Source organism: Amblyomma maculatum, chromosome 2 (assembly GCF_055883805.1).
Source record: "Amblyomma maculatum isolate TAMU_Amacu chromosome 2, ASM5588380v1, whole genome shotgun sequence".
Classification (NCBI taxonomy): domain Eukaryota; kingdom Metazoa; phylum Arthropoda; class Arachnida; order Ixodida; family Ixodidae; genus Amblyomma; species Amblyomma maculatum.
The window spans coordinates 79,954,599-80,097,849 of record NC_139345.1 but is presented as its reverse complement, the minus strand read 5'-3'; the positions used below and the strand labels follow the sequence as shown (position 1 = coordinate 80,097,849).

At 46.9% G+C, this 143,251-nt stretch overlaps 4 protein-coding genes across 6 annotated transcripts in view; 3 read left to right on the top strand and 1 right to left on the bottom strand.

Moving 5' to 3' along the window:
• The first annotated feature begins 3,291 nt into the window (after positions 1 to 3,291).
• LOC146199093 (uncharacterized) lies at positions 3,292 to 22,551 on the top strand. 2 transcript variants are annotated; one of them, XR_014705042.1, is made up of 4 exons: positions 3,292 to 3,567; positions 11,308 to 11,540; positions 15,740 to 18,226; positions 21,107 to 22,551. XR_014705042.1 is itself a non-coding variant. In XM_084594571.1 (4 exons), exons 1-3 carry the CDS (start codon positions 3,768 to 3,770, stop codon positions 18,204 to 18,206), a joined length of 363 nt encoding a protein of 120 aa, XP_084450697.1. In that variant the 5' UTR covers positions 3,607 to 3,767; the 3' UTR covers positions 18,207 to 18,226; positions 21,107 to 22,551. The 2 variants fall into 2 exon arrangements, 1 of the variants encoding a protein (XP_084450697.1); XM_084594571.1 differs by lacking the exon at positions 3,292 to 3,567 and adding an exon at positions 3,607 to 3,823 and having other exon boundaries at positions 18,133 to 18,226.
• Positions 22,552 to 36,919: 14,368 nt separating this feature from the next.
• Positions 36,920 to 70,277, top strand: LOC146199092 (N-acetylneuraminate lyase-like). Of its 2 annotated transcripts, XM_084592707.1 has the most exons (11): positions 36,920 to 37,215; positions 47,134 to 47,189; positions 47,996 to 48,066; positions 48,183 to 48,270; positions 50,313 to 50,370; positions 50,896 to 50,971; positions 52,549 to 52,641; positions 54,420 to 54,565; positions 56,033 to 56,164; positions 61,444 to 61,483; positions 69,984 to 70,277. In XM_084592707.1, the coding sequence occupies exons 1-11, from the start codon at positions 37,195 to 37,197 to the stop codon at positions 70,127 to 70,129; spliced, it is 927 nt and encodes a 308-aa protein (XP_084448833.1). In that variant the 5' UTR covers positions 36,920 to 37,194; the 3' UTR covers positions 70,130 to 70,277. The 2 variants fall into 2 exon arrangements, with proteins under 2 accessions (XP_084448833.1, XP_084448834.1); XM_084592708.1 differs by lacking the exon at positions 61,444 to 61,483.
• Positions 70,278 to 76,397: 6,120 nt separating this feature from the next.
• LOC146199091 (phospholipid scramblase 2-like) lies at positions 76,398 to 104,636 on the bottom strand. Its single transcript, XM_084592706.1, has 5 exons — positions 104,560 to 104,636; positions 102,888 to 103,027; positions 83,355 to 83,525; positions 78,049 to 78,207; positions 76,398 to 76,719 (listed from the first exon to the last, which is right to left on the bottom strand). The coding sequence occupies exons 1-5, from the start codon at positions 104,588 to 104,590 to the stop codon at positions 76,654 to 76,656; spliced, it is 567 nt and encodes a 188-aa protein (XP_084448832.1). The 5' UTR covers positions 104,591 to 104,636; the 3' UTR covers positions 76,398 to 76,653.
• A 27,295-nt stretch (positions 104,637 to 131,931) lies between these two features.
• The window catches only part of LOC146199090 (phospholipid scramblase 2-like), a 16,008-nt gene continuing 4,688 nt past the window's right edge, over positions 131,932 to 143,251 (top strand). Inside the window, exons 1-4 of the mRNA XM_084592040.1 lie at positions 131,932 to 132,112; positions 132,357 to 132,578; positions 135,461 to 135,568; positions 137,340 to 137,417. Coding sequence (XP_084448166.1) covers positions 131,932 to 132,112; positions 132,357 to 132,578; positions 135,461 to 135,568; positions 137,340 to 137,417 — 589 coding nt within the window. The remainder of the gene's footprint in view (positions 132,113 to 132,356; positions 132,579 to 135,460; positions 135,569 to 137,339; positions 137,418 to 143,251) is intronic.

Sequence of the window (143,251 nt, the reverse complement as noted above, 5' to 3'; positions counted from 1 at the left end):
CTACGCATGGGGCTAGAAGGTGACTCCCACATCTAGCCCTTTGGAGCGTTAATACCCGGTGGTGGTACACGACCGGCTTTATTACTTGTTAATACAAAACCGGTCGTGGTTAATACACAAGAGTAACCACCATACTGCTTGTGAAGTTCCCTTTGCACATGAGAAACTTTCATTTTTGAAACATTTTTGTAGTCACACTGAGCCTTAAATAAATATAGGTCACATGCATCTCGCTTTGGCAATCAGAAGAGTGCTAACGACGATTGGTTGCTGTTGGAAAGCTATGGCAGTAGGAGATAGTAACATTACAGCAAAAGAAAAAGCCAAGCAAAGAAATGCAAGGCATGAAGAAAACGCTTGCATTTTCTGATATGATTCCCACAACTGTGAAGATAGGCAGACGGCAGCTGTGAACCGTATGGAATTGTTAAGGTTACAATATATAGCAACTGCAGTGGAACAGTAGGGAAAGCTGGTAAAAAAAGCTTTCGAAGTTCGGTACTTGAGCAGCAGTAAAAATGAATATTAAGTGAAATTAGTGAGCAGGCGCAAAATAACATAGTACTTCACAATACTGGATGACAGGATTAAAAGCAATAAGGTCACAACTCCTTAAAAGGGTATGCAATAATATTCGAATTCTCGGCTGCATTATACCTTTTGCGCCAGTTTGTTTCTACATTCGTCAGCACATTAATGGTTGATGTAGGACCCCAAAATATTGGGGTGGGGGCCATTTTTGAATGTTGACTTTGTGGGTGGTGCTTTGTGATTGATCCTTTCTGGTGAGATGATGACCTGTATCGCATCACTGTCTCGGCCAGTCGGGGAGTTAATTGTCTTTGATGGAGGCAGTGTTTTGGTGTTATTGAAGCTTTGATGTTATCAGAGCAAATTTTTTTGCTGCAGGCGATCCTTCTAGAGTAGCCATCTTTGCATCCGAGGTGAGATATACGTTTCGAATATCGCCTTTAAGGCTACCAAACATGACTGTTGGTAATTATTGACCATGTACCCTTCAAGCCTTGTACACCACCCCTGCCAATGTGAAGGCTTTCAAATTCTTCTAAATATTTGCAGATGCTGGGGGGCATAACCTGAACATATATTTCTTCAAAGACTTCAGCGAAATATTTTTACAACTGCATTGCTCAAGTTTCCACAACCACAAGGAAATAGGACGATCATGATGAAAGTTGTTGAGGGAACCCCTTTTGAGTGAAAAATTAAGTGATTTTGCTGTTGCCAACAAATTTGTCTGCCTGCTTCAAAAGATTCTACATGTAAATTTGTTCAAAGGAAGTTCCACTCCGGTGCTCTTTTATCATGAACAGACTTTTAAAAGTATTGTCACAAACATATGAGTAAAGCTGTGGAACTTAGCTGTGCATGATCGAATCACACTAAAGTTGCTTTCACTGTGTCTTGAACATATCTTTGAGTTTTTGTCAAGCGATGTGGACCTTCACGGCAGCATGCCACCATATGAAACTTTCTCATCGCAGGTACAAATGGAGGCTGAATTCCCTTGCTTCGATGGCATGCAGTACCATAACTTGACGCGTATGATTAAAAAACAAAAATTGAGAAAGTGATCACACATCACACTGCGAAGTTGCTATGGCCGTGAAACAGTGGACTCCATGTGTGGAACATATATGGCAGCTAGTCATTAATAGAGGTCAAACGAAAGGCCGATCCATTGCAAAGACGCAACAAAGGCAACATATGGCATGGCGAGAGGCTTAGAATGATAGTTTTACTGCACACTGCTTGAAGTAATATGATTATAGAGTTTTTGAAATTTCTGGTATGGATTCATCTCTTGGACGGTAGAATTCTTTACAATGCTGCATGATGACCTTGGGTGTTCCTGCAGGTAAAGATATATGAGCTTTCTTAAGATCCACGACAATATTTGCTATATCATAAACAGGGGTCCAAATTCATACACTTTACTAAAAACTTGCTAGATTGTATTTTATGCTGCAACACGATCGTGTTGCAGCATAAGAGCTGCGTTCCGGCAGTATTTCAATGCAAAACGGCAAAACAACGTCATTTTCCAAATTTCGTTCTGGCGGTAGCGCTCATATATATATATATATATATAAAGCATATAAAGCGTCGCAAAACCACTTCCGGGTACTCGTCTGGTAAATCAAAAATATTCTAGAGCACTATATCAAAAGCAAGCCAAAGAAGCACTCCACCTGCTCCACCGTGCGTTGTCACCATGCATGCTGTGCAAAACCATTGCGAAACGCGCTAGTGTATACAGGAACACTAAAACGCGCGTACCGCGCGTACCGCGCGCACCATCTCGAGGGAGGGCACGCAACGACGCGACTCCTCCCCCTTTCCCCGCTCGAGGGAATGGTTGGGACACGACCTACTGTTGGGAAGTGTTCCGGCAAGGGTAAAGGCGGTAAAGGTGAGAGCGGTGAGGGCACACGTGACACGGCGCCGTGCGCAGACTCGAGCAAATCAACGTTTAACCATGTGTACTCACTGACTCAATTCATATTTGTTGCTATTCGTAGGCACAAACTCTTCACCAGCCGTTACGCTACGCTAGGCGTTTCGGCCTTTGTCTTTTTTTTTTTTTTGTGCCAGTTCATTGTCAAGTTTGGCGCCATGAGCATCAAGCTCGGTGCGACGTTCAATACTTTCGCAGAGTTTGAAAATGAGTTCCGGCAGTTTCAAGCACAAAACCACGTTCTCTTTGTAAGTAAATCGACAAGGTCGATAGCAAGAGCCAACGCTGCGCTGAGCTCTGGATTGGAAAGGTTCAAGCAGGAGCTCAAGTATTCCCATGCCGTGTATGTGTGCAAGCACGCAGGCAACGCAAGAACCTCGGGTACTGGAATCCGCCCCCAGCAAAGGCAAGTGGCATTTATTCAAATCCATGCGTTCATGCACAGGACGCCACTTGCGTCAGATTAAACGCGAACTGCGCGAACAGCGGAACGCGTGGTGGCCGCCTGCCGGTCGTTATCAGAGAGGCGCGAATTTCCAGTTCGCGATAGTTTGCTACTATTTTCTTTGGCGTTCGTTATCTTGTTTTGCCGCTTGAGCGTCCCATTCACAATTACCACCGATCGCAAATGCCGCAGTGCGGTTGCGCTGGCGAAAGAGGCTTATCAGAAAAAAGAGCGATTAGAAACCACGTAGCGCACCGACCGTTCCCGATCGGTTGCCTGCGCTGTTGAGTTGCAACCAGATGCTGATAACATGACATCGGTTGAAGCACAATATGCTAAGTATGAATGACACTCCAGTGCAAAGCAGAAAAGGAACGCCAAAGAAAATATAAGTACACTATAGCGAACCGGAAATTCGCGCCTCTGTCTGATAACGACAGGCAAGCGGCCTCAGTTGGGCCTATCGCCACGCGTTCCGCTGTTCGCGTTTCATTTGACGCCGATAGTACAACATGCATGTAAGGGAAAAAAGATGCGGCCATCGGTTGCAGGCTTCCTCTGGGACGTCGACATGTCATTCATAATAATTAGCGCATTAGTGATAAAACACTGTGCTTCAGCACATGATGGGTTTCTGCGATATGTAAGTGCGTCACCAATTTGTTACCGCAGTGATAAGCTACAGGTGCATTCCCTTACATGTTATAATGTTACAAAAAGAGCAAGAGAAATCTGCATTTGTTCAGGCATAGAAAAGTTGAGTGAAAAATACAAACATGAGGGACGACACGAATGTAGCTGACTAGTTAGTTTGCTGCTGCTTATTTTAGGAAAAAGTGGAGCATGCATGCATCAAGAACACACTGGAAGGCAACAATACTGTTATCTTACAGCAAGTGGTATGTTTTCAGAGTCTCGTTCATCTGTGCTGGCTGGCATGTCTTGCAGGCCTTGCAAATGTCAGCTTTCTTCTTTTGACTAGGATATTCTGTGTTCCTGTGCCCTACGTCACTAAGTAAAAAAAGAAAAAAAGCTAGGAAAAAAGCTTTTCTCATTACCCATTTTGGAACACGTTGCCAGTGTGGTCTATGAAATAGTGCCACTAAATTGTGGGAAATCATATGTATTATGCATGGTTTGTATGTGACATCACGGACTCTATGGTGAAGCTGAAGGCATTGTCGGTAAAAGCAGCAGGGTTCATGGGGGTCCTTGAGAACCCTTGAATTTGGATGAAGTGTTTTCAAGGGCCTTGAGAGTCCCGGAATTTTCGTTGGGCCCTTGTGTGGGGGAGTAGATGGTCACGGAAAAACACTAGTATCCTTTAAATTTTCTGTTTTCACAAGTCATCTTGTTGCAGATGACTTTACCGGAGGACCACCATGAGGCAAGAGGTGTTTTGTGTGGGTGTGTCAATGAGGGTGTGTGTTAGTGTAGGTGTAATTCGAAGCAGACAAAGTCCCATGTCTTTGCTCGACACCACGCATGACTACTGTAACACGGTAACCTACTCCAAGAGCAAGGCTTAGGTGTGAAGTGAAAGGAGACAGTGCGAATGTAGTTCAGACATGGCACCCAGTGCGCCATAAGCGTGGGGAGCCTACACAGTAGCAGCGCAAGCAGTTCACCAGCACACAGCAAGCATGCGTGCGTCGCTCTGCAAGAGCAGCGCAGGCTTCACCTAAAGCCATTCCATAAAATTTTCTTCCTACTGTAAAAAGAGCAAAATTATGTAGGCTTCAGCATTGCTAACAGCTGTGCTGCCACATAGGAAAGTTTCCTCCATGCGTGCAGCAGAGGTCGAGCACTGCTTGGCTGTAGATGGGGGCTGGACACCTTGCTCTCTAGTCTGTGCATGCATGTAGGGGAGACTTTGTTCTTGTTACTGGACAGACTCTATTCTCCTGCATATTTGTTGCCCACCTATGGATCGAGAATGTTGCAGCCACGTTGCAGTTACAGCTGGGGTATGCCAGGCTGTGTCTTTGGTCAGACATCAATAAGTATGTGGAGGCAGCAGTGAAGTAAGAAGTGAATCTTCCAAAATGCGTGGCATTTCAAAACTTATTAACATGCTCTCAAGAGCCATTTGTGCCAACAAAGCTCAACTTTGCAATAAATTTAGCCATAGTCTTGCAGCATTTTCTTCAATTATACCAAACAGACAAGGCAATGGTATTCTTTTTGGCGGAAGACCTTATCTGTGCAGTTAGAAAGCTCTTGCTGACATTTGTCAAGGCCTCAGTTCTATTTCATCTGCAGGGATAATAAGCATTTTTAAGATGGCTGTAGAGCATCCAAGAAACCGCACTTCACTAGAGAAGGTTGATATTGGCCACAGAGCAGAAAAGGTTCTGAAAAGCTGCAAGTTGAGCTCGAAGGAGGTGTTCACATTTAAGATTGAATGCAAGGAGTTTCTCTTGGCAGTAACGAGAAAAATACTAGACAAAACCCCACTGCAGTCTTCTCTAGTTTCAGGCCTTACCTCGCTAGACCAAAGGCAGATGTGCTCAAAGCCTGCAAAGAGCATAGAGGGCTTTAAAAGAGCTTTGGATGCATCGATTGCTGCAAAGAGGCTGACAGAAATGCAAAGAGACACTGCACTTTCAAAATATACAGATATTCTGCAGGATCACAAGCGAAAGCTAATGCTTTTCGACAGAACTTCACATGGTGTGGACAATTTTTACTACAATTGAACATAACTTCATGCTACAGGGAGCTCTACAGAGTTCATAAACTTGGGCAGGCAGGTGGAGCGAGGTTTCAGTGTGAATCGAAAGTTGTCATGGAAAATATGAAAGGTGTTTCTTATATATCCCAACGGATTGTGTGCGATGCTGTGGAAAGAGCTGGTGGCATAACTAACATGAACATCTCAGAAGAGTTGAAAATGTCCGTGGCTTCTGCAAGCCAGCATTACCGTGCTTTTTTGGAAGCTAAAAAGAAGCAGGAAGATGAAATTGCAAAGCAGCAGAATAAAAAGCGATGTCTATGAGAAGCTGTCGAAGATTTGAAGAAAAAAAAAGAAGAGATTGTAAGCGGCTCTTGCAGAGTTGAATGCTTCTGCAAGCTACCAATGAAATAATATGGATTGTTAGGTCAAACAATTAGAGGAAGACTGCTAAGAAAAGGCAAAGGATATTGTGAATGCCAGTGCTGAACTTTAAAAAAAAGGCCAAGCTTTCATGAAATGTTGAACTAATGTAGAGGAAATTAGCTTCCTTGGTCTTGTGAGAAGTCTCCTGTGCAATCAATGTTAGATACTTGAGATGTAAGAAACGTTTCTTTAAAAAAATTATTTGCTTTTAAGTCCTTGAAAAAAATAATCTTAGGTCCTTGGAAGTCCTTGAAAATCCTTAAATTTTGTGGCTGAAAATCAGCATGAACCCTGAAGCAGGCAGTAATAAGTGGTTAGAAAAATGGGTAGCTTTCCACCAAGCTTCTGGCTTAACACATGGCGGTGACTGTGAAATTGACGCAAACTTTTGATACTGCTTCAATGATTACGCATGGAAATGTGACATACCCTCTTTGATATATTATGTGGTCCCTATGCTCTTCCTTGCCTGCTGCTTCCACATTGTACATGACATTGGGATTGCAGCAAAGTGTTTGCCAAGTTCTGCTAATAGTTCTCGACAAGCCTTCGATACCATGCCATAGTTTACAAATGCTGTCTTGCCTTTTGTTTTTTTTTTTACCTTAGTATATGGAAGTAATTCATCAAAATAATAAACCAGTTTTTACCTTCTTCATTGTTGTTTTTATGTCTCCATGCAACCTCTTGACCGTTTCTTTGTGGTTTGGTGTTGGTGTGTTGTATATGGTAACTCCATTTGGCATCTATTTTTGAGATTAACAATTATGAGTGATTTCTCTTTTTTTGTAAATCATTGTGGATTGAGAATCATGGTTTCTTTTTTCTGGTGGGTAGTCCTCTATTGGCTGCAAGATTGAGCAGAGTCACCAGCTTGCGGCGCAGTAGCAAACTCTGCTCAAGTAGCGTGGACATGCGCTCGCGTCATCTGCTAGTCAGCAGTGTTTACGTGCGCGCACACGGCTTGGTGTCTGCCGTTCGTTTCGTGATCACGGTGCGCTTTTATTTACCTGTTTGCCTCTTATGAAATGTGAGCAGCCTATTATCCCATGCTACAATGAAAGCAATAACTATGCATATTGAGTATGTCATGCTGAATCACAACTTTATTAGTTGGTCTTCGGCGCTTGAGGTTATTTGCCGCGCAGTGTCTCGAACATTGCAATGATGTCATTAGGCACCATATCAAAGAAAATTGAACAGGCCGCTGCTCTCCATACAACTAATGCAACCACCCAGAAATCGTACATTTCTGTTTAGAATCCAACAGGTACCGTAGCACAGGCCCACCTGAGGACTGGTAGCTGTTGAGCAGACTATTTGGTGCTCTCTGTAAGCACGACCAAGATGTTCGATTATTTTCTGCTCACCATGTTAATCGTTTTTAAATATATGTAAGGAATTTATACACGTTAAACCCTTGCTGCGATGTCGGTTAGGGTGCTCGAAAATGGCATTTGGCAATATATATAGGTTCAATCTTGGCTGCTACATCCTCATTTGCACGCCACTGTAAGCCTGATGCTGTTCGGCTAAGTGGTGCTGCTCTTTCCTGCACGCACTCTGTTTCTGAGGAGTGAAGTGGTCTGTAGAACTTATTCACTTGACGTCATTACTGCTCTTGGTAACTGTTTCGTGCCTGTCTAGTCTAGGATGACTCAATTAACTGAGGACTTCCTTTCGATGGGGATTATTGAATATTTATTACAGTATGGGCTACATAGGTCTGATTAGGTCGAATGGCTGGGTCTGCTGCATAGCAGCTCAAGTGGAGATGCCGCGGAATCCGAGTCATCTGCTCCTTGTTTATAAGAGGATGAGGAGGACGGCGGCCATTCATTACCAGAACACGAATCATTCCCATTAGCTTTCTTTGGTTTGAAAATGTTGGTCTCTTCATGCTCTCTTTTAGATTCATTGGTGAAGCATCACAGTATCAAGTTCACTGACATTAGGTGCAGGAAGCACTCGCCTCATATTGAGTTCGCAAGTTCACTCCACTTGGTGCATTACACGTGTACAGTCAGCTTTCATGCTTGGCGAGAATTCCTGTATAGAGTGATCCATTCTGTAGGAATAGCTTGCAGCATTCCAGCCAGAGTTGATGCATAGTCATATTGTGGGGCAAACTCACCGGGTAGCATGGGCTATGTTTCATCAATGAAACAGGCCCTGTCTCCTTTCTTAAGCCAGGTCAGAACAAAAAGTTTGCATGTGCTTGAACTTTGAAGGTGCTGTTACTGTAGCATGTTGTACCGTAGGTAGTCGACTGTGCCCTGAAGTGTGCCTGTCATGGGAGACAGGCGCAGCGGCTTCGGCTTATATAGACGAGGGAAAATGTATGCGTAGTGTGTTGCTTGCAAAAAGTATGTTCCTGATGGCGTCTTTCCAGTGTAGCACCATGTCAGCAGAATGATACTTCACGAGGCGAAATGCACTCTGTGGAAGACTTTGAATAAAGGATAAGAAAATTGTTATCGGGCATGTGTGATGCAATGAAAATATCAGGACTTTGAGCCCGGCGCTACACAAAATGCATATTAAATGTCTCTATATTCAACAGATGGATGGTTGCGTTCTGTTTTTCTATAACCCATGCTTCTTTGCTGTGGTTTTGACCAATTGTACATTATTTGTTTTTAAATCCCACTGTAAGTAGTAAACTACTCATTCATTACAAAGGGTACGTTTATTCTGGCAGAAAACTCTCCATAAGTTTGAAAACAAACCAACACAGCATAAGTTTTTGCAAGTGTCTCTGGTTGCCTATTCACACTATCGGAGTGATGGTGGCGCCACCTCTAGGTTGATCTCGTGGCAAATAGCAGAGTCTATGCCTGTCGTTCACACTGCCTGCGCCTCTCCAGTCTTCCAAACTTTTTTAAAGTCCCTTAGCACCCTATCTAACTTTCAGTAATTCTTCAAGCATCTTTACGAGGTTATAGTATGTTAATTTGTGAGGTTCAGCCTAAAGCCATGTGAAATGTCAGTGCATGTTGAAGAACCGTAGGTGGTCGAAATTACCAGTGTTCTCTACTACGGCATCTACTAACATAGTACTAGCTCTACTACTAACGATGTCCCTCTGGGATGTGAAACCCCACGTATCGTACCATACCATACCTTTCAATACAATATACCATATCATACCATACTGTACCATATCCTCTGCTGCCTCACAGCTGACTGCTGTCCTGGTCGAAAGCTTTGAAGACTTCAGGGACTGGTGACTAAGGGTTATTTGGTTTAGTTGGATGAAAATGAATGACTAGCTGCTACACCACAATGACCAAACTTTGCTTTGGTGAGGGAGTGCTTTTCTTGTTCACCAGGTAGCCTTGCTGCTTGGTATCTAAAGAATTTGCCAAGTTGAATAAACCGCCTCACCAGAATTAAGAGGTTTGGGCCATTGTGTAACCCACAAAAGGTTGGGCATGACAGGGGGCCAGCAGTGGCCATGGCAACCAAGATGTATAGCATTGAAATATCCTTTAAATAAAGAGGACTAGCCTTGCTGGTCTGTAGAGGGGCTGCCAGGTTAGGCAGCATCACAGGCCTTTTAACTATTTTTTTTTGTAATGAGGGGAGGTGAGAATGACTAAATTAGTGTTAAAAAAAAAGGTGACATTTAGATTCTCATATCTTTCAATTGCAGTGCTATTCAAGATTGTGTTTGAAAAGTTTTGTTTGAATCTGTTTAGTACAGGGTAAATTCACATTCCTACTTTCCCCACTCTTCATCCTATGTTCCTCATTGCAAGGTAACAGTCCTTCGGACAATTCTTCTCGTAACCATCCTTCGGTTCTGCTGATTATTCCCCACCTCCCTTAATACTGCTGCTACAACTGCTACCACTGTTGCTGCTGCTAGGGTCCCTACTGCTGCCACTGCTGCTACCGCTTGTTAGTGTTAATCATCGGCCTAACTAGTATGCCCACTGCAGGCCAGAAGCCCTCTCTAGTTTTCATGCAGTTAACCCTGGACTGCTTATTTATTCTTATCATCTAATGAAACCTTCGAAGGGCAAAGGAGGTTCTAGGAGACAGCAGTGCCATACTTTCCTATGTATGGGCTGACCTGTTTTATCGAACTGCGCCTTTTAAGTTGGGAGTCAACCAAAACCTGGATTATGGCCTGGGTGCAGAACAAACCTGGCTATGTCTCGGGAAAGGAAGCGATTATGATGGCAACAACAAAACTTTTGACAGTCCTACACTTTAGTCAGCTGTGAGCTTTACAGTGCATGGCAGTTGCTGGCATCATTACTGCAAGAAGGTTTTGTGTACAGTTACAATGCATTAGTGATTTGCATTAGATGCATCATCATAAAAAAAGGCTGAGGTTTAACCCTGCTAAATGTAGTTAGGTGAAGTGAAAGCGTCGTTTTGCTTAATTTTGCTTTGGTTAGACTTAGGTTTAGACACAGGCAGACATGGTTTTAGAGCGATTAAATTGGAGAGACTATGGAGCCGAGGACGCTGTCAATTACAAGAGAGAATATGTGATGCTGTATCAGCTATCAAAGGTCAAGTGGTGGTACACCGCTGGTACCATGGCTAACCTATATAGCTGCACTGTGACCTCTGGCTTGTTGAAGGACAAGCAGCCTGCCAGGGTGACCTTGGCTGATACATGGCTTTCGCTTCAAAATGCAATTTAATTCTCTCTGTTTGTCTGCTGCATGGTGTCTCATGCCACTTCTAAGTAAGCGACCATTGTCAACAGCAGCTTTCTTGTCGAGCTGTCAATCGATTCAGTGAGAGTACGAGTGTGCCGTCTAGTACTAGCTCACAAAAGCAGTGTCATTAATCTGCCTAGCAAAAAGTTTATTTATAGATTGGATAACATTCAGGGCCCTAACCTTCTACCCATCCTTGGGTCAGCTCATTGGGTTTATTCTCTGTCCACTGCAGCAATTTTGCCCGAAACATCCAACTATGATACTGTAGGGAGTTACAGGAGCATCTTTCTGATGAGATTTGCATGGGGCTGTTGTTAGTCTGATATAAGGTGCTGTGCCAGTTGCCTTAATTTCATATTGGTGTCTTGGATCTCAATCGACAGGCATATACGACTCTTTTATTTTCCTTTCCCAGTTGTCGAAGTTACAGGGGCCTATCAGCTAATTAGTATGGTAGACCATGGTATGATGATATGGCATCATGACATACTTCATTAATAGCAAGGATTGGTGTAGAACATTACAGCAAGTATGTATTAAACGTATGTGTACTGCATATTTTTTGTGAGTAACTAAAGCTTGGTTCTCGTCTTGTTTTCAGGACAATGAAGAAACAGTGTCCTGCATTGCTGGTACTTGCGGCACACCGTAAAAAGCAGAATCTTGAGATTACCAAATTAGATCTGAGCCACAACCATGAAGTTAGTGCTGAAATATACCAGTCTTACCCAGAGTCCCGACGTTTGACCGAAGAAGAGAAGAGCTATGTCCAGCACTTGCTGGCACTTCGCATGCCTCCCAAAACTATAGTTGAGCAACTCAAAAAAAAGTATGGTAAGTGGTCAATCTCATGCTGTTACCTTTTTGTGTAACTACCCTAGACATTGAGCAACTCAACGAAAAGTATGGTAAGTGGTCAATCTCGTGCTGTTACCTTTTTGTATAACTACCCGAGACATGGAACTAAATTGCCACAATTTTTTCAATCCTGGAAATACCTTTTACTGCATTTTGAGCTTCTGAGTGCGTGCTGGGTTAAGTCCAGTATATCAAAAATTGACTTTTCAGAAGCACACGGGGCATTTCGAGCCCTTATCTCCAACTTCCAGTAATTTCTGCGTAGCATTGCTTAAAAATGCTTTACTCCACTTTAAAATGAACATGCATCCGCTTGGCTTTTTTTGACTCCCAGTGTGTAACATATGGCAGTCAATACCCTTGATGATGTTAAATAAAAGTATTTGTATTTTTATTTGTATGTGCTCGCATGGACTCCCACATTGAAACCTCTAAAAATGGGAAATGGGACTTCAAACATAAACATACTTGATAGCACAGTCTGAAAGTACCTGGAAAACAGCTTTCTACAGGTGCTACCTCCCCCCGTTCCTGCAATACCAGCATATATACCAATATATATTGGTACCAATAGCAATATATTTAAAAACATTTTCATTGCCTGGTCCAAGGACAATTTATTTCTTAAAAAATACACCATTTTAGCATAGCGCTAGATGCTAGCTACTACTGTGTTACATTTGCTTTGGTGCAGTAGCTGCACGTGTGTGTTGCAGCCACAGTGCTAGCATAGTTGGAAGAAAGTGTAAGCGGACTTTACTGTGTGATGAAGAGCTCATTTAAACATTTTGGTCAGATTGGCGTGCTTCCATTTGGTCTAAAATGTGCTTATGCCATGTAGTAGATTTCGGTAGAGCAAAGTGTGGCTGTCACTCAGTGTGATGTGATTGTACTGCCATTCTTCAAGGGGGTGGAGACATAATGTTTCCTTTTGTAATTTTGCTTTGGAACTGTGTGTTTGGCATTAACAAACTTCAACCAGCCGACGGAATTCATCAGCACTCAATAAATGACTTGTAATTGATCAGTTTTTTTTTCTGCTGTTACAGTTTAAGATTGCCAAACAAAGGTTGTGACATTACATGTGAGCAAGTGATCATGTGATGCATACAGAAGTTGAAATATAGTCACTGCTTTGTAGTTTTCATTCATGCAAACTCTTGTGTTGAGCAGCTCCAGGAGTCAAAATGAAAATGACCGGGGAAAGAGCTATTATTTTGCAGCATCTCTACACCTTGAGTGACCTTGACTCACTTTTGACGTTACAATCATCTATCAGCAAGCTGATACTGAAACCTAATAGCGCAGTAGAGGAAATTAAAAATTGTTTAGTTGATGTTGTCAAATTTCACAGAGTGATCTATGCTTGCTAATGTCTTGCACATAAGTCAAAGCACCAATATACTACAAAAAATTTGTGTCTACCCATTCAAAGTGCACTTTCAGTGTGTGCGTATTGTGTGTCAGTGACATTTAATGACGTAAAAGAAGTTATGCATGACCAAATGCTTGTGCAGTGTTTATATTGTGAGAGGAATTGAATCTACAGTCAAACCTACTTATAACAACATTGAAGTGCCATGGAAATATCATTGCTATAACCAGGTATGGTTGAAAAAACAAAGAAAACATTATAAACTACACATTTAATGAGGATGACGTAGCTTACACTTTTTATTTCGTAGCGGGAAGAAACCAGTAGTCCGTAAGCATTGTCTGCTTCACAGCAATCTAACCGACATTTTTCTGCAGGGAATCCAACTGCTGAACATAGTGCAGTGGAAGGTTCTTAGCAAAAGCAAAGTCTTGCAGGGAGTAGATCATTCTCAAAGCCTTCTGGTGAAACATAAACTGCAAAGGTTCTGGTTCGTCATCGTCGTCGCTACTGTCACCGTCCTCCGTGCCAGTGACTGCTGCGATGATAACCTCGTCTGTCAGATCTTCATCTGTCGCGACTGTATCGTCGGCATGTAAAAATTCATGTCCCGACGCATCACCATCACTACCACTCACTGTGAACCAAAATCTCAGAATGGACTGCTCCACCGTGCAGAGGCAGAGAGGACGCGAGTTTCCTAGGTCACGGGTGGTCTCGTGAAGGCACACTCAAAGCTCTCCCTTGGAACAGGCGTATCTAGCAGCGCATTACGCATTCTCTCCGCGTGAGAAAGCGCTCTGTCCTCCCCTGCGTTTCCGTGGCATGCAAGCTTCCCCGGCCCACCCGACCAACACATTGGCTCGATGCGCTGTCGTGACGCTGGGGCTAAGTCGACCCGGCCTTCACTTGGTAGCGTGCAGAGACTCCGGGTTCATGAAGGATTGAATCTTCAAAGTTGGTAAAATATGTACAAGCAGGTTTAATGCCACTTTGAGAAAACTTATTTACAAGATTATTTACAAGAAAAAGAAGGGTACATCAGCAAAATGGCAAGCGTTAAGAGTTCATAGCGAGAAGCGACTGGATGAGCCGTTTACCCAGGGCTCAGAGCGACATTTCGTGCTCTGCAGCGTCCTTAAAACCCCCTATGTCCAGCCCCTCTCTGAAGATGCTGACCAACCAAACCCAGGGCACGCCCCTCAGATATCGGCATCCAATCGAACACATCACTGCACTGATGGTCTGAAGCACTGACTGGCCCGGCATTGTTTCGTTGGGCCTGGTCACTTGTTGGCGGGAAAAGCTTGGGAACGGCGAGGAGGTACATTTCTATTCTTCAGCCAAGAATCGATAGGCTGGTTCCGGCAAGTGGATTTACTTCTCAGAAACCCAAGTGCACGTGCGCGCCGCATACGGCTCCCAGCATTGTCCCTTTCCAACAATTGCAAATCTTTCCTGCATTCCCAGGAAATCCTCTAATGGCCGTAATCACCTTGCTCCTTTCTTGTCCTGTACGTCAGCGGACGTGTCACTCTGTCGTCTCCTTTGGACAGTAGGCATTCCTCACTGGACGATAGCACTTCTCGACGGGAAGGGTGAACAATTGAACGAAAGCACTTCCGGCTATTTCCTGCAGGGGGACATTTCTTTGTGTTTTTCTAGACGTTCTCTTGACAGGGTCAATTTGGCATTTGCAGGGTGTCCACAAAGCAAAACAGGCTTACAAAACAGGATTCCTGGAAACAGGCTCACTTAGAGCCATTGTACCAACAGCACATATCCACAGCACTTATCCATGCCCACAGGCGAACAATAGAGCGCGCAAGTGCGGATGATGCACGGTCGTAACAGCGCTCTGTCCCGATTTTTTTTCCCCCCTTTTCTTTTGTCGCTGCATTGGTGTTGTCGGCATCTCCGCGTATGCGCACGCTTTTGTGGTCGCTGTGTTTCTGTTTTTGTTGACTTTCAGTGACCATATTTGATTGTTATAACTGATAATGTAAATAATATATGACACCATTGCAATAAGCAGTTTATTTTACCATATACAATATAGAAAACTTGAAGGTGCAGCGACTGCCCATTGCTATATCCGATATATTATTAAAACCGGTATTGTTATAAGTGGGTTTGACTTTATATTTGAGAATAACATGGGGCATAAATAAATTGGCATTCTTTCTTTGGGCTGGATGAAAAATGTGAAATCATGCATGCAATTAATTCTGCTGTGTATACACACACAGTCCATGAACTCATGCTGTTGCTTTGAGGTGCTGGCAAAGGCTCAGAACATGGTGAGATTGGCATTGCTGCTTTATTGCACATATTTTATGCGATAGCACAGGGAGTCTCCCTAGGCACTTTTCCAGTTGTGGTGTCACTCCCACTTATGGTCAGGCTTGGTACGTTGTGCACAACAATGAGGGCTTGTATATGTGGCATGGTGCAACATATGGCTAAGCATAACAAGTGATGCATGGTTATGACATACATGATATAACTTATGACTAGTTTCATGGTGATTAATTGGTAGTTGACAGGTATGTATAGAAGCCATGCAGCAGATTAGTGCAAGTCATGACTCGCAGTCAGGTATGGTACCAGACCGGAAGTGGCACCCCATAAACTGAAAATGACATCATTAGGACGTGCCCTTAAAGCACTTAAACAGGATTGTTGTGGCATCGCAGATTGGGCTAGGCATTTTTAGGCATCCACTTGTTTTTTGTAACAACTGATATTGCTTCCTTTTGTGTCTATTGAGTAGTTTCACACTGTACTTATTTGCTTGCAGGGAAGAAGGTGATGACAAAGGACATTCATAACTTGAAACAGGACAGAGCTGGCTCAGTTGAAGCTTGTCCTTTGGAAAAAGCAGTCCAGAAATGCAGAGACAAGTTCGATGCAAAGATTATCCGTGTTGTCGGTGAAGGCCAGGAGCTGCAGGTGCTTCTATTGCAAACTCCATACATGCAGAAAGTTCTTGCATCATTCCCCGAAGTGCTGCTACTTGATTCAACGCACCAGAAAAATCACTTATGCATGCCTCTTTTTGTCTTCGTCGTTCAGGACGGCAGTGGCAACAATCAAGTTGTTGCCTATGCTTTTGTATCTTCAGAGGAGGACTATCTTCCAACTAAGCTTTTAGAAGTATTTGCTGAAGAAAACCCCTGCACAGCAAGAACAAAGGTGGTATTTGTGGACATAGACTTCCCAGAGGTGGCTGCTATCAAGTGCATATTTAAAGGCTCTCCAGCAGTCCAACTTAGTGCATCTCAGGTTATGAAAGCTTTTCGGGCCACTGCAGGTCAGCTCTCGAAAACGGAGAAAGAGCGCGAGCGCCTTTTGTCTGGTTTTAGTGACATGCTGTATGCTCCCACAGCCAGCCAGTTTAATGAAGCAAAGTTGAAGTTCACCAGGTTTGCAAGTGAAGCTGCATTGAGGCATTTTGAAAGTAACTGGGCAAATATTGAAAGCATGTGGGCGCAGCACCTTTGCAACCTCCAGTTCATGGGTGGAAATGGTGTAACAAAACGTATGGAGTCACACAACTCAATGGTAAGAAATGTTTTGAAATCTTGCATCAAGTTTGATGAAGCATTGTACAAACTTCTGATCATGGCAGATGGCCTACGAAAGCAAATGCAAGAAAAGCTCACACAGCTAACAACCTTTGAGTTCTACTCCTATACTGCAACCGAAGTGGAACGCCTGTGTACCAAAGTGCTCACTCCATATGCCTGTGGCATAATTGGCAAACAAGTTGAAAGGGCAAAGACTGCCAGCTTTGAAGTTACGCCGATTTCAACTAAGGAGTATACTGTTTCATGTACAGGTGAGGGAAAGTACAGGATCTCACTGGAACAACAGCGATGCAGTTGTGCAGCCTCTTCAAAGATGGGCTTACTGTGCTGGCACTTCCTTGCAGTTTGCATGAAGCACAACATTCAACTGAGCCTAGAGAAAGCTGTAGGCCAGCGGTGGTTTAAGTCCTTCCAGACAACCTTACTTGCTTCTTGTGAAGAGCCTGTTGTAGCGTGTGAAAGTGACACTGAACAAAGCATGCAAGATCTGCCCACTTCAACTGCTCTTGAAAAGCTTGAAATTGACGCTGAGCAAAATATGCACGATTTGCCTACTTCGATTGCTTTTGAGTGTGTGATTGAAGAAACTGTTAAAGAAACCATGCAGGGTATCTCAACTTCAGCTGAATTGTGCGACATTTTCACTGAAGAAACTGTTCAGGATCCATCAACTTCAACTCCTGACATCACAGCAATGAGCAGAGATGAACGATACATTTATGTGATGCAGTCTCTAAAATCGCTTGCAGAGTATCTAGCTGACTGCCAGCCTGACGTGCTCAGCAGCTGGTTATCGCTTCTTGAAAACATCAAATCATCATGGCAAAATGCTGATAATGCAATGGGAGAAAAGTCCGATATAAGTGACCTCAATTGCAACAATTCACCAAAGTCCAGTTTAAACACACCATTGTATGTCTCACTGCTCCGCTCAAGTCCGCAGAGAAAAGAAACAAAGAACGAGGAAACTGATGAACATCTTGCACAGTCAGGTTCCAGTGCATTGACTGTTAAAAATAACGGGGTGCGCTGCCTAATTGCACTGCCTGCAGTACACTCTCGAAATCCTTCAGAACATGTTTACCTGCCGCTAAAAAGGAAACGAGATTCATTGTAACGCAATCTGGTGTCCTTGAAGCAAATCACTTGAAAATTAAAAAACCAATTCTAGCCTTCCTGGCCGGGTTTCCCAAGTTTCGGAATGGTGTTTCGGACATTTCCGCACCTCCCCACCGACTAGAACACACCCACTGTATTGACAATAATCTGGATGTTTCAAAGTTGATCTCTCACAGTTGAGTGATGTGCAGTATTCCTGTGCTACTGAAGTACTTTTCCGTTCGAGTAGAAATATTGAATTATGAAGTACAGCACTACAGTGATCGCGCTTGATGGTTACATCATTGAGGAGCGCTTTAACCAAGTGTGTTCCGTGCAGAGGAAGTTCATTAGTTTCTTCTACTGTGATAAGAGTTGCCTGCAGATGGTCTATGCACAAGTTTTCGTGACATCACTCTACCCAACCAGCACTTCAGGGTGCAACAGTGCTATATTCTGGCACAAAATTGCCACAGAGACCCCCCTCCCTCCCACTTCACTGCAGTTTTCATCGTGCTACTATGTGACATGGAGGGCTTATGCTGGATCTGCACAGAAGACACTGTCAACTACAGCTGACAGACTGCATGAGAAAGAAGGTAATGGCCTGCTTCAAATACATTTAATGCTCCCCATCAATCCTTACTATAAAGCCCACAGAAAAGGTGTATAAGGTTCCTGCTTTAGTACCATCCACCTCTCTAACCGCATTGCTCTAAAAGGGCTCCATGTTTTTTTTACCACCTTCAAAACACTAAACTGATGGCAAGGGCTAAAAGTAACTAGCCTCAATCTAAACTTCTAAATTTCCCAGAGGGAGTAGAGTGGTTGTAGTCTTGGCACTCGGAGAGTGAAATGAAATATTGGAAGAAAAAAAATTACTGCGAAGGGAAGGTAAATTTCAGCTCCAGAGTACTTTTCCCCACGACATTTGAGAATTTTTCACAAAAGGACTTGCAACTTACAAAAGCAGTGTTATTAATCTGTCTAGCAAAAAAGTTTTATAAAAAGTTGCGAATACCTAAGCGCAACTGGACTTCACTCCTTCTTTTAACTTTCTATCTCCTGCATCCCATTCCCCCTTTCTCAACTTATGCCTTGTGGAAAACTTTTCGAAAAAAAAAAAAGTTTTATAGGCTAAATAATTTATTTCAGAGGCCTAACCCACCCATCATTGAGGGAGAACTCATTGGGTTTACTCTGTCAGCACTGCCGCAATTTTGCCTGAAACATCCAATTTAGAGTATTTTCATGACTATAATAAAATTGCACGTGAATGACTATAGTTACGTTGTGGGCACAAAGTCAACAGAGACAGATAACTTGATGTCTACAGTCTTGGCCAGAATTCTGAAGTTTTTAGGCTACGCATTTTGCTCTCAATGCATACGGTAGGACACTTGTGGGACCACTGAAGGCCAGAAAGTCTTGGGAAAGGTGAGGATAAGGGCACCCCTCAGTATGTACAGATTTGGAGTGACTGAAAAGCAAGCCATGTGGCCTGAAAACTTCCCACCAAGACTGCAGAAAGACAAAGCACTTGGAAAGCAGCAGATGTCAGGACGCGAAGCATCCAAAAGCAGCGCACAGGCAATATTGTGACTTGCTATTGCCATTGGTGGATCAGATGTGAGTGAAAGTAGGTGCAAAAGTGTACCGCATTCAACTGTTACTCTTGGCAAAATCACGTAGTCTGGATGTTGTTTTTTAGTAAATGCTTTTTTGCCGCAATTTGGAAAAGCTTTTCTGTACCCGTTCAGGAAATCAGATAATTCAAACTAGGAGCGCGGTCTCGGTTGACACCCATGTAAGCTTATGGTGTAGGAAACTCGTTAATTTCAACACGGCGGGCTCGCTCTTGTTCGGACAGGCGGTTGCGCCGAAGTATGGCCTGCACAACCAGTGATCACTGAGACTTTTCCAGTGGTGCTCGCGAACTTCGTGCGTGCTAGGTAGGCACGACAACGATCAGAAGTTCTCCTTTTCTGAAGTATAGCTGAGTTGTATGTTTCAGTTTCGCTTTCTTTAAAGTTACGTCGGCTGCGATCGGGCACGCGCAGCACCGGCCAGTCGTGTTGATTCTGACATTGCATGGTGTTTATGCCCTCGCGTGCATCCATGTGCCGCGCCCGATACACTGCAACTGCACGCTGGTGACGTGCTGTTTCACTGCACTGCGTGCTTCACTGCAACGCTTCTCCGCGTGGATAGTGTGATGAAGCATCCTTAAAACGCAAAGGGGCACGACTGCTACTGCGTCCCACTGCGAAGAGGGTAGCAGACACCATTGCGATTTTGGAGCACTTCAACGTTCTGGACAGTGTGCTCCATGCAGAACACATGACAAAACAGGAATAAACCGTCATTCTGACTTCGGTTTCATCTCGAATTCAGTCATCTGCCACACAGGCGTCCATAGCCTACATAAAATTGCTATAGTGCACACAGTTTTCGTAATTTTTTCAGGCACATTTGGCAATTCAAACATTTCTTCTGGCCATTTGAAGGCTAAATCAACATTATATGTAACTTTATGCAGCTCAGGGACCCAACAACTACCATGCTGCCTTGACAGTATTCAATGAAAATAATGAGTGTGGCATTAACTCAGATGCATAGGTTTTATTGAAGCTACAGTTGAGGACACTTAAGTTTTAACTATACTAACAGTAAAATAACTTTTGTTGCAAATACCAGCAGCCGCTTTTGCCTGCAGCTGTGCTGCCAATGGCAGTGCTACTAACAGCCTAGGCGCAGATAAGAAAGTGTGGTTGAACCATGCAAGAAACAGACTAGTTGCAAGAGAGAAGTTACAGCGAAAATAACACCATTTATTGTACTTAGGGCTACTCACTAAGTGTAGTATCGACCGCAGACAACACCGTTTGAATACTTGGAATGCCTTGAAGCTTATCACCAGAGGGCACAACCGTAGGCTATGGGCCACTTCTTGGGAAGTTAAATTGTCAATTTGTGTTTAAACCGCGAGTTCTGCCCTAGAAATTGTTGTATTAAGGGAAGATCTGCAAGAATATTTTCTCTGGCAGTAGACTGCCGCTTTAACCTTTTCTCTTTTTCTTCCTTTTATTATTATATATTACATTTGCAGATCAGTTGATGTCAGCACTTCTGTTATTTAATCTGTTACACTGCTTTTCCTTTACTTTCCTGTAGATGAACCAACTAGCTCAGATTGCTACTGTCACTCTGACATCGATCATGGTATGCTTTGCAGCATACTGTGTAGGGTCTTAGATCTTTTCATGAAGCACTTACCGACATTGCAGAAAGTTTATTCACGTAGCTCCCAAAGTATGCATTGCCCTTTCCATACCTTTTTGAGGCTCAAAGTCGTGATATAGATATTGTGCATAAAGTTTTCAGTGCTGTAACGTCACTACTGACACATTGTAGGTTATATCTTAGTGTGACTACTAGCCTCTGTTAACTGTTATTGACCCCGTTTTCTTTTGTTTCAGACTGACCAGAAAATGAACTTGCCTAAACAGGAAGTTGGTGACTCTCCTTCAAGGACACTGACTACTCCGTCCATGCTTTTTACAAAGCATTCATTCAAAACTGGACATGCAGCATCAACGTGGGTATTCTGCGTCTTGAACATAAGGAATAATTGGGAAATCTTTACTTGGCAAATTGACAAAGAAGCAGTTTTCAGTCTGTTTTATCGACGTGCATCTTCATTCCCTTGCAGCCGCTCTCACTTTCAATCACTATACAATGTGCCATTTGGAAGCAAGTGCCATGTGCATTGTTAGGCATTTATAAAAGAAATAAATTGTTATAGTAACATTGTGATTACAGAGGATCTTTTTTAGGCCACTACAGCACGCCTCGAAATCTGGCATTTGCTTACAGCATGGGAATGGAATCCGAATTTTTTACAGTAGTTGAGGCTTCCCTTTTTTATCTTCAGACATTTCATTTAGACGCAATAGGAGTGAGATTAAGCAGCTTTACCACACATACAATCCTGTACAAAAGTGTTTCATAAACTGGGATTTTGTTGGCCCTAGTGACAAGCAAAAATGTCCTGACATCACACGGTATGTGGGCACTTTTGTATTTCACCTTCATCTGAAATATGGCTCCATTGGCCAAGGTCAGTCCTGTGACCTTGGGATCACCAGTTGAATGCAAAAATCAATTTCATATAACAAAAAGTGTACTATCTGCTTGAGCACCAATGGGAATTGTCATTTTCAGGGGCATTATCATCTACTAGAGCTTCATATAGGCCCATATGTGTTTCATAGCTGAAAAATGCCTCCTACTCAATCTCACTTTTTACGTAACAGAAGACATAGCTTATCTGCAATCCCTTCTTTGCTTTCTTATTTTTAGGATTCTTTTATTATGCTGCTTTGTTGTGTTATTGTAATGCTTTTGTGTGCATGCTGTGCTATGTCTCGGTTCCTGATCATCTGGTAGCATGGCAGTCAAGGTGCCCCAGTGCACACATGCAAAATTAAAGCTCTTGCACCAAATATTCATGGAATGCTAGAATTTCGTCTGTTCATTTCATATTTTTGATGAACGTGGGAGACCACAAGATTTGAGTGGGTGTTAACTGCATCCTTATGTTGACAGTTTTCAGCTTACATTTTGAGGTTCCGCATATCATGTCCTGTACTCAATTTTTCTTGCATTTTATATCCATAGGTTTGGCCTCACTAAGTGTTACCATTGGTTCTCATGGGCATCCTGGACCACATTTATTGCTTTGAGGTGGAGTGGATCGGAAATGGTACTAGGCATCAAACTGAGTCTTACAATGCTTTAGCTCTATCCAAGGCAATATAGTTCTGTGGCTCATGCATGTTATGTCTTGAATCTTGTTTGCAGATACTGTTCATTTTTATCACTGTACATGACATGACAATCACTGGAAATTAAAGTTGTTTATTGTTTTGACAAACTTTTGGCACAGTGTTTATTATTACTTTCATCATACTATGACATTATACCTTGCTTCCATTTGTGTATCTTGATTGCGTCATGAAGTTCACCATGCAAGAATGTTGTTGGGTATGCTATTGTGTGAGGTTTCACTGTGACTGGACCCCCACTGCTTGGTCAAGTGAGCTGTTACTATATTTGTTATACCCTGCATAGCAGGCACTCCTATACCGTATGTCAACAATAAAAAATTTCTAGGTGTGACCTTTGATAGGTCTCTTTCATGGTCACCACACGTTCAACAACTTAAGACCAAACTCTCTTCATACGTATCTATATTCCGTATGCTCTCAACGACCAGAAGAGGCTGCTCTACCGATTCCTTATTACGGCTTTATGGAGCACTTTGTAAAGGTCTTCTGCGTTATAGCCTCCCTGTTCTTCAAGGCCTCTCGCAGTCAAGCATTGAACTACTTGAAGCCATGCAGGCCAAAGCTTTGAGAGTGTGCCTTGGTCTTCCAAAAAACACTTCCACAGTGGGCACTCTGGCGGAGAGCAGACGTCTATCTGTAACCGTGCTGATACCGCAGGAGCTGCTTCGCGCCCAGCTGTGCTTTGCACGTGACCCTACCCACCCGTTTTCAGAGCAAAGTATGACATCACTCTCCAATCTACTGCCTGCGCGATATCAACACGCAGTACCGTCATCTTTCCCACCATGGAGGTTTGCTTCATGGCAAATTTGGACAACTATACCTGGCATCAAAAGAAAAGCCCACACCCCAGGACCCGCACTTAAATACTTCGCCCTTGAGCACATCTGTGCACGCTACAGTCATCATTGCCACATCTATACTGATGGCTCTGTCACAGCTATTTCTTCATCCATCGGCGTGTGGATGCCATCAATGCACACCACAATCTCGGCAACACTCAGTCATCGCACTTCAGCTGTGGCTACTGAGTTAACAGCTCTGAGAGAAGCAATTATATATATTCTACAACAACGCCCTGCAGCATGGGTTATCTTCAGCGATTGTCGCGCTGCACTACAATTGCTTAAATCATCAAGAATTCAGGAAGAGCTCGTCATTGATATAAATAAGCTACACACAGAGGCCTATGACCTGAGTCACAGCATTGTGCTACAGTGGTTACCTGCTCACTGCGGCATCGCGGGCAACGACCTTGCAGACGCCGCTGCAAAAGAACTAAAAGATTCCACAAGGACAATTTCAATACCATTCTCACGAAGAGATGCAGCAAGACTTGTAGCAACTGAATCATGGCGATTGCAATGCTCTCTGTGGTGTGACCCGAACCATCAATATCGACCTCTACACCGAATAGATCCTACTTGCGTCTTTCGAATTCCCCACAATTTGAACAGGTGGCATCGAAACTGTCTACACAGAATCCGCTTGAATGTGTCATACACAAACTACTTTCTACATAAAATAGGCATAGCAAGCAGGCCTCTGTGCTCTACATGTGATGTGTGTGAAAATTTGGAACATTTGGTAACCTCCTGTCAACGGTTTACTGCACATCGCAGGACACTGCGCAATAATTTAAGCTTACCTAAAGAAACAACCTTGCACCTTGAACATGTCCTGGGTCCTTGGTGCGACGGATCGTCTGCTGCGTGAGCTACCAAGGCCTTACTAACTTTTCTGAAGGACACAGGGTTGATTAATACCCTTTAAAACTCATCTGTGTGTGATTATGTGCGTGTGAAAGTTAACTTTTCTTAAGGACACAGGGTTGATCAATACCCTTTAAAACTCATCTGTGTGTGCTTATGTGCGTGTAAAAGTGTGCGACACCAATTCTCGTTTTTTTCTCATTTATTTCCCCTTCCCCTCCCACACTCTGTCACCCTTATCCCTCAACCCTCATCAGGAGTAGCATGCTAGGCTTACCACCAGGCAGACATCTCCTGTTGCCATTAAAATATATATATCTCTCTCTCTCTCCTGCATAGCAGTATCTTGAAGGACAATGTGTATATATTATTTATTTTATTCTCTAAACCTACATTATAGATGGGAGGGTTAAGGGCACAAAATGTATGCTGAAATTTTTCAGAAAAAGATACACAGAAAGAAAATGATGGCATTTAGCCAATATGTAGGGTACATTGCAAAATACTCAGTAGATTAGATGGAACAAATAGGCGCATATTAAGTAAAAGGCGTTCGCACTGGCATGTGGGAAAAAATCAAAATGGTTGAATGCAGCATACTGAATTCCAGGTGCAAGCAAGAAAAAAACAAATTGAAAAGGTGTTAAAATAACTGAATTGTGCAAGTGATAGTTCTGCAAGCAAGATCATCTTGCTTGCGCAAACCAAGTAAGTCTTTCAAAGCGGCCTCGCAGTACCAGCGAGAAAGCGAATGCGCATGCGCGGAATAAGTCACATGCAGAAGGCGCAGACGCAGGTAAGTAGGGGAGCGCTTCGGTCTGCCCGATAGGTTACGCGGAGCCCGCTCAGAGCCCGCTGTTCGCTGTAAAATACCTTGATAATACGAAAGTAGCGACTTTCTGTGAACTTTGCCACCGCTCCGCGCCCCCCTCGCAGATTCTCCTCTCTCAACTATCCCATCGGTGCTCTTCTCAACGGTGATTGGCTCCGCGGGCCGTCGCCGAAAAAAGCGCGCGAAACGTTCGCTCTTTTTGTTTTCATTTTTAGCCGACGCCATTTTTTAGGCAGCCGCCGCACTATAGCACGGCCGGTATAGTTTGTAGGAGCACGGCCGGTCTCGAGGGAGAGAGCGCTTCTCTTCTCTTACGGCCTCTCCAATGGGGTCTGTTTCTACCGCCCGCCGCGCCTCGGTGGGGTCGCCACCGCCCCACTGCTGCTCCTCCGCTACAGCCGTTCACGCGCAAGGGAAACGCGCGCTCGCTTTTAGCTTCGCCCGCTTCAGTTGCAACCGGCAGGTACTGACATTTCGCCCCTTATGGTTTATACAAAGTCCGTCATCAACATCGAACATTTATCGTGTACGAGGAATAAAATACAGTCAACAATCCGCTCACGCGCGCGCTCCTTCGTCATCGTCAGTGTGGCCTTGCACGGTCGAATGAAGCTTCGGGAACACTTCAACATTTTTTACCCCTAAGTTTTGTACAAAACTAAATTTACCAGGCTATGCAATGTGCCTTTGAATGTTTTAAGCAGGTGTAGCGCGACCTGACGTGAGTGCATGGTGAACTGTTGGGTGGAGATTCTGTCAACCGCTACCGTTTTCGTTTAGATCAGAAGAGGCACAGGCAAAAATTAATGGCGCGTCTCAGATTCAGAGTAAAGAACAAAAATTTACTCATATGGTAAAAATTTCACTTGTCTAGTGGAGTGGGCTGTTTTAGCTTCGTTCAAAACATATCAGTCAGTTGAACGACCGAAGATGTTTATGTAGTCTCGCGACTACTTTTAATCAAGGAAATCGGCATAAACAGTTAAGCAGAATCGAAAAGAGCGGCAAACAATAAAAAAATTGTCCTTTAAAGGTACACATTGCACTATATGTTCATCAATTCATCAAAACGCGACCTGCGTCTAGAAAATTCAGTCTCAAAATCTTCCTGCACGGCTTGTGCACATAAGGAGTTGGCCTCTCGGTCTTCTCTGTCACTTTCCTGGGATAATTAATTGAGAAGAAGAACTCTGAGAAATGTTTCAAATATCAAAGAAGCGGACCTAATAACATAGCTGTTGTCAATTCCTTTCGGGCAACTCAGTGTTGAATTCTGAAATGCTGACTGAATCAGGATCTTAAGTACTTCGAGAACATTTGTGTGTATAGTAGGTGCACGGCAGCTTTTTCAAAAAAAAAAAAAAAATTCTCCAATAGGGCAACAAGCTCTGGTTTCGGATAATGCAGTCCACTAGAATATTGTCCTCGTAGAAGAGCGTACTACACGGGGCTGCTTCTTTCGCTAGTTTCAAGAAGAATAGAGCAAGCGTCACATCCGAAGTTGATTAATCAACTAAACGATATATCCAGCGGCGTAAGGTAAACCGGAATATGTGACAGTGGGAAATGGGATGGTAGGAGATGCCATCACTTCCTTCAGTGCCTTGATTTTGCTCTCAGATGAAACGTCTGTCTTGACAATGTAGTCATGTGCCGCTAGCTGTTACGGCCCTCACATCTAGCATATGTCATTTCCTTCCTCACATTAACCTTACTTTCCCGCCTCAATAGGTCGCTATATAGGGCTTGAAATGAGTCTTCAGTGAGAGTGTTTTTCTTTAACGCTTTAAAGTTTCTTGCATACTTTTGATATAGCAGGTGAACTCATTTGTAAGTCATTGCATCGAGTATCACCTTCATCATTTACTGGCCTCTTTTTACCACTTCGAGCACAAGTGGTGTCATGAATATCAAACCATGTTTTAGTGCTTTCATAACAAGCTTAATATCATGTAAAAATTTCATTAAAACAATGTTTATTTGCAAAATTAAAATAACGTGTATAATACCACACATTGGCTAATATATGAATTGTAATAACATTTAAAACTCAACCTTACAACGTTTACTTTGACTGTTATACTAATTCTTTTATATCATGCAAGCATTTTGCAATTTACGTTACATTTTTATGAAATTATTTTCATCTTTGGTGTTACATGAATGGTTTCGCATCTAGCGCTGTAAGACGGTTTTGCTGTAGCAGACGAGTTGCTGTCATGTTAGCCTTGAAGAAGCTTCGATGTGATCACTTCTCATTCAGTATTTTTTTTTGTTCCTATTCTTGTACAGGCTTGGGAAAAATACGGACTAAAATGGACAAAAGTAGCTACCATGCCGCAATGTATGCCATGCTTGTCGAACGTTTGCTGAACGACGGTGTTTTTTATATCCGTTCACGTCTGTAGTACGTTGACGACATGCCGCTGCATCATCTACGTTCTGTGTTCTTTAATTTTGGGGCTGCACTAACCACGAAACTCGCGAGCGACAGCGCGAAACCAGGTAAAAGCCACCCGCCGCCGCTGAAGCAGACGCGGAGCATAGCATAGCCTCCTATGCGCGGAGCGAACAGTGAGCAGGTCGCGCCCCTTGCGGTGGCGGAGAGCGCAACTAGCGCAACTCAAGGAGAAACATTCCCATTGTTCCCGCGGCGATTGAGAAGGCCGTAAGAAAGAGCGCGCGCTCTTCCCCGAGACCGGCCGTGGTAGGAGCGAGCTCCCTAGTATTCCGCGCTTGCACTTCACGCTATTCGCGCTGTTTTAATGCAGCGCTATGCCGAGCTGCTACATATTTAATTGCACAAGCTGTCGTGAAAAAGGCTTCATTCTTTTCGCAATTCCGAGCGGGAAGAAGGACACCATTCGAATAAAAAAGGGGTTCAACAACATCGGCCGCAAGAACTTCACCCCGACGAAGACTAGTCACCTCTGCGACGTACTGTGCATTTGTTCTAAGCGACATGAAACTGCTTGCAAGCGCATCACAAAGCTGATAATCTCAATTCATTGATCCTTTTGCGCTGTTATGCGTGGGATTGTTTTGACTTATGATTCCGCTCAACGTGCTACATAATAGCGACTGCTGATGTATACAATGCGCATACAATAGCCGCTTTAATTTCTGAACTAAAAGTCTCGCTTTTCAACGCTAACGCGTGCAATGAGGGATATTAATTCATTAATACGCTCATATATGTCGCAGGAGCGTGTAGAAGACTCTTCCGCAGAACTTGTCCACAGAGTGTATATATATCCGCACATCAAAATTTTGTCTCTTTAGACCTTCGAAATTAGATCTCGTCCTAATCTGGCGAAAATTGGTGTTCAACCTAATTTAAATATGACGAATTTACTGGTTACGTCCAAATTTCGGTGGCCTCCCTCGGAATGTAGCCCCATGAACCCCTTAAATTTGACCTCATCCAAAGGTGGCAAAATTGGTGACAAATCTTATTTGCGTATGGCGAATTCAGGGGTTACCTCCAAACCTTGGTGGGCCATTGCCAAAATTTAGCTCTCTGGACCCCCGAAGTTTGACCTCGTCCGAATTTGACCAACATTGGTGTCCAACCTAATTTGCATATGGAGAATTAAGTGGTGACCTCCAAACCTAGGTGGCCTATTCCCAAATTTTAGCTCTCTGGACCTCCGAAATTTGTCCTTGTCCGAATTTGACCAAAATTGGGGTCCGACCTATTTGAGTAAGGGGAATTCAGTGGTAACCTCCAAATTTAGGAAGGCCACCCCCGACATGTGGCCTTCTAAATACCCAAAATTTGACCTGGTCCGAGTCTGACCGGAAATTGGTATCTATAACCTAATTTGGGTATGGCCAACTCAGTCATGACTTCCAAGTTTAGGCGGGCCTCCTTATTTGCCTAGTTAACGGGCGTCATGTCCATTTTCATAGCGTAGAGCAGCCGTCAGCCTTGGACCCGAGAGGTCTAGTGTGTACAAAGAAAATAATGCTGTTTGGTCTTGAGTTGATATAGGAGTATTTTATACGTGCGCACCCTGTTGCAGTTATCGACATAATGCCTGTACTTCTTCCACATTTTGCCACTAAAAGAGTTGAAAGCATTCTGGGTCAAGTTTCTTTAGTCTAGTCAAAGCAAGAGAAAAATATTGGTCATATTAAAATTAGGGTTGACACCAATGTGGATGAACTTCCGACAAGGTCAAGTATCGGTGGTCGACAAGGCCAAATTTTGGGGTACGGACGACAGGAAATCGGTGCCCTGATCTTGGCTCTCGGTTTCGGCTCGACGTCACTTCAAGGCCGCCGACAGCAGGAGCTAGATCCGTTTCATGCTTAACAGAAAAAAAGTTGATATTCGATCGTTTTCAAGCAGCCGCGAAAATTCTTAACTACGAAAACAACTAAGCAGTTGCATGTGCACTACGCGGTACCAAACTCAGTCTAAACCCTATTGAAACATTTTAGGATGACCATCAAAGCATTTGTTTCAGCCTGTTGCTAGCAACCATTGCATTAATGAAACTCCGTTCGTTAACAACTGCATGAACTTTACTTCCGCTAAAATTAGTTTGAGGTGAATCTACATTTAACTGAGCATCGGTATGCTGAGAATATTCAGGAATGTTCAAATATATAGTAAATATTATGCTTAATATATTATGCAGTGTTGAGACACACGGTAATGAAAAGTCAAAAGGAATGTGAGGTGTATGCAGCAAGCGGTTTTTGGTCATGCGGCAAGCGCTCGTAATTTGCACTTTCATAGCGCGTATGAGACGCTAATTTGTGGCTCGCCGTACAGTCAAGCGAGTCGCATGTCTTACTCGTGTCTTTATTCGATAACAGAGCGTGGAAAAAGCGCAAACTTCAGAGCGCGCGCGCGTATCAGCCAATTTCTCGGACGGCGAAGGAGCGCTGCCCCAAAAAGCGTGCCTTGTGCAGCGCGCGCAACCGGCGGGCGAGAATATTCGAGGAGGAAAGTGCCGGAGTAGAGGAGAGTGTCGCTACTTACAAATTATCGAGGGGCTTTAGTTCGCTGTCGTCCGCAGCGCCACGCTGTGGTGCTTGGGTCCGTGTAGAGACAACAGGCCCATGCATTTTTTCTTTTCTTCCTTCCTACAGTTGCAACAATACAAAACACTTTGCAACAGTAGTTTGCGAGCTCTGCTATACGCGGTTGATATTGGGCTGCTTACGGACAACCTGATGGAACTCCAGGCACTTATAACGCGATAGCGTTAAGGACCGCCGTGTGACGCAGAAAAGCCTGTGGGTCGACGTATTTGTAACATGAAAATAAGAAGAAATACGTTTTGCGGAGGCCCGCGGAGTCGGAGCGGAGAAAAGCGGAAAGGATAGCGGAGAACGATTTTTTCTACGATTCTTCCATATAGTGTTAGATGGGAAATAAATAAACTTTGAAATAAACTTTGAGAAAAAAGACTACATACCTTGTGGGAATTCAATAATCCCCTCACTCACACAACGCGGCGAACCAAGGCTAACACCCTCTCTCTCTCCCTGTTTCACGGCGAGCCCTCACCTTTCCCCTCCTGGCCTCGTTCCCCATTACCCCAACGCCACAAGTCTGGAGGAGGACGAAGAGGCGTTCAACAACTGCACAAGGGAGCTCAAAGTCGCGCTCGACGACCCCAAGTCCCAACACTCGCAGAAGGAGCGGCGGCTGAAGCTCCAGCTCGAAATGAAGGAGGCTAAAGACCTCCAAGAGAAGCTCAAGGGTGAGCTTGCCACCTGCGGTGAGGCCTGGATCGCCTTTCGCAAGTTGGAAAAGCAGCGCAAGCTCCACTAGCACCACTCCCGAGCAGGGATACGCTTCGGACCACGCTGGGGACGAACAGCCTTCCTAGACGAGGTGTGCTGAATGAAATAAAAGCTTAGCTGCCTGACTGGAAATATTTTTGCGTCAACTAATTCTGTCATCACTCAATAATGCAGATTTATACTTAAAGGAAAAACCAAATAAGAATCTGGCAGAGGTTATCTCCCCCATATTTATTTATATTTTCAGTTTTTTTTTTTGGGCACGGGGCTTAAGCGCCAGTGAACGAAGACTATACATCTTATTTATTATATTTCCTTCATTCCATGATGGCGAGGTTAAGGCGACCACCGTTGTCATTTTGCTGGCAGTTAACGTGCTATGCCCGTACCACTTATGCTGATATCTGCTCTCGATTAGGGTAGATGCAGTAATTTGTCTCTCTTTTGGACTGCACATATTTGTTTGCGGCGTCGCATAAAGCTACCTCGGGTCACCATGAGCTATGTGCATGGAAGGGGAGGTGGTGAAGGGTGGCTGTTCCTGGCCCTACGGGGCTGGGACTGTAGGTCAACGCCGCTTGCGGCAGGGGCATTTGCGCTTTGAAAGACAGACATTCCCGAAGCCCGCTAAGATAGTAAATCAGAAGAGTGTCACCTTCGAAGGTTACAAACTACGTTATTTAATAATCCAGCAACACTTCACGTCATTGAGCCCGAATCCTATTCGGCGCAGTGCAAATTTTGTGGTCAGAAGGCAAACTTATATCATATATTATGGGCTTGTCAACAAAATACCTGTATTGATATAATAAATCAGCCAACGTGGGAAGGCATGGGAGGCGGCCCTGTCCAGCTCGGACCTCGAGGAACAACGAGCCCTCGTCGAAAGAGCGCGGGCAGCGGCTTTTACCAACGTTGTCCCGGACTAGGGACCCGACCAGCCTTCCTTTAATCTAAGCTAATGTCAAAAAATGTTGTCATCATCATCATCATCTTCTATCCGCACGAGGCAGCGAAGGTGGCTCAGCTACAGAGCCACTAGCAGGCCCGTGCATTTTCTTTTCCTTCTTCCTACAGCCACAATATAGTGAACTAGCCACAACAGCAACAGTATGAGCGACCACCGCTTCGGTGGTGGACGACGGCTTGGTTGACGCGCGTCTACTTCTCCCTCTTCTTTTTCTTTCTTCTTTATTTTCTCTTCTGTCCGCACGAGGCAGCGGAGGTGGCTCAGCTACAGAGCCAAGAACAACAATCAAAGCTAAAAGACCATAACATTGACGCATTTCTGTTCTCGTTATTTATACGCCAATTTCTCAACAGGCAGAAGCTTTCTTACCGCTTACTGATAAGATAATTTTGGAAAGAGGAGAGAGAAGGGTCGTCTGCTCGAGCAGACGACGCCTTGCGCTCGCCACCTCGGAGCGCGCTTTGAACGCGCTTCTAGCAGATTGCTGCTTTGTGTGGGCAAAAGAGAGCAGCGTCACGTCATTATGCCGCCGATAGCAATGCCGCACAGGTGATTGGCAGCTCAGCTGACGTATGTGCAACGATATGTCAGGCCATCTCGCGCAGTCTCTTAGATTGTGACTGCAGAGACGTCCGTGATCTGACCAGATATCCACCTTTCGTGCACTTTGCTACCAAAAGGTGCTCTTCAACACATCACGCGAGAATGCCAGCTGCTCGGCCCGGTGGCTCATTTTTCAAATGCTGGAGAGGGTAGAAGCAGTTTTCCGAAAATATGCTGTACACTTAATGCTTACCTCCCCATCGACTAATCACGCTGCATTTCCATACGCTGAGCATAAAGTAAATATGACATCACATAGCCTGATACTATGTTGCAGTGAGGTTGTGACAGTGCAGAGACAAAGACGGTCGAAAAAAATAAGACCAGTTGCGCAATTCGAGAAAGCCGCATAAGCCACTAAACGCTATTGTGGTAGCTGAAAAAATAGCCAGCTGGTACAAACAGCTAGCTGGCTCTCGAACAATCGAATGACGGCATATGTACCACGGTTGCTGCGAGGCTTCATATGTTCAGCGGCACTTTCTTTTGCCGCTTTCTTTTCAGGTGTCTGCTTATATGCCTCGTGCACACGTACTTACGTCTTTTCTTGTAAATAAGAGATAAGAAAAAAGGACTAAGGACTACAAAGCTTTCTCTGGTCACACATTCAATATACAAGTAATACAATAGATTGTACCATCCTAGCTTGAAATTGTGCCATAATGTTTTGCTAGGTGATGCAAAAAGAAACGCGAAACATTGGTGCACCTACGGGCTATGCTGTGTGAATATCTCGTCGTTATGCTTGTCTGGGTGGCAGCAGAAAAGCACGAGAGTTGTGTCAGCATGTTGTTCAAACAGCGTGCTTTGCTGTTCGAATTTCTTCTCATCGTGCTTCTAAATTCCAAAAGCGAAGCTCGTAGACGCTCCATGGTGTCCGCATCCCTTTTTTATCCCGATAGCTTCGGACAACTTGCGCATGTTGGCAGCTGTGGAGGCTAATTAGTTGTCTTGCACTCTTTTTTTTTTCGAAGAGTTTGCCACAAGGCATATAAGTTGAGAAAGGGGGAATGGGATGCAGGAGATAGAAAGTTAAAAGAAGGAGCGAAGTCCAGTTGTGCTTATGTATTCGAGAAGGTTGGCAGTATAGCGATTGTCCATTGCCCATTTCTCATAATCGCTATCGCGATTCCACCGCAGGCCCACCTTCATGATTATCCGTTGCCTAATGTGAGTCGTTGATGGGCAAGTCCACAACAAGTGACGCACATCGCAGACGTCAGGTGGAGTGTCACAGTGAGGGCACTGTGACACTCCTTTGTCTTGCACTCCTTTGAATGCTTTTTACTAGGCGCTGACTCGAGTGCTTTCAGCAAATATTACATTACTCAACTATCGCGTAAACCTCAAAGTTGAATATCAGCTAAGAAATCATTCATGCTGCACCGGGTCGAATTATAACCCAGAAAATGGGCTGAAATATAAAGGTACATACCTCCAACAAAAAAAAAAAAAATGTTTCAAGCAGGTGAACGCACCTATGTGTCAAAATCAAGCGCCCGTCCAAGACGCGCCCATAGAAACGCCACCGAAATGAGCGACGAGACAGGCCCCCAGTACCGGTGCTGGCCCTAGTGGCCGGCCCTCGCGGCGCCTTCTGATCACTTCTCTTTCTTCCACCATGCTGAGGATCTTCAACGCGCACTGGCATCGTACAGCATATTGATATATACCTCTTCGTTTCGCGTCTATCGAAACACAGCTGCCGGTGGTCGGCTTCGAACCACGGTACTCCAGTCCAGTAGTCGTTCATCTTAGCCACTGCACCATCGCGGTGGGGCCTGACAGACGATAATGTGAAATTTGAACTCAGGCTTTAAGGTTTCCTGGTTTGGCGATATGCTGAGGTGAAGAATTGGAGAATTACATGTACAAGACTATAGTCTTCATTTTTTACTCACATAATCGTCCTTAAGTTGACACTTCTAGTTATTTATTGTTATAAACGATGCAAATTGTGATCTGTGAAGTGTGCAAGCGATGGTTTTCAGTTGTTTATAGAGTCTGGATCTGAAGGATGAGGCCTGAGAGATTTGTAAGGTAGGCACATTCAGGCCGTTATTAACTTGAGCAGACGGGGTCTAAATGGCGGCGCGCAGATGGTTTCGCTTTCGTTAAAGCATTCCAGTTTCCGTCGGGCAACGCCGTTCGTGGGAAACGGAGGGTAGATGGCCAATCTCTTACGTGTGTACATCAGCTTCGGTTGGCCTGCGCCGCGATGAGATGTAGAGGGGAGGCGCTCTCGTCTGAGCTCGTTTGTCCTTTCAGTAGGTGTGTTGGATCGTGTGAAGTCTGTGCGCGTATGCAATTTAGTTTCGCTTTTCTTTCCCTGTGCGTGTATTGCCAGTTCACGTGTGCTAGCGCAGAGAACGACACACTGCGACTAATCCAGGCCATTATCATCAGCCGCATAACCTACGCAACCCCCTTACCCCCGTATCTCAAGCTACGAAAGAACGTACCTTAAGCAACTCGACACCATACTTCGCATGGCCTACAGCTATCCCTCACTGCGTCTACCTACCGGCTCCTTAAACTTGACATCCACAATACCATCGACGAACTCATAGAGGTTCACCTCGTAACGCAAACTTTCCCCCTCTCTGGTACGGCCATTGTACGGCAAGTACTTGAAAAGCTTGGCATTACTTCCCTGCACCACGCAGCAGCGACGATATTGTGACATATATGCCCTGCATAGCTGGACGCTAAAGAAGACGACGATCAGAAAGAGTGACACAGACGACGACAAAGTGGTAGCAACGTTTAGTGCTAGAAGAAGGTTAACGCTGTTGTGATTCTGTGCTTTGTGTGCTGCGTCAACCTGGACTAACCTTCGTGCACTAACCTCGCCACGTATCAATATGAATGGAGGGGAAAATTCCACATCATGTCCCTACCACGCAATATCCATCGCGGGTATCACGAGGCGCGGCGCAAAGCAAGAGTCAAGACGATGGATAAGAGCTACTGTAAGGACAAAGGAGCCTTCCTTGTGGATACTGTGGGTCCCTGCGAAGACATTACCACCGTAGCCGTCTCTCGTCTAGGCCATACAGTATCGGGGCTTGCGGCTAGAAATTCAGACGTAACACAAATGGAGGAGGCAGCGATTGCATTAGTCGTAACACATACCGATTCGATATACATCATCACCGACTCCCAAACAGCCTACAGAAACTACATGCGAGGCCGGATTTCTCCCTTGGCCTGCAAAATCCTATCCCGATCAAGACACCAGCCTCCAGACAAAGAACTAATATGGTTACCTGGTCATCAAGGGGTCGAGGGAAACGAGTATGCACACGCCGCAGCCTGAGCATTCCTCTCCCGGTATACCTCGTCACTCCCCTCACATGACCACCCCCAGCCCCTCATTACATATCGCGAGATTCTGCAACACGTCCGCTTAGCGAGACAAACATTACCAGCACCTGCTAAAGGACTCGATAAATCAGTGTCACCTCAGGCGTGTACAAACATAGTCCTACAACAGCCCATCTAGACTGCACAAATTAAGTCCGGGTACTTTCACACCTGAATGCACATTTTGCGGCCAAAAAAGAGACCTTTACCATATGGTATGGGCTTGCCAAGAAAACAAAGCCATACCTCGCAAAGAAAACAACGTGGGCGGATTGGGAGGTGGCCCTGTCCATCTCCGACCTTGCAGGAACAATGGATCTTGGTGGCGAGACCTCGTGCAGTGGTATCAGCCAACAGAGTCCCGGACTAAGGACCCAACGAACCCTGCCCTTAAGCCATATAACTCATGTAACCGAAATGTTTTATACTGCTACTACTTGTTACTTTTTCTTTGTACTTTGTGTGGTCACATGATACCAGCGTTGCATGCAGTTTAGCGCTTTTCTTGGTTTGTATATTACTGGACCACGTTGGATCCGCTGGAAGAACGGTGGGTCCGCCCACTTAAGAGGCGTCAGGCTGCTGTTGCGTCAGAAGGCCTGCCCAATCGGCGACGAGTCGAGGGATTAAGAAGAGATGTTGTCAAGAATTTAAGGGTTCTCGTCGTGAGCCTCCGACTTGGAGAGCTCCGGCGGCTCCGTGTAATTGGTACTCTAAAGCTTTGTCCGTATTCACTTTAACCATGCTACTCAGATATATACACTTGCTTTCACTTGTCAACATCCGCTTCCTCGTCTTCATCCTTCGCGCCCAATGCCAATCAAGAAGAAGAAACAAGCAAAAAAAGAAAAAAGACCTCTACTGTGGTGCTGCGCCGTAAAAATGGTATACCACACTGCGCTGACGTCTTTGCTGTATCCAAGTGCGCTAATGCACGCGCATCGTGTGGTGACCTATTATTGTATGGGAAGCCCTTAAATAAACACATTTCTGTTTCCTGCTGCTCGCAGAGTAAAGCAAAATTAGAAGCGCGAAAAAGAATCCATGCACGTGGCGGTGAGCGAAAATACGCCCTATAAATAGGACGAGGCTGCGGAGAGTTTACAGGCGTGTTCCATGCTGCGCCGCGTTGTGCGAGGTACCCGCTTTTCAAAGCACTTCATCTGTCGAGTCAGTAGTCAGGGGGCGTCATCGCTGTAGAGCTGTAACGAGAGATTCGCGCGCTATCGCTCGGCGACTCCCTTCGAGACGCCGTGGCTTCGCGGGGGTGTTTTTACCCATGGTTTTTACCGCCCAGACGACGACGCTGAGGCGCCTTCGCGTTATCGTTGGAAAGTTGGCGCTGAGAGTGCGTTGACACTATCATCAGCCTGGTCGTCGATCGCTTTGTCTCCCGGAAACTACACCCGAGAAGCAGAGAACCCAAACAACACGAGGTTGCTTCGTTGGTGTCGGAGGGCTTTGCGTCGTCATGGAAACCAAAATAGCCAAGGTATGTATGCGTGCATGCATACATAGAGTGCTTAGTTTGAAACGAGCACGTGCTTACAGAACTGTAGTCCATTGTTAGTCACAAAATAGTGCTTACCTCAGCACATACCTAATGTTCGATGCGAGAAAAAAGCACTAAATATGCGTCTTGCGGGATGGACGCCTCTATCCCTCAGTGAGGGACAGAGTGAATAGTGTAAGGAAGGGATGAATAGGACGTAAGATATGAAATGAACTCTAACAAGTAATAAAAAGAGAGGAAAGCTTGTAGGGCTGGGAGAAAAGTGATTTCTGAAATGGAGCCTAACACCGAATCGAATGCAGACACGCCTTTTGAAACATTAATCGCGTGCTTCACAGTCGGTGTTCGCCAACCTGCAAAGGGTAATCAAGCACGCGCTATTCGCGCCGCAGTGAGCAGCCCGATAGCATATCTTGTCTAATTCAACCACGAACTGTTGCGGCACGTATTGTTTCTTCCCTTTATGACGTCGTTATAGCGGTTTTACGTACAGCGTGTTATCTGCTTAGACAAGATTGACGGATTAGGTGCAGAAAAAGGATGTGACCAAAAGTAGTTATTGAAATGAAAAACACTTTGTTTTCTGCAATAATTAAGTCCAATATTTGCGGGAGCTCTGGCCTTCACACGCGCAGCAAAAATGTGCATTCTAGTACTTAAATATGTGTGGGATGTGAACGCCAATAGAATTAAATCGACACTAAAATTATTTCATCATCTTTTGATCCTGTGAACTCAAGTTCGATTCGACCTGGCCGGGGTGGCGCAGTGGTTACGGCGCTCGACCACTGTGCCCAAGGTTGCGCGGTCGAACCCCGACCTCTGCGGCAGCATTTCGATGGAGACGAAAAGCACGGCGCCCGTGTGCCGTGCGATGTCAGCGCTTGTTAGAGAACCCCAGGTGGTCGACGGCGTCTTTCATAGCCTAAGTCGCTTTGGGACCTTAAACCCCACAAACCAAACCAAATCAAATACGTTCGATTCCGGATGGCGTCGCCGAGTTTCAATGGAGGCGAAGTGCAAGACGCCTTTGTACAGTCAGTGTGCGCGTTGAAACATCATGCGGCCGAAATTATCCGGAATCCTCCTCTACGGCATCTCTCATATGAGTTATAACCGTTGTTGCGTTGGTACGTTAAATTCCTTAAATAAAATCAGCCCTTATAAACCTAACCGAGCAATTAAAACTTCAATGATTTAGAACAAAAATTGTCGGTAATCATGGGGTTACAGCGGAGTACCATGAGGTGGTGGTGGTGGTGATGAACTCTTTTATTGCGCCCAAGAACAGGGGACCAGTCAAAGGACCGGTTGCGCTGACTTAGAGGAGGTCGGCGGGGATCCTTTGGGATGCCGCGGCCTCCACCGCGCGCTGGATAAGCCAGCGTTGGTCTGCTGGCTCGGAAGTACACAGGAGAGACTCCCACGTCTCTGGGGTATTTGAGTTGTCTGTGTTGTAATGTGTACAAGTCCACACCATGTGTATGAGTGTGGCCGGATTTGAGCAGTGTTTACACATGGAGGCTATCTGATCCGGAAAGATCCTGCTGTATAAGAGGGGGTGTGGGAAGCTGCCAGTTTGTAGTTTGCGCCATTGGACGGCCTCGCATCTTGGTAGATCGCGGTGTGCGGGAGGATATGTGCACCCTTGGAGTCGGTAGTGCTGGAGTATGTCCGTGTAAGTGGTGAGTAAGTAGAGAAGCGCGTGAGATATTAGTGTCAGCGGAAGCAGGGTAGCTGATCATACTCTCGTCTCGGCAGCTGCGAGGTAGACGTGCCATATTGCAGGCTTCCAGGATCTAACAACTCGTTCCTTGCTTGCGCGCCGGGCACGCTCCGCTCGTATTTATTTTTGAATTGAAAATTATTTCTCTCGCAGCATACAATCTTGAGAGGGGACACAACAAAAAAAAATGCAATATGCTGCTTGGAGGCATTTTCTCCTCCACATTACAGTCACCGAAGCGCCGCATGGGATGGAGCGTCAAACTTAGCGGACCGCGTTGAGACGTCGGTGGCTTCTACAAAATCAAAGGCTTGCGTGGTCATGTCTTGAGGAGTAAAACAAAAACAAAAAGAAAACAAACGAAGGGCTGACGGCCTACACCAAGAATAGGGGCAGGCAAGAAACGTCCTCTGCCTTTTCCGCTATGCAGAGCATGATAAGAGGGGATATCACTTGTGGCTATCACATCAGCTGTGTTATCCTTGGCACATAATCGTAAAAGCCGGCCGCGCGTTGAAAACAACTTGTACAACAAGTCTTCTGTGGCTGTAGCTGGACAGGCACGATTTCGTGCAATGCTGAATATATTTTCGTGCGCATCGTTCGATGGGTGCTGCCAAGAGCACGTGCCCAAATCTTCAAAGACAGAGGTTATCCCACCTGGCATACGTGCATGCAGTTTTAGCAGCCTGCGGGGCAGGGACTCCTCAATAAGCGCGTAAGCCGCTATCAAAGCGTTGTAATAGGTCGCAGTTGTTGTTGTGGCTGTAGGAAGAAGGAAAAGAAAATGCACGGGCCTGCTACTGGCTCTGTAGCTGAGCCACCTCCGCTGCCTCGTGCAGAAAGAAGAGAATATAGAGAAGGAAGAAAAGGAAGAGGGAAAGAAAGACGCGCGCCGCAACAACAGCCGTCGTCCACCACCAGCGGTGGCGTGTGCAATGACGGCCTAGAACAGATAAAAATTCGGTGCCAGGCTAGCCTCCTGCCGCAAGCGGCGGTGACCCACCTGTACCAGCCCCATCAGGCGAAGTGAATTGTGTCTTGACAAGTGGTTCCAGCCCATCCTTGCTCAGGAGTCCCCGCTGAGCTTCTGCGCTGCTGCTACTCGGAAGTAAGCACGCCTGGAGTATGAGTCAAGTCGTAACAAGTAAATGGGTCATGTGAAACTACTCCAAATAAAGCTAAATGAGCCATAACAATGTAAGCAACAACCGCGCATTGCTTGTGGTAACATTGGAGCAGAGCTAACGGGAAGTTATACGTAGCTTGGGTTTATTTGCGTAGATGGTTTAATTTGATTGGTTCACAGGAAGGGAAAGGCGCAGTATTTGCCACACTTGCTCTGTGGACACCTTAACCGCGCCGTAAGGGAAGGGAGGAAGGTAGGAGTGAAAGTGGAAAGAGAGAAAGGGGAGCCGTAGTGGAGGGCTACGGAGTAATTTCGACCACCTGGGGATCTTTAACGTGCGCTGATATCGCACAGCACACGGACGCCACTTCGTTTCTTTTCGCGGGGCAACGTAGATGGTTCGTTTAATAGGTTTTAAGTAACTGCCTTTTCCGACTTATACGTAACACCTTACAAGAAATTTATTCATTGCATGAATGTGTGATGGAGTGAATGTTTTTTATAGAATGTAATTCTCGCTGTTTTTGTTAATACTCGATTATTAGTGAACTGCTAGCAAAAAAAAAAAGGCAAAGAAAACTCCGAAAAGCAACTGCATGTGAAATTACCAACGTATGTACTACAACAGACAATAAATCAAACAAGCTGCGCCACCCCATTTCTTGCTATGCCAACAAAAGAATAGATGAAAAATAACGTAACTGAAATCGATTACCTCTGTGTAACTGTTCAATTACTTTTCGTGGGCTGTATGTGGTGTGAGCTCACTGAAGTTGTTAATCCCCGTGCTTGCAAAGTGTTGACTCGACAAGAAAAAAAATAAACATTGTGGCACTTTTCTTCGTCAAGTGCTCATCTGCCAGTGTGCCATTCAGGCGCTGAAGAGGAACAATGGCAGGGTGAACGAGTATGACGGAGTGCTCCAGGCACTGTTGTTGTTGGGCCGCACTGGCGGAACTCAGTGCACTGTTGTGACGCCTACGGCGACAAAGAACGACCCTCGAAACCGCACTCGACTTCGTCTCTGATACGGAGCTTGTGTACGTAGCATTGCGAAGGGGTGGTGCAGTGGTAAGACGCCCGACTACTGTGCCGGAGTACCCGGGTTCGAACCCGACCTCGGCGGCTGCGTTTCGATGCTGTGCAATGTCAGCGCGCGTTAAAGATCCCCAGGTGGTCGAAATTACTCTGTAGCCCTCCACTACGGCTCCTCTTTCTCTCTTTCCACTTTCCCTCCCACCTTCCTACCTTCCCTTACGGCGCGGTTGAGGTGTCCACGGAAAACAAGTGAGACAGTTACTGCGCCTTTTCCTTCCTGTAAATCAATCAATCAGCATTGCGAAGGTAGCATGTAGTCCAGCCAGCAGTGAGCATCGATCGGTGTTTGAAGAAGTGGTGATGTAGGCCTATATACAGGGTCTTTCATCTAAGATTTTACCTATTTTTTAAAAATAGGAAAATTAAGTTTTATTGTCGATTCTTTTTTTAGCTGTTGTATTAAGAGTAGAGAAAAATCAGGAGCCTTAAAGGGTACTAATTAGCTTAAAAATTAACTAAGATTAACTAATTACCTTTTTCTTTATACCAGCTAGAAGCTACTTTTAAATTGCAACAGTGAGCTACCGGTGTGAGAATGCCAAATGGTATTTTAAACGACAAGAAACGTGCATTTCTTAAGGACTGCATCACTGGCAATTCTGGCTACTTTCGACGCACGAAAACGAAACCTGTGACGCAGTCGTGACGTCGCCGGGCGAATCAAGCCGTCTGAAGGCGGCTGCTGCCGCTCGTGAAATACTCGTCTGGCGCTGCGTCATCACATCCAGTGGTGCGATATCTGTGCATTTACTGCTTTTCTTTTTATTTCACCCTCTGGGAGCCAAAGCTTGTAGTCAAGAGGGAGGGCTGATTTGCCCATACCATCAGCGCTACGCCCGCACCATGACAAGCTTCGCCCGCAATGCGTTGGTGATATCTCACGATCCTACCAGACCATGACGCTGCTCCAGGCGCGTATTTCGCGGGCGGCAGCGGCCGCCTCCAGGCGGCTGGTTTCTCTCGGTGACGTCACGGCTGCGTCACTCATGGGCGTGCATAAGTGCGCGCCTCGACTGCTAGGTTTCGTTTTCGTGCGTCGAAAGCGACCAGAATTGCCAGCGCTGCAGTCCTTAAGAAATGCGCGTTTCTTGTCGTTTAAAATACTATTTGGCGTTCTCACACCGGTAGCTCACTGTTGCAATATGAAAGCAGATCCTAGCTGGTATAAATAAAAAGTTAATTAGGTAATCTTAGCTAATTAATAAGCTAATTCGTACCCTTTAAGGCTCTTGATTTTTCTCTACTCTTAATACAACAGCTATAAGAAGAACCGAGAATAAAACTTAAGTTTCCTATTTTTAAAATATAGGTAAAATCTTAGATGAAACACCCTGTATATAGATGTGCGCATAGGGCTTAGTGTCGCCAGAGGAGACATCGAACTTGGCGTGTGGCGAAGACAGTTGCTACCCGTGAATGATCTTTCGCAAGAAAATCAATTGTGGCTGACAATTTTAACCGTAACCGTTTTGAAATGACCGCGACGGCCAGAACGACTACGACCTCCAGCAATCCGAAACTACCAGGAATGTTCACGATTATCGTGAATGGTTAAATTCATTTGTTTGGTTTATAGGGTTCAACCTCACGAAGCGACTTAGGCTATGAAGGATGCCGTAGTGAAGGGCTTCGTATAGCTTCCATCATCTCGGATTATTTAACATGCTCTCACATCACAAAGTAAACAGATGCCTTGCCTTTCACCTGCATTGAAACATGGCCGCCATGCATGGTCGCGATCGAACCTGCGTCTCCATTTCAAGAACGTGGTTTCGATACCAGCAGCGGCGGCCGCTTACCTATATCATCGTTTTCGTCAACATTCATTCGAGTGCAATGGCTCCAGAACAAACCGCCATCGCTCTGTCCTTTTAAGCGCATTAAGCACGCCTAAAAAGTTTTTTTTCTCGAAAAGTTTGTCACAAGGCATAAGTTGAGAAAGGGAGAGTGGGATGCAGGAGATAGAAAGTTACAAGAAGGAGTGAAGTCCAGTTGCGCTTTTGTATTCGAGAAGGTTGGCAGTGTAGCGATTGTCCATTGTCCATTTCTCATAATCACAATTGTGATTCCACCGCAGGCCCACCTTCATGATTATCCGTTGCCTAATGTGAGTCGTTGATGGACACGTCCACAACAAGTGACGCACATCGCAGACGTCAGGTGGAGTGTCACAGTCAGGGCACTTGTCAGTCACTGGTAGATCTTTTTCCCGCCATCGATGTCGAACAGATGGGGTCAGAGCCGCCCCTGCCCGGATCCGGCGCACTGTTACCTCCTCCTGCCGAGTAAGACTACGGGGGAGAGGGTGCGAACACGGCGGTCTTACGGATGGCTGTCAGCCACGGGGTGCCAGTCCCAGAGGAATGAAGAAGACCAAGAATGCGAATGGTTTGTGCCTGAGGAATCGGGGTATTATCTATCATAAAATTTATAGTGGGAGCTTTCCGTAAGCCAGCTTTATTTCCAATGCGAATGAAACAGGATTTTGTATGCGAAAGAGTTAGACCCAAAGGAGGGAGGCGAAATGTCAATACATCCAGCGCATGTTGGAGGGCCGCCTGATGGACAGACGTATCTGGGTGACAGCACCATAAGGTTATATCAACGGCATACGCAACAAGTGGAATGAAGGCCACATTCAATAATGTAAGGGCGAGAACGGAGCCCTGGGGCATTCCTCTGTTTGAGGGGAAGTGACCAAAGTGCTTTCCATGAACACGCACACTGAACGTTCTATTTGTTAGAAAGGCGTGAATGGCGAGGAGAAACCTGTGAGGGAGACCAAGAGTTTGTAGGGAGGCAAGAATGGCCGAGTGAAGGATGTTATCATATGCCTTTGTTATATCTGTAACGATCACAGTTCTAACAAGATGACTGTGCGGAGAGTGGTGAAGCACGTCAGCAGCCAAAGTAGCAAGACCGTCCTCCGTTCCTATTTGCGGGCGGAAGCCAATTTGGGATTCTGGATAACACTCATGGGATTCCAACCACCACGATAAGCGAGTGGCGAGAATATTTTCGTAAAGCTTGCAGATTGTTGGCGTCAGGGAAATTGGACGAAGGGCCGAGAGAGATACTGGAGGATGACCTTACTTCGGTATTGGAACAACAATAGAATGCTTCCACTCGTCCGGCATGACACCAGAATGCCACACGTCATTGAATGCATCAAGCAGGGCCTGCAAAGCAGTCCCTTCCAAGTTGCAGAATAAGGAGTTAGGTATGCCGTCGTGCCCGGAAGCATAGTTAGATTTAAGGCGTTCAATGGAGGCCAGCAGCTCTGCCATGGTTAGGTCAGAAGTAATCGCATCGGGGGGTTCGGTAACCGGTAAGCAAGGTGGAGAAGTCGAGGTGGAATTATAGTGGGGAAAAAACTGTCTGGCTGCCTGTTTTGCAAATGTGTCCTCATCTACATTCATCGCAAGGCGAATGCTCTCTGTGTAATCAGAAACTTGAGAAGAGCGCTCCATGGCGCGAAACACTCGCCGAAGTTGTCGGTTACTCTGCTTGGAGGACAGGCGCTCACACCATGAAGCCCAACGTTGGCTTCTTAGACGCTTTTCATACCACCTCGCATGTGCGGTAGCCCGGTGAAGAGCGGGGATAGCCGATGGGTAATCGGGGTTACGAGCAGCATAATGATCTGCCTGGCGACGCAGAGCCCAAAGATTCAGGAGGTGGATGTCCGGGTTTGGCTCGTTTTCATTTACAGTGGTGGTAATCGTGTGGGACGCAAGAACAGCAGAGAGAGTAGACAATGCTGATGATGGGGTGAAATCAGATAAGCGATTGTCTGCGCGTACAGAGTCCCATGAAGTTATTCGTACGCTACGGCGTATTTTACGTATCCGCGAAGGAGTGAGTGAGATAAAGATAGGACTGTGATCACTACTCCAGGTATCTGGTTCAACAGCCCAACGAGGGCTACCAGGGCCTAACCACCAAGTCAAATCAGGTGAATAAGGCCCACCTCGTGGACGGGTAGATGTATGCGGGTGGTTTAAAAGATGAAAAGAATTATCTGAAAAGCTGCCCTGGATGTGTGCACCCCTGGGAGAATCCGATGGATAACCCCACGAGGTGTGTGCGCCGTTGAAGTCTCCACCGACTAGAATAGGGATACCCGAGTAGGTAGAACGCTGAAAACGAACCCATCCAAGATTAGGAGATGCGGAACAAGGACGGCCATAAAAGGAAACTAGTATAAGTGGCGTGCGTACAGGCTTAACTAGGAGTGCTACCACCTCTTGGCGTGTGTTACACCACCGTGAAAGGTCGATCGGTGTGTGGGGAACTGAAGTGTGAATATAAATTGCAGATTTACCTGGGCTGAGGGAAGAGGTGATACAACGGCGATCAGGAATGGAAGGTGAATGGTAAGCGCAGAATCCTGAAAGGCGAGGAAGTGAGTTATGCTCTTGAAGTAAGAAGGCCCACGCCTTTAGCTTTTTGTCGCGAAGACGGATGTTCACTTCAGAGGCCTTATTTGCAAAGCCTCGACAATTCCACTGAACCACCAGAGACAGTGCATTATCCATTGCGAGGCCGAAGAGCTTCTACGATGAGGGAGGTCACCTGCTCCATAAGGGCTAATATTTTATACACTGTCGGGGTATTCGGGGTTAACGGGTTGTCTGTACGTGATTGTGGTTTGATGCTTATTGGAGGTGATTCATCTGAAATATTATCACGAGGTATTATACTTCTTCAAGAGCGGTGAGAGCGACGCTGTTCTCGGAGCTGGGTGAGTTCGGCTAGACGTTGGCGAGCCTCTGCAATGGCATTGTCTAAAGCAGCATCTTCATCTGCGGCATCCACATTTGCTTGACTTAGGATACCAAACCTCCAACCGAAAAAGAAGTGAAATCAGATGGGCTACGCACCCAGTTCGCTCTAGGCTCAACCACACTAAATCGTAATTTCAAATTTTATTTGTCTGCGTCATAACGAGAATGGTCTTGTGGTTTGATTAAGCTGTAGCATGGTTGCTCGTTCACCCGCCGATCGCTCTAGCTTAACCGACCCGTTTTCTCTGCCAGAACGCTTTGGAGAGGGGGCATCATGTCAATGCAATATGTTTAGACAGCGCTAGAAACACGGACAGATTGATAGACAAACACACATTGCACCGTCAGCATAGCCTTGGCGACGCCTGTCGGCAAAGACACATCTTCCGTCTACAAGCCGAGCATATCCTAAACCTGAGCAAGGGCGATGATGTAACCACTTTGATATATGTACTCAATATGTCTTCATTTATTCGCGATCAGAACGCAGCTAATGCTTGATAATTTGCTATAAAATGGGTGGGTGGGTGGAATGACGCGATTCTAGTGAGCTGCCTAATTCTGCGAGAAAAATTGATAACGACGTCAGCTGAAGGTGCTAAAGTTTTCTATGATAATGGTACAACTTAGACAAAAATTAAGAAGAGAGTTTGCATAGCACCATAAGCAAGTCGTGTCGCTGGCTAAACTACTGTGACACGCATTGTCTTTGCAGCCGATTATGTAGCAAAACGGGAAAATTTCAGCACGTATTAACTACCGGGAAAAGCAACAGATACACTCTTTTGTCCTAGCTCGATCTTAGGAATTGAGCCAATCTGAACTTGCGATACCATACCCGCCAGTGAAGATAGATGGATAAATTGATGTGTATTGAATGGAAATGCAGCAGGGTCGGTCGGAAAGTTGAGCATCTGACCTGCTACTCTGCACCAGGTAAGTGGAAAAGGAGAAGAAAGAGGCTTTGTGGTGGATGACGATGTGATGAGAAGAGGTTTGCCATATATATACAGGCCCAGTAACTAGTCTCACAAGCGCGAGTCCAGTCCCGTGTCTCTCAAGAAACGGTAAAAAGCCCTGGTTGCCTGCAGAGGCTTCCATTTGCGCCCAGCTTACCAACCAGTACACTACAAGAAGTTTCTTTCCTTTCAACGTAGATACACAAGTACAGTGGGCTTTGTGCTGCGCCGCTGACTTCATTCGACGCCAATGGGTAAGTAGATCGTGAGCGCTATCTCAATATTTATCTCGGTACTGGTGCAAACATTACGACCAATATCTAGACAATTGGATATGGAGGGCGGCAGGAACATTTTTTTTTTTCATATGAAAAGCAGCACTTTTGAAACAACAGAAACACACCTTTCGTTCCTGGCTGTTTTGGTTATTGCTATTCGGCGAATTGCTATATTGGCTAAGAGGTTTAAAACGAAAACGAGATGACCGCGCTGCCATTGCAGTTCAAAGGAGAAGTACATTTTGCGGCGTCGAGAGATGAAAAGAAGGCAGTGAATCTCACTGACGAAGGAGGAGGGCAAAGAAGAGTGTAGTTGATGGTACAAGTATTATGAAACATCCATTTTTTTTAAATGATAAACTGCAACTTATGATGTTCTAGCCAAACTTGAGAAAAATTGCGTTTAATGAGGCCTGTGATTCACAGAGCAGATGTTAGCCGCCGTCTGGGAGAAAGGGACATCAACGTGGTGGGAGATTTCATTGTAACCATGGTGTAAGAACTATTTAAGCGCTGGCACTGTGTCCTACGGGTGAATAGGCTACGACTACTGTCCACACGCTGGACAGCATCATCACTGGGTCGCAAGATTGCTGCACAAAAGCCTAGTTCTTAGCAAAACACGTCAGTGCGATTTCGGCACAACTAGCCCAGCAGTGCTATGGCGTAACAAAAAAAAAAAAAAAAATGTTTGCTATTAGGGAGCCGTGACTTTACATTCGCGAAAGGTGGCACTGAACGGCGCTCTGCTGACTGACATTTTTATCTTCATTTGCTTGCAGACGCGTCGATATTAGTCAAATCAAAGACTATGTGAAAATACTGCAGCAGCAGAGTGTCACTGGAGCTTTCGGTAACCCATTTTTGTTTTACAAACCTCTATAATTGCATTTTTACCTTCATTTTACCCCCGTTCGGAGTTTAAATTCCATAAATTTCGCTCTACGCGCGCGTATACTCTCTGCTTAGTAAATGGGACGACGGGCGAGGGCCTTTCGCTGACCGTCGCCGAGAGGAAGATCCTCGCCGAGGCGTGGGTGGAAGCAGCGAAGGGAAAGTGAGTACGCTATAGATATACTTAAGCTTATTTTTGTGCTAAAAGAAGCAATTCATGTGTGTTTGTGAGTGCAATGTTATACATTGGAAGCATTGATGTGCGCCAAGCGAAACTATGCATGACTGAGGATCGGTCATATGTGGATGAGCAGCCATGCTTGCCGCGTGCAGCTCCTCGGTGTCAAAGGCGACGATTTGCTGCCTCATTTTAGTGTATTTAGTGTACTGTGCACCGCCTGAAGCACCCGGGGGATGTGGATACCGGGACGGTCGTCGTCGACGCGACCGGCACCGTTCGCACGACCGCCAGCACGAGATGCACCAAGGCAGAGCAAGCGGAGGAGGTGGCCATCGCCCTGGCCAACGCCGACCGCGACTGCCACACAGTGCTATGCGACTCGAGGCAGTGAGAAATTACTCCAAAGGCAGGATAGCGAAAGAAGCGGTGCGCATACTGCAAGCAACCAAGAACTACGATGGCAGCAGACAAGTGAGAATCAAGCGGTTCCCGGCGCATGCGGGCGAGGCGTCAGACCGCAACGCCAACCACAACGAGACGGCACACGCCGAGGCGCGCGCGCTAACGGACCGCGCCTCGGTCGACTGGCCGCTGTGGTTCAGCACCAAAGACCGAATGACCGACTACAATGAAATAACCAAGGTGTTCCACCTAGCTCGCAGAACTCTTCCACCCCCTTGCTCGGGGCTCAGTTGGGAAGCAAGCCGTTTTATTCAGACAGCTACAGACGGGCTCACTCCCCAGCCCGTCGCTGATGCATAGAATGTACCCCGAGACGCACCCGACAGACAAATGCAGTCTGCCGAACGGATACGGCCGGCTTCGCACACATGCTGTGGAATTGTGGCAAGTTCCAAGAAGAAGCTCCCGCCGCGACTGGAAGCAGCCGCAGGGAGCGACAATCAAGAGGAACAACTCTGGGCCGTTCAGCAGGTCATCAAGGCGCTGGCCCGGCAGGGAACCAGCGAGCCGGCCACGACGAGCGGGGACCCAGGCCGCGCGGCCGGTGCCCAGAGGACGACGTAGGCCCCGTCCGGAGCGCGCGCGCGTTCTACTGCAGGCCCCGAATAAACGTTTTACCAATCCAATCCAATAATAACCCTACTCCTATGAGGCAACTTCTGTCGACTGTCTCCGAAAGGAAACATATAGCTGTGGCTGTGTTGCGTCCCAATGTAGAAAAGGGAAATTGCTGCATTATACCGGATGTTAAAAATATTTTAACATAGATATGTTTTAAAAAACAAGGGAGATACTGCAATCAGTCTGAGCAGAATGAGCGTTCAGTACGGCGCCGGATATGACAATGTACGGCATGAAGACGATTGATCGGTTAAATTTACCTCATAATCTTAACGATCTTAAGTTTTAATGATGAAGGCTGCAAAAAAAAAAAAGAGTTCAGTTTTCATATTTACAGGACCTTCATCGTGGTTGCAATATCCAACGTAAAAATGAGAAAGCACGGTTTTGGAACCTTTTCAAGTTGGCTTTCCCACGCCACGCATTGGTAAAATGGCACAGCTCGCAAGAAATACAGATACAGTTCCCGCTCTTTATGACCGTGCTTGCGTAATTGCCGTGGACGTAGTGAGTGTAGGGATGCAATTTTAGCAGTGTGTGAAATCCAACTTACCATGCTAGGAAAAGCGAATTTTTTACTTTCCATATTTCATACCACAATGTCGATTCAGAAACTTTAATATTTTGGTTAAGTTTCAATTCCACAATATAACGTGTGCCCTAAAATAGGAATAAAAAGTTGGTTAGTTATTTTATTTATTTCATTGTCTTTTTATTGCACTCTCCATCGCATGTAATGCCTACCCTGCACCACAGTCCAGGTCAATAGACCGCACCGGCGAATATTTCGTGTATTTTAGAAGAAAATCTGGGTTGAATAACTTGAAACACTCCGTACACATTGATCAAGGGGGTAAACTTGCGGAGTTTTCGTGTCTGCTTCGACAGGCAGCTGAAGAAGTGAAACCGTGCTTGTAGTTGAAGATGATTTTTCTCTTCAGATTGGACCTTCTCATAGTGCACGTAACAGCGGCGTGTGTGGTCGACACGCGAGAACTGGTGAGTTACTGCGTTTGCGCGTATGCACTGCATGACAGGTAAGCATATATGCCTTTATTGAATTCTGTTGTGAATATGGCGCTGACGTGATTTGATAAACCAAACGCTCTTGAGGCTAATAAGAACGCAACAACAAGCACGGAAGTGTGCTTGCCAAGACTTGGTGTTACCAACTAGCTCATCGTTCGACTCTATTATTGTGCTTGCCAAACCATGTTTTGTTTTGATGTAATTATTTTTAGGTAAATCACTGAATGAGCTCACTGGCTTCGCGATTTGTGTTCGGTTAAGATGTACGATATAAAGGCTTTGCATTTTCTCGGCTTCATTTCTTGCTTCATCATTCGTTCTTTTCCTCTATAGGCCACTCCCTCTCGCGCCACTTCCTCTCGCGCCAACCCCAAGCACGCACATACAAACGCAAGCACGCGCGCACACTCGCACACCCTGTCAATGTGTTATATGCTGCATGCAGATCAACCCGAGTACTGTGTTGTGCCGAGCAGTGCGTTGCTTTCCTCTCAGGCAGCTCACGCAGAAGGACTGAATGTTGACGCCATCTCCATCCTTCCTCCATTTTACTACAGGTGTCCCTCCAATGGTGAGTCGCAGTCTCGTCTTCGCAGCTATCGGGAATGGTGTTGATGTGTGAAATAATCTGAAATAAATAAGAATTAGCTAACGACGAATTCTGTCGATGAAGCGCACCCTATATAGGCACGAGCTCCGCTTGTCCGTAGCATCACTGTAGCTTCACCCTACTGGATACTGAATCTTTAAACGCTGGCTGTGCTTGCCTTCGCGCTGGGGCAAAAATAATCGCTGTTCTATAAGATGTCGGTCTCGCAAGAAGCAGTTTTTCGTTACGCCAAGTTTACTACAAGTGGCAAGCCAACAAAGGCCGCATATAGGGTAGAGAAGAAATTCATGGTAGCCCGAAATGAACACCGGATCAGAGTAGCTTCAATATTTCGTGAGGAATTCGAGGGCCTTCTATGGTGACAGCGTAATAAACCATCAAATTAGCGAAATGAAATCGAAGTGTTAAAACCAATACATTTCAGAGACATTATTTTTTAACGTCATACAAGGAGATTCATAAGGCCACACCTGGATGAGATCAGATGCACAGAAAGGCAGAGCAGGACATGAACGGAGACTAGGAAACTTAAAAAGATTCTGGTCGTTAGATAATCACCGTTATCATATATTCGCGTCTATGTATTTTTTTTCCCGCTTAATTGCGGCATTCTTACCTCTGATATTGTTTAACAATGAGGTAATTATAGAAAGAAAAAACCTCAGTTTGTTGGGAATGTCCGTTAAAAGAAAGCAGCATGCTGTAACTATCACCGCCTGAAAAAAGAAGTATATAAAAGTTACATTTCTTTTTTTATCAAAGAAATATAACATAAATATAAAGAAATATGCATGTTATTGTGTGAAATGTGGATCTCAGGACCAATCGATGCCTTTTTGTTGTGAAAGTCAACCAAACCCTCCACGTGTGTATATTCCCGTGTGTCATCAAAATGGGCAGTCAACCGGCGATAATCGCTGGTGCACTTTGTTAAGTGTTGCATCTAAAACCAGGTGATCTTCCAGTGTTTAGTCTTCACGAGGTCAACAGCAACTTTAAAATAGTTTTCGTCTTTCTGCCTGAGGTGCATGCAGTGTATGTGGCACCATCTGAATAATAAGGTAGGTGAGGTGTGCGAAACGGTATATGGCTCAAGCGAGGTCGAGGCTTGCGAAGTTGTCCATTTCGGTTGCATCCTTCTCGAGCAAGGGTTAGGGAACAAGCTAGCAGCTGCCGCTCAGGTTTGTTCTGTCGCAAGAGTAATAAAATTCTGTTCGATATCCGAGCATCGGCGGGCAATCTGGAGGCTTTCAATTCGTTAGTCCGTCGGCGTGCCGAATGTTCATACGTAGCTCCTGCAAAAAGCTTAGGAGCGGATGGGATCACTTCTAGGCAAAATTAAATCTGCGTGCGTAGCCACAGCTCGTGGAATTTAATATTTTGTATTTTTAATTGAGCCCTGAAAAAGGAGCGATTTGTAATTACGAAGTTCGCAAAGATCATCTTAACTAATTATTAGGTTAGGTAGTATACGGCACAAACAGAACGAGGCACAATATATTAGCAAACTTAACACATACCAATTCATTCTATTTCAGAACACCTTATACGTTACATCGAAGAGGTGTCGAAGGCGGCGCCAAATACGCCGATCATCTACTACCACATTCCATCGTTCACTTGCGTTAACGGTAAGTCGGATGCATTCGTATTATCGCGCCTTTTTAATTTCCTTCTGCGACTATTCGTGCCAATAGAAAACAGGTACATAAACGCACTGCATCAAGCAATATTGGGTAGACGAGTGAATTAAATACGAAGACATTAAAAGTATTTTGAAATCGCAATTTAAACTTGGCAGAACGTTCCTTTTCTAAAGTACCTGACGTACCATGCAGTGACGATGTCGACTTTCGGATTAGAATGGCATATTTCTTAAAACGCCATAGTCTGACTACATTGTGCGTCAGGTAATATACGACATTCAACCTGTATATTATGATTTACTTCCTGGGACAAGAGTCTGCCTAGACATAATTGCGGTAACTGAAATAAATCTACACAATGTGTAATAGTGAAAGCCGCTATTCGTGTGCGGATGTAGCACCTATGCGCGTGGATCGTTTCATATCCGTCCTGGAGACTTCTGCCCATGGCAGCACATATACTTTGCAACTACCTATTATAAATCCTGTCATTGCCGCTGCTTCCATAAAAACATTTAGCAGGCTTCAGCAGACACAGGTCGTTTCCCTGTGATGACTGATCTCGGCGCTAAATTATTTTTCTATTGTTATCAAGGAACCACAGTGCGGGCTGATAATTTGAACGAGCGGGCAATTTGCGTCGTTATGCCTCTTGTATAGAACCTTTTAAATATAGAGTTTCTTACTCTTACATAGAGGGGATAGATAGATAGATGGATTTATTGAAAGGAAAAGGCAGAGAGGTTGGCCCGAATAATTCAAATCTGGCCTGCTGCTCTGCACTGGGGAAGGGGAAGGAGAGAAGAAAGAAGGTCATGATGGGTGACGATGTGGGAGAAGGCATATGAAATATATATACAGACACAGCAGCTTGCTTTACAAACGTGAATCAAGTCCGCTGGCGCTCAAATAACGGCAAAGAGCGCGCACTGCCTGGACGCCCTTCCCCTTGTCCTGCCAAGCGCCCAGCAGCAGTTCCTCCGACAGAGGCCTCTTGTCTAAACGCTTCAAGGAAGCAGCTAGCACATTTCTTTCGTTCGCATACTCTGGGCACACCAATAATACATAATAATAATAATACAGAGGGGAAGCTGTGCTGCCGTCTATGGGAGTTTACACGGAGTTTTCAGACGGCCAGTTCAACCACCATAAGCGCTCAAAGCATCGTGGGCCGGAGAGCTGCCGAGTGCAGAACTACAACTTTTGGCCAAAACTAATGCAAAGATAAATGTTGTTCTACCATAAATAATCTCCTAAGATTGAATATTATGACTGTAAATTGCAAAAAGAGAGAGAAACAGCATGTCAGTGTGATATTTATCCAATATAAGCGATGGCTCTTTCTCCTATTGGCTTAGTTTTGAGCAGCACAAATACCAATATTTCGCACTTAATAGGCAAAATTTAAAATAAAAAATTGTTACAAAAATATTTATGGTTGTGCAATCACTGAAGGAAGTTTTTAGAGGCATTTCGGGAAGCAAAAACCATTTATTGGCAACGTCTGCTTTTGCGCCTCCGCTACTATGGTTTTCGCGGTCTATGTACGCACCTTCAGATGATGATGATGATGACGAAAAAGAAACATCCACGTACCCGAGAAAAACCGACTGTCCCGCAACAAGTAACACACCGGCCCATGATTCTTAGCGCGCCCATGGTGGCTGATGTGCAGCGCCCTCAGCTTTCCCTCTAGTTAGTGTAAGGAACTCTATGCTTTTAAACGAAGCGACACACTCAAGAGATCCCGTTGTCGTTTTTAGTGCGGTTGTCGGACTTCCTGCCCGAGGCCGAGCGGCGAGTTCCGGCGCTGTGCGGAGCCAAGTACTCCTGCACCGACATGTCCGACTTGGCGGGCTTCTTGCGAGAGGACAAAGCGGTGACGAAGATATTCTTTGGTTACGAAGAGGTATGACATCCCACTAACGGAGATGGCACTGTAACATTTTCAATATCTGAAGTCATCCACTTGCTCGGCCCTTATATGCGACTGCGACGAATGTTTAGCTGGGCCTCTTAATTGGGACTATTGCACTAATAAGTCGAAAGTTGACTATCTTTATTTTGTAAGATATATAATGTGTACAGAACCTGACTTGTAATGCTATGAGGAGTATCATGTTTTTTTTTTTATTTTGACGTCATACTAACGGCTAGATTCCGGAACTGGCCAAATCGCAAGGTAGCGTTTCTGCGCTTTGTATCTCACCTGTTTCATTCCTCTTTTCATTGCATTTTTTTTACCTCTGGACTATAACACCTCATGAAAAATATTGTTGGATACGCCACTGCTGCCAAAGAACGTTTACAATACCATTGTATTGTGAAGAATGCCGCGGTCTTTGTCGTAAGCCAACGTCCATCCCACTAATTTGTCAGTTCTTTTAGTTACAGCGATCGCTAGGGCGTGGGTCACCAGAATAACGAAATAAAGCCGGAATAAGAAAAAATAATAAGAAAATAAATAATAGAAATAATAAGAAAATGGAATAAGAAAAATGAATAAGAGAAGGTCTTGAATAAAATCAGCTACGTTACTTGTACTGCTTGTCTGTGAAGCTACTGGGGAACTACAAACGAATTTCTATCTTTGTGCTATTGGACAGATTAGAACATCATTTATCAGCTTACCTGCTCGCTTCTGCGAAAACTTTCACGAACATTGCTACCGATTCATCTATGACGTCACTCTTTCAGGCACTGAAGTTGAACAGGAAGTCAGTTTTTTGGAAATTTGAAGAAGGTTCTGAACAATTCGTATTGCAATCTTCCAGCTCATGAGGAAGTGTATTCACTGAACAAGGAAATGTTGCAGAGATTTCTCCGCGAACTCGGTACCGTCCGCCACACTTGTTCGATGGCTGCATGAGAATACGAACGGCTGAATGCACAGAGACACGTATTGATAAAAAGCCGTAGAAAGAAGACCGCTTTGCGATTTTCCCAGAATGTCTTGCTAGATTTTCTTTATGAATGAACGCAGAGATTTCATATTCCCCGAGTGTTTACCACAATGTTTTTAAGTCATATGATTAGAAACGTTAAAGTGGAAGTCTGCTATATACTCATTGTTTCCAATTCGTCGTTTCCGATACAGTCTCTACCAGCGGTGATACACTTGCGCCTCAGGTAAATGCCACAAGAGGGGGCCACAAGAGAGACGGCGCTAGTGTGTTTTGTGTGTTCCTGTTGTTTGTTTCTACGCCGTTTTACTTTATAAAACAACACATCGTTGGAACTTGGGGAGCCCCATTGTCTTTTTGACTTGTCTTTGGGTTGAATACACCGCGCTTTTCAGCCCTTGGCTAACGCACCAGTAAACCCAGCAGTAGGTTCTGTCCAGGTTATTATATATCTGTTCCCCTCCTCCTCCCAGCTGCTGCTAGCAGCGTTCGCTATGGGCGTCACGGCGGCCATCGGAGGCACATTCACTTACCAGGGACACCTTGCAAAGAAGATCGTCTGCCTGTACGACAAGGGGGATCTCGCCGAAGCTCGCATCCAGCAGGTGAGGTTTAGAACTTGGCACCGCTCAAGCCTCCAGTCTCAAGACTAACATTAAAGGGACTTTGAAGACAAACTATAGTTGACCTGTGTCGATGGAGTGCGGCTTTGTTAAAGCAAAGAGGTGGAAAGACAGGAGTCCAAGGAACAAACAAACAAACAAACAAACAAACAAACAAACAAACAAACAAACAAACAAACAAACAAACAAACAAACAAACAAACAAACAAACAAACAAACAAACAAACAAGTTAATGAATATAACTGCCACCGTCTAACACACAGATAGGTTCATTTGAGCGTGCCTCAAGAGCCAGTTAGCCAAAACGAGCGCACATAAGGTCAAATACAAGCTCCATGATATAAAAAGCAGACATTACAAAACGGTTTAAAAAAGTAGTTCAAAATGAGGCCTGAAACTGCATATCAAGCATGAATCGCTTGTCATGAAGGGTGCACATGCTGAGGTCTGCCAAGAGAGAAACGGCGGTTACGAATATACCTGTCGTAATGATGCTTATGACCTTACGCTGGATATTTTTAATTCTCTTGCAACAGCCGACGGAGACGCTATTCCATGCTAATGACGTGAATTCAAGATGTGGCCTCACGAGTGCACAGCAAAGAGGGCATAGGCGCTGGTATCAAAGAAGTTTTTTTTTTTTTTTTTTTTGTTAGCCTGGAAATAGGACATATACGTCTCAATGAGCGCAACACAGTTAAAGGTAAATGCGAAATGAAATGAAGCCTTGAGTCAACAATAACAACAAGGTTTCCTACATGGACAGCACGGGCTATTTGGCCGGCAAGAAGCGTGTAATCAAACAATGTTACGTGAGATTTGTCAAACTGTTATGCCAAAAAAGGTGAAGCGGAATGTTCTGCGGGTAAGCGGACAAAGTTCACGGCACGGAGTCTGCGCAGTAATGAAGAACAAGGAGGTTTTAGTTTTTACTATGGGCGAACATCATCTAAATAAGGAAATAAAATTTACTGCACGTCTCTGCTGCATATATGGCAGGCTAACGCCCGTAATGCACAGTGCATTGTTAGAGACACTTGAGTGTGTGATTTTATTGAATGTTCATAAAGCACGCGTTCATCGGAAGACATAATTACACGTGTGTCTCACATTATTGCCAAACAGTACCCATTGATTTTATGTGCAGTCGTTGGTCGTTGAGCGCAAGACGAATATCAAAAACAAGATCTTGTTGCCCATCGGAAGGATAGAAAATCCAATCAACATGTCATAACAGCATTTTACAATCCACATAATTACATCCCCATTAAAGTGATGTCCGAGCAGTCTGACTTCAGCGGGAGCTGTATCTGACAGATTAGGAAACATTGGGTAGGATGCATGGTTATCAGTGGGAACGAACTAAAAAAAGAAATTAAGCGGCTTTTTAGCTTGGCTAAGCACGGGAATACGTGGAAAGCAAAATCAATATTGAGCACTCGTTTAACTAAGTTTTACTTCATTTAGCTTTGATTTACCACGTCTTGTTATGTTTAGCTGTGCGTTGTTTCGTTTAATGTTTATCTCTTTTACAGTAACATCGTAACCGAAGCGGTGGCCTTGTGGTAGAGCATCCGCCTCGCATTCGGGAGGTACCGGGTTCGATCCCTGGTGCGCAAGGCGGACTTATTGTTGTCCGATGGCGGAACGAATCACTGCCACATCGGCGCAACTATTTGGGTAGAAGAGTTTTAGCTCGCCAACAAGTATCCCCCAGGCTTACATGGGATCGCCCAGGCCGAGCCCCTTCCCAAGAGCTAAGTCCCACAAAATGGCGGACACCCACGCCGGGGACCGCTCTTGTCCCAGTTTACGTCTGGTCATCGTCGAGCTGAAAACGAATCCTGCAGCTCTCCCAGCGCGCGTGGCGGACTTGTCAACTACTGCCACCGCGTTGGTCGTGTTGTGGGTCGCACCCACGTGCTCGGGCAGGCGGGATCGCAACACCCGTGGTACACTCCCATGACGTGTACCCCTGCCAGACGCCTTCGCGCCCCCGACTTCGGTAACTCTCTTCGTGCTGCGCTCCACGCGAGAGCCCGATTCTACCAAATTTTGTTAAGCGTCTTGGATTGGACGCCGGCCCCGTATTCCAAAACCTTTGGGACCTACCGCCTACGTACCGGAAGCGCGAGTGGAGGCTTCATCCTCCACCCCTCTGGTCTCACAGCGGTACTACTGACAGACTCTCAGAGGGTGCTTGCACCAGTTCTGCTTTCGCTTCGCCTTCACTCTCTTAGCCTGCTGAGACGCCCGAAGGCCTCAGTGTTTCCCAGGACGGACCTGGCACGCCGGAGGTGGAGTGAAGACAGTCTCTAACAGCGCCCCCATGCCTCCTCGCGGGCTGGGTTACACGGGGTTGCCCCTACCCCTGATGACATAAGTCAGCGGGGATTCCCCCGCGGCGTCCATACATAGAGACTTAGCCGGCACAGCCCATCCCTGGACTGCACCGGCGGGGAACAGACTCTTATTTCCCGCTACGAGGAATGGTCACCTCCGACTCCAGCGGCTTCCACCATGGATTACAGGGAGTTGGGAGCTCCCCAGCCTTATCCCTAGTCCCGTTTATCAATAGGGTACATCATCGGTAAAGGCTGCAATCTTCAGTGGGCCCCATAGTAGCAGTTCCTAAGCCCGAGAATCTACCCCGCTTTAGCGGGGTAGACTTCCTCAGAGTGCACAAGGCTCCGAGGTTCCAGTCGGCCGTCTGAGCATTCACCGGCGTGGCCTCTCTCGATTACAGGAGCGCGCTATTGCTCCCAGCCTTATCCCTCAGAGCTTCATCGCCAATGGTTGCACCCCTCTCGGTTACAGGAGGACGCAGCCCCTCCCAGTGACCAACCAAAAGTCAATCCACCCATCATCGGGAAAACTGCCTTAGTTTGCTCGATGACAAATTAATGCCACCAGGCTGACCTGTCCCTCTTCATCAGGTCACAGCTGAGTCCTCTCCGCTTCCGTGGAGGGCTCTCGGGTGTCTGCTCACCCGTGTTGAAGTCCCGCTCCAGCCACCCAGAAGCTTGGATTTACGGGCCCGCGCCAGACATGAGCCTGGCTATGGGAGGAGACATATGCAACACAAACTCCGTCTTGAACCCACATTTTGGTTCCTGGCCCATTTTCCCAAGCATTTCACCCCAGAAGAGCCGAGCACCAGGCCGGGGGAAATCTTGTACCCATTGGAAACCGGTGGGTACCCGGCGGCACTGGGGATCGAACCCTGTACCTCCCGAATGCGAGGCGAATGCTCTACCTCAAGACCACCGCTTCGGTAAAGGGCCACATAATGGGCTGTTGCCGCGCAAGGCGGACTTATTGTTGTCCGATGGCGGAACGAATCACTGCCACATCGGCGCAACTATTTGGGCCGTGACCCCTTTTCCCAAGCATTTCACCCCAGAAGAGCCGAGCACCAGGCCGGGGGAAAGCTTGTACCCATTTAAAAACCGGTGGGTACCCGGCGGCACCAGGGATCGAACCCGGTACCTCCCGAATGCGAGGCGGATGCTCTACCACAAGGCCACCGCTTCGGTATCCCTTTTCCCAAGCATTTCACCCCAGAAGAGCCGAGCAACAGGCCGGGGGATAGCTGGTACCCATTTTATAACCGGTGGGTACCCGGCGGCACCAGGGATCGAACCCGGTACCTCCCGAATGCGAGGCGGATGCTCTATTACAACCACCGATAGTGGCAGCATAGCGACGAGGAAGTGCATTGTTAGGCGGGGAATCGAAGCACGCTAGTATGAAATTGCTTTGCTTTGCCATGTTTTGCAATTTTTATGCAAATATTCAAAGAATGGTTCAGGCTTTTATGAAGGAGGACTAATTAAGATCTTTAGCGCAATGTTGTCACATGGAGATGACGACCACGAATATAGCAGCATCCGAAGGGCAGTGTGAAACACTGGCAGCTCATCACCTATAGGAATCGGCCACGGAGATCCTCTGAAAGCTCAGTCATGTGCACCTGAGTATACCAGTGTATTGAAGAAAGTGGCCAACTATAGAACCTTTTATAATAAAATCGCTCGGCTGTAAACTGGCTCACTTTAACCTTTCGGCCACTCCGTATTGTTTTGTGAAATAAAGGTAACAAAGAAAAAAAGAACTAGATGGGGCTGTGGTCTACCAGAATGGCCAGCGAAGCAGATACCTTGCCTCGGCATAGAGTCACTGTAAACTTTGCGGAGTATCGCAAAGGTGTGCGCAGGAGCCATTTTCCTTCCACACCGCTGGACACGGCCGCCGTCTGAATAGCGAGTGACCACCGTCGTATATGCTTAGAACGAGTTTTTGACCTATACAAAACTGGAAGATTTTGGCACGCTTATTCAAAACAGTGGCAACAGTGATAATGTGGTAGCTAACTTTATTACTGCAATCAGCAATCGACGGGGAAAAGATGAATTGTGTGGGTGAACCGGGAAAACTGTAGGTCGCATGCACTCGCAAATCCAGGGCCGTTTGGACAATTTCGCGTTCCACGATCAGTGCAGTGATTATAAAGTGACCGGGTGCGATAAAGTGACCGGGCGCGAATAAGTTTGTTTGCGAATATCGTAGGAATGTGTGTATAATGTTAAGTCGTTGGGCTCGACACCCACTGGTGGCCAGTATTTAATCCTTTTAAGCGGTTGCTGGAAGGGGGCTTCATAGCCATTCCGACGAAATCCATGAATGCAAGATCTGAATTCTGAATTCAAATTTTCTTAGCCAGTGGGTGGCTTTTCTGGGCCCCGGACCTCCGCATCACATCACCCGCGGTAAAACGTCCATGCGGTACAAGGCCATGACAATAGCCGCCCGAAGCACCCACTGACGGCGAAGGTCCTTATCGGCATGATGGTGTCAACGATGTGCGATTAGCTTAGGAAATTTGGCCTCGCGGATGGAGTAGGCGCCGCTGTGCAAAGACAGTCTGATTAGGGGCCAGTAGAATAAGCATTATGTTAAGAAACGACCTTCACCTGGCTGCTGCTGCTGCTGCTGCTGCTGCTGCTGCTGCTGATGATGATGATGATGACGGTGATGATGTACGTCTACACCCGGCTACTCACATGTACACATATGTGCATAAAAATGAGATAAAAAAAAAAAAAGGTTTCGTGTAGACGTCTTGTTTTAGTGCTGGCTTATGCATTTTTTTTTCTCGGTGTGGGGCTTCACGGCAGCAAGTACCGCAACACCGGATAGGAGATGTGTTTCCAGGGAAGTTCTTTATCCGCGGCACATCATTTTCTGCCCTTTATTGCAGGGAAAGCTGAAGCACGGTTTCGATGCCCTGTGCAAACATGGTGAGCTCTTTCATGCTTTTGAGACAAGAAAACTAGAAAAAAGGCATGATTCTGTAGACCTATTCACACGTCACGTGGCAATCATTTATTACACAGTACTCCAGGCATAAAATCCAATCTTGGAGCACCTTTTTTTCTCAGTTTGGTTTTGTACGCCCCTGCAGTTCTATAATTTGGATCGACAGCTTCGGTAAGTGAGCGCCCCTGACACTGGCAGAAGCGAGCCAATGCTTCGTCTCAAACTCTTTTTTTTTTTTTTGACATACTGTACACATCGCCTGCGTAGTTGTCTTAGCTTGTACGTAGGGTTTGGACCTACACTGTTTTGCCCTCTGTACAGTAGGTGCAAGGTAAATTTAGGAGATTAGTCCCATTTAAAACTGGTGCTACTACTCCCGGAAGACTGACTACGGAGCATCATCTCCGCACTGTCGTGACGCTGGGGCTACGTCGACCCGGCCTTCACTTGGTAGCGTGCAGAGACTCGGGGTTGAAGTAGGATTGAATCTTCGAAGTTGGTGGAATATGTACAAGCAGGTTTAATGGCACTTTGAGAAACTTATTTACAAGATTATTTACACGAAAAAGAAGGGTACATCAGCAAAATGGCAAGCGTTAAGAGTTCATAGCGAGAAGCGACTGGATGAGCCGTTTACCCAAGGCTCAGAGCGACATTTCGTGCTCTGCGGCGTCCTTAAAACCCCCTATGTCCAGCCCCTCTCTGAAGATGCTGACCAACCAAATCCAGGGCACGCCCCTCAGATATCGGCATCCAATCGAACACATCACTGCACTGGTGGTCTGAAGCACTGACTGGTCCGGCATTAATTCGTTAGGCGTGATCACTTGTTGGCGGGAAAAGCTTGGGAACGGCGAGGAGAGGAGGTACATTTCTATTCTTCAGCAAAGAATCGATAGGCAGCTGGTTCCGGCAAGTGGATTTACTCCTCAGAAACCCAAGTGCACATGCGCGCCGCATACGCTCCCAGCATTGTCCGTTTTCGACAATTGCAAATCTTTCCTGCATTCCCGGGAAATCATTTAATGGCCGTATGCGTCATGCTCCTTTCTTGTCCTGCAAGTCAGCGGACATGTCACTCTGTCGTCTTCTTTTGGACAGTAGGCATTCCTCACTGGACGATAGGGCTTCTCGATGGGAAGGGTGAACAAAAGAAAGAAAGCACTTCCGGCTTTTTCCCGCAGGACGACGTTCCTTTGTATTTTTCTAGACGTTCTCTTGACAGGATCAATTTGGCATTTGCAGGGTGTCCACAAAGCAAAACAGGCTTACAAAAAGGATTTATGGAAACAGGCTCACTTAGAGCCATTGGACCATCACCACATATCCACAGCACTTATCCATACCCACAGGCGAACAATAGAGCGCGCAAATGCGGATGCACGGTCGTAACAGCCTCCTCCCCCGCCAGAAGAGTCTCGGAGGGCAGCAGTCGCAGCTGCTGCATGAAGAGACGACTTAATGGCCTGCACGTGAACGCTTGAAGCTCGCTGTTGCCTGTCGCGTTGTCTTGATTGTCGTAGGCCAAATTGCTTGAGCTATCTGAAACTCAACCACATGTCCAAGCAAGCACTCGGCTCCCGTCTGAAGAGACCAGGTTAAAAGAAAACTGCCATTGTTGTTCGAGAAAAGCCCACACTCAAGACGTTAGGACCTACGTATGCCTAGAAAACCAAACGTGCTGCTTTACATAGTCACACATATACAAGCGCACGAAAAAAAAAAACCTGATTATCAATTTGGATACATGGTGAGGAACACCTCGGACTGCTTAGAAACAGCGGCTAAGCGCGTCCGCATTCCCATTTAACTTCCCCTTTTTGTATCTTATTTCAAAATTGTACTGCTGTAGAATCAAGCTCCACCTAAGAAGGCGACTGTTCTTCGATGTCGCAGTTTGCAGCCAAGCCAGGGGACAATGGTCCGTCTCTACGGTGAATTTGGCCCCTCCAAGATAGCACTGCAATTTTTGAATGGCCCATACAATGCAAGCGCACTCTTTCTCTGACGCGCAATAAGCTCTCTCTCTAGAACTCAGTTTTCTGCTCAGGTAGAGCACGGGGTGCTCATTACCGTCGTCATCTCTCTGGCAGAGAACAGCACCTAGCCCTCGATCACTGGCATCACACTGGACCGTGAATTCTCGGCCATAGTCTGGAGCTCGCAATACCAGACGGCTAATCAGCACAGCCTTCAGGTTTACGAAGAAGGCTTCCTTTTGTTCGTCCCAGACTACATTTGTCGGTTCTGTCTTGCGGAGAGCGTCGGTCAGAGGGCTAGCCAAAGCTGAATAGTTAGGGATGTAGTGATTGTAGTACCCAGTCAGACCCAGGAATGCTCGAATTTCCGTCTTCGTGCTCGGCCGCGGGTAGTCTGCTACCGCAGAAATCTTAATCTCGCTGGGGTTCCTGAAACCTTGACCTACATTGTGACCCAAGTAGTCCACGGTCGCCCTTGCCAGGCAACATTTCTCGGCCTTTACGGTTAGTCCAGCTTGACGCAAAAGGCTCAGTACAGCTCTTAGATGTACCATATGGTCCGCCCATGAGTCGGAAAAAACCGCAATGTCGTCTAAATACGGCACCGCGAATGTTTCACACCCCTTTAAAACCCTATCCATGAGTCGGGAAAAACAAAATGGAGCATTTTTGAGCCCGAAACTCATCATTGTTGGCTGGTAGCTGCCCGTCGGAGTGACGAAAGCCGCGTATCTGCTGGCGCGTTCAGTGAGCGGTACTTGCCAATATCCTCGAGTAAGGTCCAGCGTAGTCACATATGCCGCTCTACTGACCTGTTCTACTCTCTCCTCAATATTCGGAATAGGATACACCTAATCCCTGGTGAGAGAATTTAGCTTTCGGTAGTCTACCACAGGCCTAGGGTCTTTACCTGGAGCTTCTACTAAGATCATAGGCGAAGCATAATCGCTTTCCGAGGGTTTTATTACTCCCAATTCCAGCATGCGAGTTACTTCCCTATCCAGAATTTCTCTTTGCCTTGGAGAAGATCGGTAGCACCTTGATCGCACTGGCACGTCTGAAGTCAGCTCAATATCGTGCTCAGTCAAATCAGTCCTGCCTGGTCTGTCCACGAAGCAGGCCTCAAACTCTGTTATTATCTCGCCCAGATCGGACAGCTGGGATTTCCTTAGTTCTCCTCTCTGCTCCGTCTTTCTGAGAAGCTCCTGAGCGTTGCTTCCTTTTCCGCTGAGGCAAATCAAGTTATCCCCCATCTCCTCGGGAAGGTTTAACGTTAGATTTACCACGGCTTCCCTCTGCACATAAGGCTTCATAAGATTGCAATGATAAATGCGCACTTCTTTACGCCTACCGGGGAATTTCACTTCGTAGTTAGTGTTAGAAAGCTTTGCAACGACTTCATCAGGTCCTTCCCACTGTACTTCGAGCTTATTCTTGGGATCATTGGCTTGCTCCATAGCTAAGTCCTCTCGGGATCCACTTAGAAGTCTCGTGAGATTACTAGACACTGGCGGCAAGAGGTTACTCTCTAGAACGTCCTCATTCCGTGTCTTATCAAGCTCACTTTCTAGTTGACTTATCTGAGATGCCTCGCTCTCAAAGTTTTCTGACCCGCTATCTTCCGCCTCGACCACTGTTTTAACTGCCGTTTCTTCCGCTGTGGATTTTTCTGGAATGAGCAGTGTAGCTAGTTCTCGCGCCTTTGAACGTGTTAAGGCTTGCACAACTCTGTCTCCGAAAAGGATGCCCCTCTTTCGCAGTAGCATGTCCGATTTGTTAGAGAACAAATACGGATAGCACTTAGGAAGCTTTCCTGAAACGGCAGCCTCGGTTGTTAACTTGCCGAAAGGGCCCTCGATGACCACGTTCGCGATTGGCAAGTACACACTCTGTTCCTCCACTACCTGGCGGATCCATGCACACTGTCCTGTATAGTCGGAAGGCGACACATACGCCGGATGGACAACATCCATCGTTGCGGCCGAATCGCGCAGTACCTTGCAAGGCTTCCCGTTGACTACTAGGTCATGCAGGTAGGGTTCCAAAAGCTGCATATTTTCATCGCAGTCACTGACATACGAGAAAGCAAACTTTTCTTTCCGGCAGTTGACGGCAATGTGACCCTGCTCATTACACCTAAAGCATGTGAGCGGCTTCCTAGCCTCAAACTTATTCTTTGTGTTCTGCGCGTTGGTCACTTCCCCACTTTTCTCACTGCCGTCCTTTCTAGGGCGTTTGCCTGAAGAAGCCTTCCTTTCTTCGTTTGCAAATCTAGCAAAGTGCCTTTCCTGACGGTTATTCACACTCAACTTGGGATTGCGGGGCCTATCCACTGCTGGGTTGCTGAATTGTCGGCGCGAAGCATACTCCTCAATAAGTTCGGCAGCTTCAGTTGCCGACTTAATTTCGCCTCGGTCCTGTAACCAATTTCTTTCTTTTTCTGGGAGGCAGTTATAAAACTGCTCCAAAAGAATTCGCTCGACTACAGCGTCCCTATCACTGTAGGAATCAGTGCTCTTTAGCCACTCGCCCAAATTAACTCTTAAATTGTAGAGGAATTCAGGGTAACTCTCGTCCCTGGACTTAGTAGCTTTCCGAAAACGTTGTCTGAACGCCTCGGCGCTAAGCCTATACTTTCTCAGAAGGCAAGCTTTGACCTTCTCGTAGTTGTCCGCGTCCTCCTTGCTTAGCCGCGCGACAACCTCCGCTGCCTCGCAGGGCAGAACCGTCAATAATCTCTGAGACCAAGTGTCTCGCTGGAAGGACAGTTTTTCGCAGGTTCGCTCAAAGTTAGCCAGATACAGACCGATATCCCCTGATATCACATATGGCTGCATGTACTTTGACATCTTGAAATCTGCCTCCTTGTTGAGACGAGGTACCGCTAGCTGGGGACAATCGCCCGACCTCTTGCTCAACTCTAGTTCTAATTTCCGGAGCTCAATTTCTTGGTCCAGCTTTTTTGCTTCTCTTTCAAGCTTCTCACGTTCGTGCTCCCTTTCCTCTTTTTCCCTCTCAAGTTCACGCTCCCTTTCCTCTTTTTCCCTCTGACGTTCGCGCTCCCTTTCCTCTTTTTCCCTCTGACGTTCGCGCTCCCTTTCCTCTTTTTCCCTCTCAAGTTCACGCTCACGCCTCTTTTCCTCTTTTTCCCGCTCTTTCTGCTGTCTGAGCTGCTCCTCCTTTTTTTGGGCGATGAGGTTCCATGCTTCACTGAGCTCCTCATCATCGGCTCTCAAATCTGTGATTGCCTTTATAATCAAAGGTTTTCGTGCCAAACCACTTGTATCAATTCCCAATTCCTCACACAATTGCAACAGTTCCGGTTTCTGCAGCTTTTGTAGGTCCATGATCGCTCCGAGTGTCGGCTACTTCCAAAACAACAGTGCAAACTACCAAACCTAAAGGCGTTTCAACACTTTTTACCAGTTCTAAAATCTAACCCTGTTCTAGAACCTGGTCCACATCAGAAGAAAAGCCAAGCACTCACCCACACATGCGATCGATGTTCCGAGCTGCTCTCTTGTTGGCCGATTGTTGCTCCTGCTTGTTGCTTGAGATGCCACCTCCGATCACCAGATGTTGTGGCTTGTAGATTCTGATCCACCTCGAATCACCAGATGCTGTAGCTTGTAGATCCAGATCCCACCTCCAGTCATCAGATGTTGTGGCTTGTAGATTCAGATCCCAACGCTGGTCACCAGTTGTCGTGACGCTGGGGCTACGTCGACCCGGCCTTCACTTGGTAGCGTGCAGAGACTCGGGGTTGAAGTAGGATTGAATCTTCGAAGTTGGTGGAATATGTACAAGCAGGTTTAATGGCACTTTGAGAAACTTATTTACAAGATTATTTACACGAAAAAGAAGGGTACATCAGCAAAATGGCAAGCGTTAAGAGTTCATAGCGAGAAGCGACTGGATGAGCCGTTTACCCAAGGCTCAGAGCGACATTTCGTGCTCTGCAGCGTCCTTAAAACCCCCTATGTCCAGCCCCTCTCTGAAGATGCTGACCAACCAAATCCAGGGCACGCCCCTCAGATATCGGCATCCAATCGAACACATCACTGCACTGGTGGTCTGAAGCACTGACTGGTCCGGCATTAATTCGTTAGGCGTGATCACTTGTTGGCGGGAAAAGCTTGGGAACGGCGAGGAGAGGGGGTACATTTCTATTCTTCAGCAAAGAATCGATAGGCAGCTGGTTCCGGCAAGTGGATTTACTTCTCAGAAACCCAAGTGCACATGCGCGCCGCATACGCTCCCAGCATTGTCCGTTTTCGACAATTGCAAATCTTTCCTGCATTCCCGGGAAATCATTTAATGGCCGTATGCGTCATGCTCCTTTCTTGTCCTGCAAGTCAGCGGACATGTCACTCTGTCGTCTTCTTTTGGACAGTAGGCATTCCTCACTGGACGATAGGGCTTCTCGATGGGAAGGGTGAACAAAAGAAAGAAAGCACTTCCGGCTTTTTCCCGCAGGACGACGTTCCTTTGTATTTTTCTAGACGTTCTCTTGACAGGATCAATTTGGCATTTGCAGGGTGTCCACAAAGCAAAACAGGCTTACAAAAAGGATTTATGGAAACAGGCTCACTTAGAGCCATTGGACCATCACCACATATCCACAGCACTTATCCATACCCACAGGCGAACAATAGAGCGCGCAAATGCGGATGCACGGTCGTAACAGCACACTGACAGAGTTGGTCATGCTTAAATCTGTAAGGTTACTGCTAGAATCAAAATTGTATTCTTTATTTCCATGCTTCCCTGTTCCCTTTTGTTTTTACTCGCCTGTTTGTGCCTTGGTTCAGGTTGTGAATTCATTGTAGTCGATTTTCTTCTTTTTTAGTATTTTTGTATCTTGATTGGGGCTTGACTGTTAATTAGAACTTTAATACTTTAGATTCTGTCACTAACTCTGTTACTGTAATTGTTCTTGTCATATACCTTTTGTACTATGACTATTATTTCCTGTAAACAATGTATGTAACATACCCGTTTTTTCGATTGTTGTAAGCTTGTCTGTATGCATCTAACACTGCACCATGTCGCATTATGCATGTTTTCAAGCGTTAATGTATGCTTACTGTCAGCCCCTTGTGATACAATCACTGAAGGGATTCACAGCATTAAATGAATAGAAATAAAAAATACAGAAATGAATCTCATTCTGTGCAAACATAGCTTGCTTCGGCAAACCGGATCCGGGCACGCTTTGCCGTCATGAAGCTACAAGAAATTTTGCTTATTACCTCGTAACCACAACAAAGTTCACTCTTGTGGACGCTAGCGTCACGGCAATCATGATTGTTTTGTAATACACCTAATTTACAGTATGTCAACCTCTGTGAAACCTTAAGCCCGTACGTGAAATAAATGTATCTGCGCATAACCAAGAAAGAAAAAAAATCAAATAAACATTTCGCGCACTTTTCCCAAATTGTATTTTTGTGGCTACTTAACAAAAACACTCGAATTCGCAAATAAACACAGTTTATTCATTGATTTGAATAAAACCTAATTGAGCAATTCATATTTGCTGCTCCCGGCTACTCAGCATTGATGCTTGCCGCTGGGCTGTACGGGTGCGGGAGTATCAAGGACTGTAGTTCATTTCTTTGAGAATACACAGTCGCGAATGTATGCATTATGTACCAAAATCAGGATCGCATTGACGCGATCGGGGCCTGTCGACGTTAACTGAGGACCTGCGAGTGACGAGGCCTTAAAGGTTAACGTCGAGTGATTCAAGCCGCTGTTTTAAGGGCGTGTAAGAGAAAGGATTTCACTAGTGATGAATGCAATCAAAGTGGGACAAAATTAAAACACCCGGGGCCATAACTAGGCGCAAATTGATGACTCTCAATTGCTGTCTTCAGCTTACATAGCGGGTGGTCTGCAACATTGTTATGATTGTTATGTATTCTCATGGAAGCGGTCCGCTACGAATTTGCTACTATACAATTTTTCATGCAGTGATGGACTTTATTACTTTCTTGCAAATTGTATTTACAACATGTTTCTGCTTTTAACTTGACCTGATTTAGTTCTTGTTGTCTTTCATCTCGCAGAAGTGTTCATGATTTAACTTGTAAATTTTTATTGTAGTCTATTATCTCGGCAGCAGGGTCTAAGAGTATGCAGGGAAGAAAAAAAAAGGACTGGTAGGAGTTGTGGAGATGGGTATTTTGGAGATGCCACTGAAAAAAAAAAAAACTTCAGGACAGGAGATGGAGGACACTCAATCAAAACAGTTACCACACACTGACAAGTGACGCAAAATGGTCGTATCCGGTGGCGTTTAAAGTGTCTTTCAAAACAAGTTTTGGTTGGATATGACATTTTATTTCATTTTATTGGTGCCAAGTTGTGGACTATTTTAAGCTGTATATAAGAGGTGACTGCGTTGCTGTTCTGATTCGTTACGAGCAAAACCCCCTTTCAGAACATACGAATACTTATTATAGACGGTGGTTATAGTATAAAACGCTTCGACTTGCAGGCCCCTTCGTGGCTTCTCTCAAGGCTGCAGCCAACAAGGTCAGCGGCCTACACTTTGGTAATCCGCGCGTTCCCATCCTTCCCCTCTCCGACGACAGGGCCGAGCAGCTGGTTGAAGAAATCCGCCAGCTCAAGATTCTCATCTGATGCGGATATTTTAAGGCCAGTAAGGGGCTAGAAGAACTGTTATTGTGGCGACTATGAAATTAATAGCTTGATGTAACTTGTGAAACCTTTGGAGTCGAACCTATTGGTTCGAGACGCGGCACTTATATCGCCGTCAATAAAACCTTATCTTGAGTACTGCGTTTGTTATATTTCTCACTGAGAAACCGCTGGTAATACCAAGGCGGAGCCTTGTCATGGACATAACCGGTCTCTCCGTAGCCACGTATCTTGATTTCAGTAGCTAACTCATGGCGAATCTTACCGGATGTTACTAACATCAGTTCTTTCATAGATGATTTTTATGGGAAGTTTTCTTATTTTCTTATATATGGTGACGGCTTTTTATGTTCCGAGTGACTGATGCTAGTGTGAAAGTATTAACAGCTCCTGTATCTTTATTGGTAGACATTGTGGGGACCGCGCCAGCCATATTTAAAGGGAGCGTTTTTCCCGCGGCTACCGATGCGCCGCCTCTTTACCCCTTCCCGAGTCCCCGCTCGGACCCTATAAAGAGAGGCGCACGCCGCCGCCTCTGCTTTATTCGCTCTTCAATCTTTCAATCTTCACTCCTCCCTCTGGCCACTGCCTGGCTGCTCTCCCGGTGATAATCCCTGACCCCCAACTTCTGCATGGACTCTCTCCCCCCCCCCCCCCCCCCCCCCGACAGAGAGATAACATTGTTTCTTCCACGGCCCGCTGTGTGTGTGCGTCTTGCGTCGACCTCGGGCAGAGGAATCGCCCACAAAATGGCACCCAACTGGGGCTGAATTAGTAACCATGTGGGCGATTTCTCTGCCGACGTGGGAGCGCACGGCAAGGCTCACGACAGGCCAGTCCTTTCTGTGACAGGCGCGACGCCATTTTCACTTTAGGGTTATCGTGTGTGTGCATGAGGCTGAATGTAGTATATTGGAGTTTGTACAGTGTTTTAATTTTGCTTTGGGTTATGTGTGTGTGTTTTAGTGTCGGGCAGTTTGTGTTTGAATTTTTATTTTTGCATATGTTAGTTTTATGAAGTGTCGCCGCGATTAGCCTTTGTGACTAGCCTCCTGACGCGGGCTAGGTGGTAGTCGTGCGTGTGCAGTTCTGCGCCTCCCGGCCGGCCTTAGTTGTTGAGTGAGAATGCCGCCGAGGAAAGACGTGGCAGATAGGACCTCCGCTTCGGATTCCGGTGCATCCGGGAGTTAGGCAAGGGACGGGGCAGAGCCTGCACAGGTTCCCGACGCAACCGCTCTTATGCAGCACATGACCGTAATGTTGTCTGGGTTCACCCGTCACCTTAATTCGGTGGCTAACGCCAACAAAGCCGCAGCGGCGGCGACAGTCTCGCGTCCGCGAGTAAATGTAGAGGTTCCCTCCTTTTCCGGCTTCACAGACGTGAAGTCAGTCCATGAGTTCTTATAAGGACTCGAGAATTATCAGGCGGCACTGGGTTCACCAGACGACGTGGCGCTAGCGCAGGTAATTCATGTAGCACTTGTTGAGAGCGCGGCGCGATGGAGACGCTGGCAGCCAGCCATCCCAGTCGATGGCAGACTTCACTGATCGCTTCCGCGCCAAGTTCTCGCCCCCCGATTACGAGCGCTGAATGCTCGAGGAGGTCGCGTTGCGCAGAAAGCACCCAGAGGAGAGCCTCCTCGAGTATGTACGCACTGTGCAGGAGCTCTACAAAAGGGCAGATCCCGCGGCAACCGATCTTGATCAGGTCGCGCGAGCGATCAGGCAGTGCCATCCGCTCTTCAAGCCGTATCTGCGGGGACGTTGTTTTGCAAACCTCGAGGCCCTAGCACAGGAAGCGAAGGTAGTGCAGGCGGATTTACTCGCTGAGTTGCGCTAACAGCCACCCCCCAGGCCAGCCGAATCGCTAGAGCCGCGATGTGCCTGGGCCGGAGGCCAAGATTCCGCGCCGCGCGCCAGATGCGCAGATGTAATGATGGTAGAGCAGGAAAGGCCTGCGGAAGGCTTCGCTATTCCTCGCTCTCTTCGACCAGCGGCGTCGAGCTGGGCTCGTCAGCGACGTCCGCATAGGCGCGGAGAGAGGGGAAGGACGCCCTCAGCTGCTTTTTGGAACGCGGAATCCCCCGACCGCGCGGCAGGTGAACGATCGGCTTTGTTAGAAATGTCAATTAAGCAAGGCGTAAGCAGTTGAAATGCGACCGCCGGCGGCGATAATTAGTAACACCAGCCTGTCGCCGTTGGCGGGAGAATTTCGCGGTAGCCACGGCGGAAAATGGGAAATGTACTCCCACGCCACATCACTGGGTGACCGCCCCGGCGACGCAGAGGCTTTTGTCCCCCTCGCCTGTAGAGCGCAAGGAGTGTTGTCGCGCTCAAGCCCTTTTATGCTAATGCGGTTAGCTGGTCAAACCTACTCTGCACTCGTTAACACGGGCTCAAAGCTGTCACTGTTTGGTGACGACGTGTTCGAGGCCTGCCGCAGATGTAACATCCCTGTCAGGCAAGCCGAAACCCCTTTGAGCTTAGCAGCCGGGACGGCAAAAGCGGAGGGAGCAGTGCGTCTCGTGGTGTTCTTTAACGGCAGAAAGCGGAGGCATCGCTTCGTCTACCTGCCGGGCTTGGCCATACCAATTATTCTGGGAAGAGATTTTCTTTCGAGCCAAGGCATTGTGCTCGACATGGGGGAGAATGGCTATCGCTACAGCCCCTTCACCCCTCTCATTCCCTTTGTTAGCGCACTCAGGTAGGAATGTACCGCCCAGCGGGCGAGCGTTCACACTTGTGTGGCAGACGGCTCCGCCGCGACGCTGAAAGGTAGCCCATTAGAAGCAATTATCGCGTCTTTCTCAGGACACGGTAGTCAGCGCCGAAGGCTTGTGGAAACTTCACTCCCATTTTCGGATTGCTTCACGGAGAACCCGGGCATAACCGACGTGCTTCAGCAAGAGATTTAAACGGGTGGTGCGCGCCCTTTCAGGTGTAACCCGCGGCCGTTACGCGCGCATAAGAGACAGCTTCTCGACAGTGCCCTTGACGAGATGATAGATATCAGCGCGGTGAGACCCTCACAAAGTCCCCGGGCGTCCCCAGTGGTTCTAGCGCCAAAGAAAGATGGTTCGTTCAGGCTTTGTGTTGATTATCGAAAGCTCAACTCACTGACGCCTATGGTTGCGTACCCTTTCCAGTCGATCGAGGCTGTGATGCAAGCGTTCGGGAACGCAAGGTTCTTCACAGTCCTGGATGCAAGCAGAGGGTACCTGTAGATTGAGGTGGCGGAAGGTGATATTAAGAAAACCGCACTCACATGCCACCGCGGGCTCTTCGAATTTACTCGACTAAGGTTTGGTTTGTATGCCCCGAGCACGTTCATGCGATTGATGGACGTCGTGCTGGGCGATGCAAGGTTCAACTACGCGATGGCATACCTCGACGACGTCGTGATACTCTCACAATCGTTCGAAGAGCACCTCATTCACCTGAATTCCGTTCTTGAAAGAATCAGACGTGCGGGTCTAACGATCAACCCAAAGAAAGTGCAGTTGGCATCAAAGAGAGTGAACCTCTTCGGCTTTGTTGTTCATGATGGCACTTTGAAACCGAGCGATGACAAACTGCAGGCAATTCTGAACTGCCCCTGCCCGATGGACGTGAAAAGCTTGCAGACGTTTTTGGGAATTATTGCTTTTTACAGGCAATTAATCCCTCGTTGTTCAGAGCTACCAAGGTCGTTGAACCAGCTGTTGCGGAAAGGCTCGAAGTGGGTCTGGAGCAAGGAACAGAACAACGAATTTGTTGCCTTGACCCGCGCGATAGCGAACACCGCTAGTTTTCGCCTCCCCGACCTGAACAGCAGTTTGTCTCGCAGACAGGTGCTAGTGATGCCGGTGTAGGAGCTATTTTGTTGCAGAAACACGAAGGCAAACTGCGCCCTGTCGCGTTCTCTAGCCGCACGCTCACATCGGCGGAGCGGAATTACTCCATGACCGAAAAGGAATGCTTGGCGATAATGTTCGAATTGTCAAAGTTCGACATGCACCTAGACGGAGCGGTTTTCACCGTGCAGACAGATCACCAGGCACTTTCGTGGTTAAAGAGGTTGAAAAAACCCGGCAGGCAGACTCGCGAGATGGGCGCTGACGTTGCAACGTTACGCGTGCGCCATTGAGTACCGCCGGGGCAGCCTGAATAAGGTGGCCGATGCTTTATCGCGCGCATCGTGGAAGGCTGGCAGAAGCGCATCAGAGGCGCAGTCCAGCATTGCTGAAAGCGGTGTCGCCGCTATTGGAGAGGAGGAGAGGGCGGACGCGAGTGCCGCGCCCTGCTTACTTAAAGAGAGAGAGGAGGCAGGCAGAGGTGCCACGCTGTGCTGCGAGAGAGAGAAGGCGCAGCACCAGGTGGCGGCCCCTCGCCTGCCAAGAAGCGAGGCAGAGAGAAATCCGTCTTGGAGAGTAGCCCGTGCAGTTCACCTCGCTGGAGGGAGTCCCTGCGGATTTCTCGCCGATAGAGCCTGCGCCAACCATCTCATTACACAGGGCTCGTTGCACTGCTCCCGCTTACCGTTGAGCTGCTTGTTGCACGGGTCACGCCTAGGACATCCCAGCGCTTCCTACCAGGTGTTACACCTCGGTCAGACCTGGCTCATCTCACCGACCACGATCACGGCTTGGTCTTCCCACCGCTGATCACCAGTTGTTACAAGTGTGTTGCGGCCGCATCGGTAGCGTTGGCTTGGCGGTTCCGTGGCTCTGCGAACGGCATCAGCGGTCCCGGCAAAGACGAGACGTCGACTAACAAAACCAACGTTTAATTTAATATCACGTAGGAACGGGCAGAGAAGCTGGCCCGGAGAGGAAACTGACACGCGCACAAAGCTGGTGTCTGGCGTCCTCTCTACGACGTCTCTCTGTAGTCTCTCTCGCAGCGGAATCAGCCGCTGCTTTTTATATACTCATCAGCTCAGAGGGAAAGGAAGACATTCATGTCCGAGAGAGCTCAGATGACTCAGTCTAGGTGTCGCGACAGAAACTTCACCTCCTGTTGGCGGGCGAGGGCTCTCTCTCTCGAGCGCCGGGCTTGGCCAGCGTTTGCACACACACGCAGGCACACACATTCGGCAAGTGTAAATTCTAACGTGCCGGAACACGCCCACGGGAGGAAACGTTGGGCGGCCGACTGCACAGCGCTGAAATGGCCTAAATGCTCGCTGCTTTGCCGGTTGTCGCACATGTCGGTGGCGAATCATAGCATGAGGAGGTCTGATCTGTTCAGTGATCATGTCTTCTCCATGTTAGGGGGGGGGGGGGGGTCTGTTGAGGCGGAGAAGACCGGCAATTTGCCTGTCGTTTTAGGCGGAGGCCCAGGATGAGTTTCTTAAATACCTCCTTCAGTTCCCCATCCTAATTTTTAAACTTTTCTATTTCATTATCTTTTTATTTGCTTTCCTCATGTTTAAGCTGGTATACCTCGGAGCTGAAACTCGTGCGAGGAGGTGAATCTCTTCATCGGCATCTCAATGGGCACGTTGAAGACTCGCACGACGAACAAGGCTTTTGGACCTTGAAAAACAGACACTTCTCCGCACCAAGCGGAGCTCTTCTCGCACGCGCACCTCATTCTTGCGTCGGCGCGCTTGATCGTCTGAGTACTTGCTGGGGCGTCTTCTCGTAGACTGAGTCTATGTGGATGGTCCGCTTTCCATGTGCGTAACGACGCTACAATGCTTCGATGTGGATGTCTCGCTTTCCATGTGTGTAAGGACTACTAATGACGCTGAACTGCCAAGAGGAAAGCACTGGCACAGGAGCAGAGGGTGTCATTAGCGCGAGGTTTGGACGATGACATTACTCTCTCGCCACGATTCCCCTCACGCGCATTCTTCGAAGGGCGGATGTCTTACCCTTTCTACGAGGTTCCGTTGTCTTCGTATTGCTAACAACGACAGCTGGGTTTTGTACCATGTGAGTACGCATTAACACTAACGGTTTTTTGGAGAAATAGGCTGGCAAAGTTTTCGTTTAAAAGAAACTGGGGAAACTTTTAAGCTACGCCTTCAGGTTTGGTGGATAGTGGCCTATAGGCCTAGTTACACACATGCCCCCAAGCATACAGTCGTAGGATACCACTTTACGAGAAAGGTCACACGATACATACATATAAACCGGCTTGTTCTCAAGCCGTACACATGTGTCTTGTATGAGGTAGTCAGTATCGTCTCTGGCTCGCAAACCCGAAGTCGTGGGTGCGAATCTGGCACAAAATATAAACTTCTTGACATTTTTCTTTACTCGAAATATTATATTTAAAACGTTCGTACATTTCAGACATGGGGCTCCTTTTAATACGCCATTCAAGCGGTGCTTTAACGGCTTTCTTTCCCCACGTGTGGGATCATGACCTTTTCGGTCTATCGGGAGTACTGAGGGCAGCTGAACGACGCCGGGACGATGAATGGGGATCGAACAGATGATTCGCACGACAGAAAAGCGGCCGCTTGTTGCCGTGCATAAGCACTGTAGACTGCGATACTGTTAGCACTGCTACGCCGGTCATCCCAACATTCCAGGCACCTGGTCGTCGTTCTCTCCGTGCGCTTCTTCGAAGAACATGTAATCCTGCGCCATAACAGGATCAAGATTGATAATAAGTGACATTATTTTCTGTCAGAAAATCAGAAAAGTAAAACAAGGGCTCTTGGGCAGTCTATGAGAACGCCATACAATATAATACATACAAATATTTATTTCTCTACAGTCTATGTTAACGAAAAGCACTGAAGCACGGGTCCGACTTTTTATGAACATTTGCAGTAGAGGGGCGTCATCTTGCATTCCATTATATGCCTTAAATGCCATTCCATTATATGCCCAAATGATGCGTTTCCATTTTATGGCGACAATATCTGAGTAACTAAGGTATTAGTAGTAGACTGCATCTTCGATCTACTTATTTTATATTTAGTTCATATTACCGGCATTAAAATCAATTTCGACTCCTAGTACATCTTGAGTTTAGCTCCATGCCCCGAAGTGTATCATTTATCTGTTATACAAGTAAACTATTGTTTGTATCATGTTCCTGAAACCTATATTAGCTTACACCTTATGTTTCGTTTATTATGGCTTATTGTTAAAATTATATCTCCCGTTCGCTTGGTTGCTGTTTTCCTGTTTTCCGTCCTTACTTTCTCCCTATGTGCTTTCCGGCCTCTATAAGGCAATTAAAGGAACTAAACAAGCAAATGCATAAATATGCACATGTAACTAAGTACTGCAAAAAGGCTAGCTGGAAAAATGGGGTGGCTGTTACAGGAGCGCGATTTTTTCTTTAAATTTAATTTGGTTTATTGGGTTCAACGTCCGAAAAATACTGAGGCTATGAGGAGCACTGTTTACATGGACCCGACTGGGGCGTTGAGTTGAGGGGTTGAGTTGAATAGACTCGACCGTAATGAGTTGACATGAACCCGACCCGACGAGCGACTATTACGGCGGCGCCTTGCGTCGAGTCGAAGAACTAGCAGATGACACTCGACTACCTTTTTCCCCAGCACATCCTTAACGTTTTCCGTACCGTTTCTCTTTCCATCACTGTGCCGCAACTCAATTCGACAGGGTTTACATTCTTCCCGCACGGGGCCGAGCGAGTCAACCCACTCCTTGCAGCAGAGTTGACTCGACTCAACCCCTCGACTCGTCGACCCGATCCTATACTGCTTATATAAACCCAGTAACCGATTTTCGACCCGATAAGTTAACGCAACCCGCCTCTGTCTATTCCATGTAAACAGGTGTCACCGTAATGGAGAGCTCCAGAAATTTTGACCACCTGCTCTTCTCTAAGGTGCTTTGATATCGCACCGATGCGAATTCCTTGCTTTTCACCCACTTCCATTGAAAACTGGTCGTACTTTTTAAAACCAAGCAAGCAAGCCTGAATCTTACGATGAGCATGGTTGCGGCGATGAGTGCCGCCTTCAGATGCACATCCATGTCGAGGGGGAAAGTAACGCCGAAAACGTCGGCGTCTGTGAAGAACTCCTTAAGTATGCCAGAGAATTGCTTGGTTATTTTTCCTATAACTATGCCATTTGCGGATAGAACCTGGAATTCAAGAGACACTCGTTAGTTTTGGCGTCGAAGATGCGACTACAATGAACGTCTATGACAAGTCTTGTTCGATTAAACAGACATTGGTTTGAATGGGCGATAGAAGTGAAAACAACTGAAAATATTTTTATTAAGGTAGGCAATTATTACAGGTCTCCCCCCACACTGCCTGGCACAATGGAATGATATTTTAGAGTTTCCTTAGAAAACGGAATAAGAAAACGTAGTGTATACTTAAGAATACTTAAGATTTGATTATTGCCGTATGCAGTGATGAGATGTAACCAAATTTATTTGTTTTAATTGGTCGCCATTTGAAGTAGTGGTAATTAGTAGTAATAAGTAGTAGGGCTAAGTCATAGTGTTGCAGATAATTTCTCAGTGATATAGTTAAGTAATAGTGCTAGTTGGAGGGCTGCTGACTGCTAAATGGTGATCCTAATTTTAACGTGTTGTGACATGTATGGCTGCCGTCTAAAGGTGACGCGTTTGTATGAGGAGGCTTCTGCTAAACAAATCTATCCATCACAAAGAAGGGTAGTGGTTTTCGCCATCCTTTTTTTGCGACCAAACTGTTCTTCTTTCTTGAGAGGCACTTAGTAATTCTATTTGGCTGAAGTTGCACACCTGTGGATGAAGTCACAGCAACGTCATCTTATCTGCCAACTTCTACCTACCAACTCGAATTTGGAACTCTCTGATTTGCCTAGCCTGACGGCGACACATGGTCACGTGACCTGGATGTTCACTACTGATCGGCTGGGTGAGTGGTGTCAGGGAATCACGGCATCACATATCATCTCTCGACCAATCAAAATATTTCCGGACACATACCGTTTTCCTTTTCTCAGAAAGTGGACTCCACTCGCGTTAAAAATGAGCCCCAGCCAGGACTCTGCCTGGAATGATAAGTTGTGTGGAGTCCGAGTGCCATGTGTAAGGTACTGGATCATACTTTCTCGGCTAATTATTTTATGTCTCTGTGTCAGTAATTTTATTGGCTTAACGAATTTCAATTGAGACATGAGCTGCTTTCGAGGGAATCATTTGCTCATTGGTTGAGGTGCTTGTAAATTGTCCTCGCATTAAGTCAGACTCCAACTGCATTAAATACATGGCTCCCAAACAGTTAATATTGTAAGGATGGGCTTGGCGGAACAGGTTTACTTTATTGGCCCAAGGCCGCAGAAGTAACGTCAGAGGAGGCTTGACATTTGTGAACTAATTTCTGCAATGCTGGGCGGTGAGAAGCAGGGAGGTCCGGATTGATAGTGCTGAAGAGAACAGACAGACAGACATCGGAAGAAGGTACTGGTGAGGAAGAGGGGGCGGTAAGGGTGGTGAGGGACACCTGCTAAATGTCCAGGGCACAAGGAAAACAGTTCCCTTTGGTGAGCACTATAGGCCTAGGGAAAATTTTCAGAGCAGCAACAAGCGCTGTACCGTGCTCTAATAAAACAAGACTTGGTAAGGCGGTTCCACGGGTTAGGTAGCAATCAAAAGATGCGATGAGCCCATCCCCGTTATCAATGTCGTTAGAAGCAAGCGCGATAAGCTGTTCGCATCCAGGGGGAAAATTGAGTCAGTAGCGGCGAGAAGGCGATGCCGGGCCTCGGGCTGATCGGAAGACGGATCGCTTTCGTTCATGTGAATGACCCCGTCACGACACAAAATGCTGGCTGATGCGGGAGACAGAAAATCCCAGCCAAAACAATTAAGCGCGAGAAGACATCACGACAAATTGTACATGGTGGCGGAAACCTTAAACAAAAACTCGTACCGTACACTTAGCGGAAGGCCGAATGATTGCACCATTAGCTCCAAGGAGTTTAGGGCCATCGTAAGGCGTTTTCACTTTGTGCAAGCGGGAATACAAGTCAGCGTGTATCACAGAAACAGCGGCGCCCGTGTCGATCAAAGCCTCACATGTAAACCTCCAAACCAAACTAAAATCGTTTGGAGGACATTCCGGAAGACTTTTTTGATGGCCGAAGAATACACTTTTATCTCCTAAAACTGCAGTGGTTAGGTTTCCGATAGGAGGGGGGGGGGGGGGGCATTGGAGAAGCCTGGCGAAGCGGCGAGGTTGATCAGCGTCTGGAAGGTCAGTAACCATGAGGCGCTGCGGAACATTCTGGAGGGGCCGGATGATGCAAGTCGGGGATAATCAGAGAATGAACAGCGGTTATCGCTGGATAAGTGGGTTTAATAGTCTGTTTGAAATGAGTTGTAGCCGCGACGTTCATTTTAGAGTCAGCGACGACGGAAACGGGAAATATGGCCCCGGCAGCCGTAGTAATAAACAGGGTGGCTGGGTGCCAGGTGAAGTAGTAAGACGGCACCACGGCAGGTGGGGCCAATGCGGCGACATGGGCACTGGGAGGCACCGTTGGTGTAGGCGCTCCAAATCCAGGCGGCAAGGAGGCGATATGGGCGTAAGTTGGCACAAGGCAGATGGTAGGGACGGGCAATGGTGGGAGGGCGGTGGGGGAGAAATCATGGAGGCCAACTCTTCTCTGATAATGCTACACAGGTAGGCACTCGGAGGATGTGGCTCAGGTGCGTAGCGGCACGAATGACCTCGAGCTAGGAGCTTTTCACGAAATAGTCCGCGGATAAGCACACGGAGGTCGAAGTCTGCTGTAGAACTGAAGGAAGTCGGATCAGGCTGAAGGTGGATGGAATGAAGTTCATCCAGTCGTTGACAGGTGGCGATGATGGCGTCGATGATGACAGGGCACGGCCAGGGTGTTGAAGGCAAGCGATGCAACACCCATAAGGACATGCCGGACCCCCCGCTAGGCTTCTGGCTTAGTGTCATTTACACACCGGCAAACTGCGAGGACGTCTTCAATATAAGATGTGTATATGTCTGACTGGATCGGTGAACTCTAGCATCCAGCTTCTTCTTGACGGATTCTGTTCGAACAGCAGGAGCCCAGAATATCTGGCGTAACTTTTTCTTGAATGTGGCCCAGTCCGGAATTGTCGATTCGTGGTTCAAAAACAGGTTTTGGCCACATCGGTCAAGTAAAGCGACGCGTTTCTAAGTTTAAAGGAGTCGTCCCACCGGTTGCACTGACGCGATCATAGTTGTCAACCCAGTCATCAGCGTCGTCGCCGTGGAGAGCGGCAAACATTTGGGGGTCGCACTGATGGCTGCTCACAGTCCAAGTAGCAAGGGGAGCTGGGGTGGATTGGGAAGAACCCAAAACAGCGGCGGTCCATTCTTGGGTCATGACGATGGTGGTAGCGGTCAAGCGGTGACCGGACCGGAGCTCCAGGTAGATGCAGGTGACGAGGCAGCGGGGAAATAAAGACTAACCTCGACCACGTGTAAGGGCGGGCTTGGCAGACCAGGTTTATTGGAGACCGGGCCACATAACGAAGCGAAAAACACTCAGCCATGACAATTGGTATCTACAAGAGAGAAGGAGGAAGATGGTGCAGCACGTGCATCCATGTGAAAGATGAAGCGTCATACAGCGCTCACAATATTTGCACGCGCTAACAAGTTCACCATACCGTTTACGCACAATCATAGGACCAAGGATCCAAATTATCTTGCATTTTCTGCCTCTCTGCTCGTTGAAGATTGTAATTGGTGTGACGGGTAGATTTTCATCAAGGAGGTTACTACGGGCTTTTGAAGTAGTATTACCGGGAGATGAGCATCGCGTCGTCATCGTAATCTATTGAGAAATACTGCATATACTTCAAGCTTCTCCCTTGTTAAAATTTCAGCTTCGCTTGATGTCTGTACCTCCGTTTTCGGTCACGGTTGTGCTTTCTACGTGTACACAGGCCACTAACCACTGCTGGTTCAAGCATCGGCGAGGCGACGCCCCGATCAGCTGACACCACGCACACACTGAAACACCGCAGCACGCACTCATCCACCGCAGGGAGGAGAGCGCTTCGTTGCAACGACGCAAGCCTCCAAGTTGACAAAGGAGATGTTTATTGAACGCCGTCCTCCAGCGATACGCACAAACATTCTGTCACCGTGGCCTGGGAGCGCGCGAGGAGCAATGCTCTGCTGCGCGAACGAAGTGACAAGGAATACACGCCGCAAGGACGGATGCAAGAGAGTGGCCAACCAAAACAATGTACGCCTGTCAAGTGTCGCTGGACCACAATCCGAGAGGTTCGAGCTGCGCTCTAAGGTACAACCCTGAGCGAGCGAGCTCAGCACACTCTGGTCTGCACGGACAAAGGCTGGCAGACAAGAACGCACCTTGCGTACGCACCTTGCGATGTCTCGGAGGGGTCTCTCTAGTCTTTCTCTCTCTCTCTCTCTCTCTCGGACTGTAGCGTGAGTGCGGCAGTCGAAGTGATGCTGTGTTCCCGCCAAAAGGCGCCAAAAAGAAAAGCCATTGGGACTCTGGGGCGGAGCTGTGGTCGAGTGACAGTGACAAGTCGTCCGGACAGCTCTCCGCCGCCTTAGGCGGGTGAAAAGGGTAAAGGAGGAAAACAGGAGAGAGGGCGGCGGCCGCAAAAAATGCAACCGCGGAAAGTCCGATTTTACACGGTGAAAGAAAACAAGACAAGATAATATAATCACAGAATCTTATAGAATGTGTGATTATCTGCCATGGGGACTGTCGTCAGGTGTTGATATGGGGCGTGCTATGTACTGAGTGGATATGTAAGATGTAACTTTGTTGTTACTGCACATACATAAAATAGCCCTGCTGAAAGATGTGTAAAGGCGCCTCCTTCCCCTTGATGATATGAGAGCCGTCGGCTAACAGGCCAATTGGCCGTTCATATTGCACCTTAGAAACCCGTAAGGAGTTCACTTACTTAAGCAAAAAACAGCGCAACAACGGAGACAAGAGAATAGAAAGAAGACGGGACCAGCGCTGAATAGCAACGGAACATTTTATTGAAAAGAACACAAATATATACTCCATTCACAACCAGTTATCAGGTATCAGGTATAAGTGCTCTTAGTTCTGCCTATGCGTGCTCTTGGTTATGAATGGAGTATATATTTGTGTTCTTTTCAATAAAATCTTCAGTTGCTAGTCGGCGCTGCTCCCGTCTTCTTTCTGCTCTCTTGTATCCATTGTCGCGTTGTTTTTTGCCCAATTATGAACCAACTCGCTCAACTCGCCGTTTTACTGGAGTTCACTTACGTCGAATTCGACGTCGCATTTGCACGGAATGCTGTGCGTGCACATGGGGCCCACGATGCTCAGCACCTTTTTCCCTGTCCTGTCGCAGATACTGAAGGTGGGGTAGCAGATGGACCACTCTTGGTACACGTAAGCTATGGGCGTTCCTGGAGGAGCTTGGACCTCCATCTCCTGGAAAGGAGGGAGAAGAGAAAGGCATAAACTTAGATCCGATGTTAGGAGGAGACTATTTCATGCTGTCGCCAATTTGCGCCCCAATAATGTCATAGTTTGCAATCATCATCATCACCATCGGAATATCGACACGCCTTCCCGCCGAGATAATGTACCGAATACATCTTATGTGTGCGTGAAATGCTTTATAGAACGTGTAGCGCGCAGCATGACAGCTAAACTCTTTCAATACGAATCAGCCGAGTCGGACGCATGATTGAAGCGACGAAAAATATCCCATGATTTAAAAAAAAATCGGATTTCCTAGTACATTCCTGTTGAGGTCAACATACAGGAAGCTAACTGTGAGAACAGACCCTCTCTTCGAAGGTCTCGTGTCCATCACTCTATCAGCGATACATTGCAGACTGCTTTTTCCTTTTCCTGATCCTTCCAACTCTGCATCGTACGTACTGCAGAGGGCAAAATGCAGAAACGTTCATTTTAGCACCACTTTCACCACTATGTAATAAATCGATATTTGGCATCAGACAGACTATCTTGTCTGATAAGTGTTTGTCAGGACTCGAACATCACAAACGTAGTGTTGTGCTGCTTCGCTTGCTGTTGTCAACCTTCCCCGCCAGCAGATCTCTGATTGGCACCGCCTGTCGCCCCTTCTCGTCCCGAGACACGTACCATATATAAGTTTTCTTGTTTGTACGGCTGCGCCTTGCTGCAAGGCTTTGTTCCCACTCTTGTGGACAATGAGCTGGCTGATGGCATTAAACCTTCTTGCAAAAGTGCATAATATCTGTCGATACTGCAAACTGTTTGTTCTAAGCCTCCATACCTCCTTTACGAGTATCCTTCTGGCCAACCGCATCGGCTCAAACGCGTCGACAAACCCGGCACTGTCTGCGCCTTCTTATTTCTTTTTTAAACCAAATCCATACTTGACGTACTTCGTGGACCGCCCAGTTTGTTCTCAGACTACACAGATATAGATTACAGGCGCACTATTGCCGGAAAGCATGCCTTTCACTATATTTTCACCGTTAGGAGAAATATGCGTTTACACCTCAGTGATTTGGAATCGTTCACTTCTTTAGATTGTGCGCTATATTCGTAGCTAAATGTGGACGCGCTTGTGATCCACAGATCACTGGCCTGATTATACTCCTTTATTTTCCGTTACCGCTTCGGCTTCAAAGGAACACTATGGCAGGGCTGAAAGGCCGCATGAAGCGTTCTTCGGCGTTCAGCTTTTACTCCGCGAAGACAAGAAATTGCGCTAGAACACAGCGTCTGCACATTCAGACAGCCGAATAAGCTCGAATATGCGAAATACCACCATGTTATATTTCACCATTGTCCCGTGCATTATAAAAGCATCGGATATTCGATGTGCTATATGAGCGTCTGTTTAAAGTGAACAAGGCTACAGGCATACACACAGTGACCTTTTGAGAGATAGACGAATTCATTGGGCCGAATAATAATGAATAAATTAGGAATTTGTCCAAATTAATAGCCACTAGAAGATACTTTTTAATACCCTGCGAGAATAATGCGGCTACCCTATACAGTGACGCAATATACGTGGAAACATCACTCGCACATTCCCCGCAGCTTTTGTCAGCGCTAAAATAAGTTGGCGCGTGGAAATTGTGATATATATGTTTTTTTTCTAGAACCACTGATAGATGATCTGTCCTCACAGAAGGTGATTGAATTAGCAATGAGTATCCGAGAAAAAGGGCGGCCTGCGCCACAATATGCGCCGTAAATGTAGAAGGCGTCTCTCATTTTTCCCGCAGAAGATCACAAGAGATTTAAGTATTGTCACTTTCCCGTACATTGCTTCAACAATGCAGATGACATTCGTACCAAGGCAATCGTACAGAAGCTGCGCAACAGCGATCTCACTGAGCATATGCACTGGTAAAGGTAGGGACAGTTCTGGGACTCTAGTTAAGGGCAGTTCCGAAGGCAAGTGACGGCCACTTAAGTGGTGCCACCAGTCCTAGAGAAGGAGAATGGTCTATATAATCGTAGATGAGAGGCCTGTTTTAAAATTAAAGGCCCCGTTCTCAAAATTATCCGACTTAAGCGTTGTCATAAAATTTGTGCTCTGGGATGCGGTAATTGGTAGGTGGCATGGCTTGGCACTGATTAGGAGACGGGTTCTGTGACGTCAAGACACGTGAGAAGGCCGAAGGATAAAGCGCGCCAGTTAGGAAAGCTCCTTTGAGATGAAAGAGGCAGAAGGTAGTAGGTGGAATGGCAATTTATACCTGTATTGTATGGTATTTTAAACATTGTGGTAGCTTACGACATAAATTGTGGGAGAAAGTGGAGGCACAAATTAAGAAATTAATCAATAGACGAGTACAGCAAAACAAGAAAAAAAAAACTAGAGGGCGCTTTGAATCACCAATGTGCGATGAGGCGAAAGCCATTGTAGCGCAGTAGATCGTAGCCCCCACTACGGCACCTTTATCTCTCTCTCTTCTTTCCCTCCATCTTCCTCCCTTCCTTTAAAACGCGGTACATGTGTCCGCGGAGATTTGTGACAGATATTACGCCTTTTCTTTCCTGTAAATCAATTTGAAACGCCGCTGATGCCTGCTGTAGTAGTAGTATAATAGTATAAAATATTATTCCTCAAAATGGTAAGGGGTTCAGGGGTTGGGCTTGAGCTGCAGGTGGCGTTCCTAGGTACAGGACCCCAATGGTTCTCTTAGGCCTGCTCAACCAACGCTAGCTGATCTTGCGTGTTGGAGCTGGACAGAAGCCCCTCACACTGCTCGACTGATGGGTTTGCAATTTTGGGCTCCATCGGGCACGCCCGACAGCTCTATGTGGAGTGGTAGAGGGTGGCTTTCTCTCCGCACCACACGCATTCTGGAGTGTATTGAGTAGGCCACATCTTACTGTATATGTAGCGACTTGGGTATGAGTTTGTAGCCGTCTCCAGGTAGTTGCCTGATGTCTTGTGTCTTGTGGGGAAGCGGGTATTTACGGCGTCTTCTAAAACATGGTGAGCTCTCCGTATCTGTTCGTAGTAGTGTTGGTTTCCTCTAACAAGATGCGATGCCGTCCAATGGCACAACTTCAAACTGGCAGTTTCCCACACCCCCTCTTACACAGCAAGATCTCTCCTGAACAAATAGCCCCCGTGTGCAAACACTGCTCAACTCCGGCCATTCTCATATACATGACCTAGACTTACTTGTACACACTTCAACACAGACAACTCAAACACCCCAGAGACGTGTGAGTCTCTCCCGCATACTTCCGAGCCAGCAGACCAACGCCGGCTTATCCAGCGCGCGATGGAGGCCGCGACATCCCAAGAGATCCCCGCCGACCTCCCCTAAGCCAGCGCAACCGGTCCCTAGACTGGTCCCTTGTTTTTGGGCGCAATAAAAGAGTTCACCACCACCACTCCTTGTCGTCGCTCGCTTGGTTTGTGTAACCTCGAACTATCGCGTCGATTCTAAGGCTTCCCTCCATTCCTCCGGGCCCAGGTACCCACACCACATTCTGCTTGTTTTTGAGTTTTGTCGCCGTCCTGAGGAGGGTGCCGACTTGCCTGCTTATCCTTCCCCTTAGGTCCCTCGTAATTTTTTTTTGGTATAGGGATTATCACGGACGTTTCCCTAATCTTTTGTGGTATGTGGGTCGAATTTTCGATCTCTCTTATTGCGTCTCGGTGGCCAAGTCGGCACTACCGCCTCCAAGACATTGGTTGGTTGGTTGGTTCACAGGAAGGGAAAGGCGCAGTAACTGTCACACTTGCTCTGTGGACACCCGAACCGCTCCGTAAGGGAAGGGATGAAGGTGGGAGTGAAAGTGGAAAGAGAGAAAGGGGAGCCGTAGTGGAGGGCTGCGGAGTAATTTCGACCACCTGGGGATCTTTAACGCGCGCTGACATCGCACAGCACACAGACGCCACTTCGTTTCGCCTCCATCGAAACGCAGCCGCCGAGGTCGGGTTCGAACCCGAGAACTCCGGCACAGTAGTCGGGCGTCTTACCACTGCACCACCCCGGCGGGGCCCTCCAATACATCTGCTTCTGTTTTCTGTATGGTGCGGCGTCCGAGGAAGCGCCAAATGAAAGGCGCCGCACGGACGCCTGGATCGGACGCCCGGCCGGGCCAGCTTTGTATATGCATGAATCGCCTGGTGACGTCATGACAAGTCGTGACGGTACATCGCGCGCCCCTTGTTGAACACAACCAGCATTCCCTTGAACGGATCATAGTTCACCGGCGTTCTATAATTCGTTTACGGAAAAGGAAAGGCACAGTATCTGTCACTCGCAGAATCACGCTATTATTCTCACGGTAGACAATGGGAATTATGATGAGCGTTTCACGATTCGTGGAGTGGCGCAGTTGGTTAGAACGCTTGGCTGGGTATCCAAGGGATGGAGGCTCGATTCCCGGGGGAGTCAAGGTTTATCTATTAACTCGGAAGGCCTATAATGCCTCATCGTTGTCAGTAGGAGCTGTCGGCAGAGGCTGTCGGCAGAGGGTGTCACACTTTCGACAGCGCACCATATATGCACATTGTAAATAGTAACCAATTGAAAGGTATACAGTTACCGGGTTAATTGGTTGAGTAGTAATGAGTAACATCGTATTTAGACAATTCGAGAGTTTACTAAATAGGAAATTGTAATTAACAAATTGAAATGATTCCCCAAATAACCAAATAATTACCTAATTCACTAGTTGAAATCCATACCTAAATAACTCATTGTGTGAATAAACAATTATCAAATTAACTAATTGAAGTTAATTTCCTAGTTAACTGACTGATTAGGATCCGTAACATCACCAAACTAAACGATGATGTTACCAAGACTGACACCATCACATGGTGGCGTAATGACTGGATGTGAGGTCATGATAGAAAGTGATAATGACGTTACATCCGATCATGTCAAGATTGGTGACGATGTCACCAGGCGATTTACTAATAAACATGCACATTGGCGATACTCATAGCCCTCTCCCAGAATATGACGGAGCTCCAAAGAGGAGCTGGACGTACCCATCACGGAGGCGGAGGTCAGGGCAGAAATTATTGGGACTTGTGGGCGATTCCTCTGCCCGAGGGATGCGCACGACAAACACACAGTGGGCCGTATGACAAACATCTTTATCTCACAGGGATCGTCGAAGTCGGTGCTAGGTCGTCGTCCGGGGGGCTGCGGCCTGCGGGTCGTCTTCCGTGCAGGAGCTCCAGGCGCGAAACAGGAGCGAGGAGGCAGGGACCAAGAGAGAGCGACGGCGGCGCGAGGCTTCCTTTATAGCCCCCTCGCGCGGGACCGGTTATCCCCGAACGAGTGGGGAGAAGGAAACAGGCACCGCGCAGGGGGCATTGGGATAGAGGCGCGGCCTTCGAATGCGCGACGCACACGGGCCTCACGGATACGTGGTGCAGGACCCCACATCTTCCCCCCCCCCCCTCAGCGTCCGACCCGGGCTACGCCAACAGCTGGGCCATGTCCATGTCCGAGCCGGGTCGGCGTAAAATAGGGAGGCTTGTCGCCTGGCTCTGGCGGGATGCCCTCTCAGCTGGTTCGTGTGACAGGAGAAGCAGCAGGCATGGCGGGACTGTTCCGACTGGTCCCTCTCCAGCAGCGGCCACATCCTCGGGATCACAGCGCAGCTGGGCTCGGCCACGGATACGATTGGCAGCGGCCCTGAGCTGCTGCTCTACATCGTTGACCCCTTTCCACGTGGCGCCGTTCTGGATGCACATTGCAGCAGACGTTTCCGCCCCGGGCATACCTGGCTTCCTGAGGCCCGTACTCCAGGCCTGGGCAGCGGGCTCCAATCTAGACTCGTTGAAGACGGCCAGTATGGCCGCGCTGGTCACAATGATGGGCCACAAACCACTACAAACTAGGGGGTACCCCCTGTTTATGTGGCCCCTCCTGGAACCATGCGCTGGGTGCGGTTTCCCGCCCCAGCGACGGTGGTTCATCTGGCTGCTGCAAAATCTTATCAGAATGCATTCTGAAAGAAGCAAAGACGTTAGACAAAGTAGTGCACTACCTTGGCCTTAGGTTATAGCGTCCGTTGCGAACCGGGTTGCTACCTGTACGCTACTTTGGGGGAGATCGCTGCATCGCTTTGAGCTTCCCCCGCTTCGCAGTTATCGTCCTTGCGAAGGTGGTAAGCATTCAAGTCTGCGACTTGCACCGGACCAGCGGTTTCACCGCTCGCCAACAACCGCAGCTGGTAGGTAGTTACGGCGTAGTCCGTGCCGTAACTTCGAACGGTCCGACCCACTTGTGCGCTAGCGACGCGGCGAAACCACGCGCTGCGTTACTAAGCGGGTGCGTTCTTTTCAGTACCAATTCGCCCGTGTTGAAAACGACGTGACGACGCCCTTTGTTGTACCGATCCGCTTGCTCCATGCGCGCGACATCGAGGTTTTCACGAGCCGCGCGCTGCGCTGCCTCAAGGCGCTCGCGGAGCTTTGCCGCGTACTGCGTAAGCGGAGGGGGCGCGGGCCCCGCCGCGTCAAGTAGGGCGTTCTCTAGCGGAAAAACGATATCTTTCCCAAAATTCAAGTAAGCAGGTGTCATACCCACCGACCTGTTCACGGTTGTTCTAGTGGCGAAAGCCAGTTCCGACAGCCGTGCGTCCCAATCTCTGTGCTGCTCGGTCGTCGCAACCAGCATACTCTTAACATTCCGATTCACTCTCTCGGTTATGTTGCTCTGAGCGTGGTAGGGACTTGTTTTCCTGTGGCGGATTTGAAGCGCCCGACAGGAATCAACAAATACTTTGCTTGTGAAATACGAGGCATTGTCTGTAATCAGGTCGGAAGGGAAACCGAAACGAGTGAATGTCTCCAACAGTTTCTCCCAAATCCGTTCTGACACAAGCTTCCTGACGGAGAAAACCTCAACCCACTTGGAATAGTGGTCCGTTAATACCAGGATATATTGGTGTCCGCGCGCGGAGCGAGGGAGGGGTCCATGATATCGCACGCGACCACTTGCCACGGATAGTTGCTAACTACCGGCTTCATCATGCCAGCGGGTTTCCCCGCCCGAGGCTTGGCTACCTGGCAAACAGGACATGTACGGGCGTAACCGAGCACATCCTTTCTCATACCTGGCAAGGTCGCGACACGGCATAACTTATCGTAAGTCTTACTGCCGCTGCCATGGCCTGCCAGCGCTGAGTCATGGAAGTACTGGAGGAATCGTTTCCGCGACTTCCTCGGGACCACGACTAGGAAGGGGGATGCAATCGCCTCTTCCTCGTCACGTTGGGGGATGTAGCGGAGCAGTAAGCCATCATCGCCCAGCAGATACGCGTCGTACTTGCCCTCAGCGTTCCCGGTGCATGCTGCACTACTCGCAAGCTCTGTCAGCACCCGCTGGCATAGACCGTCTGCTTTCTGGGCCTCAATTAGCTCTTCCCTATTGACCGCTACTCCCCAAGAAAGATTTCTCTCTGCCTCGCTTCTTGGCAGGCGAGTAGTCACCGCCACCAGCTGCTGCGCCTTCTCTCTCTCGCAGCACAGCGCGGCAACTCCGTCTACCTCCTTTCTCTCTTTAACTACGCAGGGCGCGACACTCGCGTCCGCCCTCTCCTCCTCTCCACTAGCGGCGACGCCGCTTTCAGCAATGCTGGTCTGCGCCTTTTGTACGCTTCTGCCAGCCTTCAACGGTGCGCGCGATAAAGCATTGGCCACCTTATTCATGCTGCCCCGGCGGTACTCAGTGGCGTACGCGTAACGTTGCAACGTCAGCGCCCATCTCGCGAGTCTGCCTGCGGGGTTTTTCAGCCTCTTTAACCACGAAAGTGCCTGGTGATCTGTCCGCACGGTGAAAACCGCTCCGTCTAGGTACATGTCGAACTTTGACAATGCGAACATTATCGCCAGGCATTCCTTTTCGGTCATGGAGTAATTCCGCTCCGCCGATGTGAGCGTGCGGCTAGCGAACGCGACAGGGCGCAGCTTGCCCTCGTGTTCCTGCAACAAAACAGCTCCTACACCGGCATCACTAGCATCTGTCTGCAAGACAAACTGCTGTTCAGGTCGGGGAGGCGCGAGCTAGCGGTGTTCGCTATCGCGCGAGCCAAGGCAACAAAAGAGTCGTTCTGTTCCTTGCCCCAGACCCACTTCGAGCCTTTCCGCAACAGCTGGTTCAACGGCCTAGCGAGCTCTGAACAACTAGGGATGAATTGTCTGTAGAAGGCAACCATTCCCAAAAACCTCTGCAAGCTTTTCACGTCCGTCGGGCAGGGGTAGTTCAGAATTGCCCGCAGTTTGTCATCGTTCGGTCTCAAAGTGCCATCATCAATCACAAATCCCAAGAGGTTCACTCTCTTTGATGCCAACTGCACTTTCTTTGGGTTGATCGTTATACCCGCACGTCTCATTCTTACAAGAACGGAATTCAGGTGAATGAAATGCTCTTCGAACGACTGTGAGAATATCACGACGTCGTCGAGGTACGCCATCGCGTAGTTGAACCTTGCATCGCCCAGCACGATGTCCATCAATCGCATGAACGTGCTCGGTGCATTAGACAAACCAAACGGGAGTCGAGTAAATTCGAAGAGCCCGCGGTGACAGGTGAATGCGGTTTTCTGAATGTCACCTTCCGCCACCTCAATCTGCAGGTACCCTCTGCTTGCATCCAGGACTGTGAAGAACCTTGCGTTCCCTAACGTGTACATTACAGCCTCGATCGACTGGAAAGGGTACGCAACCACAGGCGTCAGTGAGTTGAGCTTGCGATAATCAACACACAGCCTGACCGAACTATCTTTCTTTGGCGCTAGAACCACTGGGGACGCCCAGGGACTTTGTGAGGGTCTCACCGCGCCGGTATCTATCATCTCGTCAAGGGCGCTGTCGAGAAGCTGTCTATTATGCTTGCTTAACGGCCGCGGATTACATCTGAAAGGACGCGCATCACCCGTTTCGATCTCGTGCTGAAGCAAGTCGGTTCTGCCTGGTTTCTCTGTGAAGCAATCCGAAAAAGGGAGTAAAGTTTCCACGAGCCTTCGGCGCTGAGTACCGGTTCCTGAGAAGGACGCGATAATTGCTTCTAATGGGCTACCATTCAGTGTCGCGGAGGAGCCCTCTGCCGCACAAGCGTGGACGCTCGCCCGCTGAGCGACGCATTCCTGTTTGGGTGCGCTAACAAAGGGAATGAGGGGGGTGGAGGGGCTGTAGCAATAGCCGTTCTCCCCCATGTCAAGCACAATGCCTTCGCTCGAAAGAAAATCCCTTCCCAGAATAACTGGTATGGCTAAGCCGGGCAGATAGACGAAGCGAAGCCTCCGCTTCCTGCCGTCAAAACGCAGGACCAGACGTACCGCTCCCTCTGCTTTTGTCTTCCCTGCTGCTAAGCTCAAAGGGGTTTCGGCTGGCCTGACACGGATGTTACATCTACGGCAGGCCTCGAAAACATCATCACCGAACAATGACAGAGTTGAGCCCGTGTCAACGAGTACCCAGTAGCTTTGACCAACTAAACGCACTAGCATAAAAGGGCTCGAGCGCGACAACATTCATTGCGCTCTACAGGCGAGGGGGACAAAAGCCTCTGCGCCGCCGGTGCGGTCGCCCGGTGACGCGGCGTGGGAGTACATTTCCCATTTTCCGCCGTGGCTTCCACGAAATTCTCCCGCCGACGGCGACAGGCTGGTATTACCAATTATCGCCGCCGGCGGTCCGCGTTTCCCTGCATACGCCTTACTTGACACTCTCGTGCGACGTGGCCCGGCTGGTTGCAATTCCAGCAAAGCCGATCGTTCACCTGCCACGCGGTCGGGGGATGCCGTGTTCCACGAAGCAGTTGGGGACGTCTTTCCCCTCTCTCCGCGCCTATGCGGACGTCGCTGGCGAGCCAAGCTCGACACCGCTGCTCGAACGCGTACGGGTCAAGAGCGCGAGGAATCGCGGAGCCTTCCGCTGGCCTTTCCTGCCCTACCGTCATTACGTCTGCGCCTGTGGCGCGCGGCACAGAGTCTTGGCCTCCGGTCCAGGCGCATCGCGGCTCTAGCAAATCGGCTGGCCTGGGGGGTGGCTGGTAGCGCAATTCAGCGAGTAAATCCGCCTGTACTACCTTCGCTTCCTGTGCTAGGGCCTCGAGGTTTGCAAAACCACGTCCCCGCAAATACAGCTTGAAGCGCGGATGGCATTGCCTCATCACGCGCGTGATCTGTTCTAGATCGGTTGCCGTGGGATGTGCCCTCTTGTAGATCTCCTGCATTGCGCGTACATACTCGAGGAGGCTCTCCTCTGGGTGCTGTGTGCGCAACGCTAGCTCCTCAAGCATCCGGCGTTCGTAATCGGGCGGCAAGAACTCGGCGCGGAAGCGATCTGTGAAGTCTGCCATCGACTGGAAGGCCGGCTGGCAGCGTCTCCACCGCGCCGCGCTCTCAACAAGTGCACGGGGATTGCCCGCGCTAGCACCACGTCGTCTGGGGAACCCAGTGCCGTCTGATAATCCTCGCGTTCTTGCAAGAACTCGTGGACTGACTTCACGCCCGTGTAGCCGGAAAAGGAGGGAACCTCTACATTTATCCGCGCACGTGAGACTGTCGCCGCCGCTGTGGCTTGGTTGGCGCTAGCCACCGAACCGAGCTGACGGGTGGACACCGACAACACTTCGTTCATCTGCCTCATCAGGGCGGCCGCATCGGTAATCTGCGCAGACTCTACCGCATCCCTCACCTCACTTCCGGACTCACTGGCGTCCGAAGCGGCGGCCCTATCTGGCACGTCTTTTCTCGGAGGCATTGCACTCAACAACTAAGGCCGGCCGGGAGCCTACACGCGCACGACTACCATCTAGCCCGCATCAAGAGGCTAGTCACAAAGGCTAAACACTTCATAAAACTAACATATGCACTAAAAAAATTATAACACAAACTGCCCGACACTAAAAAACACACACATAACCCAAAACAAAATTAAAACACTGTACAAACACTACTATACTACACTCCGTGTCATCTGCACACACGATAGCCCTAATCTCAAAATGGCGTCGCGCCTAACATACAAAGGACTGGCCCGTCGTGTTGCCGTGTGCTGCCACGTTGGCAGAGAAATCGTCCACATGGGTGCTAATTCAGCCCCACGTTGGGCGCCAGTTGTGGGCGATTCCTCTGCCCGAGGGATGCGCACGACAAACACACAGTGGGCCGTATGACAAGCATCTTTAATCTCACAGGGATCGTCGAAGTCGGTGCTAGGTCGTCGTCCGGGGGGCTGCGGCCTGCGGGTCGTCATCCGTGCAGAAGCTCCAGGCGCGAAGCAGGAGCGAAGCTGGAACGAGGAGGCAGGGACCAAGAGAGAGCGACGGCGGCGCGAGGCTTCCTTTATAGCCCCCTCGCGCGGGACCGGTTATCCCCGAACGAGTGGGGAGAGGGAAACAGGCACCGCGCAGGGGCATTGGGATAGTGACGCGGCCTTCGAATGCGCGACGCGCACGGGCCTTACGGATACGTGGTGCAGGACCCCACAGACTAAAAATGAAATCGGCCCTGGGCCCTGACGGGATAACTAATAAAATTTTAAGAAACCTGGACGATGACTCTATCAGCGCTCTTATTGAGTATACGCAAAAAATTTGGACTAAGGGCCGCCTGCCTCGGCTGTGGAAGTCAGCAAACGTAATTCGAATCCCAAAGCCGGGCAAACTCGCGAAACTAGAAAATTTAAGACCTATTTCTCTAACTTCATGCATGGGGACATTGATGGGGTATGTAGTCCAGACACGACTGACGCGCTTTATGGAGAAAAACGACCTCTGGCCGCACGAGATGGTCGGCTTTTGACCGGGCTTGTGCACGCCGGACGTGATTATCTGACGCAAATACGACATAATCGACTCGCGTTCTAGAGACGCCCAAGTGATTCTCGGCCTGGACTTAGCAAAAGATTTTGATAAAGCCAAACAGGAGGCGATCCTCCGCGGTCTCCAAGAAATCGGGTAGGTATATGGACATACGAGTACATCAAGCACCTTTTGTCAGACAGAACTGTCTGCATGAAGTTTGAGACATTCAGTCCCCCAGAGTGAAGTTAGGGAGCAGGGGGATGCCGCAGGGCTTGGTTCTCTCCCCGTTCCCTTTCAACGTGGTGATGAGGGGCCTCCCAGAAGCTCTGAGGAGCATAAAGGGGCTAAATTTCACTATACATGCCGATGAAATCAATCTTTGTATTAACCAGGATAGCGATGCGAGCATTGAGGAGCGCCTGAAATCGGCAGCGGATACTGTCGTAGACTATGCTGCCAGTAGGGGTTGTCGTGACACTGGGACTAAGTCGACCCGGCCTTAACTTGGTAGCGTGCAGAGATTCCGGGCTGAAGAAGGATTGAATCTTCGAAGTTGATAAAATATATACAAGCAGGTTTAATGGCACTTTGAGAAAACTTATTTACATGAAAAAAAAGGTATATCAGCAAAATGGCAAGCGTTAAGAGTTCATAGCGAGAAGCGTCTGGATGAGCCGTTTACCCAGGGCTCAGAGCGTCATTTCGTGCTCTGCAACGTCCTTAAAACCCCCTAGGTCCAGCCCCTCTCTGAAGATGCTGACCAACCAGTTCCAGGGCACGCCCCTCAGATATCGGCATCCAATCGAACACATCACTGCACTGATGGTCTGATGCACTGACTGGTCCGATATTGTTTCGTCGGGCGTGGTCACTTGCTGGCGGGTAGAGCTTGGGAACGGCGAGGAGGTACATTTCTATTCTTCTGCAAAGATCCGATATGGTGGTTCCAGCAAGTGGATTTCCTTCTCAGAAACCCAAGTGTACGTGCGCGCCACGAATACTGCTCCCTGCATTGTCCCTATCCGGCAATTGCAACTCTTTCCTGCATTCCCGGGAAATCCTCTAATGGCCGTATTCGTCATGCTCCTTTCTTCTCCTGTAAGTCAGCGGACGTGTCATTCCGATCGTCTCCTTTGGACAATAGGCATTCCTCGCCTTGACAATAGCGCCTCTCGACGGGAAGGGTGAACAGTTGAACAAAAGCACTTCCGGCTATTTCCCACAGGGCGACATTTCTTTGTATTTTTCTTGAGGTTCCCTTGACAGCACCAATTTGGCAGTTGCAGGGTCTCGACAAAGCAAAGCAGGCTCACAAAAGAAGATTCATGGAAACAGGCTCACTTAGAGCCCTTGCACCAACAGCACATATCAATCCCATGCACACAGGCGAACAATAGGGTGCGCAAGCGCGGACCATGCACGGTCACAACAGCCTCCTCCCCCCCCAGAAGAGTCACGGAGGGCAGCAGTCGCAGCTGCTGCATGAAGAGACGACTTAATGGCCTGCACATGAATGCTTGAAGCTCGCTGTCGCTTGTCGAGTTGTCTTGATTGTCGTAGGCCAAATTGCTTGAGCTGTCTCTGAAACTCAACCACATGTCTAAGCAAGCACTAGGCTCCCGTCTGAAGAGACCAGGTCAAAAGAAAACTGCCATCGTTGTTCGAGAAAAGCCCACACTCAAGACGCTCAGGACCCACGTATGCCTAGAAAACCAAACGTGCTGCTTTACATAGTCACATATATACAAGCGTACGAAAAAAAAAGAACCTGAGTATCAATTTGGATACATGGTGGGGAGCACCTCGGACCGCTTAGAAAGAGCGGTTAAGCGCGTCCGCATTCCCATTTAACTTCCCCTTTTTGTATCTTATTTCAAAATTGTACTGCTGTAAAATCAAGCTCCACCTCAGAAGGCGACTGTTCTTCAATGTCACAGTTTGCAGCCAAGCCAGGGGACAATGGTCCGCCTCTACTGTGAATTTGGCCCCTCCAAGATATCACTGCAATTTTTTAATGGCCCATACAATGCAAGCGCACTCTTTACGCCTACCGGGGATTTTCACTGCGTAGTTAGTGTTAGAAAGCTTTGCAACGACTTCAGCAGGTCCTTCCCACTGTACTTCGAGCTTATTCTGCCTTGAACCTCTCAGCAACATCACCTGGTCCCCGATACGAAACGTCCTTTGACAGGCTGACTTATCATAGTACACTTTGGAACGAGCCTGGGCTGACTTCATGCTGGCCTCAACGAGTTCCTTAGTGTTATGTAAGCGATTCAGGAGGTTCAGAATGAATTCTTCTACTGTTGGGTCTTCTCCGCGCCCCTCCCAGGTTCGCGCACCATTCGCAAAGGTGAGCGCAGTGACCTTCCGTAGACCAACTCGGCTGGGCTAAATCCAGTCGATTCGTGCGGCACTGACCGCAAAGCGAAAAGTGCTGCAGGCAGGCAGGTATCCCATTCGCGCTTGTTTTCATAGCACAGTCCCCTCAGGACGCGTTTGAGAACAGAATGCCATCTTTCTACGCTGTTGCTCTGCGGATGGTGGATCGAGCTGTGCACTACCTTAATGCCGCATCGCTCGAGAAATGAGGTGGTGAGGACACTTGTGAAAATGCTTCCCTGATCACTTTGGACCTCGGAAGGGAATCCAACTCGTGCAAACACTGACAGCAGCGAATCTACTACACTCTCGGACGTCACCTTGCGCAGCGGAACAGCCTCTGGAAAGTTTGTGTCTGGGCATAACATAGTGAGGGTATAACGGTACCCTGACTCTGTCACAGGAAGTGGCCCAAGTACATCTATTACTAACCGGTGAAACGGCTCAGTAATGATTGGTACTACCACCATTGGAGCTTTCCACTTATCTTGCGCCTTTTCAAACCGCTGGCACGTGTCGCATGACCGTACAAAATTTTCCGTGTCCTTAAAACATCCAGGTCAATAGTATTCTTGCAACAGCTTCTGCTTTGTTTTCTTTATTCCAAGGTGACATGACCACGAGCTGCCATGGGAAAGTCGCAGTAAGTCTCCGCGGTACTTTTGGGGAACGACTAATTGGTCCCGCTCTACTCCGCACTTATCCTTGAATAAGCGATACAGCACTCCCTTTCTCATCTCGAAAGAAATATTCTTTGCTGTCTTAGTGGCGCGGTGGCGCTCCCTTATATCCTGTATCTTGGGATCATTGGCTTGCTCCATAGCTAAGTCCTCTCGGGTTCCACTTAGAAGTCTCGTGAGATTACTAGACACTGGCGGCAAAAGGTTACTCTCAAGTCCTCATGCTCACTTTCAAGTTGACTTATCTGAGATGCCTCGCTCTCAAAGTTTTCTGACCCGCTATCTTCCGCATCGACCACTGTTTTAACTGCCGTTTCCTCCGCTGTGGAATTTTCTGGAATGAGCAGTGTAGCTTAGTTCTCGCGCCTTTGAACGTGTTAAGGCTTGCACAACTCTGTCTTCGAAAAAGGATGCCTCTCTTTCGCAGCAGGATGTCCGATTTGTTGGAAAACAAATACGGATAGCACTTAGGAAGCTTTCCTGAAACGGCAGCCTCGGTTGCTAACTCGCCGAAAGGGCCCTCAATGACCACGTTCGCGATGGGCAAGCACACACTCTGTTCCTCCACTACCTGGTGGATTCATGCACACTGTCCTGTATAGTCGGAAGGCGACACATACGCCGGATGGACAACATCCATCGTTGCGGCCGAATCGCGCAGTACCTTGCAAGGCTTCCCGTTGACTACTAGGTTATGCATGTAGGGTTCCGAAAGCTTCATGTTTTCATCGCAGTCACTGACAGACGAGAAAGCAATCTTTTCTTTCCGGCGGTTGACGGCAATGTGACCCTGCTCATTACACCTAAAGCATGTGAGCGGCTTCCCCAAGCTTGTTCTTTGTGTTCTGCGCGTTGGTCACTTCCCCACTTTTCTCACTGCCGTCCTTTCTAGGGAGTTTGCCTGAAGAAGCCTTCCTTTCTTCGTTTGCAACTCTAGCAAAGTGCCTTTTCTGACGGTTATTAATTCACACTCAACTTGGGATTGCGGGGTCTATCCACTGTTGGGTTACTGAATTGTCGGCGCGAAGCGTACTCCTCAATGAGTTCGGCAGCTTCAGTTGCCGACCTAATGTCACCTCGGTCCTGTAACCAATTTCTTTCTTTTTCTGGGAGGCAGTTTTAAAACTGCTCCAAAAGAATTCGCTCGACTACAGCGTCCCTATCACTATAGGAATCAGTGCTCTTAAGCCATTCGCCCAAATTGACTCTTAAATTGTTCAGGAATTCAGGGTAACTCTCGTCCCTGGACTTAGTAGCGTTCCGAAAACGTTGTCTGAATGCCTCGGCGCTAAGCCTATACTTTCTCAGAAGGCAAGCCTTGACCTTCTCGTAGTTGTCCGCGTCCTCCTTGCTTAGCCGCGCGACAACCTCCGCTGCCTCGTAGGGCAGAACCGTCAATAATCTCTGAGACCAAGTGTCTCGCTGGAAGGACAGTTTTTCGCAGGTTCGCTCAAAGTTAGCCAGATACAGACCGATATCCCCTGATATCACATATGGCTGCATGTACTTTGACATATTGAAATCTGCCTCCTTGTTGAGAAGAGGTACCGCTCGCTATGGACAATTGCCCGACCTCTTGCTCAACTCTAATTCTAATTTCCGGAGCTCAATTTCTTGCTCCAGCCTTTTTTGCTTCTCTCTCAATTTCACGCTCACGCCTCATTTCCTCTTTTTCCCGCTCTTTCTGCTGTCTGAGCTGCTCCTCCTTTTTTTGTCCGATGAGGTTCCATGCTTCACTGAGCTCCTCATCATCGGTTCCCAAATCAGTGATTGCCTTTAAAATCAAGAGTTTTCGTGCCAAACCACTTGTATCAATTCCCAATTCCTCACACAATAGCAACAGTTCCGGTTTCTGCAGTTTTTGTAGGTCCGTGATCGCTCCGAGTGTCGGCTACTTCCAAAACAACTGTGAAAACTACCAAACCTATAGGCGTTTCAACCCTCTTTACCAGTTCTAAAATCTAACCCTGTTCTAGAACCTGGTCCACATCAGAAGAAAAGCCAAGCACTCACCCAAACATGCGATCGATGTTCCGAGCTGCTCTCTTGTTGGCCGATTGTTGCTCCTGCTTGTTGCTTGCGATGCCACCTCCGATCACCAGATGTTGTGGCTTCTAGCTTCAGATGCCACCTCCGATCACCAGATGTTGTGGCTTGTAGATTCTGATCCACCTCCAATCACCAGATGTTGTGGCTTGTAGATTCAGATCACAACGCTGGTCACCAGTTGTCGCGACGCTGGGACTAAGTCGACCCGGCCTTCACTTGGTAGCGTGCAGAGACTCCGGGTTGAAGAAGGATTGAATCTTCGAAGTTGGTAAATATATATACAAGCAGGTTTAATGGCACTTTGAGAAAACTTATTTACATGAAAAAAGGGTATATCAGCAAAACGGCAAGCGTTAAGAGTTCATAGCGAGAAGCGTCTGGATGAGCCGTTTACCCAGGGCTCAGAGCGTCATTTCGTGCTCTGCAACGTCCTTAAAACCCCCTATGTCCAGCCTCTCTCTGAAGATGCTGACCAACCAGTTCCAGGGCACGCCCCTCAGATATCGGCATCCAATCGAACACATCACTGCACTGATGGTCTGATGCACTGACTGGTCCGGTATTGTTTCGTCGGGCGTGGTCACTTGTTGGCGGGTAGAGCTTGGGAACGGCGTGGTACATTTCTATTCTTCTGCAAAGATCCGATATGGTGTTTCCAGCAAGTGGATTTCCTTCTCAGAAACCCAAGTGTACGTGTGCGCCACGAATACTGCTTCCAGCATTGTCCCTTTCCGGCAATTGCAACTCTTTCCTGCATTCCCGGGAAATCTCTAATGGCCGTATTCGTCATGCTCCTTTCTTCTCCTGTAAGTCAGCGGACGTGTCATTCCGATCGTCTCCTTTGGACAATAGGCATTCCTCACTTGACAATAGCGCCTCTCGACGGGAAGGGTGAACAGTTGAACAAAAGCACTTCCGGCTATTTCCCACAGGGCGACATTTCTTTGTATTTTTCTTGAGGTTCCCTTGACAGCACCAATTTGGCAGTTGCAGGGTCTCGACAAAGCAAAGCAGGCTCACAAAAGAAGATTCATGGAAACAGGCTCACTTAGAGCCCTTGCACCAACAGCACATATCAATCCCATGCCCACAGGCGAACAATAGGGCGCACAAGCACGGACCATGCACGGTGACAACAGGGTCTATCATGCTCGCCACGAAAATCGGAATTATTCATCCATAACCCAAAGTCACTCCGATGCAAGGGCAGCTGGGGATTTGACATTGATGTAGAAGGAAAACGAGTTCCAAAGGAAGATAAAATCAGAATCCTTGGACTATTCATTCAGGAGAATGGATATAATGATGAGACAATCCAAAAAGTTAGAGAGATTCGCCACGCAAGCCATTGACATATTTAGAAGGATCGCGCTGAAAGGACGAGGCTTGAAGGAAAGAAGCTTACTTAAATAACCCAAACATACGTAATAAGCCGCGTGAGCTATGCCACGCCGTTCTTAAATATCAGGTCAGAGATTATACTCTCTCATTCGACGGTACATAAAAAGGGCCCTGGGCTTACCAATTACCCCATCCACAGAGTATCCCTTCGATGAGATGTGGGACGAAATAGTGGGGGCTGTTAGAATTTCGCAGCTGGAAAGATTATTTCGAACGACCAAGGGGAGAACTATACACGAAAAGGTACGTAAAGGCTTGTAGACAGATAGACGACTACGAGAAAAATCAACTATCCCACAGGACTGTCGAGAAAATCTAATCATTCCCTCCATCGTAACATATGCATCCCTTATTCAACACGGAGAGGAAGGAGAAGAGAGCAAAATCACTAATAAGATGCTTCGAATCGATGGACAGCAAGTCGATTGCCTACGTCGGGAAAGTGTAAGATGGTGTGGATGGTGATCTTTGTGAGAGCGGAATAATGTGGGACGCTCTGTCTGCGGTCGCTTCAGTCAAACGCAGCTCTGGAGAAGGCTGCAGTGGCAGAATTGACAGGGTTGCTGGTTGGTTGGTTTCTGGGGTTTAACGTCCCAAAGCAACTCAGGCTATGAGAGACGCCGTAGTGGAGGACTCCGGAAATTTCGACCACCTGGGGTTCTTTAACGTGCACTGACATCGCACAGCACACGGGCGCCTTGCTTTTCGCCTCCATCGAAAAGCTGCCGCCGAGGCCGGGATTCGATCCCGCGCCCTTGGGAACAGTAGTCGAGCGCCGTAACCACTGCGCCACCCCGGCGGGGTACAGGGTTGCTAGTCAAGTAACAGGTATGCTTGCAAAATTAAACTGTGATCTGTAACTGCAGAGACACGCGCGTGCATCTAGATCATTTGCAGTACAGAGAATCGTAATCATCTAGTTTTTTTTTCTTACTGTACAGCTTCTAGAAAAACGTGCACTCTTTTCCAGCTACCAGATATGCGAGGTTTCAGCTGGCCAGGCAGATTAAATGTGCGGGTGTCACCTGTAAGCAGCAGCACCAGCAAGTGTGTATGCATCGCAGAGGCCGCACGAAGTGCATGACGACAGCGTTCCTGTAGTCTAGGACGTCCATCTCGAAGCAGCGTCGGGGGCCACAGCAGCACCGAGTCATACAAGGGGACTCTGCCGAAGAATGCACGAGCACAATAGAGAACAGTGGGATAAAATTAATAAACAAACAAACGCTCATTTTACTTTCGAGGGTTTCAGAGTTTTATTGCAGCTTTTTTTCCCAGTTTGAAAAAAGCTTGATGACTGTTTTAAAAGACCAGCGCATATTCAAGCAATAACTTTTGCCTTGGTTTTATTACTATTATGCCTCGTAACGTTTTTTTCATTAGCGTTGTTAATCAGCAATGATAATACTTTAAACAACTATCATGTATCAGGGCGGAACAGTATGAAAGACCAGGCGCGGCAAAACACCTATTTCTTAAAAAATTTAGTGCTACTCTAATTATTTCTGGCAACGAAAAACCTCAGGAAGACGTTGCAAACGCCGCAGAAAAGGGAGCGAGTGCATGGTCAAGGTTAAATAGACAGCCTCGGAAACCAACAACCGCGCGCTGAGCCGGAAAGTCTTCTCGTCACTTCATTCTGGTGGTCACCGTTGCGACCAGGTAGAGATTTTAGCGCCACGCATGGACATTCCACGGATCTGTACTGTGAAATACAAACATTGACAGCATATGCACGTTAGCGAACTAGGGAGTGTTGGGAGGCGGCCCTGTTCAACTCAGACCTGGAGGCTCAGCGGGGCCTGGTGTAGAGAGCTTGGGCAGCGTCGACGACCAGTGGCGTCCTAGAATACCAACTGATACTCAGCGTAACAACCATCCTCACTTCAGTGTTTCAGTAAAACTCTTCTCTTCATTCCCCTCCTTCTCTACGGAGATAACGCAAAAAATCTCTGGTAAATCGAGGTTAATTTCCAATCACTTCACCCAGATTACCAAAATTGCTCATTTAGAAAAAAATGAAGACGGCAGTGCTGTCCAAGCAGGAGGGGTTTACACTCATAACAGGCCAAATAATTCACATTTAGAAACTCAACGAGTGACGATGGCAGACGCTGCTCAGTTGTAAGATGAAATGATGGTTTATGGAATAAGTTGGTCATCGTAGGGCAAGGAATGAATAACTCTACAAAGTGATTGATTTTCACTGACTTGTGTTCAGTACAGGAAAAAATTTTATTTATTTACTACGCATAAATACCAGAATGGAGACTCGACCGAAATTCTCTGACTGCTTCGATGAAGGAACGACACCGACCCCGCAGCCTGTTGATAGGCTGCCACTTGCGGCTGGCGTAACGTATGGACGCCCGTCTCTAACCCACCTGAACGATGACAAATGTAGTCGATTCTTAGCTGCCACCTATCCAGAAATGTAACGGCGGAAAGAATCCCGCACTATTTCGCCATTCTGCAGTCTGTCTCTTTTGTAGCCTGCAGCGCAGGTAAAAAAAAAAACAAAATTATGCATACCCATGAAACATCACCCGGTAAAAAAAGGAGAGTAAGCAAGGCTGTTAACATTTCATCTATATACTGGCTTTAATTTCATTCTGATGTAAGTGCGATGCACTAGAAAATAATGCGGGGGTATATAAATAAAGTCCCTGGCAATTCGAAACAAGATTTTATACTTACGTTCAGTGATGTTGTATATGAACTGCCCCATTGAGTTAGATGCTACGTAGGTATTGGCGGATTCCCAACAATTGCAGAAGGCTGTAACGCAATAATATAGGTAAGCAGGTTAGTATAAGCGCATGGTAGCAAAAAGGAGGCCTATATACGAAGTGTTTCAAGCAAACAGGCCATTTCTTTCGAAAGGTATGTTTTTGGGGTATGAAGATGGATTCTGCAGCACCATAACACCATTGCTGGTGGACATAAGGAAAGAAAGCCAGTGGCGTTAACTAGTGAGTTAGTTAACTACTTCCTGGTAATTAACGTTTTAACTACTGCAGTCTAGAGCAGGAAGCAGCTGCGAGCACTGCAGCGTGGGCGGGGTCAAGAGGGTGACGCGTTCTAATCAATGCCAATGTCTACCAAATGGTAGGTATGGGCGTTTGTCAGAACGCAGGTTTTTCCAAGCCACGCCTCTTCTGGCACAAGAGAGACAAAATTTGTGAGTCATGGTGCAAGCGGAAATCGCTGGTAAAAAAAAATTTGACACTTATTTTGTCATTCCTAACGGCAAGTTACAAATTCCAGCTGCAAATGGGCGTCCTTCTGTAATAGTTAATTAGGTTTATCAGACATTAGTTAACCAGCTTACTAAATAGACTTGTTGCCGCTTTTTTTTTTTTTTTCCTGTGTCCACCAGCAATGTTATTGCGGTGTGTTAGAAGTAGTCGTCATGCCTCAAAGAGCCTATGCTCTAAATTTAATGGCCGGGTTCTCTCTAACACCAGATATGTGTCTGCATTACTGTGTCTGCGCCCACTAAAAAGATTCCTATCGATTTAAATAATCGCACAAATGCTTCTGTTCACCGTAAACTATAGAAGCGACACTTCCTGCGAAGCTCTATTGGAAAGATATCTCTATGCTGCACTTATTCAACAAATGCTACGTTAGCGGCCTGATGATCAGTGCACTTTCAGCATAAGATGAAAACTAGTTTTTCAAATAGCGCAAATGTTTAACCATTATGCACAATATCGAGACTTGCATAGCGGTCTCGCTTATATTCTTTTGCGTAGGATCGAACCATGGGTGCGAATAGACAAATTTCGCGGTTCTGTTTTAGTGTCAGTTACTCAAAAAAAAAACAAAAACAAAAAAACAAATAAAAGTTGCCTGAACTAGTTCCATCGGATTAATACAGTTTTACGCAAATCAACAGCGGCCACTTTTGACGCCCCTTCGTCTCGCCACCACTTCCATGCCTCGGGCAGATCTCGCTTTGTTCCAAGCTGCTCTGAGCCTTGGAATTATAGCTCGTTGCGGCTAACCACATTCGCGTTTGATAGCGCGAATAACGACGAGTATGAGGATAAACCCTTCCCGCAGCCGCACAGTTGAAAAAAATGTAAATACCGTGTGGCAAGAAGGCGCCGGAGTAAGATCGCTTTACTCCAACATAAGAAGAGTCATCCAAACTGCGACTTCTACGGTGCCGAAGACGCCGATAATAATGAATGTTTACAAAAGATTAGGTTCGCACGCAGTGCTGACTCTATTTTCCCTCCTGAACGAAATTTACCATCCTGATTGTAGGTTAGAGAGATGAAGGGGGGGGGAGGGGTAAAATGTTTCAAACGCGTTACGTGCACTATCTCGGTTTCATGACAGCGGCAGTCACGAGCAGGAGACGCAGGGTTGATATAATATTTCACCAAGGACTTTTTCATACAATGCCGTGGGTGTGCTTGGGTATTTATAGTAGCCCTTCATCACAAAAGCAGAACAATACGAGTCGTAGGTACTTTTCCGAGATGCTTGACTGGCTTCGGTGTTATGGAGCGCAAGCTCACGGCAGTGAGCAATGCGAAAAGCGAACTGTTCGCGGGAGCGTGCTGTAGAAGGCGTTGGAACTGAGAATAAAGATGCTTCCAGGGCGAATATAGGAAGGCGACCATAAGAAAAAATGGAGAGTATCTGGCGGTTCGTTGAACCTACAGTTATCAAATAACTAAGTTGTTAGGCTAGCGATGTAGCCAAGCATTGATAGCTCAAGTAGCACCCGTGAGGCGACAAATTGTCGTTCGGCAGTGAGGGTCGACTCGCAGGGGGAAAGAGAGATCATGGTTCATGAGTTCTAGTGCCGAAACACTGGCAGCGGTTCTCAAATGCTGCAGCACTGCAGTCTCTGGACGTTTAGGCTCCAATGGGGCAGGATATGGAGGCGAAGGGTGCTGTGGCAAAGGCGGAGCAATTGGACTCAGGACATGGAACGTCAGCATCTTAGTGCTGCTCATCCGAGTTGTAGTAGGTGACTGTGAAATAGTACTCTTGAACGAGTAAAATCCACTACCGGAGACGACAGAACAGGTTCTTCAAAGATGATGGTGAGGGCCGTAAATTAAGAACGACATTTCTGAAGGCCCAGACGACGACGAGGCATGCTTGCGAGGGGACAGTGTACACCACGGTTCCCCTGGATTCAACTTATGACTTGCATAGGCAACAACCTTTTCGGTAGACATACCTTGTCACTAAAAAAAAAAAGAAAAAAAGAAAAACAAAAGACAGCGCTAATGCCATGTGAATTGGCATCGTTGTATACAATGGTAGGAGAGTGGACAAAAAATGGCAGAGGACAGAATCAGAAGCCAAAACAGCTCCAGGGCTTCAAAGGCTGCTTCACAAGCAGCGCGCCAGCGTGCACGGGGATTTGACACTAGCCTGATCCTAAGTCTAGGCTTTAGAAAAATTGGGAACCTTGTAGACTGTCGAGAACGTCGTCAATTCGAGGGACCGGATACACATCCTTGTGAGGGATTTTGTTGGGAGTACTTTTTTGCGCTTGTACAACGGGTGACGCACGATTGCGACTTGGAGGGTAGTGGCCCAAGATCCGAAACGCGGAATAAGTAGACGAATTATTCTGTGAACGAGCGCATTCGGCAAGTACTTTGAGATGATAAATAGCGACTTACCGGTATCCAATATTAATATAAACAGCGCGAACACGAAGACAAAGGACAAGATAAAAGAAAGCCACAGTACAAGCGCTGACTCACAACTATGCCTAAGCCCTTTACTCCAAGGCCCAGAAAAAACAAACATGCAAAAAACGAAACAGTCACGTGAAACAACCCTTGGGTTCACCTGCCGCACAAAAAATCACTTAAATAAGACACCTCTTTGCTTGAAAGAGCAAGAGAAGTCTTGCTGACACACTTTTTGTCCGTTGAAATAAAATATGATTCGACTATCTCCCTCGTCATCTTCTCTTTGTGGCGATACAAAATCCTAACCTTGTCAAACTTAGGAGTGCACTTCTTCTTCTCCTTCTTCATTATTTCACATGAATGGCAATGTGATACCAGAAACGTTTGGTCCTTTCCACTTTCCAAGTTGTTCCGGTGTTCCTGTAGTCTCTTATTAATACATCGTCCTGCTTGTCCTATATAACTGGCTGCACAAGAGTGAAAACCTGTACACAACACCTGTCTTACATCCAACATATGGGTTTCTATGTTTCACCCCACATTCTTGCTTCTTCGCTTCTTTTTCCCTTTGAATCGCCGGGCAGATCCTCTTCATCTTGAGCGGGGCGGTCAATGCGACGTCAACACCATACCTCTTGCCTACATTTTTGAGGCCATGCGAAATTCTGTGCACATACGGTACCACTGCAATCTTTCTCTTCCTCTCACCCATGCTAGGCAGGGATTTCAGTCTGTGCGTTCTTTTAAGGCTCTTGAGTACCCGGCAACTGGCCTCAATAATAACCGACTACCGATAACCGGCCTTTGCAATTCTTGTCACTTGTCTTTCAAAACTCTTGCCCATGCCGTGGTAACAAGATTTCTTCAACGCATTTAATAAGCATGTGTTAATCATCCCATTCTTCACTAATTTGGAATGCCCCGAATTGGAGCTTAGCAACGGCTTCATCGATCTCGGGTTGTATTCCCAACAAACATGATCATCACCGAATTGAATCAATAGATCTAAATACTGGTTCCACTGGTTCTTCAACAGTAAATTCCAGCCCGGATCCACACTCAGTAAAAACATCCATAATGTCCTTCATTCGTTGATTTAATCCTTCACGGTCAGTGAATACTAAAAAGTCATCAACATACCTGAAGGTGGAATAATGTAAGCCCTCCAGGTTATCCTTCAGGTGTCTGTCCACGTACATTAAGAAGATGTCACTCAGGAGCGGTGCAACACTCGACCCAATGCATACTCCAGCCTTCTGCGTATACAGCTTGTTCTTCCAGCCTATGAAGGTGGACTCCAGGTAGAACCTCAAAAGTTCAAGGAAACTCCCAACACTTACACCTGAGGCGTCAATGAAGTCACATTCATTATTGTCTGCAGTAATGCACATTTGAACACTGCTGATGGATTGTGGAAGAAATGCCAGTGAGGGATGAGCTTATGGACCTGAGGATATGGTACTTGTGAAGGGTGCAAGTTCTTCCTTGGTGAGGTGACGCAATTTCGAGGGGTGGTCAGATGAACAGGAAGAGGCAGGGAGTGAAGAAATGTCACCATGTAGCTCCTGCCGTATAATGGACTGCACAGGACAGGATGCACAAAGGGTCATCGGGAAGGTGGCTGGGATCCCACGACCTGCTCAGAACAAACCAGTGGCGCAATATTGGAATCTTCAGCTCTACATAGGGTTAGCCATTGGTAGCACTGCACCAATATTTAGCACTTTTATTTGTGTTACCTGGGAAGTTTCAGAGGCAGAGCGAACGAAACTGGTCAGGTCGCTGCAGAGGTGCGAATGTTCGAGATTGTTGATTGTTCTTAAGCAGCGAGATAAGCAAATACAAAAAAGCTAATGTCTTTCAAAATATGGCGACCTCGGTTTGGTTTGGTTTGGTTTGTGGAGTTTAAAGTCCCAAAGCGACTCAGGTTATGAGAGACGCCGTAGTGGAGGACGCCGGAAATTTCGACCACCTGGGGTTCTTTAACGTGCACTGACATTGTACAGCACACGGGCGCCTTGCTTTTCACCTCAATCGAAAAGTGGCCGCCGAGGCCAGTATTGCTACCTCGATCGCCTTTATACATATCGCCATTATACATATCGATGTTTTACGCGCCAACAAAGGGCAAGCGCATCCTCAATGTGAGATGTGTAAGTCTCTCTTGGAAGCTGGACGCGAGTGTTCAGCTTCAACCTTTTGGAAGGCAGCCACTCCGGCATCGGCAGTACAGAAGATCTGTCGAATCGGCGAGGTTAAGTGAGAATAATCAAGAATGTCGTATTCATGGTTCAGAACCACGTACGTCTTCACCACATAACTTAGAAGGACACCTTGACGAGCTTCATATAAACGCCTCAGTGGTTAGCGATCGCTCTGTTCTACTGCTAGAGCAAGTCATCGGCGTTGTCGCCGCGAAGGCTATCGAAAACAGCAGGGCCGCACAGCCGGAAGCTGATGGTTCAAGTGGGTTGACCAGAGGGCTGAGATACAAGGGCTGCAGGAGACGGCTGGCTAGCAGAAGAAGCAATGGAACCCAAAGGAGGAAGGGGCAAGTGCTGGAATAGTAGAAGATGCACAGAGATGAGAGCAGACTTGAGCCATGACGGCTGATGGGCCGCCAAGTGTGCGACAAAGGACCGTGATTCAAGCTGGGGGCGTGGAGATGAGGGGATCAAAATGCCGCTTCACCAATTGTGAGACAAGAAGACGCCAGAACTGTTTCCCTTTACTCCCACAAACGAACGACCGACCAAGCTTTGTCGTCCACCAAGCCGAAGACGACAGATAATGATGAATGTTTGCAGATGAAGATAAGGTCCGTGCACAGGGCCTGTATTAGGCACAGCTAGACCTACGTCCATTAGACAACTCATAGTGTCGTTCTGGTCTGTGTATGGTACATAAGGGACTTACATCTGTTTAGAACGACGATACAATTGGGCATACTGCGCTATTGCTGTCCCCTTACCTTCGACGAGGTCCACATTTTGATTTATTATAATTTGGTCTATGACTGCCAGGTACTCAAGGCCAGGAGGGCAAACGACGTGGACCGCAGGGACAGGAGGTCTCGTTGGGGGACCTGCAGGCCGAAAGGCGGTCAGAATCGATCTGAGTATTAATAATTTCTCTTTGTAAGCATCTGCGAAACTGCTCTGTCTTCATATGTCCCTTCTTGATGAAACCTTAGCCAACATTATCGATTTCAAATTATACAAACAAATTCACTTCATTGTTATGAGAATTATTATTTGCAGCCTCAGTGAAAGAAGGATGTGCATTAAGTCTTGCTTTTAATCGTTGTCATGAGTAGATAGCAAAGCGTGAATGTTTTCATTATTTTGTACGTTATGATCTCACTTGCGTGACAAAAACCGCGGCTGTCAAAAGCCTGCGTAAATATTTTCGTGCAAGTGACGCGAGGTGGACAGCAACAGAGAACACCTAGACAGCGAAACCATCTAAGGAACATGGAAGCAGAGAACCACGGCGGCAACAATTCTGGCTCGTTGACTTTGCGGGACAAGGCAGGCATTCCGTAAGCTTGCATTTTCCGTTCGACAGTTCGCTTGGTCCTACGTCAGCCCGGATGCATCATCAGACTAAAGCAGTGAGCGGCAATATTGCGAGGTAGCGGGTCTCGCCTTTCTCCAGCCACACGCGGCGGGCACTATATACTGACTGCTTCATGCAGCCGATGCTGAGGTGCCGTTGTCGCTAATAAGTAAACAGACAGGTCGCTTCTCAAGGACGTTTGAAAGCCGCAGATTTTCCCCAGGCTAATGCAGGAGGACGAAATAAATCCCAGGTGAAAAATGAAGGCTTATCTAATGCGGCTCCAGTGTGGTTGTATCTCATGGCCGTAGTGCACGGAGCGTAGATTTCTGAACTGCCTACACACGTCAATTGACCGACAATAATCTAAAACAAACAAATTTAACGCGTAAAGACAATAAATGCCGTTGTGATGCTCTTCCGAGACCTCTGCTTATATGCTAAGTAAAACAAGACCTCGGTAGTGATAGCATCATAAACGCTCCTGCAGTGTATGTCATGCTTTGCGTAACCCCTTTTTATACAGCCGCAGAGCTTCAGTTTAGGCCTGAGGCGAGACATCTCAAGCTGTCAGCAACAGCAAATCTTATAGGCGGAATCTGACCTTCCACAGCCCTTACGCTCCCTAGTCATTCAGTGCCCGAGTTCTTGAAAAACATTACGAACCCCTGACTATAGAGCCACCCTTTTTGTTTTCACCGCGGAAGTCGAGCCCTATCTTCGGATAATGACTGCAAGCAAACGATTTTTCGCGCAAATATCTTCTTAATGTAAAATTTCGCGAACACACCAAGGTCGCAGCCCGGCGATTCAGTTCTCGAAGTTCATATTAGGCCTCAGTACCGAAATTTTTTTCTCTGGTATGTATACGTGCTGGAGAAGTTTTACTTGCTAAAAGCTCATTGTTATGTCTCTCCCGAGGGGGTGGTATGAAAACATTTCTGCTCTTCTTGCTACTGGTTCGCGAAGGCATTCTGGTTATGAGAAAATAGCTCACTGCACACTATTCACATGGAGGTCCAAGTTCTTGCGCATGGTTTCTGTTTTTTAGCTTCCTATGAGTCTGTCATAAGACGTGCTTGCTGCAGTAAGTCATTTTAAAATAAAAGAAAAATTGAACAGTTATGTTATGGTGGCTGCCGCCATGGAGTAGTCGGAGCGGCGTTGCTCAGCTGCCATGACCTACAGTACCGACGGACCTAAATCGCCTGGGTGCGGGCGACATTTGATGTGGCTCCACCCAGGTTTGTGAACACCTGTGCCGTTAGTGCCTGAGGCCAAACTACACTTTATACAAAATAGTTAAATGTTTACTACTACTACTACCACCACCACCACCACACCTGAATGTTTTGAATTCCCTCTCAAACTCGGGTACGGCGGCGCCTTTTAGGCACAACGAGAACAGTATGCTCCACGTAAAACTCAGTAAATGTACTGGCTCAAGCACGGTGTGCTTTCTGCATCAGCACGGTGTTCAAAACCACCGATTTATTCGCGTGGCCATCCTTTGCTCACTGCGCATCTGTGTCACTGCGCAAGTGTCTTGTCAAAGGTGCAAAGAGTGACGATTATCCTTTTCTTTTTATGGTGATTTTTTTTTTGGCAGATAAAATACGGCCGCCTGGTTTTTCTTCGAAACTGCGCGAAAACTTATAATTTGACGCTGTATGCAACTGCTCCCTTTCTAAAATTACAGGGGTACACTTAAATTGGCTTACGCCATTTTGAAGGTCCAGAGGCTAAATTTTGGATATTCCCTGTGCTAAGTTGGAGGTCGCCATTAAAGTGGCCATATTCGATTTAGGTCAAACATCAATTTTGGTCAAATTCTGGCGAGGTCAAATTCTAGGAGTTCAGAGTGGCAATCATTTTGGGACATTTAAATTTGATGGGTACCATCTAGTTGGCATACAGGAATTAGATTGGACATTTTCCAATCAGGCCACTCATAAGGCAAGATACCATGCAATTGACATTTCTGTCTCCAGGCTCTGTCTACGCCACTCGTGAGTCAAAAAATGCTTTCGCATCAAAAAGGGCATTCACTGAATGCCAATGATTGAAGTTAAACAACTTGCCTGCTCGGGGTGCCCGTGCGCGGGTAGCAGCCGCGGCTCTCGGCCGCAAACTATGGCGCTGGGCACCGGCTGGCGCTGGGTAGGAATATAAGAGAACTGTTAGTCGACTCAAAATAGGAACCTTGTATTTATTCTATCATTTATGGGTAAAGACTTGGTACTTTTTTGGTTCTATAGTAAGGCATGGTATGGTATGGTATGGTATGGTATGGTATGGTATGGTATGGTATGGTATGATATGGTATGGTATGGTATGGTATGGTATGGTATGGTATGGTATGGTATGGTATGGTATGGTATGTCATTGTATGGTATGGTTTGGTATGGTATGGTATGGTGTGGCATGGTGTGACATGGTATGGTATATGGTGTGGCATGGTTTGATAAGGTATGGTGTATTGTGTTGTATGGTATTGTATGGAAGTGTGATATGGTATGGTATGGCGCGGTACGGTACGCTATGAAAGTGCGGTATCGTATAATATATTATGGTGTTGTATATTATGAGGACTAGTATGCTCGCGGAAGTGACTCTAGCTCTTGTTTCATGTAGCACACACATGAAAGAAGTATACTCGATTTCTGTTCGTTAATATAAGTCAAGCAGGACCGCGTGCTACTAATGTTCTTAACTTCAACGTTTAGGTACGTTTAAGAGTTCCGATTTGCTCGACGCTTATTTGCTCGGCTCCGTAGGCTAACTTCACAGCCAAAACCCTTCATCAGGTTGGACTGTGTTAGGTGCGTAATCCGCACAAGGTTAACCTTTCGTTATGATAGACCTAGAGGTAACATTCAGAACCAAGGTGCCTCAAGAAGCTGGAGGCAATTTGCCAATGCTGGCTGTACGCTGTCTACGAGAAAGCACTGATCTTCACGCATTGGAGTCTACAAGTCCGCTTTTCTGGACATCACTTTTAATTGTGAGTAAATTGCGGATTATTATAAGACGCTGAAATCAGGAATCAGGACAACCTTTAGACTGCAATCAAGCAAAGGATCTAGCAGGTTTTCGGAAACGGTACTCTACTATCGATCATATCCATACCATCAATCAGGTGATAGAAAAATGCTCGGAATATAACCAGCCCTTATACATAGCATTCATTGATTACGAAAAAGCATTTGACTCAGTTGAAACCTTGGTGGTAATGCAGGGCTTTGCAGGCATTGCGAAATCAGGGGGTAGACGAGCCGTACGTGAAGGTGCTGGAGGATATATATAGTGGCTGCACAGCAACCATAGTTCTGCACAAATAAAGTAAGAAAATTCCCATAAAGGAAGGTGTTAGGCAAGGAGACACAATCTCACCGGTACTATTCACAGCTTGCTGAGGAAGTATTCAGAGACTTGGAATGGGAGCAGTTAGGGATAAGGGTAGATGGAGAATACCTCAGTAATCTGCGATTTGCTGATGACATTGCCTTGCTAAGCAACTCGGGGGATGAACTGCAAATAATGATTGGTGACCTAGACAGTAAAAGTAGAAAGGTAGGCTTGAAAATCAATATGCAGAAGACTAAGGTAATGTTCAACAGCCTCGGGAAGGAACAGCAGTTTACATTAGGTAGCGAAGTACTGGAAGTAGTAGGCGAATATGTCTACTTAGGACAGGTAGTAACCGCAGATCCGGACCATTTAAAGGAAATAAGAAGAATAAGATTGGGATGGAGTGCATTTGGCAAGCACTCACAGATTATGACTAGCAGCTTACCGGTATCGCTAAAGAGGAAAGTACATAACAGTTGCATCTTACCTGTGCTCACCTATGGGGCTGAAACGTGGAAGCTAACCAAGAGAGTTCTACTTAAGTTGAGGACAACCCAGATGGCTATGGAACGAAAAATGGTAGGGGTAACATTAAGAGATAGGAAGCGTGCAGAGTGGGTCAGAGAAATAACTCAAGTTACCGACATTCTAGTGGAAATTAAGAAGAAGAAATGGGCATGGGCAGGACACGTAGTGCGAAGAGAGGATAACCGATGGTCGCTTAGGGTAACAAACTGGATTCCAAGGGAAGGGAAGCGTAGCAGGGGGCGGCAGAAAGTTTGGTGGGCTGATGAGGTTAAGAAGTTCGCAGGGGTCAAGTGGATGTAGCTAGCACAGAACCGGGTTAAGTGGAGAAATATGGGAGAGGCCTTCGCCCTGCAGTGGGTATAGTCAGGCTGATGATGATGATGATGATGATGATGATGATGATATGATGCTGTTATGAACTTATTGATTGGAGTTGTGCAAACCGTTTAGTGCGCAGCAAGATAATATTTCTATTAAAATCAGCACTGCTTTCGAATAGATCAGTAACGACTGCCATAAAAACCAATAGAGTGAGTTTTCGGCAGTCCTTATTAGGCTGCTGTTCACTTTTGTCACACAATTTGACAAATAAAGTGACACGAATGGGCTGTTATTCAGATACACAGAAAAATCTTGATACTGAAGCTTGTCCTGCGTGCGCAATTAGTTGTCTGCCATAAAAGGAAAAAATAACAATGGGATGCATTTTGGGTAATAAACGCCGGAAAACAACAAGCGTCCTGAAGGAGGTCTGTGGATATATTGACTGGTCTTGGTGAACCTTGCAACAATCGACACAAAAAAATGTATTTATAACCGATAGCACTTAAAGCAAAAACCATTCTCCAAAACTGCTGGGTATGGGTACGCGTGATTTACTCCTGAAACCTCCGAGATCCGTCAACCTGGTTCCACGACTAGAAAATTGCTATGCGTTTCGACCTCTGCGATCATTGTATAATTGATGCCATATAAGCAACCCACCAAAACCCTCCAAACATGACCACATGTACACAAATTTTTACGCTGAGAAATTCGCTCTTCCAATTATTTCAGAGACATAACGATAAGTCCTAACATGTAACATTCTCATTTTACTCCAAGGGAGCTGCAGGCTCTTGCTATTTGCAGCCAAGAATACTTAAGAATGAGACACAGTATAGCAATACGTGGCTAACAACCACACATTGCAGAAAAATTGCGGGACCCAAAGTGCGAAATACGGGAACAAAGAAAAGTTTCAGAGTCGCGTGAGATGCTCTAATGCCTAAGCCAAGGTCAGTGGAACTTCGCTATTCTCGTTCCAGTACTCACACGGAGCCCGCGGTGCTACTGGGCGCATCTTAGCTGGCTGGTCGTTCGCCTGTTGCTGTCGTTCTCTTCCTGCACCTTCTTCTTCTTCTTCTTCTTCTCCCTCGTGTAATCTGTTGTTGTTGTTGTTATTCTCCTCTAATTTGATGGCACATACCCACACAGGGGGATCGGCCAAGAATTGGGGTGCAGAGATATTAGATTTTGAGATGTATAACTACATCGCAAAAATAAATAAAAATAAATGCTAGGGAATAGAGAAGGAAATGTAAATATGAAAAACCAAAATAAAAAAGAGTAAATACTAACGCACGCAGTAGGAGAATAGTAAGATTTATATGTACAGATTAAAACTTCAAAGCATATTAGCAAGGTAGACGTTTTGTTTCTATTAAGAAGTTTTGAATGGCGTTCGTGCAACTTGCTGCGAATAACTGCAGTCTTCTCTTTCATCCTCTTCTCATGGCCTAGATTTTAAATAGAAGCCAATCCATTTATTTATTCTATTCTTGTTTCGATTATCACAAAGGCAAAATAGATAAAAGTCCGTGTAAATTAAAGTCATACGTACCTGCATCGTGCGATAAAACAAAACCTTTAGCTGCCGAGGAGGAAAAAAGAAAAAAAAATTACCGACGATTACGTTACTTCCTAATGCGAAATTTGAGCGCAGGAAATAAGCTGTTCCACCTTTTCGATAGATTGAGGCAAAGAAATCGAGCAACACATGCGCTATCACAGAATCTTTTGGTCTCGCTCATGGCTCAGAAAGAACTGGCAGATAATTTCGCAGTGGCGAACGGCAGCGGCAATTTCGGCTCGGGCGGTGCACATATACAGATCCGCCGCCACCGATCTGGCTCTCTGATTGCCACCGCACAGGGGTTGCATTGGAGGAGGAGCGAAGAAAGGAATTAAGTTCGAGCCGGCGCTTTGACAACCGGAGACTCGCAGGAAGAGGGGGGAGGGGGGCGGCGTGTACACCCAGCGGCAAACGATGGGGGCAGAAGCGCGCGCAGCAAGCGGACAACGCGATAAAGGGAGGAGGGAAGAGATAGCAGCGATAGAGAGTTGGTTTCAGGGACAACGCCGCCGATGCCGACGCAAACAATATGATACCCTCAAGAACCAGGTCTAGCCGTGGGAAGGTGGTCACGTATTCGTCGACGTGCCGGGGCCTACGTGAAATAACCGGCGCGTCGGCAACTGAAGAGCACCCTATCCGCCACACAGGAACAGGGGGGGGGGGGGGGGGGAGGACCCTCCCCTCCTCTTTCTGCATGGCGGCGACGGTGTTCTATGCAGTCACGTTATCTTGACTCTCTAGCGGCGTCAGCGGCATCCAGCGGTATCAGTCGGTCGCTGCTTGCGCTGGGGGTATGAAAGGGGGGCGGAGCTGGTTACGAGGCCGACGCCGACGCGAAACCCAGGAACGGACGCCAAAGAGCTGCGCTCTAAAAAAACTTATGAGCGACACTTAACTCCATCTTTAACGGTATGACGCAATATTGTAGGGCTGTAACCGCTAAAACCGTATGAATGAGCATGCGTGGCCTATTGGTAATGTGGCCTATAGTGCCTTTAACGCGCTCGCGGTAAAATGCAGATGATTTTTTACCTAAAAGTCTAATATAATGCGAAAGCAGAGTTTCACAATGTTTGTTCTGTTGTCTAGCTTTGCGTACTTGGCTATAACGATATACATTTGTCACCTATTAAACATCTTCCTTTATTCATTCGCTGTGCGGCTGCTGCGCCACAGCGCGGACCTTACCGTTGGCTCTGCAACGCATATTGCTGTGTGCACATTGCCTTTCCCCGCAAACTGCAGCAACGGAAGTGCCGCGAGTGTCACTAAAGAATAAAACTCGCCAAAAAGCAAATCAGTAAAGCCATATGTTTTGTTGAGTATACAATGCAGTACATAAACTAAAATGCATGTACAATAAAATAGTTTGCTGGATTAAAATTGCTTGCAGTAATCTGCCAGGGTCGCGCCATCTTTAGTAAGTTAAATAAAAACGAATAGGAGCGCATTTAAAGCCCGCAGTTCTCGTCGCTTCTGTGGAACATTCTGCAATGTTGGGATGCAGTATTTTTGTGGGATATACTGCAGAGAACACTAAAAAAAAAAAAAAAAAACTCACTCTAACGCCTTACGGTATCTGTTTTTTTTTTTTTTTTTTTTCCAGTACATGAACCAGATTCTGTGCCGTATGACTTGATCATGCTGGTCTGCATGCACTGTGCACGGAGACGAGGACGGCAGTTCGTAATGAAGATGTGAATGTCAGGCCTGCTAGGCAGTATTTCAATGAGCATATCGTGTACATTCGTGATGGATTGAAATCTCCAAGTGTGACAACAGACTGGTTATTGAAGTTTGACCAGCTGGCCTCCCTCAAACAATTTCAATCATAATACATGAGTTATCGTGCAGCATTGCTTTTATATTTTATTACTAGTGTCTGTTAAGTTATAAGACGGAAATGTGTCTTGTTTGCTGCTTTCCTGTTCTGTATTGATGTGTCAACTCATGAAGAAAAAAAAAAGCTTCTGTGGTGCAATGGATTAACACTACTTATCTCAGTCCTAAAACATGTTTTAAAATTCTGTGAGGGCAATTTTTTAATTTTTTAAATCACAACATTCAAATAAATTATTAACATCTTTACTCTGTTGTGCTCCCCTTTAGGTTGCATAATGTGATGTTTTTGTTTTTTTGTTTTTAATGAAGGCTTTCAGTAGAGAGCACGCATACATACGCTAAGGAACAGCTTACGCTGCAAAATAGCATGCTTCGTTGTGCGCATGCGCCGAGCGCTATTTCGGCTCGAGCATTCACGTACGACCGCGTCACGTACGTCGTTTGTAGAAACCTGCCAGATATCGCCTGGACGTGATATCGGTGGGGCTCCAGCTCACGCCTGGCACCCTTTCCCTCAGCACCCGGCCCTACAAACTGCCAAAAAACTAATCGATGCTGCCAACCTCTCTGAACGCTCCAGTAACAACCTCACCCTCGAGATCAAGCCAATGCTGAACCTGATATTTTTTAAAACGCACTCTGACCTCACCGCCAACCTTCCATTGTATATCACCCACATCAACCTTCTCTTTCCTGCCTCGGTGCACGGTGACGAACGCGGCAGCTCCACCACCAATCTCATGAGGGTCCTAGAGACTTACACAGCTGATATCATAACCGCGCGCATGATGTGGTACACAGGAACAGTACTAATTGCCTTTGCTGGTATTATCATCCGCCGCATTGTTTAATTTCGTCGAGCAGCATTTCGATGCCGCCCTCACAAACCCCGCGTTCCTGCATGTACGCGCTATCTCGAGATTGGCCATCGCGCACATCAGTGTTCTAGTGCCACCGTTAACTGCCCCAAGTGCACTTCGCCCATCTCCTCGCCGCCCTCAGTCCACTTGTGCACGCAGCCCTGGTGCCGGCACTGCCAGATAAATGAGCAAGCTACATTCGCCCCTATTTGTCCCTAATATAAGCAGAAAAACAAGGAATATGTCAAGAACGCCTACCAACACCGTGTCAACCTTCGCCAGGCCACTCAGCCGGCTCTTCCGCAGCCCCCTAAAAACTATGGCTATCCTCCTCTTACAGAACACGCGTTGTATTCCCCTCCCGGCTCCTACGTAGCACAGTAGCACAGTAGCACAGGCACCTTCCCAGCTTCAGCACACAGTCGGGTGCTCTCCATCTCGTGAATCTCCGACGCGTCCAATTCCCAAGCCTCGTTACTGTCTTCAATCATCTCCACAGTCACACATTTCCCACTCGCCCCCTCCTCCACCTTTATTGAAGAACGCTTTCATACCCTCGAGCTCCGTGTGGCTAGTTTGGAAGTGGCCATTCGCCCCCTCAAACGATATCTCAACAGCATCGATCGCCACCTCGATGCTCTTCAGATTCGCATGGATCAACTACTCACTACAATCGATTCCAAATTCTCAAACACAGAGAATGTCGTCGCTGACTATCTCAAACACCAGTCTGACCTTTATCGCCGCCTACAACAGCATGAGGAGGCTATCACCCAAATTGATGCCAAATTGAATCGCCTGAATACTCACGTCAACGTTCAGTTTGAGCGGAACCTTAATTTGATCTCCACCTTTCAGACTTCACTGCAAACCATCACTGATTCTCTTCGCTCTCCCCTAAAGAAACGCGATGGCATGCTACAGCGCAATTAAATTATTTAGTTGCTAACATGGGAGACCTCAATATATTTCAGTGGAACTTTCGCAATCTCAATACTAACCGCACTCCATTACACCAGTATCTTCTTACTCTCCCCGCTCTGCCCCACTTCCTTCTCCTCCAGGAAACTCGCTGCTCCGCTAACATTCCTGGCTACCAGGCATTTCACCCCATAGCTACCAACCCCCTATCGTCTATCTACGTTCGCCGTGACCTCTCGGTAGCAGCCCTTGACATTCCCTCATCGCTCCAATCCTACCTGGTGGGCGTCCTCCACTATCTTCCTCAGGCTCACCTCAGGCTCACCTCAGCCAGCACTGATGTCCTTCTACACCCCCCCCCCCCCCCCCCAACTCACGCCACACATTTCACGGCCCTAGGTAAATTTCTTCACACATTGCCCTCTAATATGGCTGTGCTTCTCTGCGGTGATTTTAATGCCCGCGAACACTATGGGGTTCTCCGCAGACCTTTCGGGCCGGCCGCCTACTCCACTCCATGGCCCAGCAAGCTCACCTCACGCTCCTCAACACCCCCGGAGTACCCACTAGGGCGAACACATACTCTCCCAGCACCACAGAACACCTGAGCTCACCTATTGCTCTGGTACTATATTACCTCAGGGGTCAGCCACTGCCGACACCCTTCTTAGTGGCCACTACTATATTATTTTCATCTCCGTCCCTCTTCGGATACCCACCCGCAAGCAGCGCGTTCGACATACTGACTGGCATGCCTTTCACGTCTATGAGGAGTGGACTAATGCCCTCCTCCAAGCGGCTTCGTCCTCTACTCGCACGGATACCGCTCCATATCCCACTTCTGACCCCAACCCCTATCTCATCAGGCTATGGAAGCATCGCAAATAGCTTCTCGGAACAGCTAGACTGCAACCCCGCAACATCCAATTGCAGACCACCCTTTCAAAGTTGCGAGACGATGTCGTGAGATATTGTGCTACGCTTGAGGATTCTCGTTGGAATACCCTATGCAACAAACTTGACCCGGCGCTCCATAAAAAATCAACCTGGACTCTTTTTCGAACCCTCTTTGGTGCCACCCCTGCCCCTGCCCCGACTCTTGCTTAAGCCCTAGCCACAAAGTCTCCCGATGAGGTTTTCGAAACCCTTGCAGATCTTTATCTCCCACCCCCTTTGTCCCCCTGTTATCCTGAATACACAGGCTGTGCAAGCAATGACCTCGATGGCCCTTTTAAACTGCGCGAGTTTGAAGCTGCACTTCTTGCTAGAGCCACTCGGTCGGCTCCCGGTGAAGATGGAATCACTTCGCTCTTCGCAATGTTCCTGTTAACTCAAGAGAGCAACTTCTCAACCTCTTTAGCATCGCCAGGGAAGAAGGCTCTCTACAACTGTCCTGGACTTCCTCACTTATTTTTCTCATCCCTAAACCTGGTACGCTTCCAGCCCTTTCAAACTCCGGCCCATTTCTCTGACCTTCTGTGTCGGCAAGCCGATGGAAAGAATGGCGCTCACTAGGCTTAGTCGGCATTTGGAGGCTTCGAACTCGCTCTCTCTAACCCTCATTGGGTTTCGCCCCCGCGTATCTCCACAGGACTTTTCCCTCATAATTCAGCATACTTTATTCACCTGTGGTAGCTCTAAGCTTCGCGCCCTGGTCGCAGTCGATGTCCGCAAGGCATTCGATTTCGTCTCCCATGACCATATTCTTACCTGCCTTTCCAGCAACTACTGCGGCTCCCGCATGTATAACTTTAGTAGAGCTTTTCTTTCTAATCGAGAGGCCCGTTTTCGACAATTGAACTTGACTTCTACACCCTATCGTCTCACCCGCGGCACCGCGCATGGTGCCGTTCTTTCACTCCCTCCCATTTTAATATCGCCATGGCTCCTCTCACCGTTCAGTTATTGTCTATTCCCGATCTTCAGCACTTTTTTTACGTCGACATCACACTCTGGTGCTCGCGCGTATCTTCCGGTCACGTTCAAGACACCATTCAGCAGGGATTGGATATCATTTTTGCTTTTTTGACCATGCAGGCCTGTCTCCCGCGCCCGAGAAGTCATAATTCCTGCTTCTGACTGACTCTGTTTATCAAAGAGCTCACAACTCACTGGTCTTCCTTACTTTGGGCGGCTCCCCAATCCCTAAACTTTCTCAATGTCGCGTCCTTGGTATGCCTCTGCATGCCACAAAAGTTCGGGCTCTCCATGTGGCTGTTGCTACATGTCAGTCTGTCACCCATTTACTTCGCCGAGTTGTGAGACGCTCCTCTGGCCTGAGGGAAGCTCACGCCTGTCGACTGGCTCATACGCTGGCTCTTAACAAATTCATTTACTTTATACTATATATTTCATTCACCCAGAGCCAGCTAGACGCACTTTCAAAAGCTCTTCACGGCCTTTATAAAGCTGCTCTTTGTCTTCCCATAACCACTTCCGCCGAAATGCTTGATGCCACCGGGCTTTTCATCCTCTTCACAGTCTCCTTTCCCTTCACCGCGACCGACAGATAGCTCACCTCTCTGGCATAGTTAATGGACGCTGGCTTCTTTGCCAAGATAACATTTTCCCCATCCATTCAGTCCCTCTGCCAACTCCTTTCCCTCCGGAGGCCACTAACCTCCGTATACTTCCTCTTCCAGCCAATATGTCGCCGGTGCTGCATGCTGGCCGCCTACATGCTGCTGCCTGCCATCATATTCCGCCCTTCAATACCCACGGAGTCGCTTACATGGATGCCTCTTATGTGGCGCCTCGCGGGTCTGGAAGCCAGGTCCTCTTTCATCCTCGTCTAGTACCCCTGTCACGCACACTAGCAGCCCCTTTCTCCACCCTCCGGTCATTATCTCGCTCGAGGTCCTCTCCATCATTTATGACATTCAAAGTTTCCATTCTTTCTTACCTGTACCTCAGTATATTATATACAGTGACTCCCAGGCTGCTATCCGTGTCATTTAATCTAAAAGTCTTACACATCAACTGTCCACGGAGCTCGAGGCCGCACTTGTTGCGCTGTAGCCCTGCCCCGTCTTCCTCCGACGGATCCCTGGACACTCGAGGATTGACGGCAATGAGCTGGCGAACCAGCTCGCCCGCGAAGCTCGTAACCGGGAACCGTTCATCCCCTGTCCAAAATCCTTGGAGAGCGGGTCGAGACTCTCTTCGCACCACCATCAGCGAATATTACAATGCTGCTCGCTTAGACCGCACGCTCTACCCCGACCCTCATCCTAATCTCTCCGTTCGGGAGGCTCATGTCCTTCGGCAAGTACAGCTGAATGCACTCATCTCATAACCCATGTATGGCTATATATGTAACATACTCCGTCGTGATCCATCATGCCCCAACTGCCCTTTCCCTTATGCCAACCTTTCCCACTGCCTATTTTTATGCCCGGTTGCATTGCAATCATGTTTCTTTCCCACCCCTTCTATACTTTCTGGACCTGGGTGGACTGGCTTGGTGTTGAGGGCGAAGCGAGAGAGAGAAAGCCCTTTATTTGCACCCGTCAGAGAGTATGGATGATCGGGTGAGACACAGTTCTCCCTTTCACCGTCTATCTCCCCCTAGACGTCGGCAGGAATCATTTGGCTTCCGGCAGCGGCCTGGGCTTGACGGATGACTTGTTTTTGCATTTGCTCTTCTTGGCTGTGAAGGGAGGATTCCCATGACTCTTCATTTCCATGTATCCCCTTTAGCGCTGGGCAAGCCCAGAGTATGTCATTTAGGGTATCTATGTCTTCACAGATTTTACATTTAGAGCCTCAGGATGCCATTTGTGTACAATATGCGGGTTTGCGAAGGTGCCCGTCTGCAGTTTTCAGCAGATTACTACTTCCTTCTTTGTGAGAGATCTATGAGGGGTTCTCGTGACTATTCTGTAGTGTTCTAGAATTTTTATGTATGTGGTTAAGTCTCGCTTCTGGACAGTCTGTCCGCGCTGGGGCTCGGTGGGTGAGTCCTCGGGCGACGTCGTTGGTGATCTCGTTCCCTGTAAGTCCACTATGGGCGGGTGCTATATTATTTTAATTTGGTCATTGGGTACGTTCTCCTTGCCTGCTTGCAGAATTCTGCCGGCCTCTTTGGGCACCTTGCCGTTGTCATAGGCTTTGATTGCTGTTTTAGAATCTGGGATGATTATTTCGCTTGATAGATTTGTGATTGCCAGGGCAATCGCCGCCATCTCTGCCTCCTCTGGTGAAGTGTGTTTTACACTAAAGCTCGAGATTAGCTCGCCTTTGTCGCTGACTACTACTGCAGCATAGTGCCCTTCTGTCTACTCTGCCGCATCAGTGTACGCTACCCCTTGTTTCTGGAGGAGAGAGCTTTGGAGTCCTTGGACTCGGCTTCTCCTGCGTTCCATGTTGTGCATAGGGTGCATGTTTCTTGAGATGGAGGTATTCTTAATTTGATGACAATTTATTTCGGGATAGCGGTTATCCCCTCTCGCGAATCTGTGTTTTGGTAGCCCAGCTTTCTAAGGATGGATCTGCCCGTTTTGCTGTCAGTCTGATATATTGGGCTGTGAGTTTCGCCTCGCACGTTTCCTCCAGGGTGTTTGACACACCTATGTTGAAGATTTTCTCGGTTGATGTGCACGCTGGTAAACCTAGGGCTGTTTTGACACCTTTCCTGGTGAGGATGTCTACCTTGTCTCTCTCTGCTTTAGTTGTCTTTAAGTACGGGATAGCGTAGGTGATTCAGCTAATGAAGAAATATTGGACAAGCCCAAGTAGGTTCGCCTCCTCCATCCCCACGTTTTTGTTTGCTATCCTTTTGAGACGCCTGCAAGTTTGGTTGGTCGTGGCTTCTGTCTGTTTATTGTTTGTGTTTCTTCCATTTTGTTGCATCCACACACCCAGTATCCTGATCTTGTCCACCTGTCCACCCTTGGGACCGGGTTGTTGTTGACCAGGAGCTGGATATTGACCTGCTGCTTGCTCATGATTAGCATCTCCGATATTTCCGGCGAGCATTTCAGCCCTATGAGTGTTAGATAGCTTTCCGTTTACCAGATTGCCCTTTTTAGGCTGTCTCCTATTTAGCCATCGTTGCCCTCTCTATCGACTCAAAGGGTGAGGTCGTCAGTGTAGAGTGTGTGGCAGAGGCCCTCTATCTTTCTGAGTCATTCTGGCAGTTAAGAAAGGTAGGGGACGGCACCGATCCCTACGGTGCCCCTCTGTTGCCTAGCTTAATGCTATTTATTGTTGTGACCCTATTTCAATATTCCCGGTTCGGTCTGTGAGGAAACGTTTGATATAGTTGTATAGCTTGCTTCCTACATTTAGAAATTGAGGTGTAAGAGGATCGCTTGGTGTTTGACGCTGTCAAACGCTTTGCTGACGTCCAGTCTCACTATGACTCTCGAGCCGCTAGTCTTCCTTTCCAGTACTTTTTCTTTGATTGTAGCATGACATTGTTTGTAGATAGTTGTCTGAATCCAAGCATGCTGTCTGAATAGAGTTCCTTACTTTCCAATTATCCGCTTAGCCTATTCTGTATGACGTACTCCAAAGCTTGCCAACACAGGAAGTTAATGATATGGGCCTAAGGTTTTCTAGTTTGAGTTATTTTTCTTATTCGGGAATGAGGACTAGATTTGCATTCTTCCACTCCCCGGGTATCTTCCCCCGTTCCCAACACTTTTGAATGAGTGCTGTTAGTTGCTGGAGGAAGTTGTCATCAAGGTTTCTAAGCATCTTATTGCTTACCCCATCTTGACCAGCGCAGGTTTTCCATTGAGCTTGTTTAAGGAAGCTTGGACCTCTCTTATGGTGATTTGTTGCCCTAGCTCCTCGTTGTTTTCGCCGCTATAGTCGGGGAATGTTTCCGTGTTTGTTTCCCCTATGTACCTCTCTATTATCTGGTTGATCATATCCTCCTTCCACCCTTGGACATTGTGTGTTAGTCATTGCATTTTCCTCCTGGTCTCAGCTTTGGTGTTGTATGGGTCCTGGAGGCGTCTCAGTAGTGTCCAGGGGGTGACGGAGCTTGTCTGCTTGTCTAGTCTATCGCAGATGTCGTTCCAATGTTGTCTATTTAGTGTTTGGGCATGGCTCTCAATTTCGTTGTTGAGAGCTGATATTCTCCTTCACAGATTGCGGTTGCCCCTATTTTGCGCGAGCTCTGTTCCTGACTCTTTTTTCTTTTCCTACAGTTGTCTCATGTGGCTATCAACCCAGTATTGTTCCTCATCTAAATCTATTTTCTCCTCAGCCTCTTTGCAGGCCTGCTTGATGTCATTTGTCCATTCAGCTATGTTGGTGATCTCTCCGCAGCGAGCTCTGTTCCTGACTCTTTTTTCTTTTCCTACAGTTGTTTCATGTAGCTATCAACCCAGTATTGTTCCTCATCTAATTCTATTTCCTCCTCAGCCTCTTTGCAGGCCTGCTTGATGTCATTGGTCCATTCAGCTATGTTGGTGATCTCTCCGCAACCCCCTCCGTTGTTGCGAAAGGACTGCCAATTGATGGATTTGAGGGTTTTCTTCTCGCGCTTGATTTTGACCTCGTTTTGGACAACGATCTCTATGATTCTGTGATCACTACCTAGGTTCTCTCTCGTGTTGTGTCATGTAGCCTCAACATCCGCTCCGATCATGGCCAGGTCGGCTTTGAACAGGTGGTGGCCTGCTGCGGTAGCTTCGGGAAGGATGTGGACCGGAGTCGCTCCCTGCTCGTGGGTCCCGCCTGTTGCGATGCTCTGGTAGTTTCTTCTTCTCCTCCTCCTGTTGCTGGAGCTTCTCCCATTTTCGTTTCTTAACGATGTATTGAGTTCTGAAGACCTCCTTGCAGGTTTTGTCGCCGGTGGGGTGCGCCTTACCGCACAGCTTGCAGGTGGGGTTGCAGTCGTGTCCCTCGGTTGGGCTAGGGATGCCGCAGCCCCTGCACTTCTCCTCCTTGCTCTCGCATACGTCGGAGCGGTGTCCCTGTTCTCCGCACTTATAGCAGACATCATATTTTTTTTGTACAAGTAACAGTTCAGGATTGCGCCTAGGCATTTGATTTTCCTCGGTACCTCCTTGGTGGTGAATGTAAGCATGATGGTCTTGTTCTATCCTAGTTGTGTGATCTCCAGCACCTTGAGGTTCTTCTCATTTTCTGCTATCCCCTGCTTGATCTTTTGCAGTGAGGTACTGAGTCCAATTCCGTGGATGACTCCTATTGAGAAATCATCGGGTACTGCCAGGTGAATTGTCATGTCGCATGCTTCCCCTTCAATGTCCAGGTGTGTGAGGCGTAGGGGCTTGTCTCTTGCCTCTGTGTTGAGAAGAAAAAAAAATTCCTTACTTCTCGTTCTTGACGAGGTGGCAGGCTTTGTTCCAATAAATTTTCGCAGTTACATGTATGACTTAGGTCAGGGTCTGTCCATAATACTGTTTGACTACTATGCCTCCCTTGGGGCGGAAAAAATGATTCTCTAGCCATTATGGGAAGCTTCACTTGATTAGAGGCGATCGATTTCTTCGCTTGCTGTTTGCTGTCGCGCTCCTGTGATGGTGGTGGGGTGTCTATCACTTTCACCTCTTCTGAAGTGAGCTTGGCTTTCCGTGCCCATTTCTCCTCGAGGTTGCATTTGTTGAGTACTGTGAATCCATGGCGTCGAGCTCGCCCTCTTTGGGGTTGTGACCTTGCACAGTGATATTCATACCTCCTGTTGGCTACCGCACGGCTGACCCCGGCGGCACGACGGCACCGGGGGGGCTTCGGTAAGCCTTAGCCCTCGTTAGGCCTAGCGGCCGGCGTTCGGGTTAACGCGTCGGCACCACGGCTGGCAGACTTGGCTCTAAAATGGCGAAAACTTCACTTAAGGACAAAACGATGGTGTCCGCAGAGTCCTCTCAATTTCCGATTGTCGATTTTTTACAGCTCTGGTCGATCCGATAACATTTGCCACTAGAAATCACTGCAGGAAGGCAGAGCCGACGTGACACGCGTCTGCTCGCAACGGCCCCCTAGCGGAGAATTTGAGGGTGAAGAAGAACAACGCCTGCTCGTCCCGCAGGCCATCGATGTATTAGGCGCCTAAGTGTTGCGCCTAAATAAAGTATATCTACTATCGTGAGCGCTCTTGCTGACGCGAGGAAAAATAGCGTCGTCAACATGGCGGCCCTCTTCGGATAGAATTCGTCAATGTTATTTAGTTTTTGTCCTATTCACTGCCTTTAAAAAATTCTAAGGGCACTTTGGACCACTCAAGTGCGATGAGGCGAAACCGTCTGTTGCGCTGATGCCTGCTGTACTGCGCCTATTTCTATATTCTCAGTTGTGCGGCGCCCGAGGAAGCGCCAAATGAAAGGCGCCGCACCAACGACTGGATCGAACGCCCGGCGGGGTCAGCTTCGTACATGCGTGTGATAACTTCTTCCACCAGATAAGGAGGCCCCCTAGTCCCCGCCGCCGGCACGCAAGCCTAAGGGACTGGAGCCGGGATCATACGCGATCAGAAACAGGCAAAGAGGTCTTGGTTCTTCGCGGCTTCTTCCGCCAGGCGGATGGCTCGTTGTTATGAAGCAGGGACCTCGCTCCGCAGCAGGGCTTCCCAGGTTTCTTTACAATTTATATCTGCTTCAGCCCCTGGGGGCTAGCACATTCCCAGATTATGTGGTCCAGAGCCCCTCTCTTTCCACAGTGCATGCACTTATCGCTTTTTCTATCGTCCATGAATCGCCTGGTGACGTCACCATTCCTGACGTCACGACCAAACGGGACGTCATTATTACTTCCGGTCATCAGACATGACCGGATGTGACGCCACGATGACTTCACATTCGGTACTGACGTCACTGTCGATGAAGTCACCATGTGATGGGGTCAGTTTTGGTGACGTCATTGCTTTGTTTGGTGACATCACGAATTAGGTGGCTAATCAGTCCTTTACTTAATTAGGAAACTAGTTTTTTTATTTTTTAGTGACATACCGGGCACTTCCGGTGCTGGAGTTTTCGAGGAACGGCATTACGCATCGCTGCGTAACTGTTATGCAATGCTACGCTACAAACGCGTTGCTATTGAGCTGAAGAGCGTTGCTGTGCTACTTCTGACCAATCACAGCTGACCTACAAGCCTGACAAGATTTAGCTTAGGGTAGCTGTTGTTGCTTCCAGATTAGTACTTTCGCGTTAATAGTAAAAAAAAAAAACAGAAAGAGCGGCCTTCGAACATCGGATTTCGAAATCGTACGCAGTAAATTGAGCCACTGGTCCACGACGATGGCTCCACAGTCATAGACGGAACGAGTATGTTTAAAAAATCACGTGCTTGTTTTCGATTATTGTTTTCTCTGTCTTCCACTGTGTGCTCGACTTTCCCGCGAAGAAAGCATACGCGATAAGTAGACTAGACTGCTGTAGCAAGTATTTGGTATTTATGAACCTGAACCTGTAAATTATGGTATTTGCGAACCTGTAAAAGCGCTTACTCAGGAAACAGATGGCGCCATTAAGCGCAAAAGTAATTGGAAATGATGGTGGTGGTAAACCTTCAATCTCCAACAGATAGAGGACAGGCTACAACCTATCCGTCTACACGGCGGCTTGGAGCCTTTGGACCTGGGCGGCATGTTCGACCAGTTGGATTACAGGGTAGGAGAAAGATAAAGATAAAAAGGCGGTTCGTCAGCCATATTGCCTGCCGCTTCGCCGTGGTCTTCTCCAGGTGAGCAGACGCGGTTAAAAGATCGCAATCGTTTTAACATTCGTCGCAATAATGCGGTACCATTGTCTCTCCTGCCGACTGGCCGTCGACCAATCAGGTTCGATGTACTTATCCCAGTAGGGAAGTGCATAGAGGCCAAGTGAAAGTAACCGTCTGCGCAGCTTGGAACCCAAGTGTTCAGTTAATGTGATTACTTTTGTCCACTCTCTGTACCTCTGGTGCAATGCCTCGAGCTTAGACAACATGGTGATTAATATATACCTTATTGTAACACTCTCTGTTAATATTGTATTGCTAATAATTTGCACAAGAAATGGGACAAATATTGTATTGTGATAATGTAGCCTTGTACTATGGCAGTAATGTACACTTGTGTGTTATTCTTTTGCTTATGCAGGTACCCACTTGTCAATATTTGTTTATTTATTGCTCTTTTTTATATCCCGATGCCTCCTGTGATATGATGACTAAGTGAAATTGCACGCGCGCGGAGAGAACGAGGAAGTGAAATTATAATACAGAACGGCTGCAGAGCAGTCGATTGCTGAACTTCTGTCTCATCTAAGACAACATCTACATTTCGCCCGAAGGGCATCGTACTAGTGGTTGGATAACACATTCATAATGCGCAAAGTATAAAACTACTAGGAAAATCTTTACTCTTATGTATCTTTGACCGTCAGTGAAGCTGAACACTAGTTAGTGGGTTTGAATGGCAGCTCCAGCCGTCTTTCAAATCTCAACAGCATTTCATTTCGACTGATGTCATGAGCCGTAGCTGAACAGGTGAATGAACAAATTGGTAATATTCCCCACCCACACAATCTCAAATCAAGCGAAAGGTTGTTTTCCTGATCCCAACCTATATATTCTACTAAGAAATATCGTAAATGTGCAGACATGCGAAGTAGCCCCAGGAAAATGACTATGTGATAAAGCGTGGCCTTACTCTTCTAGATACACTTGGCTCTGTGCAGCGGTGTGAGGTGCGCCGTACTAAAAGCAAGAAACTTGCCCAGAAATTTCAATTCAGTGATACAACGAATGAAAATGACGATTACGATTATTCATAACGAAAAAAGGCAATTTTTATTCCCACGTTATTCGGACGGGGAGGGATCGAATTATCCAGAGATCAAACTGAGCTTCGCAGAACGGGTCGTACAGCGGCAGCCGAACTGTCGTTTACTTCAACGCCGGTTAGAAAGCTGGACTGGCCGCTCAACTGAACGGCAGTAGAAACTTTCAGTGCAACAGGGATATCAAAGACGTTTGACTGGTTTGCAACTAATAGTGAAAAAGACAGATTTAACCCTCCTCATTGGCCTGAAGGGATCGGGAGCTCTCAGAAAAGAAAAGGCTCGGTAACTGTCTCTCAGAATGGACACCTAAATCACGCTGTGAGCAGGGGATGCAGAAGGCGATGGAATGACAGCAGATCATGGTGAATAAGTATATGCATAGCCAGCTTCATGGCGAAAAGTTGACGTAGACGTCCCGATTCTGTAGGAGCTTCGAAAACTCTGATCCGGATCCTTATTTATGACTTCGCCAAAAATGCAAGAGGTTAGCCTTGTCCAGCACAGAGCCAAAAAGTATTTTAATAATAACTATTGTAGCATGAAAGTTCTGGGATTTCACCGGGGACCTCATTTAGTTAAATATAGCAAGAACTGAATTTACTGTCTTCTTTAATTCCGGTGTGCAGTGCAAGTTGATTGGAACACAACATCTGACACCACTTCACAGCCAAGCTCTACTAATCTGCCCCGCGTGACTCTCCATGGCTAATCCTTCGGTGCCTGGAAGCGCAATGTACAGCGCAGCTTCGTCTCAGTACGAATCACCCGGTTCCTCTGCACCCAGTGCACCTGTGCATGGCACCTACGGGTCTGCTCCTACGGGGTATGGTGTGCCCACTTCTCCAGTGCCTGGTGCTTACGGGCCTGGAACTTACGGCCCTGGTACGTACGTGCCCGTAGCTGTGTGCCTTGGTATTTACTACCCGGTAACTCTGTTTTATTTTATTCTTACACGCTCACCGTAATAGAGTGGTGTGTTCTCGCCTGTTTTAAGTGCCTGATACTGATGCGCCAACTAGTTACCGGTTAATGCTTGGGGCACTGATGCGCGTCTTATCTACGCGCCCAATAATTTCGTGCCAAGTGACATTCGACAGTTCCTGGTTTCTATGTTCCTATACAACAGAACGTGGTGGGCCATCTCCCGTGCCGGGTGCTTACGCGCCTGGTGCTTATCAGCCGGCTGCCCCTGCTCCTGGCGCTTACGCGCCGGGTGCCTCTGCACCGGGTGCTAACACGCCGGGTGGTTATGCTCCTGGTGCTTACGCGCCGGGTGCCTCTGCACCGGGTGCTAACGCGCCGGGTGGTTATGCTCCTGGTGCTTACGTTCCGGGTGGCCCTGCGCCAGGTGCGTATGCGCCTAGTGCTTACGCACCGGGTGTGTCTGCGCCTGGTGCTTACGCGCCTGGTACTTATGCACCTGCCTCCACCTCGTCTGGCGGCACCCCAGCTGGCGGATCTGCTCCTAGTTCCTATTTTACTCCTCCTGTGGAGAGAGGCATCCCTACCCGTGACGAGGCCATGCCTGGCTCCACTGGGCCTGGCTCCGCCCCTACTGTTCCCGTGGCTCCGGGTGTCGCGGTGCCGTTCCGTGACCCAGGTTGACATTTTCTTGCATCAGTTTTATTAACTACTCTTTGCTCGTTTTCTTGTTCTAATTTGATTCCCACTTGTTACTTATTTTATCAAGTGGTACTTTCGCGTTGCTGTCTGTTGCCACTTCTTTCTTTTAAGACAATGCGCCAGTTTCCACAACAATCATTACGGCAATGAAAGGTTAAAAAAACTCGGTCTTAAGCGGGTCGTAAATGTTCTAAAACACAGTTTAGAATCAGCATGCGCGGAATAAAGCGGTAGCCATAGTTTTCTGCACACATTTGTATACTATTGTTTCACCAAAGTTGTTACTGAAGCTGTCCCCGCCTTTAATGCTTTTGACACCTAAGAAAGGAAAGCATCCAAGCACCAGCCAATGAAAATGTTTTATATGCGAATGAACGCGTGCATTAGGAACATCTTATGTAGCCATTCGCCAAAATACCTAAAACAGTGGACTGCACATTAAATTCCTTAGTCTGCCATAGACAGCACAGACGCTCTATAAGCTTCTAATTGGCTTTTTTTTTTTTTTTTTGAAGACAATCGGCGCGAGGTCAACTGTCAAACCTCCTCATTAATTCCCACTTCCAATGCAGTAAACGTTGTTAGGTCATTTGTAGGATATTGCGCTTCACAGCTAAGTATTTTCTGACCTGCCTCTTTGAAGAATCTTCCCTCCAATTCGGTGGCCGCGTTTTTCATTTCCTGTCGTTTATTTTTAAACATTTTTGCCATTCGCTGCACCTCTTTCCTTCCGTCTTTCGCTCCCCTATTTACCACTTCGTGCAGAGTGTACAAGTCAGCAAATTTTAAACAGTGACTAAATTTTGTTGTTTTCTTTCTGTCTCTGAGAGAAGTGCGTTTTGCCGATGTCAGCAGGTCAAATTAGGGACAGTGATTTTTACTGCCAGTGATTACATTATTTAACACGACATAAGCTGGCAAGAAAGTAGCGCAGTCACGCTTGTACACATTAACTTAGCTTCGCGAAGAAAATGGCAACAGCACCGCCAACAGCACAACTTTCATCGGGTCACACTATTCTTGAGCCCACATGACCATAAGATGCAGGTTACCTTAATTAGCCTCCTAAACAGTGAGCAAATGAAGCTGGGTGTCTCTAGCTAAGACGTGCAGCAGTGAAGCATTCCAGTCTTAAAAAAAAAAAAAAAACGGAAAAATGTCAAAGCATTTGGCAAACTCATGATGGTCGGACGGATTTTAATTGTCTTCTCTTCGCGGTGTGATACGCTTTCCTGCGAAGCATGGCTGCAGTATCTAAGTAGTTACGATGCAGACGGAGGTTGCGAGAAATAAATACAGGAGCACTGGGGACAGAAACGCATATTTAGGTGACATCAAATGAACCCAGTGAAACTGCATTACTCTCTGTCCCCACTCTACTGACGCACTCTGAATAATCCGCACAGATGGATATGGATATACCGAGCCTGTATGTTATATGGAAGTCCGCGCAATCTCCGCGTATTTTACATATGGTCTTCATATAATTTGCATGTGGTTACAGCAAAAACTTCTTGTTTAAATGGCGTTATACAGAGAAAGTATGCGTTATCTGCATATTGCGTATAAATTCAGTATGCTTGGTTCGAGTCTTACAGAAAACGCATATACGAATTATGATCGTTTTCTTTTGAAAGCATTGCATTCGGACCGTCATTGGGCCCGCTTTCTTTAATTGCACGTATGTACTAACAGCGAAAAACTTTGACCTGCCCGATTATAGCTGCGTATTGCATAAAACCAATTTTAGATGCAAAAAGCAAAAAAAAAAAAAATAAATTCGGCTACGCTATCTCATGAGAAAGTAATTTAAAAATTTTAGACCCAAACTTGGCTGCGTGGTTTATTTTTTGCATTGATGCGCAAGAAAGTATGCACAGTGTACAACATCTAGTCATCGCCTGGAACTGGTATATAATTTGTAGTCGAGTTTCTTCCCTCATCTGTTTCAGCTTTGGTTTGAATAGTCGATTGTTGGCTCAGACGCCAACGTTGTGTATAGGTTACGGGAGAAATCAAAAGACTGCAAAATAATCGCTGCTTTGCCGTTGTGATTCACTGTAGCGCTTAAGTCAACCTGCCTCAAGAATAGAAATCACATCAAGTGAATCAGCGAATATATCGGGATTTTCTTCATAACTCACGTGACCTATACGTTACTCGCACGTCATGGCCATCTCTTGGTGGTTGAAACTGAACCAAAAAATTCAAATTTTTATTGTAATGTTATTTAGTAGTAGCAGCTGAATACCACGCCCCGATCCGCTTATGGTAACGCCTTAGGCATCAAAAGAAGACGAAAACATGCTACGATTATTTGTTGTCTAAAATCGTTTAATCGTTTAATATATAAAACAAGTAGCAAACGTCGTTTATTTACGAGCATTTTCAACACTAATCGGTTCGCCACTGAGGACTGAGGACAGAGAAACCGTCGAAATCGTTATAAACGCAACAAAGTGTGACATCGTTGGGCAAATTCGTTAAGCTCAGCGGACGCTAAGAACCGCTATCATATCGCTACATACCGACGTTCCTTCATAGCCTGAGTTGACCTGGGACGTTAAATCGTATAAACCGAGACCGTACCGACGTTTTTGTGCGCAGGTGCTGCCAACCAGGTAGCTCCTGGGACAACTAGTTGCCCTCCCGGCCTCGAGTACTTGACGCTTATCGAACAAGTAGTGGTTCAACAGCAAGTGGAGCTTACCGAAGGTAGTACCCGACCGGCGAAGTGCGTGTAATTCTATTTTTACTCTGGCAGCGGTACCAGTGGCGCTTGGCGAAAATGCCGGCCTTGTCTGCGTGATGCCTTTGAAAATAAACCCAGCCTTCACCCTCCAGGAAAACTAATTATGTCGTGTTGAAAGCCTCATCTGACTAATTATCGGGCGTGAATCCATCTGCTTTCGCCGATTTTTTCGCATCAGATTCCGTAATCGTCTTGTCAAAAAATATTCCATATTAGCCGCTAATCAGATTTACTACTTTCGTCTTCTGCAGTACATTCACCATAATAGGCTGTATACTAATCTACCTGATAGATCTACAGTAACGTATGACCTGCGAACACGAAAAAAACTTGTACCTATTACCCGAACCAACTATGGAAAACAGAAATTAACTTTTCAGGTGCCATCCCTAATCAACAACACACCAAATGTGAAATTTTCATTGGCAGCTAGGGTATTTAAAAAGAACGTAAAACAATATTTAAATGAATATCCCCTATAATTGCAATGGTGGTAGTAACTGTATTTTTCTCATATGTAATCTTTTTTGTGTAAATATTTTTTGGTTTTAGTGAAAATATTTATGTTATTGACAGCGCGATCTGTTGATTTGTATATCTAAGGAATACTGCATGTATTCATATCTTTTACATATCGTATGTAAGTGTTGCATAATGTTTTTTTTTTAATTTTATATACACTAGAGGTGTGTGTTTTGGGAGCCAAGGTCCAGTCAGGCTTGCCGCCTTTTGCCTTGGCTTCCCCTTTCTTGTAAAAGAAAAATAAAAACAAACAAACAAATATTACCTAAAAAAATTCTTTCAGTCATAATATATATTGTCAGCTCTTAGCACTTTATTCATTCTCGACAGCAATGCAGGGCTTCTATCAGAAATCTTGAGGGTGCGTGGTTTGTTTTTAACTCGTCAAGTTTGGCAGTCGCGACTCGTGTTCGATCCCGAACTGAAGGAGGGATGGAAAACTTTTAACTTCGTCAGGTTGACCTTTCCAGCCTCAGCTGGACATTGATTGTCGTAATATATGACCAAGGATCAAGTCTTGTGAACGAAGACCTTTCATGAAGGCTGGTTTCATAGCACCCATAGAGCGTAACGTCGCGTTGGTATTTAGCAATATTATATGATTATGTGAAAGCGTGTCGAAGCTGCGTTGGAGCACAGAATACGCAGGCGCCGCCACGCTTTCTCGTCTAGAGATACCGTGCAATACGCCTTGTATGCACACTGTCTTCTATGAAAGGGATACACTGCGTTAGATGGAAATGTATGGGAGCAAAGTCTCAGTGCAATGCACTGAGACTAGTATGTTGCACAAAAGTGCACAATGCAGTGATGAAATCCCCCCCCCCCCCCCCCCCCCCATCATGTTCTTTTCGCACAATGCTCAGGAAAAGATTTTTCAGTCGTGTATATACAAGCGACGGATACCGTGTCAGAGGCATTGTATTTAAATGGTGATGCATGGTTTTCTGCCACATCGACTAATACGAAAACCTCGCGTCCAGGGACAACATAGCAAACACATGATTCAGAGCATATGACTTAGACTATGCCAAGTTGGTTTGTCGCATTCGCCTAACCTCTGAGTTGCGCGAAAGTAGTCGACTCTGTAACGCACGGAACCACAGAAAGCGGCTGCTGTTGCGAACACAGCTCTTCAGTGTTCTGCCTGTGAAAGCTGGCAATTAAAAGGATTCGCGCCTTGTTCATACGCATGTTTATTTTTCTTTTCAGCTTTCCTAGGTATTGAGATGTGCAACGTCTACGAAGCTAAGAATTCGTTGGGCCAGCTTATATATACCATCAAGGAAAGTGAGTCAGCTTCCTATAGCTCTCGGAGCTGAGATGTGTATTCCTTCAAGAATAATATGTGTTCTGTGACGTATAGGGACAATAACCTATTCCGTGAAATTTCAATAATTTCGTTGTCACTGTCTTTCTTGACGACTGCTTGCGATGGATAATAGAAAACAAGTGTGATCGAGTTCTGGATGATGATACTGTTACGGTTTAATAGAGATTTTTTTTTATCTCATTTTTGCGAGTAAACGTGAGGTTGACTACGCATTGCAGAGCAATGGATTTACTAATATCATAAATAGCCCCGCACCACGGCTGCAGGCAGCGACAGCAATTGACATCTTCATTAGTAACTACCTAGTTAACTATCTTCATTCAATAGTTAATAATGCTCAGATAAGCAATCATCTGCCCATATTCAATTTTGTAAACCAGTTAACCCCTGGAAAACAATGCTCGTTTCTTGCGGTATTATATCGGCGTATAGAAGGCATTAACCTTCTTTCGGGAAGCACTTGCGGCCGTTGACTGGAATGTTGTCCTCAGAGAATATGACCCCGAAAATGCTTATAATGCGTCTATTACTACATTTAAGTGTTTATGAACACAGTTTTTCACTTGTCACTTTCAAAAGAAAAATCTTAAAAGGCTCGTAAATCTTGGATAACAGCAGAATGCCTTTAGTACGTGATAAAAAAGAAACCGGATCTTCCCAACCGTTTCACCAAAAACGGATCTCACGATGATTTAACGAGTTTCAAGACATATCGAAACCGAGTCACGTCTTTTCTTCGCCAAGCAAAACAAAGAATTTATACAAAAGTATTTAATTCACCTCTACTGAAAGGGAATGATGTGGGTGCAAACCTATAAATAGAGTTCTTAATCAATTTAGACATGGTTGAGAGCGCGTAATCACATGGACAGGTTAAAAAACATATAAAAGACGACAACACAAGCGCTGTGTTCTTTTGTGTGTTCTTTACTCTGTCGATGTGGTTAATTAAGCGCTGTCAACCATGGGCCAACACCAACTATCCCAATAGCTTGTCCTATAATGATGACATGTTGGATATGTTAGTAGACAACGAATGACTTGGTGGGAAAAAGCTAGTAAATAAGTTAAATCCATACTTGGTGTCTGGTATGGGACAATCATGCTCTGCGGAATGTGAAATACATTGAAATCCGGATTCCTTTCACTGCATGCTTGATGCCAACAGATGGCACTGAACCTGTTAGCCCTGCGCAACAGCAGATCACGGAAACATAGACCACCCTAAAATTGTGCTGATAAAACATGTAGTCGATGTAGTTAGCCTAGTACTAAAGCACATATTTAATTGTCACCTCGAACGTTTCCCAAAGGAATGAAGATTTCCAAGGCAGTCGTTCTCTACAAAATTGGAGACCAAAATCAGTTGTTAAATTGCTATCCAGTGTCTATTCTGGCTGTTTTTTCGAGATGTCTTTAAAAAATGCTTATACCGGCGAATGCACAGTTTTTGTGAGAAATATAACATGCTAACGCCTTGTCAGTGTGGGTTTAGAATGAGCTCTTCTACAGAAAATGCACTTTTAACCAAAAAGACTTTCACTCGGCATTTTTTTTTATTTTACTATTCAAAGGAGTTCGGTCGAATCAATCACCAAATATGTTGACCAAACCTGAACACTATGGTTTTCGGGGAAATTTCATGAAATGATTAGATCCTATACCTCAGTTTTCGTGTGCAAGAGTAAGCAGCGAATTATCGCATTTCAAGCGCTTCTCCTCTGGTATTCCGCAGGGCAGCGTTTTGGAGATTTTGCTTTTCCTCATTTATGACGATGAACAAACAAGCTCCCATGTTATTTATGCAGATGATACCACTGTATTCTTCAAAGCCACAAACGGGCAATGTGTCGAACAACAAGCTATAGATTGTCTACACCTACTTTATGAAAGGCCTGAATACAAGTCGCTAATTATAAACACTGAACAAACCAAGGCTGTACATTTTAGGCCACAAAATGACCTTATTTCAAGCCCATCACTTTGCTTAAGCATTTCGCTTATCACCAATTTATTATCACCAAGTTCATGCGGTCAAAAGTTTAGGGGCGCTCTTTAATGAAAACATGCTAATGGTCCGCGTTTTGAACATACTCAACCTCTCTTGGCACTTGGCATCACCGCCGCTCCCCAGCTTTATGACACACACTACTAAGATGGTAAAAGACTAGTATATTAAAATATAGCTCCGTCATGACATAGCTACCCCCTTTAATTGAGAAAGAACAGAAGTATTCGAAACGCGCTCGTTTCCTATGAGCTGTGCAAGAGCTCGAGCCGATTATGGTCGCCAAATGTTGCACTATACTCTTCCTTATTTACTGGGTAATGTAACAGAAAAATTCATACGTAAGCACTACCAGCAATGTTGTGCCACTTGATTCGTACTCGCTTCTTGTTATTTTTACTTTTAGTGTTTACATGCTTGTTTACATTCATAATTAACTGCTAGTATTGTAATGCATGTAACAGTTATCGCATATGATGAATTGTTCATGAATACTGTTGTTAACTCCTTATATGGTGCGTCGACGTGGGCCAAACCTTTTTTTTCTGGCTTTCTGTCGGTGCACCCAACATTTTCATGGCGTTCACCAAAATTGAATTGATATATCGCGGTGTCCTTTCGTAAATTCTGCCGCCAGCCTTAAGAAAGAGATAATAAATTATTACCTAAGTATTCGAGGTTTAGATCATGTAACTGCACGAAAAATTCAGTATGCAGTTTGGTATTGGTGAAGAGCACATGCTTACGAATCGAAGGTCATTTTAAAACTTGTGGTGTGCTATTGAAGCATATACTTGAAATGATCCTATCACCAGACATTGGTTTATGGTTTATATAGTGCCCCATAAACCAGACCATCTGCATATTCTACACGAAGATCTGTGGCACATGCGTGGCAGTGAATTCAAGCTCTCGCAGCATACGGCTTAAAAGTAACACACCTTTTAAACACTTTTAGTTATCTTTTAAACGTGCATTATTCAATAAAAATGGTAATAAGTTTGTCCTCGGCGTGTCGTCACAGTGATTATGGCACTCAACTACTGAGCCGGGGAATCCGGCTTCAACCTCAATCGTGGCGGCTGCATTTTGATTGAGGCGGAAGGCCAAAACGCAAGGCGACCGTGTGCCGTGCGATATCAGCACAGGCTATTAAACCCAAGATGGTAGAAAATTTTTGGAGTCCTCTACTACGTCATACCAACAGATTAAGTTCTTTGGGGACGTCAAAATTTAACGCCCCAAAGGGCTCCGACTTGGGGTTTTTTAACATTCACTAACATCGCACAGCCCACGGGCGTCTTGCTTTTCGCCTCCTTTGAAAAGAGGCCACCGCGATCCTGCATCCTTAGGCTCAGAAGTCAAGCTCCATAACCACTGCACCACCGAGGCGGGGTTCTTGTGGCATATGCCAGGAAATAATGATAACCTACATGTTGCCGAATATTGTGCAGAAGTCGCTATGTCGTCAGGAAATAGTTCTAGATGTGGAAAGAGAGTTTTCCGCGGCAAAAAAAAAAAAGCTTGCACTCCGATTTCTGACGAAAATGGGGCATCCCGACCACAGACTGCTCTTACGTTCTGTGCTCCGTTTTCCGCAAAAAAGAGGAAAGCCGGGCGCTTTTGATTGAACTCCCGTTCTGAGCGGCCGTTCAGTGTGAGCACTTCGCAGCTCTAACTAGCCTTTTAGGGTGAAACAGTAAACACTCCGCGCGTCCACGCAAGTGTCATGATGCCGTTGTCAAAGTCAAGTTCGAAACGTTCCAACAGGCCTCCATCGTTCATTGACAGCGAGTCGTGGCGAGCGAGTATACTCTTAAAAATAAATACGTATCACTTATTTATACCAGGGCAGCAGCTCTTTGTCACACAGAGGGAGCTCGAAATTAGACTTTTATTCTAAAAGAGTATGTACAAAGAACAGTACACAAAATTCCTTCATGTAAAGAAGCTTGGTGGTTACAAACTGCAACGAAATAATTAACTGAAATCATTACTTATTTTTATCTGTTGCGATTACCTTGCATATTGTTGCTGAGGGCGGTCGTGTCAATAGAATGTTATTTTATTTTGCTCAACTTTAATAACATGTATGTCCATATTAAATATGCACGTCTAAATTTTTGCCCAAGCAATTTAATTATGCGTGTGCAATTTGAGCGTTGTTTCTACGAAAATAACCTACCGACCAGCTCGACGTTCCGTTTTACCTAAATGAATCACTCCTTTGCAAAAGGAACAGGGCGCTATCAGGCGCCGTTTCTTGGTTATCTATTTTACATCTGCCTAGTGCCCCCATTCACAGATTTCGCAGATATCTGTTTGTCAGAAGCCGCGCCAACTTGTGCTTAGATAGAAATCCAACCTATGAGGACCTTTCGTTATCCTCTCAGACATGCTGCTCATGGGCGCGGAATTTGTAGCTTTAAGCCCTCGTATCGTGACCCTAGGTCGTCATCCTCACTACCACTATCACCGCCACTGTAGTTGGCAGTGACGTGGCTGAGTGCTAATTGATCGGCGGTTTGTGTGACGTCAAGAGACCACATGACATGTCAAATTGGGCAGCACTCTGTAGTTAAGATTCAAACCCAATGGTCCCCATTGGAGTCAGACACATTATTCCTAGTTCATAAAAGCATGCTCATACTACTTGGTTAACCAGGTATTAAATCTATGACCGGTGATCTTGCGCACAATGTGGCCAATTGCCACTCAATGATCTAATTAGAATTTGTCCCAAAACCGAAGTGCTAGCATGCCTAATTAGCACTTGGCCTAAACACGTTAAATCGGCCATCATATTCTTTTTTCAAACCACGCTACTAATTGGGCCTTGCGTGCAGTAACGTTTCCAAGGTTCAGTTATGAACGAAGTTCCCATATATCGAGTGACAAACAAAATAATGAAAATTCCAGGGTAGAGTTACTACTTTGCCATCGAGGCTCCGACTATTACACGTGTAACAGGCTCAAATAACGCGCGAAAATGGAAAGCTTAACGCAGAGTCGTCTTGTGGTGCGTGTAGGACCGCGTAGGAGTCGAGCGTCAGCGTAAAGAAGCATGACGATTTTGGACGCTGTAGTGGCAGCTTGCTGTGCGTCGACGTCCCGAGACAAATTAGGCCTATGTCACGGAACTTGCGCCTTGCATAATTTCACATCTGTAACGATGTGAGACTCCGAGTAAACAGAATCAGTGCACGCGGGTCACCATAGAGGTGCGATGGGATGTGTTGCGTGTTGGTACTTATGAGAATTGTCGCTAATGATCAGCATTAGGTTCAACTGCCGCCGATCCACTAAACCAATGTAGTTGTGTAGCACATACATAGGCAAACGTCCCAGTCGAGACTGTACAGGTTACGAGAAATGCTATAGCGGAGGGCTATGGAATATTTTTAGCCATCTGAACTATTTAAGCGTGTTTGATGGTCGCAGACCACACGGGCCCCGCCAGGGTGGTGCAGTGGTAAGACGCCCCACTACTGTGCCTGAGTACCCGGGTTCGAACCCGACCTCGGTGGCTGCGTTTCGTTGGAGGCGAAACGAAGAGGCGTCCGTGTGCTGTGCGATGTCAGCGCACGTTAAAGATCCCCAGATGGTCGAAATTACTCCGTAACTCCACTACGGCTCCTCTTTCTCTCTTTCTCTCTTTCCACTTTCACTCCCACCTTCCTCCCCTGCCTTACGGCGCGGTTGAGGTGTCCACAGAAAACAAGTGAGACAGTTACCGCGCCTTTCCCTTCCTATAAATAAATAAATCGGACCACACGGATATGT

Bases quoted from the DNA above. Each gene is read 5' to 3' on its own strand.
- LOC146199093 (XM_084594571.1), top strand. From the start codon at position 3,768: ATGCATGCATCAAGAACACACTGGAAGGCAACAATACTGTTATCTTAC. The intron at 3,824-11,307 runs GTATGTTTTCAG...TCTTGTTTTCAG, and splicing joins CTGTTATCTTACAGCAAGTG to GACAATGAAGAAACAGTGTC. The intron at 11,541-18,132 runs GTAAGTGGTCAA...ACTTCACTGCAG, and splicing joins GCAACTCAAAAAAAAGTATG to TTTTCATCGTGCTACTATGT.
- LOC146199092 (XM_084592707.1), top strand. From the start codon at position 37,195: ATGGAAACCAAAATAGCCAAG. The intron at 48,271-50,312 runs GTGAGTACGCTA...TTTTCTCTTCAG, and splicing joins GTGGAAGCAGCGAAGGGAAA to ATTGGACCTTCTCATAGTGC. The intron at 56,165-61,443 runs GTGAGGTTTAGA...CCTTTATTGCAG, and splicing joins CCGAAGCTCGCATCCAGCAG to GGAAAGCTGAAGCACGGTTT.
- LOC146199091 (XM_084592706.1), bottom strand. From the start codon at position 104,590: ATGGGGCAGTTCATATACAACATCACTGAAC. The intron at 103,028-104,559 runs GTAAGTATAAAA...ATTCTTCGGCAG, and splicing joins CATATACAACATCACTGAAC to AGTCCCCTTGTATGACTCGG. The intron at 78,208-83,354 runs GTAAGTGAACTC...CTTGAATTCCAG, and splicing joins AATGCGACGTCGAATTCGAC to GTTCTATCCGCAAATGGCAT.